This window comes from Solenopsis invicta, chromosome 10 (assembly GCF_016802725.1).
Source record: "Solenopsis invicta isolate M01_SB chromosome 10, UNIL_Sinv_3.0, whole genome shotgun sequence".
In the NCBI taxonomy this organism is placed as follows: domain Eukaryota; kingdom Metazoa; phylum Arthropoda; class Insecta; order Hymenoptera; family Formicidae; genus Solenopsis; species Solenopsis invicta.
The window spans coordinates 2938246-3082424 of NC_052673.1; the positions used below are offsets into that span (position 1 = coordinate 2938246).

The 144179-nt window shown below is 38.2% G+C and overlaps 13 protein-coding genes and 1 long non-coding RNA gene across 15 annotated transcripts; 9 read left to right on the forward strand and 5 right to left on the reverse strand.

Moving 5' to 3' along the window:
• Positions 1 to 41442: 41442 nt before the first annotated feature.
• On the reverse strand, positions 41443 to 46186 carry LOC120356753 (52 kDa repressor of the inhibitor of the protein kinase-like). The gene is made up of 5 exons (XM_039454386.1): positions 45658 to 46186; positions 45354 to 45554; positions 44975 to 45133; positions 44305 to 44509; positions 41443 to 42091 (listed from the first exon to the last, which is right to left on the reverse strand). Exons 1-5 carry the CDS (start codon positions 45753 to 45755, stop codon positions 42086 to 42088), a joined length of 669 nt encoding a protein of 222 aa, XP_039310320.1. The 5' UTR covers positions 45756 to 46186; the 3' UTR covers positions 41443 to 42085.
• An 8330-nt stretch (positions 46187 to 54516) lies between these two features.
• Positions 54517 to 55551, forward strand: LOC105203513 (zinc finger MYM-type protein 1-like). Its single transcript, XM_011172314.3, has one exon. The coding sequence runs from the start codon at positions 54517 to 54519 to the stop codon at positions 55549 to 55551; it is 1035 nt and encodes a 344-aa protein (XP_011170616.3).
• Positions 55552 to 59880: 4329 nt separating this feature from the next.
• On the reverse strand, positions 59881 to 61011 carry LOC120358740. The gene has a single exon (XM_039453984.1). It carries the CDS (start codon positions 61009 to 61011, stop codon positions 59881 to 59883), a length of 1131 nt encoding a protein of 376 aa, XP_039309918.1.
• Positions 61012 to 62077: 1066 nt separating this feature from the next.
• LOC120358741 lies at positions 62078 to 63246 on the reverse strand. The gene is made up of 2 exons (XM_039453985.1): positions 62558 to 63246; positions 62078 to 62516 (listed from the first exon to the last, which is right to left on the reverse strand). The coding sequence occupies exons 1-2, from the start codon at positions 63244 to 63246 to the stop codon at positions 62078 to 62080; spliced, it is 1128 nt and encodes a 375-aa protein (XP_039309919.1).
• A 10803-nt stretch (positions 63247 to 74049) lies between these two features.
• On the forward strand, positions 74050 to 76331 carry LOC113005810. Its single transcript, XM_026141695.2, has 2 exons — positions 74050 to 74854; positions 76096 to 76331. Exons 1-2 carry the CDS (start codon positions 74571 to 74573, stop codon positions 76190 to 76192), a joined length of 381 nt encoding a protein of 126 aa, XP_025997480.1. The 5' UTR covers positions 74050 to 74570; the 3' UTR covers positions 76193 to 76331.
• Positions 76332 to 82531: 6200 nt separating this feature from the next.
• LOC120358742 lies at positions 82532 to 85534 on the forward strand. The gene is made up of 2 exons (XM_039453986.1): positions 82532 to 83683; positions 85312 to 85534. Exons 1-2 carry the CDS (start codon positions 83424 to 83426, stop codon positions 85532 to 85534), a joined length of 483 nt encoding a protein of 160 aa, XP_039309920.1. The 5' UTR covers positions 82532 to 83423.
• Positions 85535 to 85563: 29 nt separating this feature from the next.
• LOC120358840 lies at positions 85564 to 86125 on the forward strand. The gene is made up of 2 exons (XR_005575715.1): positions 85564 to 85720; positions 85833 to 86125. It is a non-coding gene; the product is annotated as an uncharacterized LOC120358840 (long non-coding RNA).
• Positions 86126 to 90263: 4138 nt separating this feature from the next.
• Positions 90264 to 92895, forward strand: LOC105204906 (protein ANTAGONIST OF LIKE HETEROCHROMATIN PROTEIN 1). Of its 2 annotated transcripts, none has more exons than XM_026140479.2 (4): positions 90264 to 91219; positions 91327 to 91466; positions 91547 to 92108; positions 92296 to 92895. In XM_026140479.2, the coding sequence occupies exons 1-4, from the start codon at positions 91026 to 91028 to the stop codon at positions 92678 to 92680; spliced, it is 1281 nt and encodes a 426-aa protein (XP_025996264.2). In that variant the 5' UTR covers positions 90264 to 91025; the 3' UTR covers positions 92681 to 92895. The 2 variants fall into 2 exon arrangements, with proteins under 2 accessions (XP_025996264.2, XP_039310339.1); XM_039454405.1 differs by having other exon boundaries at positions 91547 to 91903; positions 92296 to 92555.
• LOC105198956 lies at positions 92855 to 95948 on the reverse strand. Its single transcript, XM_039454407.1, has 4 exons — positions 95209 to 95948; positions 94524 to 94708; positions 93970 to 94310; positions 92855 to 93751 (listed from the first exon to the last, which is right to left on the reverse strand). The coding sequence occupies exons 2-4, from the start codon at positions 94690 to 94692 to the stop codon at positions 93296 to 93298; spliced, it is 966 nt and encodes a 321-aa protein (XP_039310341.1). The 5' UTR covers positions 94693 to 94708; positions 95209 to 95948; the 3' UTR covers positions 92855 to 93295.
• A 5478-nt stretch (positions 95949 to 101426) lies between these two features.
• LOC120358743 lies at positions 101427 to 102674 on the reverse strand. The gene is made up of 4 exons (XM_039453987.1): positions 102536 to 102674; positions 102313 to 102435; positions 102125 to 102181; positions 101427 to 101508 (listed from the first exon to the last, which is right to left on the reverse strand). The coding sequence occupies exons 1-4, from the start codon at positions 102664 to 102666 to the stop codon at positions 101427 to 101429; spliced, it is 393 nt and encodes a 130-aa protein (XP_039309921.1). The 5' UTR covers positions 102667 to 102674.
• A 2951-nt stretch (positions 102675 to 105625) lies between these two features.
• On the forward strand, positions 105626 to 107078 carry LOC120358744. The gene is made up of 2 exons (XM_039453988.1): positions 105626 to 106157; positions 106300 to 107078. Exons 1-2 carry the CDS (start codon positions 105626 to 105628, stop codon positions 107076 to 107078), a joined length of 1311 nt encoding a protein of 436 aa, XP_039309922.1.
• A 9-nt stretch (positions 107079 to 107087) lies between these two features.
• On the forward strand, positions 107088 to 107939 carry LOC113005227. The gene has a single exon (XM_026140477.2). It carries the CDS (start codon positions 107088 to 107090, stop codon positions 107937 to 107939), a length of 852 nt encoding a protein of 283 aa, XP_025996262.2.
• Positions 107940 to 108082: 143 nt separating this feature from the next.
• On the forward strand, positions 108083 to 109663 carry LOC113005226. The gene has a single exon (XM_026140476.2). The coding sequence runs from the start codon at positions 108083 to 108085 to the stop codon at positions 109661 to 109663; it is 1581 nt and encodes a 526-aa protein (XP_025996261.2).
• Positions 109664 to 109738: 75 nt separating this feature from the next.
• Positions 109739 to 110842, forward strand: LOC113005225. Its single transcript, XM_026140475.2, has one exon. It carries the CDS (start codon positions 109739 to 109741, stop codon positions 110840 to 110842), a length of 1104 nt encoding a protein of 367 aa, XP_025996260.2.
• Positions 110843 to 144179: the final 33337 nt, after the last annotated feature.

The window sequence follows — 144179 nt, forward strand, 5'->3', positions numbered from 1 at the left end:
AAAGATTCTGTTAGTATATGAATATATTTTGTTCGTGAACGAAGGAATTTTTGAAAAAATAATTTTTGACAAAATGGCGGCCGTTTTAACGAAAAACGTAATTTTTCGGGCTCTTAATTTTTTGTTTTTCTTCAATAAAAAAAAAGTTTTCATTAAAAAAAAACCCTTCGTTCACGAATAAGCCCTAGATACACAGAATAAGTACGAAAAAGGTTTAGGTCGATTGCTTTAACGGTTCTCAAGATATTGTGGACACCGCACGGGACTTTTTAGAAAAATGTAATTTCGAGAAAAACGCGTTTAAAGTTTGCGGTCTAGTTATCAGTAGAGTATAAATTTAATTTTTTTAACTTACACAGAATCATCGATTCCAGGCCCATAAAGTAAGCCTTCTGCTGCCGAAGCCACCTCCAAAGCATCAATTTTCTTCTGTCTAAGATGCTTTCTGGCCTCTTGTGTATTTTCTTGCGCGCGGCGCTCGGCAATAGCGACGCGTCCCTCGTCTTCGTCTGCCACGAATGCATGGGCATTTGGGCCAGTAGAAACTCCCATCGCTTGCATTATTTGTAAGAAAGCTTTTGAGCCTTCATTAAAAACACAAGCTGACACATATGCAGCTATTTCGATTGATATTAAGCCGCCTGGAAAAATTTTTGGACTGATTTTTCAAATCAGTTGATTATAACTTTCGTTGTTATTTTGCGTAAATCCACCAACACATCGATCTAATAACTCTTGTTTACTCAAGTCCTTGTAAATTGGCTCGATAGCCGTTAAAACATCAGTCGGCAAAGCGTCGTAGGTGTGTATAAAACTTTTTATTTTTTGCTTCTGATTGCTTGGTAACTCTGCGTACGCGCGTTGCCATTCGCACCACGATTCCGCTCCCGCCGGGCAAAAGTCATGTTTCGGATTTTCGTTTGTTGAACTGTAGTGATTTTGTGTAGCCCAAATAGCTGTTTTCATATTCTCTGCTGAGTCATAATTTCTACGTATAGCTAGACCATAGTAAACCGTTAACTTATCGATAATTTTACCGGTTAATTTGCCTTTGCCACCGAGCCCTTTATTTTTCTTTTTACACTCACGTAATCGTGTGCCCATTCTTTTTTGGACGTGACCGATGCATTCTTTTTTATTTACAATAATGTCTTCATAAGGCGCGCAGCTGCTGCGCGCTGCTTGCTGCCGCGCGCTACCTGCTCTCTGAGCGGTCCCTACGTTCAAACTCGCATAACTTTGTCAATTTTCGTTTGATTAATATGAAACTTTCAGAAAACATTTTTGAGATGGCATACTTTTAGAATATGCAAAAACATAAAAATTGATTTTTTCGACTTTTCTAACTAGAGATAACCCCTTAAATATTTACAACGTATTCAAATTCTTTGTATAAACTTTGTTTCCTTTATGTTAAAAAAATGCTGTTAACAGCTAGCACTTTATAACTTACATTTTTGAAGACATGATAACTTTCATACTTGACGATGTCGGTGTCTCTTCAAGATTCATTAAAACTTTATTCGATGACAGAATCATTATTTCGTCAAGTGCTTCTACATCCTAGTGAAAGTGTTGGAAAGATTCGGATACAGATTTTGGACAAAAATGGATTCAGGCGGATAGAAAAAAGGAAAAAAAAAATGAAAGATAGAAAGAAATATTTGTTAGAAAGTTTTTTCAAATTGTTACCGGATTGTTCATTCTAATTAAAACTCGAGAACGGCATGGATTAAAGATTGATAACCTTGTCCGGACGATCCCCGGATTCGTTTGGATTGGATTCACGGATTGAAAAAATTATCAGAATAATTTTTAAGTTCATTCGGATTGGATTAAAAAGGATTGAATGGCTGTTTTGGATTCATTCGGATAGAAGAACTTGGAGATTCACGGATAGAAAGGATTAAACATTTGATTCGGTTTAGAATGGGCAGATTCCGAAAGAGTTCGGAAAGTGGACTTGTAAAAGTTCGGAAAAGTTTGTATTAAAATCCTATCCGAAACTTTTACCAGGGCAGTTAAAAGAATTTTCCTTCGATGCTGGTGGAGATACTACAGGGAGATGCAATGTTGGGATAACATCGGATGAACGTAACTTTCTAACTCTTGAAGGAGAATAATTGTTGTAAGGGCCTCGTAAAGCATGCATCAGAAAAATGCTTCGAACATATCTTAGCTAAACAAACAAAATTTTTATTCATAAGAGTGTGCATGATGATAAACCAACACGTTCAGAAAAAATGATACATATTACTATACAAAAGTATACATAGCATACCATATTCTGAAAAAAAAAATTGTTTTCCGTATATTGACGCCACTTATTGAAAAGCGCTAGATTTTTTGGGAAGGAAAAATATTTCACTAAATTTTCTTCAATCTTTTTGAATTTTGCCCAATAGTTTCCACAATCTTTCACGTTACAAGTCATTGTATTTCCATGCGAAAAATAATTCAATGATCAATAATCTTTTTAAAATTATATTCAATAAGATTATATTATACAAAACAAGAAATTGGATTTGAATAAGTCGCGACCAAACACGCCAACGATCATATCATATCCGATTCGTTCCGACTTCATACAGTGAGCGTTTAAAACATCACAGGGGGTTTCTAATTTAAGGGTTAATGATATTTATAGCGAATTTGGTTGAATGCACTAATGCGCACTGGTGCACATTATAACCGCCGTACGCTAATTGACGAAAGATATGTATTTAATATAAGTGTATAAACAAATTAAATTATGAAATTCTTAATTGATATTTCATTATGTTATTTGGTAATATATATTTAAATATATAGGGTGTTCAAAAAGTCCCGGACCGGCGAAATATCTCGAAAACTAAGCATTTTAGGTCAGATCAAAATCACATTAACTTTTTTAAATGGAACTGCCTACTTTTTATTGCATATTCTTGTAGCTTATCTCAAGACCTTTCCAAAACACTATAAATAAATGTATTTTCGTTAAGTATTTTTCGAGTTGTGAAGCTTGAAAGTTACAGTACATTACATTTTTCAAGTCTCACAACTCGGAAAATACTCAACGAAGATAAACTTTCTTGTAGTGTTTTGGAAAGGTCTCGAAATCGATTACAAGAAAATGCAATAAAAAATATGCAGAATGTTCAAAAAGTCCGGGACATTCAACCGGTCCGGGACTTTTTGAACACCCTGCATATTTTTTATTGCCTTTTCTTTTAATCGATTTCGAGACCTTTCCAAAACACTACAAGAAAGTTTATTTTCATTGAGTATTTTCCGAGTTGTGAGACTTGAAAAATGTAATGTACTGTAACTTTCAAGCTTCACAACTCGAAAAATACTTAACGAAAATACATTTGTTTATAGTGTTTTGGAAAGGTCTTGAGATAAGCTACAAGAATATGAAATATAAAGTAGGCAGTTCTATTTAAAAAGTTAATGTGATTTTGATCTGACCTTGGCGACACCATCCAAGGTCAAACTGATAAAATCAGTAAATAGATCTTTTAAAACCCTACAACTTTTATCTGAAACATTTTTTTCTAAAATGCTTAATTTTCGAGATATTTTGCCGGTCCGGGACTTTTTGAACACCCTGTATATTTTATCATTTGGGACGTGACGCTCCGTAGCGCCGTCCCGGAGAGCGTTAAGGCCGTGGAGGATGCCTTGGATTGCGCTTCTCTTTCCCCGGGAGGGAGAAGGAAAAGCGAATATCCAGTTTTAATTACCGCACCTTACCGCTCGTTATCTTTATCTTTTAGTGTTTTCTTTTCTGTGTTGAATATAATTATTAAGAGCTCTAGGGTGTGAAAGCGTTGGAGTAAACTCGAGCAAACGGTGCTATTGATTCTGTTTTCGGCGGCTGTCCGGAGTAAGAAGTCGAACAAGGACGCCGAGGGAGCGGCAGGAACCGCACCGACACCGCGCTGGAAAGTTAAGTCGTGGTTTTGCTTATTTCTCGCGCTTATATTTTCGAACGCTTCATGTATTAATGTCGTCCTCACTTGCAACAACTTTTACCGGAGGAGCCTCCAAAATCGAACCAGCGGACTGCAGGCCGCTGAGCCGTTATCCCAGATAAAAATCGTCAAAGGCCTGACCAGCCCGACAACTGCTGGAGGGAATGGCACCTTAAATTGGAACGCCGACACCGGGAAGATTCCAGAGTACCCCGTCTTGCCCGCCGGCTTGCTGTAAGACGGGCCAAGCGCATAGCACCAACGTGGCAATGGCGCGGAGAAGCAAAGGAAAGCGAGAGAGCGATATTGCGAGTACCGGAGTCGTAGAAAAGCACACACTACCGACTGCCCAATAGGAACATACTATTGCTTGGAGCAAGGACGCCCAATGGAGCGGTGAGCCTATCATCGGCAAAAGTCGGCGAAAGAAGGCATCGTGACGTCACGTGGAAATTTGGCGAAGCCCGGCAAGCCGGAAAGTGTGAATCGATTTAGCACTGTCGTGCGTGTCGTCGCCAAGGGAGGTTCAACCTGGGAGTCGAGGACTACCCCCTGTCGATTTCTTGTAAGCCGCCGCTCCAGTACCCGTAATTGTAAGAAGCCGGGGAGGATCGATCTCCGTGCCTTCGTTGATTAGTACCGTGTACCGTAATTAGAAATGAAGTATTTTGCTACTAAAAAGTAGAGTCGAAATAGCGATACTTCTAGAAAGATCGACCGCAGCCTGGATCTCGTCGTACGTCCCTCTCGGGGACACGCACACCGACAGTCACCTGTACCATCTTAGTATTAAGCGAAATTTACGTGTTGTATCGTATCTTGTGAGAATTGCTTTCTGTGCGTTATCGTATCGTTTTGAATTATTTTTCGTAAGAATTGTCGTCTCGCGTCAAGTGTATTTGTGAGATCGGTCGTACCGTATCGAGATAACTTTGGGAACATTATTATAATTGCACCAAATCTGCCGTGTGCAATACTGTGTCGATTACGTGAGATAATAAAAATAGCTCGGTGCGTGGAATTTGCGCGGTTTGCTCTCCGCGAGATTCGTCACTTTGCGAAATTACCGCGAGGAACACCGGTTACCGGAATATCGCGAAGTCATTATCGAACGTGTTAAGTGTGAATTAAGCCCTGCCATTAAGGGCGTTACGTCCGTGCGAGTTTCGGATGATGTTAGAAATTATCCGTATTACGAGGTTCGTGCCGCGTGCGTTTATATTACAATAGTTAGTGTGCCGCGATTCCGCATTTAATTCCGCCGTAAAGCATTATCTGTCTCCGTAATCTTCCTCACATTTTGGCACCTCCGGTCATACAAATTATAACCCCGTCGATTTAATGCACTGCTGTATTATTTTTATCTTTTCTGTCAAATCGCTATTGTTTTAACAGCCTATTATTTGATTAAATTACTACTGACTGTTCATCTCGACTACAAATTACTGTTAAACAGAATTATCTTTGTCACCGTCTTGAATACATTGTCCTTAATTGTCAAGATTAATTCTAGCATTGTAATTGCGTTTTCCTCCCTCTTCCTCTCCGTTAATAGTAAGAATCGCTCCCCTCTGCTATATATTGAGCGAGCCATAGGCAGAGGTATTAAATCTCGTCGTGATTACGTATTCTTCTAATTTTGAATGACGCGAGAAATCGCGCCTGACGCCCAATTAAAGATTACGATTTTAGAAATTACCGCTTCCCATCCCGTGATTAATTGAGCGTACTCTCCTGAGCTTGGCGAGCACAGAAAAAGTACGTTGCACAAGGTACTTATATTTTATTTTTAAATGAGATTAGATCAGTGTACAGCGGCTTTAACATGCACCAGTGCGCACTAGTATAGTCCAACCAAATTTTCTATTAGGAAAATAATTGTTCCCAATGCTACTGTTATGAATATCTCCAATTTTGTTTTTGTCCTCTTAAATATTTTTTTTCAAAATTTTAACGTAGCTAAATTTGGATAGGGTAAAGTCGGTATATACGCCGTAGCTATCGAAAATTTAATTTATCAAATATTATTTACTGTGTTTAAGGAAAATTAATTATACCAACGAAAACATACTTTTGTAATATAAAATATACTTCATACTTTTTACTATCATAAAAAAAATTTGAAATATGAAAAATTTCTTTTCTTATACTTGAAAAAGAAACTGGAAAAAACCTTTGCATTTTTGTCATATAAAAAAAGTGGCGGAATTTACGACTACTCATGTGTAAGATATACGGCGCATCGATAATTTACAAATAACATTTACAAATATGATATAAAATAACATAATGACTTACAAAATGTGTTTACAAAGTTTATTAGGGAATAAGAACAGTAAATATGTATACAAAGTAATAATAATGCAATATTGAAGAAATTAATATGCACAGGCATTAACAGAGTGCAGATATGTGCGCATTGTGTTCTCAACATAGTGCTTAACATAGGGTAAATGCTGCTTTCCAATCACTCAGTGTCTGTATTACGGCATAAATCCCACTCGCTGAAAAGACCGTATATCGTAAATAGGTGGAATATACAAGATATCAAACTAAGTAAAGAACACAGAAGCTATGCACTTGTATCTTGCTTGTATTCCATCCTTTACTATTGCTTTACATTTACATATCATGAAATAATCATTATGCCTTTACATTTCCTGCAGTAATCATTTTACGTAGATGGTAATACACGATTGCGCTATTTCTACATGAAAAAATTAATTCAATTAACGATATTTTCGTTAATATTAATAATAAAGAACTGTAATTACAATACAAAACTAATATAGCATAAAGGCAAAGTGGTTGTGTGCAAACTATCTTTATTTTTTCTATTTTTTCTGACTGCTGCAACGTATATCCCCCTGCGGCGTAAATACCGACTTTACCCTACAAATTCATGTTCAATAGGCAGAATAGTCAAAAATGGATATTTATTGTTATATTGGAAATGGTATTTGGATAGTGATATTACTTGTTATTTCTTACATTAAACTCAAATTTTTTATGCATGCAATTTTGTAAAAACTAGTGATAAAATTTAATTTTTGACATATTCGTTTTAAACACCACAATATTTATAAGAATTTTCTGTTTTGGTACAGAATATATTTTAGTTTTTGATCATGAAGTATTATTTTTCGGGACATGATTCTTTATCACACGCCGCTTGCTGTATGAATATAATATATAACAGTCTATGAAATTTTTGTATTTCGGTAATATTTTAAGGTATAACACATTCTTTAAATAGTTAAAAAAAAATTCAAATAAATTTAACAAACACAGGTTTCAATCCAACGTCTTTGCCGTCCATTGTATTACTTACAGATTGTACGGCATTGCTTATCAAAGCGTCTTTCTTTATATTACATTATAATCTGCATTAACATTTTTTAAAAATTTATTAGACATTAAAAATCTATTTATAAAAATGCATTAAATACAAAACCAACTTATTTTGTAACGACCTGATTTTTCCGCGCACGGGGCGGTGTGAGTTCGGCGGACGAGGACGCGGATGAGGTCGCCAAGAGAACTAGACGTCGTAGATGGTAGATAAAATACTCTTTATTTCGCGTAGATGGTGCGGTACAAGATAGCGGCGTTCTGGACGCGGCGCGCGGACGGACGAATGACGATGACGCTCGGACGGACGTAACAAAGGCTTATATTTACGCGCGGACGAACAAACGGAAAGTCAGAACGCGCGGACGAACAAAGATGGAAAGTCGAACGCGGTGATCGGAACGGTCGGATTTAAACGCGATATTTACAGGCGGTGTTTATTTACAAGTGAGGGACTCCGAGCCGAGCTTCTCAGAATTCGGAATCCCGGTTGACGTGCTGGTATCGTGGCTAGTGTTCTCAGGTGGGACGGGATTTTCGCGCATGCGCGAGAATGTTTACGCGAAAACATCACTTAATTTCACTATTAAAAAATTCTAAAATTGTGCAATATATTAAATTGATTAGACCACTTAACAAGGGTACTCATACTACTCATTAATACCTTTACTTAAAGAAAGTAAAGTACTTTACTGATGCTGAATCCACTGCGCATGCGCTAAAATCCCGTCCCATCTGAGAACACTGGTCGTGGCCTTGCCAAAGACCGCGACCACGGCCGGAGACGTCGCGCGCGCGGTACGGCCGTACTTTACCTCGAACCCAATCGCGACGCGTGGCGGTTAGTATCGTGAGGCTAAACGGCGAAGGCAATCGACTCACGCCAAGATCGCTTGGTGGAGGCGCGGAGCTCCACACTCCGAGTCGTGAGTCGATACCGTGGCAGGACAGCGGATCGGGAAAGTGCCGGCTACCAGGATCTCCTGGTGGAGCCCAAGGTGGACTTGAGCCCGTGAACCGGCGGTCTGGGAAGCGGATGGCTAGTTGTCAAGATTACTTGACGGAAGCTAAGTTCTCTTAACTCCGACTAGCACTCAGGATGTACTTCTTTCTCGGACAGAAGGCGGACGGGAAAAGAAGCCTTGGCTATCGGAACGGCGGCGCTTATATAGCTGAATCTCGAGGGCAGGGACGATGCGGGGGTACGGAACAGTGCGGTTACGGAAGGGAAATCCTTGCCGCTCGAGATCGGCAGCGACCGCCACTTCGGTCGCTTTACGGAGCGCGCGCGCGCGGAGATCTCTCGACGCGCGGATGCGTATACGCGCGCTACGCCGGTTTTGAAGTTTTTGTTGGCGCTGTGCGCCGTTTCTCGTAGAGTCCCTAGAAGTAGAGAGTCTGGACATCTGCCCCTAAAATGTCGGTGATGAATATGTCGGTGTATGTACGTGAGCTTTATGTGTGTGTATGTTTATCATTGTGTGCACTTGAACGTGTTGTATGCTGTTATCGCATTGGCTAAAGAGGATTAAACAGGGATCCGTATTGGTGCTGCCATTTTAGGTGCACAATCACGTGGAACCCCGAGATGTCCAGACTCTCTACTTCTAGGGACTCTAGTTTCTCGCTGTCCGGCGGTTGCTTGGCCGGACAGCCTGGAACGGTGTACGATCCGAGGGGAGCGCAAAAAGGCGGTTTGTTACAATTTTAATAAAAATTTACTACCTAGAAGGAGAATAAAATTTGTGATGTAACTACGTACTCTTCTTGTTAGTTAGGTCAAAATGAAACTTAATGAATTTTTTGTGGAAAAATAGAAAAATATAAGTTGTGTTTATTCTATTATAAAGATCATCGTAAAGATCAAACTCTCTTTGATATTTAACGTTTTTAAAAAAATGTATAAAATATATAAAATTGATATTGTAAATTTTTCTAAATCATGTTTTTGGAAACAACATTTACAGTAATTATTGCTACACTTACGGGACTCATCAGATAGCAAGATGGTATTAAATTATTCACAAAATAAGATTAGTATTTTACAGCCTTGAATGAAAATGAAACTCTTAATGGTGTTATTGAACTACCAACAGTCTGCGACTGTGTCATCGATAACAATGGAGATTACTGAATAGTACTTTAAAGTGATTAGTACTTCATGATATTATCTTTTGTTACACTGAAAATAAAAAGTCCTACCTTATTTCGAAAATGGCCTAATACAACATTTATAAAGTTAAAATACATATCTAATGTTCAATGTATTTGTTTTATAAAATATTATATCGATTGTTGCAGATTTTCAGAAAGGTATAAACCTTTCATCTTTTACGTAGAACACTTCTGAAAGGATTCTGTAAAATGTCATTTAAAATTTTATAACAAAAATGTTTTTAAAATCTTTTCATATGAAGTGCTTCAATAGAAATTGTAGTATATTTGTGTACTTTAATAATAAATATAACGATAGAATTTCTCATAAGGATTCGTGCGTCCGAGTAGTAGCTACGCTGAGAGCTCGTGTCCTGCCTCGCGCGCGTCTGCGCGTTCACTTGTCTTTTGACAGTAACGTAACTATACTACAAAAATGTTTCTAAAATCTATCACATAATTTTTCAAATTAGGTTCGTTTTCTGCTTAGATATGTCAGGTGTATGCAAAAGTTTTAGCTCTTTTTCTCAGTTCTCTAATGTTAATTATTATTTTAATTTGAAATACTTTCCTATTATTTTGTGTTTTTGTAAGGTTAAGTTTGAACTATTTAAAACGACATTCATTATAATTCGATAATGCACATAATGTTAAAAATAACAGTTGATACAATGAGCGACAACTTTATATTTGACATTGCATTTGATATGAATTCTAGCAAGAAAAAATGGCGTTAAAGCATATAAATCCATTTGTTCTGTTTCCGAAGAAAATATTGTGTTCATCAATACGTGTAAATATTAATTTCGTCATTTTAAAGACAGTGATTTTGACTTGAATGATTGTTTGCCCTCTAGAACGGCATGAGAGTTGAGGACAACAACATAGCTTAATCAAATTAAAGTTTAAAAATGAAATAATTGCTGAAAAGCTAAATTTTTGTGTACAAGTTTGTAATAGCGTATCTTTAAACATAAACTGAAAGTCCCCCATGTGTGAAGATATAGAGAGTTGCGCCATTTTTTAAAAAATCTGGAACAAAAACGGTTTTTTGCTTATATTTCAGAAACTGTTCATTTTATGGAAATTAACGTTTAGATCACATATAAAACTGTTAAAATTCCTCACATTTTTTGACGAGCCTTCTATGATCAATAGTTTCCGAGATAGATTTTTTTAAAAATCTTTTATTTTTGAATATAAAGTTTTTTTTGTGGATATCTCAAATTTGGCTCCTACGTGCGTACAAAACATAGAATGGAAACGAAATTAAGTTAAATTATCTGCAAAACGGTTTTTTTAATTAAATTTCGTATGACCAATAGATTCGAAGATCTTATTTTTTAAAAGCATTTAGATTTGTATTGAATGAGATACTTCGTCACAAATTGTATATCAAAAATATCTTACACATATATCACCATTCATATTTATCACATGTGGCGACTAGTCTAAATCTAAATCTGCGAACGCTTGATTCTGTAAATGTAATGTTTTCGCTACACTCTTTACATTTTATCATGTGAGCAAGAGTCGAAAATAATGTTAAAAAATTTATAATGCGGCATCAATGATCTACATTTAATGGTACTTCTACTGAACTTATTCATTTTTAATTTTTCTGCGGGGACACTGGTACTTTCTACTTTACACTCAAACTCGTGACGATTCAATGGCTTTGCTATATATGGAGGAAGAAACCTATCTGTTGTTTATAGTTCGAAAGAAGTGAGAACTGAAAAAAAGAATTGTAAAAAGCTTTGCTGCTTGACCCTTTGAATCGACTACCTGCGTAGGCTACGCACATCTTTCAAGTGCTTTAACTCAAAAAATATTTGAATATTGATTTGAGACTTTTTATACATTAATTCTAAAACTTCAAACTACATTTCAATAAATGTAAATAATTTTTATTTCTGAAGTAGGGGAGACCGGGGATAAAAGTTCCGATTTTAAGAAAATATCAAAAATGACTAGTAAAATAATTTGCTATTTCTTTGACTATTGACTGATTTATCATCAAATTTATTATATTTTAAGATTATAAGGTTAATTGTAGTATATTATCATTGATTTTTGTACAAAGTTATTTATAAGTGTCAGAGTCAGAGAGGAATGTTTTACCCTTTCATGGAGTTAGTTGTTACAGCACTGGGGTAATTTGTTACCAAAAGATATAAAGTCATTTAAAGAAAAAAAATCATTTTTTAATAAATCAAAACACATGAACTATATTTATAATTAGTATTTAATGAGGTAACGAGACAATCAGGTACTTTAAAGCTAAACAACTGATATTTATATTTAATTATAATTATGTTAACAATTATAGAGTTTATAATAATTATAAACCACATTTAAAAGTATATTTTATCTCATTTTTTTGTGACAAACATTTGTATTTATGAGATCAGTACTTTGTAATGATCTTTACGATCTTTCTAAATAATAAATTTAAAAATCTAATCTAAATAATAATAAAATAAAAAAATGATCAACCTTTTAGGAAAACAATATTAAGATAATCTTTGTGATCTTTTTATGTACCTAATTTAAATAATAATAAAATAAAAAAGTAATCAGCCTTTTAGAAAAACAATAACATTAAATATTAAAAACTTAAAAAAGAAAGCAAAAATAAGAATATTTAATTAAAATAAAAAATTTTTTAACTATGAAAACATGGCGCTACTGGATAAGAAAAGCAAGGAAAAGAATTGACAGAATGAATGCAATAAATGTAACATTTGTAAAATATGCGTTATAAAAACAATTAGAAGTTACAGATTGTTTCTTTAACATTTAAATAACATTGTAAGTTATTTTAATTTTTTAAGTTACTATTATACTTTACAACATTTAATTATATTTAAATATCTAACAGCGTCAAGTTTTTGTAGTTTAAAAATTTTTTATTTTAATAAAATTTTCTCATTTCTGCTTCCACTTTAATTCTTTGAGATTAAATGTTGTATATTCCATTAAAACGTTTTCTGTCTTTTGTTATATGTCTGCATTCTATAACAAAATGAGAATCGATATAGACAACCGCACATATGCGACAGGGCAAATTTTTCCAGGGTAACAACGTACCCCAAATCACGGTAACAACTAGCCCCATTCGACACATGTAACATCTTGATACAATTTTTTGCCTACATATTAAAATGGACGAATAAACACTAGTGTATTATATTTCTGAATGTATATCCATCTACATAAACACAATAAATAATAGGAACTATCTTAAATAAGCGAAATAGACCAAAAAATTACGATGGACAAATATTTACTTACTTACTGATTTACGAGCATGTCTTTACACAGACCGCGGCGTAAATTAAATTAAACGCTACTTGCGATATTAAGATAGTTGCCGCACTTGCGTGATCGGTTGTTGTTTCGTGACGTACTTAGAACATATCGCTATTTTTTTTTATTTTGAAATTATAACCACCGTAACAACGTACCCCAGGAACATTTTACCCCGGCCTCCCCTACTTTAAATTTAAAATACTTCAGAAATAATGTTTAAATTTATTAAAAATGTATTTAAAAGATTATCATCAGCAATATTTCAAAGAGATTTCAGATTTTTTTAGTAAGTTTTCAGCAATATTTTTGCAAGGTATCAAATGAAAGAATTGTGAACATTTTACTATCTCAGAAACCTTAGAAATATTGCAGACATATTTTGTAACTTTATGAAATGTATCATTTCATTAGTTGAAATATTTCTAAGACGTCTTTCAACAATTTCGGTATGGATTTGAACAAAATGACGACTGTCGTCAATGTCAATATAGAGATTTTTATCACTCATTTTACTCATTTTATAATTGTAATAAAAAAACTGAACATATAGTAAGAAATATCCTATATCAAGAATTAATGTTTAATATTTAAAAAAAAATGTACAATTGTAAGAAGATCAAGTTATCCTCAAGGTATAGTAATCACGCGTTTTTGAAAACATGAATTAGGATAATTCAAATAGTGATGCCATTTTTTATTATTTTTTTAAATAAAATTTAAATAGGAAACAGAATAATTCTTACAACAGAATATATACTACTTTTCTGTTTCTTTCCTATTTTTTACAAAAAATTCACAAAGTTGAACATTTATTTTAATTGGTTTATATGTATGCATACAGGGTGATTCAAAATAACATATTGGTCCCGTTTCTGGTATATTCGTAATCAAATTCTGAGACGATTTTTTCTTTGGTAAAAATTTGTCCGGAGCTTAGTTTTTAAAATATAAGCAGAATTAGCGTATGACGGGTCGAATACAAGTGGTAAACAGGGCGGGGCGGCTTACTGTTAAACGCGGGCGTTTCCGTGAGGCGCCTACTGCGCTCAAATGACTGACAACCAGTGTTGCGCTTAGATAATTTAAAATTATCTAGATAAAGATAAGATAAATTACATTTAAAGTTATCTTAGATAAGATAAAGATGATTTGAATTTAATTTATCTAGATAAAAGATAAATTTATACATTGTTTTATCTAGATAATTTAATTGTTAAGGAAGGACATAGGATACAAAAAAATTTTTATAAAACTTCTATTTATTGGTTGAACAATGAACATTTATTGGTTAAAATAATAAATGAAAAAGACATTATAAATCATTATTTCTTAAAAATAATAGTTTCTTATATAAATTGTCCGATAATCGATTTTTACGAGGTACAAATATCTGTTATCTGCAACTAAAGAGGCACTCTACTGCTGCCGATGATGGCAATGATGTATTATATTAAAAAAAAAATTTGTTTGACATGTGGGTACAATAAAAGAGATTCTAATTCTTTGGATTTAGATTCTAAATATGAAAGTACTTCAATGCTGCTACTAATCACTGGATTTGCCGAGTTACAAATGGCAATTTTTTTGTTCATTTCACGTAAAAAATCATCGTCTCTACTACTAGTAGACAATGATTTATCTTGAGAGAGAGTTACAGTTTTAGAACTGTAACAACCCGTGTTTCTTGGTTAGATATTGTGCATGGACGTAGCTCATCGGGAATTCCAGGGCACGATCCGGGTTAAGAGAAAATTAGACTTGCGATTTGACGTGTAAGATATACCATATACAGTTTATTATGGAAAGCACACGGACGAAATACAATGTCTTATTATTACTATTTACAGAGTCGCTAAAGCGTCACCGTTGATACGTCGTCGGCCGTATTGAACAGCGCGATTACAGGTGTGTACCGGATTTGATGCGCGTATCGTCGTCGGCGTGGTTGCCGTTGTTCGCGCGACAGGTGCGTGTTTACGTCGATGGCGTTCTTCCGACGCGACGGGCGGCCCGGTGTTTATCGGCCTTGCGAGGTCGCTTGCGCGGCTTTCGCGGTCGTCGGAGCGGTAGCGGAGCGCGGGGCGGCGCTCGGCCGAGCGTCTCTTTAAATCCACTGGTTGTACACCGCGTTATTCCTTGCAGGTAGAATGCGACGGCTATGTCGAGTACACTCGACGGAGGCAAAGACGCTTTAACCCGTTTTTCTTTAGCCGCCGCGGTAGGATTGGATCGGTATTAGGAAGCCGGTCGGGCAAGTACGCTTGCCAGAGCCCAAGACGCTTGAGCCCCGCTTCGGCGAGGAGAAACGGGCGTGAGAACGGTAGCCGTCGAGAACACTCGACAGAGGCCAAGAAACTTGACCCCAGGACTACCTCGGGAGACTTCTTCGGAGATTAGTCGGCGGAGTAGCTGTCCGAACAGTCGGCGGAGAAGAAACCCAGCATCTCGCTGCTCCGGCGCTTTTATACCCGAATTTCGAGACGTCGGGAACGCTCGGTGGCGGTTCGGTTTGCGCATAGACATAGGATCTATAGACCGAGCATTCGAGGAGTGGGGGTAAAGTTCTCGCGTGAAAAACTAGAAAGAGATAGCCTGCTTTGGACCACTATTTTGTCTTTGTCTAATGACGCGCGTGGTGGTACAGTAAAGGTAACGAAACTCTCGGTAAGGTTAGGGAAAAAGAAAAGGGAAATGTAAGTGAATGTGAAAAAAGAATGAAGGGGAATTGAAAAGCATTGGAAAAAGTGCCAAAATTATATATAATGTAAAATTGTGTATTAAAATTTAAACAATAAAGTATTGAATAAACATTTAAAGCACCTGGCATAATAGTAATAAAAAAATTAACTGCTGATCTTTATATATATCTATATATATAATATATGTTATTGATTTTTAAATAAAATGAGTTTTGTGAATTTAGATTTTATTTGTCTAATTTTGTTATTCTTAGAAGCAGCATAATGATGTATACAAAGAGTGAAAAACTTTTCTAAGAAAATACAAATCAATTGATTTCAATGATCCATCAATGGAGCTTGATTAAAAGCATGTTTCTTTTCAGTAAATAAATCATTTATTCTTAGTTTTATTAATGTTAAATTTATCAGTTTCTTTATTATGTTTGTAGACGTCAAAATATAAAAAAAAAAAAACAATTGAAGATTCCCCACGCGCGTCATTAGACAAAGACAGAATAGTGGTCCAAAGCTTGCTATCTCTTTCTAGTTTTTCACGTCCCCACTCCTCGAATGCTCGGTCTATAGATCCTATGTCTATGGGTTTGCGTCGGCGCTAGCGCCCCCGCCGCTCGAGATCGGTTGCGTGGAGAGTGAACGGAGGCGAGCGAGCACGTCGTTAGTGCGTGCCGGTTTGGGCCGGTGCGCATGCGCGGCGAGATATCTCGACGCGCGGATGCCTCGCTGCTCGTGTTGGTGTGTTTGAAATTGTTTGTCGGCGCGTAGCGCCTCGTTCCACGCTCGGCGGATGTTCGGCCGGCGTTTGATGGACGGTGACTAGTCCGTTGGGGGGTCGCGCGGAGGCAGTTTGTTACAGAACAATAATTTCACTACACGTCATCTTAGATAATTTGATAAAAATAACGCTTTTAAATCTAAGATAAGATAAAGATAATTTATATTCTGATTATTTAGATAAGATAAAGCATTTCTTTAGCTAGATAATTATCTAGATAATTTTATATAGATAACAGCAAACACTGCTGACAACAGTACACGGACAAGATATTCCTATTTAAACTTTCTCTCTCTCTCTCTCTCTCTTTTCCTTCTTGTGCGTTTTAAATGTGCTACTTTTAACTGGAAAATGATATATAAGTAATCCCATTTGCATTAAATTTTATTATTCGCGGGCTCACATTCATTATAATAATGTAAGCTTGAAGATTTCACGGTAATCCCGATATTTGGCGGCTAGATAACAGAGATCAATATTTGAAAAGTTAAATATAGCATAATTAAAGTGACAGAAAAAGAGAGAGAGAAAGTTTAAATAGGGATGTGTTGTCCGTGTACTGTTGTCAGTCATTTGAGCGCAGTAGGCGCCTCACGGAAACACCCGCGTGTAACAATGAGTCGCGCCGCCCTTGTCTACCACTTGTATCCGACACGTCATACGCTAAGTAATTCTTCTTATAATTCGGAAACTAAGCTCCGGACAAATTTTTGTCAAAGAAAAAATCGTTTCAGAATTTAATTACGAATATGCCAGTAACGAGACAAATGTTATTTTAAATCATCCTGTATACCCCGTTAAAAAATTATTAAAGAAGAGAATAAACAATATTTCAAAATGTTTCCTTATCAAATTTCTATTGAATTAAGTAATATATAATTTGTTTGTGTTTATCTTTTATTTTTACAGCAACTAAATCGATGGAAGGATGTGCGTTAGCATACGAATATTACAAATGCCTCTATGATGTTAATCCAACGGTAAGATATATATTAATATCATAAATTAGATAAGTTCGAAGAAAATAAATTTAATAATGCTAAGTGCCAATTAAGATCCAAAACACTAGGTCTTCGTTTGTAAATTCGTGTATTCTTCGTCAAATGTTATAAGCAAACGTTTCGGTCTCAACAGTTTGGACCATCCTTAGTGACAAAAAATTCGGTAAAATAATTAGTTGAAATCTTTAGTTCTCTTGCATACTGGTCCTCCCCTTACGGGATGTTCGTCCATCTGAGACAATTTCGACATTTGCAATACTGATGTTTGCTGAGGAGCGCACGAAGTGAAGTACAGGTACAGAGAACGAAACAATACATAGAAGAATATAAGAATTTATACACGTACACCTAGTGTGTGACTCTTAATGGACACTTACAAGGAGAATACCCCAACTGCCAACCGAGTTTTTTAATGAGCTTTGGTGTGGTGGTAGATTAGGAAAATATAAGATTACGCCTCCAATATTAGCCGTAGATACGCAGCCGTTTTCGAGAATGTGAGGGTTGAAATTAGGCGAGCACGTTACCTACCTTGAATTTAATGGTTCAATTGTAGCATTTCGTTAGCCGCGCAACGAACGCACTAGACTCACAGTCCAAAGATCATGCGTTCGAGCCTCGGCACTGTCCTTTTTTTTTTATTTAAATTACTTTTTATTCTAAATGTCAATTATTTTACTTATTAATAATTAATTATTAACATTGTTTATAACCTAAAATAAAAGAAATAATTAAATTTGTTTAAAAATATATTAAAAATTTAGGTAACTATTTGGAGAAATAATTCATGTTTACAAATAAAATTTCAAACATTTTATATTGTGACCTGGATTATAATATTGTAAAATCATATATTATATTAAATTGTTTTACAATTAGTAAATTACTACAAACATTATGCTCGCAATAACACAATTTATTACATTTCTTATTTTTTATTACAAGTAGTTGGATGGTATTCATCATAAAAACAATTAAAGCATAAGAATGTGCGGCAATGAGAGCATTGAATAAATGCTGATTCAAAATCTCTTCAAAATCAAAACATGAATTATTTCTCTAAATAGATTCCTAAATTTTTAATATATTTTTAAACGAATTTAATTATTTCTATTATTTTAGGTAATAAACAATATTAATAATTAATTATTAATAAGTAAAATAATTGACGTTTAAAATAAAAAGTAATTTAAATAAAAACAAAAAAGGACAGTGCCGAGGCTCGAACGCATGATCTTTGGATTGTGAGTCCAGTACGTTCGTTGCGCGGCTAATGAAATGCTACAATTAAACCTTTAAATTTAAGGTAGATAACGTGCTTGCCTAATTTCAACCCTCACATTCTCGAAAACGGCTGCGTATCTACGGCTAATATTGGAGGCGTAATCTTATATTTTCCTAATCTACCACCACACCAAAGCTCATTAAAAAACTCGGTTGGCAGTTGGGGTATTTTCCTTGTTAGATGGCTTCTTCTGATCAGACGAATCAGGAAAAAAAGAACCATGAGATGCGTGCTCTCGTGGCTTATATACCCGAGCTCGATAGTAGGGGGATGCTCGGGAACGATCGGAAGGGAAGCCAGCATCCTTGCCACTTGAGATCGGGCAAAGCGGCGTGCTCTCGAACATTCGAGATCGGGGACGACTGCGTGTGTACGTTGAGACTGCCGTCGTGTGGATGCTTTGTTTGAACGTGCGCGGATTTATAAAATATTGCTGTGCGCCTTGTTGCTACTGTCCGGCGGATGTTCGGTCGGTCAGCATAGGACGATGGACGGGGGTGGCGGTGACAGGGCGATTCGTTACAGTTTAAACGAAAACTTTTAACGAATTATTTGTTAATAACTTTAACGAATAAAACCTCTTGGAGATCATTCAGTGTTATGACCTTGACAGCTTATGTCACAAAGTCAAGGTTATAAGAGCGAGGTTCTCTATTCGGTATAGTTAGTCACACTGAAAAAAAAGATTGGCTGCTGCAACCTAGAATTGATTGATGCAGCTAATTTAAATGATAAAATATGGCAAAGCATTTTAATTAGTTGCAACAGCCAATTTTCAAAGCTGTTACAAAGTTGACTAGTGTAAATGCGTAACTTTGCTACTCCAACCAACTATTTTGTGGCGGCTTACTTATTGGTTACTAGAGCTTAATAACTTCCGCGCGATAATCTATTACTTGGCTGCTCTAGCTGATTGATTTCTGCGTGGCGGCCATTGTGTGCACATTGATGCAAAAAAAAGAATATGAAAAATACTCTGTACTAGTAAATTATCGCACTACACTAATCATTTATTTCGTCAGAACTTTGCTGCATATGTTGATATCAAACTCTTTCTTCACTTGCATTCAAGCAATGCACCAACAGACATGATACACAGCGAGTGAAAAACGTATGCACATTAGATTATTCGAGAAAACAGTGAGCGTCGCGAAACAAATTCCAATCACGGTTTGCTGATCGCTTCTCGCACGACAAATCTGAGTTGGCTAGCTCATCCAATTGTCTTATCAATTTAGTCGATAAGGTTATTGCGACTAAGAAGTTTCCTAGTGCAATCAATTATTTAATACGTTTGAAAGTTGGTTGCGTTAGCTTAGTCAAAATCATATACTGGCATTGCGATTTGCTATCTTAATGATGTAAATGATTGTAGCAGCAAATTTTTATGCAGCCAATAAAAATTAGCCATTGCGGCAAATCTTTTTTTTTTAGTGCAGAGCTTTTTAAGTTTTAATATTTATTATTACATTTAACATTGATTATCAAATAATATAATTTTAAAATTAAATGAATTATTTTAACATTGCAAGAAAATAATGAAAAAGTAGCTTGCAAGTAATGGTAAAATTATTTAAAAAAAAAATAATAATAACAGTTAAACGTAATTTTTTTTAAGATAACCTTTTAAACTATTATATAATTATATCTTTATTATAATTTTTTCAGAATGATCTCAAAACATGGCATAACAAGCCATTAACATTTATATTTAATTCAATATCGTTTCATTTTGTAGCTTTACTATTTCAAAATATTTATGCCACATTTCTATGCATCCAGTTTTTTAATTAAATAATAACGTTTTATAATATTAAAAACTATTAAACAATTGAATTTTAGTTTTCATATTTTTTTTATTTTAAGAATAATTGTAATAATGAATTCTTTTATATAAATGTTATATATTAATACTCATAATATATTTGGCATATTTGAATTTATAAAATGTGTACAAGTATTTTCTAGAACTTGAACTAATATCTTTAACAAAATATTATATTGCAGCAACTTTAAAAAATTTTACTTTTTCAGATTGCCATGTATGCATGAAAATAATTTTCTCCATTGGTTCTCCATTTGGATAAATACGAAAACGATTTTGGCACATCCGATACCAGTCACATAAGAACTATTTCAGTACGACTATTTAAGTATTGAATTATGAAAGTGAGAAATTACATGAAACATGTAAAAAATATATATTAGTTATACACAACTAATTTCTTAATATATTCCTGTTTCACATATTCCTTTTAACTTTTCAGATAAATATAGATAATAGCAAATCCAATTTCAATTAATTTGATATATGATGACTTTCTTATCCCCTAGGAATGTATAGGATGTATAGGAAAAACAGCGTTTTCATATACATTCACCATTAACATTTTTTTACAATTGCTCGCTTATAACTATCTTATAAATAACGAAAAGTAGAGGACAAGCTTGCTTATTTATAAATGTAATTAGAGACGATATAATAACTTATATGAGCGAATACAAAATTTCAAATGTTATGTGGTTATTCGTAAATTTAAAACGTACGTTTCGACTATGTTAGAGTTTTTATCAGCGTCTTTGCAATAATTAGTATTACAAAAATGTCGACAATAATTAGTATTATAAAAGTAGGACAGATAAGTAGGTTCTAAGCCTGGGGCTCCGAGAGGGGTGACGTCATGCGGGGATAAGGAGGAGGAATATTTCATGGCGCGTATCTTTGCCATGCTAACCGTAATTCACGGCTTCTGAGGGGAATGGCGTCATTTAGAGGTTGTCACCTAGCCATAGCGTAAAGGCAGATGATATCACCTGAGGAAGTGCACGTTTTCACGGTCCTAATCTTAGAACATATATTACTGGAAGGAGCATAGGCTTGAAAAGTAGACACAGAGAAGATTGACAAAGATGGATATATAATGCGCCTAGTCGACAGAGCGCATGCTTAAAACAAAACAAATTGATGTGCGCGGAGTTTGTGGGGATATGAAAAGGAAACCACATATATGTTGTATGTTGCGACAAATTTTATTGTTTGTATAATATATATTATATTTATTGATTATTGAATAATATTATTTTAGTAAATTTGTATCTTATATAATTATTTTTTTCACTTATTTGTTTGTTGATATGATGTATGCGAACTTGTAAATATTTTTTTATAATTAAACTAATTAACTGTGTTCTGATTTAAAAAAAATATCTTGTTCTAAAATGTGATTAAAAATTTCTTTTTTGTTAAATACTATTGTGTTCATCAATTGGAAAATGTTATTTTGAAATTTTGTAATATCGGCATTTTTTAAATTATATTTAAAATTTTTTAATTTATTGGTTGATAATGCATCTTGCATGTTCGACAAATTAATTAAACATTTTTGATGAAATTGTTAACTTTCCTCTATTTTTGATACGACTAAGTGCGCATGTATCTTCACAGCCAAATAGCAATTGCACACAAAATTCACAATAAATTAATTTTTTTACTGCTTTGCTGACAAACCCACTTATATATTTTAAAGTGTCTTCGACGTACGGTTTGCAATATCTGCTGTGTCAACAAAGTGCTGTCAGAAATAGGACAGAAACTGTTGGCATTTAATTTCAGCAGAAATTGAACAAATAGTGTTGACAGGACTGTTGTCAGATTGGCGGCAGAAATCAAGCATAACTTGCGCAACACAATCTAATGGCAGACTGGCAGCAGATATCAAGCACCTCGTGCTGACAAGACCTGACGTCAGATTGGCGGCAAAAAACGAGCCAGATCTACGCGACAATCTAACAGCAGACTGACAGCACCACGCGAACACGCCGTGCTGCCAGCAGCTAATGTCATATGCGGCAGAATTACAGCAAGACCTGCAAAACACAATCTGACGGCAGATTGTTAGCAACAATCGAGCACCCCGTGCTAAGAGAACGTGACGTCAGATTGACAGCACAATTTTAGCATAACCTGCGTAACATAATCTTACGGCAAACTGACATCACAAATCGAGCACCCCGTGCTGACAAGATCTGACGTCACGTTGGCAGCACCAGAAAGGAACTTGAGAGGGGACAGGCTTCGAGTTTAGATGAAACCTTATTTTGAAGTGTCACTATGTTTCGTCAGAGAGGAACCTGAGAGGGGACAGGCTTCGAGTTTAGATGGAACCTTATTTTGAAGCGCCTCTATGTTTCGTGAAAAATGGACATTGAACTACGTAGCCAATGTCCATTTTCCACGTTGGTAATGTCCACGGTGGTTAGGTGGTTCTCAGCGGTGCTATGTCCATTTTTACGGTTCTCTTCTGTGCTATGCGCAGGAGTGAGAGATGCATCAGTTGGATAAAGACGGATACTGGATCTCTGTCTGTCTTCTGTTTAGACCATTGGTTAGAGAGAGAAAGTATCGCGGTAGCAAACACGGAGCGAGCGGCGATGTTATCTCTACGGATACCCTCCTCTCCACTCCCCTCTCGCCTATCTCGTTTTCCGCGCTACGTTTTGGCCGTAAAATTCAGAAAGTCCTCTTCGGACGATTTCTGGGCAGGGACGTAGAAAGGCCAGAAAGCGCCTACTCTTTAAAAATGTTTTATATTTTGTTCTAATTGTTATAATCATACATATGCGCGCGTATGTATGATTTAGAAATGACATATTGTACAAAAGTAATAATGTAATAAAGATTAATTGAATAAATTTTTTGTTGTCCAAGTGACGTATTTTATCAGTCCTACCGTACGATGACAGGTGAAAAGTCAACTAAAGGATATTATAGACGATATCAGCTGTGCCTGAATTCGAGGCTTTACTTATACGAGGCTCTATTTTCTCTCTCTCTCTCTCTCGTTCTATCGAGGTGACGGAGAAGCGCTTTGGCACGCTAGCCGGCTTTTCGACAGGCTTGTGTGTGTGAGGACGTGTATGTATGTGGGTGTGTATGTGTGTGTGTGTGTGTGTGTGCATTGTTTTTTATGATAGGAGAGCGATAATTTAATTTTTAAACTGTTATATTTTTTACATACATTTATTCTTTTATATTATGTTTTAATTTTCTCATTTAATTATAATAATAATTATGATTGTGCACTTGTATGCTCCTCCCCCCTCCTCTTATTATCGTCCCGCGACCACCTCTACCTCTTCCTCGTCCTCGTCCTCTTCCTCTTCCTCGTCCTCTTCCTCTTCCTCGTCCTCTCCCTCATCCTCTGCCTCTCCCTCTTCCTCGAGCGAATGCCGCACTAATTATTTTCTCTAGATCTAAAGTCTGAAACAAAAAATTTAAAGAATGTGTAAAAGCATTTATTGAATACCGAAGAAAGATAAAACGATGCTTATACAGGGTGAGTCAGAAAGACCACTTATCCTTTCTCAGGCATATTCGTAATCGAATTCTGAGACGATTTTTCCTTTGGCAAAAATTTATCTGGAGCTTAGTTTTTGAATTATAGAAAGAAATAGTTAGCGTGTGACGGGTCGGATACAAGAGGTAGGCAGGGGCGGCGCAACTCAGCGTTCCGCGCGGCGCTCCTGCCTAGCTCTTGTATCCGACCCGTCACACGCTATTTTTCTTTACAACTCAAAAACTAAACTCCAGATAAATTTTTGCCAAAGGAAAAATCGTTTCCGTGAGGCTTGCCATTGCACTTAGATAACACAATAGTACACGGACAACACATTCACATTAAAATTTTCTCTCTCTCTCTCTCTCGCTTTAATTATGCTATCTTTAACTTGAAAATAATCTTCTAATAATTGTAATAAAAGAAATGACAGAACTTTTTATAGAAATAAAGAACAGAGTAATTACATGAAGCCTACAAGAATATTTGCATGTAGGATTTTAAAAAACAATCAAAATACTTTTTTTTATAAGAAACGCGACTGTACTCGACATTTAGATAATTAAGAACACATGAAGTAAAACAAAGTTAATCACGATTTAAGAGTACAAATTACTATTGCGTTGTAGAGCTACAATTTCAATCTCTAGCTTCTTGAGAGAAAAACGGATAAATAATTTTAAGTTGTATCTATCATTATTCAAAACAGGAGTGTATTATAATAAATGTATGCTCGCGAATATAAAATTTAATACAAATGGAATTACTTAAATATTATTTTCCAATTAAAAATAGCATATTTAAAATGCATGAGAAGAGAAGGAAGGAGAGGGGGAGAGAGAGAGAGAGAGAGAGAGAGAGAGAGCGGGGGGGGCGCGTTCGAACAAGTTTAAGCATGTTTACTCACGAATCCATCCTGTACGGCGATCAGCTTATTGTTTCCACGATGCGACAGTTCCACTTGAATCGAAATTTGTCCTTGAAGAGAAATTTATCTCTCAGAGTTATTTCACATTTTATCACTTTTACTCTATTTGCTCACTTGATCGATTAACGACGAACAACGAACAACGAACCGATCGATCGATTTTATTTATCACTACGAATCACTACGAATTAACCGCTACTAATCATTCGACGCGTTAAAACACGTTACTCGAAGAAACACGTGTTTACGTTACGAGCACACAACACGTGTTTACTCTGTAAGATTCGCCAAGTTTATTATTTCAAAAAAAGAATTTATTTCTTTTTTTTTTCTTACAATAAGGTCGTAATTGTAGTTTACAATTAAAGATACAGAGTTTTCACTTTGACGAATAACGAGGAACTGCCGCTGCGGTTCCTGATGCCTATATTTATATGGTGAAGCTAATACGCATTTCCCTCTTTCGTTGCATTCTTTCGAATGATATCATCTTTTATCAAAAACAAAACTTTGAAACTGAAAGGTTCGATTATCTAAATGGAAGTTTCCTTAGTAATGGAAAATCCGATCATTAGTCATATAACGAAGAATGCTCTTAGTATCTATCTAATCGAAAAAGGAAAATGGTATCTAATCATTAGTAATGTACATTCCAAAAAGGGATACGTGGCCGCTGCCCACACCTCCGCCCTTATGGAAAAATTTGGCGTATAGTCAAATTTTATTGGTAAGCAGTCGTCTTAATACTTCTGAATTTATTCCTTCATTTTGGGCGTAAGCGGTGAAATGGGCGTGTTGTGTAGGTGCACGATTCCCGAAGCTGCATTGATTATAGCAATTTCCAAGCAGTTGTTTGAATAGATTGATAATACTGGAAAATAGTCCAATTTTATAGAGAAATACAAAGAGGACAGAGCCAAGGGCTATATATCCTGTTAAATGCAAATAGTACATAAATGTTTCTTTCCAAGTAACAGTTCTTTTATGTTCCGATATTCGTTCTGCTATATTGTCCAGTTCGTCTAAGGTTTTACCTAGAGTTTGCAAATGTTCTGGGTTAACGTGAATCTCTTTTATTAGATCCATTGGTATGTCAGTCAAGTTGTATTTCATTAAGGTTTCATTAATTGATTTTAGATTAATTACATGAATTGTTTTATGAACCTCAATTTTGTCTTTTATTAAGTTTTCTGGTTTTAAAGTTGCTGTGTCGGAAATTGCTGTACAGTCTGGTTCTAGATGAATTATAAAATTTTGATATACTCGCACGTTACGAGGGATTTTATCGGAGCAAAGTATATGCAAATTTTCTTCTCTAGGTGCAATTCCTATCCAATCCTGATTTGTATGAAGTTGGATCCATAACGTGTTTTGAATTTGCATGTACTTTGTTGTACATTTTTCTGTTTCACGCTTAGTGATTATTTCTGTTAGACAATTATCCTTTATTCCTAATTTGTAATCCGGATACGTTCGTTTTAGTAACTGATACTTTCCGAGTTTCTTTGCTAAACTTAATTCTAATTCGTTAATTGGCATAAAGGTAGTTCTAAATGGATCTAATAGAATAAGTCTCTGGGTTGTATCTATTATTGATTGTCTTAACCAACCGTGTCTAGGAAGAGATATTACTTTAGTTAAATCTAAGATCTTGTCTTCTATTAGCGGGATTACCAGTTGAATAATTAGTCGTTTCTCTGTTAGTGCTATCGATATTTCGCTTATATCAATAAGGGTTGTATAATGTATTTCTTCCAAAGGCACTGGAAAATTATCTACATGTTTATGTTGCCTCAAAATGTTAAATAATTCCTTGGGTGATAAAATGTACGGTTTAATCGTTCCATGTCTTCCGTCCACAATTAATTCTTCGGCTTTTCTTAGTTCGTTAGCAAATTTTCTTAACTCTTCGTCTACGTCTAATAGCGACTCATCTATCCAAATATTCATTTCATTAATTAAAGTCAAATTCCTAAGATGATTAAATCGTTCATTTATTCGACCTATTGACTGTGATGTAACGTCAATAATTTTTTCATTGCTATCTAGGGACTTAAGTATTATGCTAGTTTGATTTCTTACATATTGTATAATGTTTTTCTGATCCTTATATAAACTATCTAATTCTTTATTATAATAACTTGCGTCAGCATCGGATAAAGTTCCGAATAATGTTTTGCTTATTTCTCCTACAAAATCAAATAATCCGCGTTTAGTTCTCGACATCGTTCGAAGTCCTGCGAGATAAAAGACGTTTTCTAGATCATTCGCAATTTCTTTTAAATAGTCTAATCTTTTATTAATACGGCTTTTGGAGGAGCAAGTCCAACTCTGTTTATAAAGACATTTGTTGGATAATTCTATATATGTATTTTTGAGCATTTGGTAGTTTTGCTCTAGTTCAAATAAGTTGTATCCTATTACAATTTTCCATTGTTCGTGATATAATTTAACTTTGCCTAGCGTTTCGAGATATATGACTTCGTCGTTGTTTAATTGTTTGATCGAGTATTTTTCTGTGCTGCTAACATGATGACCCTGGAGAGTCAGGAGGAGAAAGATCGGAATGATCCGTATCAGATCCATTTCGATCGCCTGAAATAAAGGGTTTGATATCACTTCTATGATATTGTTTAATTTCTCCCTTTTCTCTAATGTGATAAGTTATGAATTTGTCGTGTCGAACAACAGGAAATGGACCTTTCCATTGTGGTTCGAACGACTTAGCATTGAAGTTTTTCACTAGCACCAAATCATTGTTTTCAATTGGTGCGTAAGTTTTTGCAGGAAGATTATCGTCTTGATATTCGCGTATGCTCCTACGCGCTTCCTCTAATTTATTTTCGTGTTGAGTACGTAAATTTTCAATTTGTTGTTGGAGAGTCAATCTTTCATCTTCTTCACTGAAGATGTGATTAGGCTCTCTACCAAACTGTAATTCGTAGGGTGTGTAACCTGTATTTTTATTAATCGTGTAATTATACGTGAGCATCGCTTGGGGTAGTATCATATCCCATTGCTCATCTTCGTTAATGTAATGTCTTATATATTCCGTTAGTATTAAGTGCGATCTCTCGTTTTTCCCGTTCGATTGCGGGTGATAAACCGACGTAAGTACGTGTTTAATGTGCAATTTATCGCATAAAGTGTTAAATTCATTTGAGATAAATTCTTGAGCGTTGTCGGAGAGAAGTTCTTTTGGCTTACCGAAATATCGGAGCCATGAATACCATAATGCCCTGATAATCGCGGCTGTCGATTTATCTATCAAGGGTTCTACTAGAATATATCGAGTTAGATAATCTTGGGTGACAAGGATGTATCGGTTTCCTCTGCTCGTTATTTCAAATGGACCCATAATGTCAATGGATATCTTCTCGTTAGGAGCTTGAGGGATATCTGGTGTGGAATAAATGTAAGGTTTTTGGGTACCTGGCTTATTAAATTGACATGTCTCGCATTTGCTGATAAATTCTTTAACGTCTACAGTTATATTAGGCCAATTATATTTTTGTCTAATTTTTTGTAATGTTTTTTCTACTGAATAATGACCACCTAATATACCCGAATGAGCATCTGATATTATTTCATTCTTATTTGTAATTTCCGACAAATATTTAGAAATGTATATATATAGTTTATCTCCAAGATAGTATTCATCAATAACGGAAATTAATTTATTGATTTCTTTTTGGTCATGTATTATATTGATGTGATGATCGTTTTCATTTAGAAAATCATGTAGTTTAATACTTAATTGTCTATGTGTAGCGTGAGGTGAGACGTAAATTTCGTTCTCTCTAGTGATCTCAGGAGGATTTTCAATGAAAAGTATTGTTTTGTTACTTTGTCTCCCAACTTGATTCTTTGTTATTATTTGTTTATTAATGTTTGGTTTAGAGGATGATGGTTTAGGAATATCTTTTTCAGATTTTTCAGATGGTTGTCCCTCTATTATAACTTTCGTTTTAGATTGCAGATTATAGGTCTCGATTAAGGTGTCGATTATATTTTGAATTTTTGTATCGATCGGTCCGACAAAATGTAAAGTCCAGTTATCAGGGTCGGCATGTGAATCTTGTAAGATTGGTTGGATTATGTCTAAAAGGTTTTCTATGGAGATGGTTTTCGGATCAATGTTTGACCATCCTGGGACTGTGTTTTTGTTAAAAGCAATTTTAATTTCACGTTTCTTTATTATCTCTGAAAATACTTGTTCGATTTCTTTATCTGTCATGAAAGAGTCAATTGCGTTTACGGGAATTCGGGATAAAGCATCGGCGTTAGTGTTCGTTTTTCCTGATTTATAGATTATTTCATAGTCAAATTCTTCTAGTTTTAACCTCCATCTCATTAATCTCGAATTTGGATCTTTTACATTCATTAACCAGACTAAAGGTTTATGATCTGTTATAATTGTGAATTTTTTTCCATACAAATATTGTCTAAAATGTTTGGTCGCCCATACAATCGCAAGCAGTTCCTTTTCTGTTGTACTATATCGTGTTTCGGCTTTATTTAAAGTACGAGAGGCAAAAGCCAATGGCTTATCTTTGCCTATTATTCCCTGTGAAAGAATGGCTCCTATCGCTTCGTTTGACGCGTCTGTGGTCAAGATAAAAGGTTTATTCCAATCGGGATAAGTAAGTACCGGTTGCGACAATAATTTAGATTTGAGAGTTTCAAAAGAGTGCTGCTGTTCGTTTGTCCATTGAAAATTAGTGGATTTTTGGAGTAAATATGTTAAAGACTTGGCTATTCTTGAGAAGTCTTTAATGAATTTGCGATAATAACCGACTAGTCCGAGAAACTGCTTAATTTCTTTCGGATTTCTTGGCACTGGATAATTCTTAACCTTTTCTATTCTGTTAGGATTAGGCTGTATTCCGCGTTCCGATATAACATGTCCTAAATATTCTAATTCCGGTCTGAGATATTCGCATTTGTCCGGTTGCAATTTCAATCCGACTTGTCTTAGTCTCTCGAATAATATTCTTAAATTCTTATTGTGCTCTTCGATAGTTTTACCATATACTATAATGTCGTCAATATAAACAAAGCAGTTATTTCCGATCAGCCCCTTTAAACCTTTGTTCATCATCCGTTGGAATGTCGGAGGTGCGTTCTTTAAACCGAAGGGCATGCGAGTATACTCATAGTGCCCGTCCGGAGTGGAAAATGCAGTTTTTTGAATATCTTTCTGACTCATGCCGATCTGATGGAAACCCGATGCTAAATCGAAAGCGGAAAAGTAACGGGCATTGCCCAGCTGGTCGAAGATTTCGTTAGTATTTGGAAGAGGATAGGCATCTTGGATGGTCTTTTCGTTTAATTTTCTATAGTCGATCACTAATCTCCATTTAAGTTTGCCTGAAGCATCCTGCTTTTTAGGCACTATCCAGAGAGGGGAATTATAAGGTGAATCTGATTCTTGTATAATTCCTTTTGCGAGCATGTCTCTAATTTGATTTTTAATTTCTTCCTGATGTATTGGAGGATAGCGATATTGTTTTACATTTATGGGATTTTCGTCCGTTGTTTTAATTTCGTGTTGGATTAAATTGGTGAGAGGGAGAGGATCTCCTGGTAGGGTAAAAATGTCATGAAATTCTAATATTATATCCCAGATATCGTTAGAGTGTTCTGAGATATGTGAAAGGCGGGTATTTTCTTTCAATAAATTTAAACGCGCGTTATCTAGTGTCAATTTTGAAGTCGAGTAGATCGATGTTTCGTGAAAATCTTCAATGCTTTTTATTTCGGAATATAAATGCTTCGGTAATATCGGTTTATTAGAATCGTTCATTTTTGTGACTGCTCCAGTATCATCTTTAAATATAACTAATACATCTTTCTTTATATTGACGTCGTTAGGGTGAGGTTTATCGCATCGCTTAAATTCTTTTCCGTTTAAAACTAGATGCTCGTTCGAGAAAACGAAATTATTTTTCGTAAGAAAATCGATCCCTAATATTCCCTGATGTTGTACCGGTGAATGATCATCTAACACATGAAATGTTTGTTTTTTTCCGAACATTTCTACTATAACCCCGTATTTAGTCTTTATTGAATGCGTTGTTACGCCAGATATAATTATCGGATCTATTCTCGGTAACTTAAGATTTTCGATAAACATTTCATGAATTAGTGATATATCTGAGCCCGTATCTATTAAAAATATAGTGTCTTTAAAACCTGGTATCTTCAGTTTAATTCTGGGAGCTCTGACGTACGTTCCTCCGGGTCCTCGGTGTATCTCTCGTTGTCGTACTGGTCCGGCTCCTGATCGGTTGCACGTAAATGATGCGATGCTCGGTCCGGCGGTTTGACGATGGGCTGACGTTCTCGAAAATTTTGTTGTCCTCGTTGTTGATGGAAGGCTTTCGTTCTGCACTCCTTTTCTTCGTGTCCGCGTTTTTTGCAGTAGTTGCACTCCTTTGGTTGAAACCGCGAATTTTGTTGAAACGGTCTCTTAGATTCATAGCGTTGCATTCTCAATTTTCTTAACTGGAGCTCTGCTTCAAAGGCTCTTGCCTTGGAGAATGCCTCGTTGAGTAGATTAAATTCGAACGAATAAAGATGATCGCCAATTTCAGGTTTTACATTTCGGCGAAATACTTCCACTGCCTTCTGTTGATATAGCTGTTCTTGTACACAAATAGTTGCAATGCCAGTACCTTGCGAATTTACTGCATGGATGATCTCATCGTGGATGCGAAGAAAGCGGTTTATAAACTCATCGATGGACTCGTTCTGCCGTTGAATGCAGGTGTCTCTCTGGACTTCTAGAGCCGAAATATTCTGAGCTTTTCCGTAAAGGTATCTTAATTTCTCGTAAAATTGCGGGAAATTTGGAGTGGTATCCGTTCTTATTGAATTTTTTGCTCTTCCTGTAAGTTTCTGTGCCACTATTCCGCAAAGAAGTAACTCGTGTTGATCCACGGCTAATCGTTTCGCTGCCGTTTGGATATGATTTATAAACGTTTCAACGTTAGAGCCATCGAATTCCGGGATTAGCTGCATTACTTTATTATAGTTTTTTATAGGCGTTCCGAGGCCTTCGTTTTCAGAAATTTCTTCATTTATTGGTTGAAAATGGACTTGATTTGCTTGTCCGTTGATTTTTAATTCCATCATTTGGTTCCTCATATCTTTTATTGCGTCGGACAATTGAATAATTTTATCTGCTAATAAATTTAGAGTGAGCGCCTGCTCGCGACTGGGACTTTGTGCACGCGACATCGGAGCAGTGACAAAAATTCTCGACTCTAAAATGTTACTATCCGTACTTTCGGTAGATGTTTCGGAGGTGATAATGTCTCTTACCCCTCTATAATTTGTCCACGCCAGTCTGCTTCTGTTGAGTTCGGTAGAGCAGGATAATCTTCGAGCCCTTCTGGAAGGTAACTAGCACAACTAGTATATCGTCCTCGAAGTAAAAGTGCTTTTATACTTCACTATTTCGCACTAATTATCCCGCACCGCTGCCACCATTTGTAAGATTCGCCAAGTTTATTATTTCAAAAAAAGAATTTATTTCTTTTTTTTTTTCTTACAATAAGGTCGTAATTGTAGTTTACAATTAAAGATACAGAGTTTTCACTTTGACGAATAACGAGGAACTGCCGCTGCGGTTCCTGATGCCTATATTTATATGGTGAAGCTAATACGCATTTCCCTCTTTCGTTGCATTCTTTCGAATGATATCATCTTTTATCAAAAACAAAACTTTGAAACTGAAAGGTTCGATTATCTAAATGGAAGTTTCCTTAGTAATGGAAAATCCGATCATTAGTCATATAACGAAGAATGCTCTTAGTATCTATCTAATCGAAAAAGGAAAATGGTATCTAATCATTAGTAATGTACATTCCAAAAAGGGATACGTGGCCGCTGCCCACAACTCGACGATAGCAAGCAGTCGACTGGATGTTATGATGCGGTAACAGTGGTGCCATAAGTAAAAACGCGGCAAAATTAAAATATTGAATATTACTATACGACTTACATTTTATAAATAATAAAAAATAAAAAATAAAAAATTTAGAAAAAATTGATTTCGATAAAATCAATTCTTCAATATTTTGAATAAATAATAATTATCTTGATAAAGTCATTAATCATACAATTTTCAATAAATAATAATAAACATGCATTTGCAATATTTTTCTATTAAATTGCAAATGCATGTTTATCATTATTTATTGAAAATTATATGATTAATGACTTTATCAAGATAATTATTATTTATTCAAAATATTGAAGAATTGATTTTATCGAAATCAATTTTTTCTAAATTTTTTATTTTTTATTTTTTATTATTTATAAAATGTAAGTCGTATAGTAATATTCAATATTTTAATTTTGCCGCGTTTTTACTTATGGCACCACTGTTACCGCATCATAACATCCAGTCGACTGCTTGCTATCGTCGAGTAAACACGTGTTTCTTCGAGTAACGTGTTTTAACGCGTCGAATGATTAGTAGCGGTTAATTCGTAGTGATTCGTAGTGATAAATAAAATCGATCGATCGGTTCGTTGTTCGTTGTTCGTCGTTAATCGATCAAGTGAGCAAATAGAGTAAAAGTGATAAAATGTGAAATAACTCTGAGAGATAAATTTCTCTTCAAGGACAAATTTCGATTCAAGTGGAACTGTCGCATCGTGGAAACAATAAGCTGATCGCCGTACAGGATGGATTCGTGAGTAAACATGCTTAAACTTGTTCGAACGCGCCCCCCCGCTCTCTCTCTCTCTCTCTCTCTCTCTCTCTCTCTCTCTCTCCCCCTCTCCTTCCTTCTCTTCTCATGCATTTTAAATATGCTATTTTTAATTGGAAAATAATATTTAAGTAATTCCATTTGTATTAAATTTTATATTCGCGAGCATACATTTATTATAATACACTCCTGTTTTGAATAATGATAGATACAACTTAAAATTATTTATCCGTTTTTCTCTCAAGAAGCTAGAGATTGAAATTGTAGCTCTACAACGCAATAGTAATTTGTACTCTTAAATCGTGATTAACTTTGTTTTACTTCATGTGTTCTTAATTATCTAAATGTCGAGTACAGTCGCGTTTCTTATAAAAAAAAGTATTTTGATTGTTTTTTAAAATCCTACATGCAAATATTCTTGTAGGCTTCATGTAATTACTCTGTTCTTTATTTCTATAAAAAGTTCTGTCATTTCTTTTATTACAATTATTAGAAGATTATTTTCAAGTTAAAGATAGCATAATTAAAGCGAGAGAGAGAGAGAGAGAGAAAATTTTAATGTGAATGTGTTGTCCGTGTACTATTGTGTTATCTAAGTGCAATGGCAAGCCTCACGGAAACGATTTTTCCTTTGGCAAAAATTTATCTGGAGTTTAGTTTTTGAGTTGTAAAGAAAAATAGCGTGTGACGGGTCGGAGACAAGAGCTAGGCAGGGGCGCCGCCGCGCCGCGCGGAACGCTGAGTTGCGCCGCCCCTGCCTACCTCTTGTATCCGACTCGTCACACGCTAACTATTTCTTTCTATAATTCAAAAACTAAGCTCCAGATAAATTTTTGCCAAAGGAAAAATCGTCTCAGAATTCGATTACGAATATGCCTGAGAAAGGACAAGTGGTCTTTCTGACTCACCCTGTATGTCAACTTTGTCATTAAAAAAAACTGCATTTGCCTGTGTAGGTGAACCGTGGCAAACCAAGATCATGTTTCGACAATACGCTCGTTTTTTAATAGCGAAACTATAGCCGCATCTAGAAATTCGTTTATATTTAATTAATACTTACACTTAATGTTACGAATCCTGTCGTCGCCGTTTCGGCTGACGCCGTCGGGGTCGTCGTCGCCGCCGCTGTCCACGTCGTCGTCGACGTTGTCGTCGTCGCCGCCGCCGCTATCGACGTCGTCGTCGTCGCCGCCGCCGCTGTCGACGTCGTCGTCGTCGCCGCCGCTGTCGACGTCGCGTCGTCGTCGCCGCCGCTGTCGACGTCGTCGCCGCCGCTGTCGACATCGTCGTCGTTGTCGCCGCCGCTGTCGACGTCGTCGTCGCCAATATTTGTTCCACTGAAAAAATAGAATTTTTAAAATTAATAACAATATTTTACTAATATAATTGTAATAAGTAAAATATATATTGTCACGCACTTTTCGGACGCCGGAGAGCAACGGCGAAGGGCGCGATCAAACAAGGTAGCGGAGACGCTACACGAAGCGCGCGCGAGAGCGACGAGAATGCCGACAGCTAGATTCCCACCAAATCGCGAAATTGGGCGCCAGACGCGATTATACCGGTCGCGTCGCCGGGTACACTCTTTAACGCTAGACGCGGAGGCACACCACGCGCTAGCTTCTCCGAACGAAACACGAAATCGTCGCTCGCACGCGGCCAGCTAGCTCCTCTAACCGGTAGAGGGGCGGGGTAGCGGAGACAGGGACGAAGCGGCTCTCTTACTGGAGGAGACGGGTAGTCGAGGAATTAAGCGAAGTCAGGCCGATATAACAGAGAGAGAACACATGTATGGCGGTGCATAATCGATACGGCGTACAATAAAATAAGAACAGAAAAGAACAGCGGTTAGCGTAAGACAGAAAAACAAAGAGATAGGGTATTGACGAAAGAAATGAATAAGTCGTACGCGGGACTTAAGTAGACTCCGACCGCAATTACGCTACACGCGCCGATCACGACGGCTGGTCCCGCGCGGAGCGCGGCAGCCAATCACGCGCGATCTGACCAGCGCGGCAAGGACGCGAACGCAGAGCCTCCGCTAAGGCGAGCAACGCAATTCTGAGACGGAAGTACGTACAGTAGCAGCTTCGCGCCGACGACAACGCAGTCGCCGGACTCGAATTACAAAATTAATAGACCACGCGCGACACACCAAGTCACCGATATCTCGGACGGCCGTATGATCACGGCCGTAACACGACCCACGCACGTGCGCGAGGGCTTTGCGGCTTCCCGGGAAGCCGGTCGTCCGCGAGCTTCTACGGCGGGACAGCCAACGTACACGCGGCAGCCGACAGCTGGGTGCCTCGACGAGGTCTCACGCTTGAGGTGGAGAGCCGACCAAACGCGAAAAAGCAAGGTGCGTTCAATCGCCACGCGGCGGACGCACTCGCACACGAAACTAATGGCTCCACCTCAGAACGCGAGCCGGTCGACACCGACAGCTCGTGGCTTTACACGAAGGTTAGGGGGTCACCTCGACTTCCACACGGTCCTCCTTCGGGTCCTCGGGTGTCCTCGATTCGCTCGCCAAGGCCGGGCACTCCTTCCGATAGCGGACAGGCCGATAGCTGCCCGATATCTCTCACTCGCTCGCTCGTTTCCACACACGCACGCAGTCGGACGGGTCGCACGCAAAAAGCCGAGAGGATCGCGCTCGATGCGCGATCGATGAGCGCTACCCCTCCTACAGGGTGCGCGATATCCTTGCGCCTAGCGGCGCGGCCTATCAGCGGCCGCCCTTATCTAGCCGTGACGTCACGGCAGCGCAGTGTCGGGTCTCCGCAGGTGTCGTGCGGTCCCCGTCGGCATCCGACCTCCTCGTCGTTCTCGTCGTCCCTGCGGACGACAGCCGCAGAATTTTCCCAGCGTCGACTCTTCGCCGCTACACTCCTTGATGGACAGCCGGCATTCGACGGCCCTTGTCCTGGCCGTTCGTCCGCCTTGGCCTGTCCCTCGGCTGCGCCAATTGCGAGCCTCTTTTGCGTGGCGCATATCTGGCACCACGTCGAGTCTCGTCCTTCTCTCCGCCGTCGGTTTTCCGTGCGCCGGCCCTGGACGATCGCCTTCTCCTTGTCCTGCTGCCGCCCATCCTCCTCGCCGCTGCGGGTCCTTAGGCGACGTTTGTCGAGGTGCCCGCGGATACATGAAATGAGCCGCGAATAAATAAATGAAACCAATACGCGCCGCAGTCCCGCCGGAGATCTCGCTCTCTCGCTGAGTGCCCGACCCGGTCCTACGCGCCTCCTTGCGCTATGCTCTGACGGAGGGCGAAGTGGCGAGGCAGATAAAACTGCCACGTCACAATATACATAAAGTACATAGATATATAGACATGTACTTACAGGTTCCTGCTTCACAATGCTCGTACTGCTCGTCCTTACGGTTTACGGTACTCTGCGGTGCTCGCAACAGCATGTATGATCTTTTTTAGATGTGAAGTGTACATTAACTTACAAGAAAAAATATTTAATGTTCTCTTACATTTATCTTTTAACAAAAATTTCTATGTTACACAACACAGACACACACACACACACACACACACACAGCACGCGCGCGTGCGCTCGGCACGTGTATGATGCACAGATTGAAATCAAGATGGCTACGATTTAATTGTAATAATACTCATAACTTGTATAATTTTTAATAAAACATTTATATACATGCGCGCGAATTAACTTATATTTGCATCATACACGTAAATGAGAATCTTAGCAGCTTAAAAAGCTGAGCCCCTTCACCACGTCAAGGTGATTCTCACGAAGGGGAAAAATGGGAAGCAACAATCAGCTGAAAGTTAAATTTGTATTTTTTTTAATTATAGAGAAAGAATATGCAAAATGTTAAAAAGAGCGCATCTCTTAGTTTGTAAAATATATAATCTATATTTGATATTTTCAACGCATGTTTATAAAAATCGAAATTCTTTAAAACTATAAAATTACAATTATTGTTGATGTTTTTGTTATTAAGCATGTCACAAAGATCGCAATCACAATTGAAATAATTGCATAAATCTGAGACTAGCAGATGTTATCACAGAGAAGTTTACGTAGTAAACTTCTTTGAAATAACTGATATAATATCAGTTATTTTTTTTTCTGAAATACTTTGTATATTTTAATACACATACGTGTATTAAAATATTTTTGTATCTTATTATAAAATACTGTGATTTTTAAAAATCACGGTACGTAATATATGTATATACATATGTACATATATATTATATATATAAACATATATATATATATATATATATATATATATATATATATATATATGCATGTATGCATAATTTATTGCCAACATATTTAATGTATTTCCTTTCATTCTTTTTTGCTTTGTGTCTTGCATTACATCTTTAGTAACAAGTAAATGTATGATTTTACAATGTCGTAGCATGACCACATTAATCTTTTATTTGTCCTGTGATAACATCTGCTAATCTAAGATTTATGCAATTATTTCAATTGTGATTGCGATCTTCTACGATATTAAAAAATGCATATTAATTTTACCCATTACTCGAAAATAATACTTGCTGCACAGTAATATGATTTGTAAATATATTTCACTCTGTTGAGCTATTATATAAATACAATATCATAATATACATGCAGCAATTATTTTTTCTACAATGATGAAACAACTATGAAGAAACAAAGAATAAAAATAAATGGAAGGAAATACTTTGAGATATATAAAAATTATTTGTTTTTTATTTTCATGCGTTTTACGTCATTTTATTTGTTCAATAATTTCTGCATCTTTTTACGAGATTCCTTGTCCGTTTTTTCAGCACGATTATTGTATCGTGTACGTGAATATAATTTTACACGGATTAAAAGTTGCAGTGCTTCCAATCGATGTTTATAACATGAATTATCTTCATGAAACCATTCTGAATACGTATTATTCGTTACGTTTATGCATTCCTTTTTAATATTTTGTAAAACTGCTGTAGATGCCCAATAGTGTTCCCAGTTACAATCAATTGCATGTAATTGAATTTCGATCACTTTGGCAAAAAGAGTTGTCGGTCGTATCAACTTTGTAACTGAAGGAGCATCTTCATCAGAATTTGAAAACTCTCGCAGCTCTATATATTTTTCGTTTCCTGTGGCGTCATCCATTGGCGTTTTCGTCATAATGTTACGACAATTATCGCATTTAGTTTGTGCAATGCTTTTCCGTGCTACGTATCCAGCAAAATATGCAATAGCATTGTTATCGTAACTACTCACTGAACTTTTATTTCCAGTAACATTGGTATTATCATACTCTTCGACAATATTTACATCGTCATTAAATAATTCGTCCTCGGGATCAATTTCGTGTTGTACAGAAATATTATTTGCAGTCATAGAAGTCTCAATTGATTTAATTAAATTTGTGGGTGTTTAATGAGGCACTCAGCTTCTGGACACTGCACATTTCCTTTGTCACTTGTATGGATATATCCTATGCATATAATGTGTCTTATATTACATCGAATTATTCTTGCAGTTGGATTATTATTAAATCCACCACGTTGTCTGAATTTTGAAAATAAGTGTTCAACAGAATCTTGGTTACACAATCCTGTTGCAAGTTCAAACGTTTTATTTTCTATTTTTATATCATTATATGTTCCCAAGAGAGCTTTTATGGTCACAATAAATCCTTTTAAGCATGGAATTTTCAAAATTTTATCAGGTGACGTCGACCATCCTGAACACCATGTGATAAATTCTCTTAACAAATTTTCAATATCCGGATTTTTATCAGAAAGTAATCGTTTTCCTCCAAATTTCATATTATAACTGTATGAATTGCAAGCATCAATTACATTGTTCATGCATTCTGTGAAATTTGCCGTCGCTTCCCATGTATCGCTTTGCAATTCTTTTCCATAGCCCGCTGTTCTCATTGACGCTGTAAATCTATTACTTAATACTTGGAATGGTTTTTTGACGTTCATTGATTGAAAATTATTGGGGTACAGATGCGCTTCTGTAATATGTGACAATAAATTTGATCCTTTTTGTGCAGCATTATCAATGCGCCATGTCTCTTCATAATCGTTAAAAGATGCTACAACTTCTGTACCGCAATATAAAAATTTGTGTGTTCTTAGTAAACTCATTAATCGTTTTACTAAATGTGGAAAATCAAATGACGCGTAATATTTTTTTCCTTTATGAATATGTAACGGTACGCGGTTTCGGTCGGTTCGGTGCGGTGCGGGAACTTCGGGATCGGACCGGATAAGGCTCGTCGGTTGGTCAGGTGTCCGCAATGACTATACCCAGTGTTTTACGTAGCAAAAGACAGTGGATGCTTTATTGATAATAACAGTTGCAAAAAGAGTTGACAGAATGAACAGGAACGGAAATAAAAGAACTAAAAAAAATAGCGAGATATGAAAATAAAAGATAATGATCGCGCTAATAACAGAGAGATCGCAAAGCGATACCGATAGAGGTAACAATATGGCTGGTACTCGGCTTACCAGTTACGCGGCGCGGTTTATATCTAATGCTAGAACTATCTATGTACAAGTTTTTCGACGTTAAGAAGTCGCTACGTTAAGAAGTTATGCGGGCGGCTTGCCCGTACGGTTGGGGAGTCGCGGGGCGCGGCGGGATTGGCTAACGCGGTCGTGTACGCGTGTGCGCAAATGCGGGTCTTTGCCGGCGCGGTTGCCGCCGCGATTCGCCCAAGCGCGCCCCGTGCAAGTGGGGCGCTCGATCGACAGGTTGCTTGTGCCCTGCCGATATGGGTTACGAAGTTTGACGGTAACGGTATTCGAGGACGACGTTGATTGGTCGAGAATGCTCGGCCGGTGATGATGACGAGAAGGCTCGTCGAGGATCTCGGACGTGATTGGTCGAGAATGCTCGGCCGGTGATGCTGACGAGAATGCTCGTCGAGGATCTCGGACGTGATTGGTCGAGAATGCTCGGCCGATGATGATGACGAGAATGCTCGTCGAGGATATCGGACGTGATTGGTCGAGAATGCTCGGCCGGTGATGATGACGAGAATGCTCGTCGAGGATATCTGAGACGACTTGTCGAGGATACTCGGCCGAGGATAGCGACGGGAATGCCCGTCGAGGATATCGGAGTGCGACGAGAATGCTCGTCTTTAAGGAGCGATCGAGAATGCTCGGTCTGTGGACGGGTCGGATAGTCGGACGGATCTCACTTGTGCGTTCCCACTGCCGGCTTATATATCCGAACGCGCGGCTGAGCAAGCCAATCCGCGCGTTCGGTCGGTTGAGCCGGAGTGGGAGCGTTACGGAACGCCACGGTCGGCGCGCGTGTCGCCGCGTCACAGTATACAGTAGCGCAACTCTCTGTCGGCACTTTTGATGTTGGTGAAGCCAAAATCACAGCGCGCAGACGCAAGCTCGGTCACTTTATACAGTATCGCCATCTGCACTTCTCTCTCACTTACTCTTTTACTTTGTATTTATGCTCTCTTTCTAATTCATAGCAACGTTAGAGAAATTGGTTTATCAGATTATAAATAAGTATAAAATTATATTATAATATATATTTGATGTATGTAAAGAGCAAATTCTTAAATAAGTGATATAGATTGAGCTTTAGAAAATAAATATGCAGATGAAAGATATTTAATAATTTTAGTTATGACAAATTAAGATAAACTTTAAGAGCAGCTAAATTTTGTATTGAAAATAAAAAGTATACCCTTTTGTAAATAAAAAAATATATTTTTTTTTTATAAGTACATAGTTATATTTTATAAAATACATTCATATCTTTAGTATTTTGTATTTAAAGATACATTTGTTGCATATATATATATATATCTGTGTGTGTGTGTGTGTGTGTGTGACTGAATAATTATTATTTAAAATTAATAATTTAAATAATAATTATTATTTTAATAATAATTTTTTATTAATTATTAATTTTTATTTCGTTAACTATGGCAAATATTAAAAAATGGTAAAGGACTTTTGTGCTCATTTTTACTTGATCTATCAATCCACGAAACCACGGGCGATCGTTACCTGACACCCTATGTGTATGACTAAAAGTTTCTTTCATTAGATCGTACTTCAGCTACTCGGTCCACCTCTGTACGATCCAGAAAAAAAGAAAATAAAGTTAAAAAAGTTGTTGAGCACAAAATGTAAAATTATTATATAATAATACATACAAAATCGATAAAATGCAATGAAACATACTTATACATTGGAAATTTACATATCGTTTAAAAAAATACTTGAGTTTTTTAAATGAAATGTGTATTTGAAGATACGCATTTTGTTTCAAAAAATTCTATTATTACAATTATAAGTATAAATTGAACGTATAAAACCCAAATTAATAATATCGACGCATAATATAACTAATTCGCTAATATCTAACTTACAGTCATACTTACTTTCTTCTTACCTTTTCTCTGTCTTTCCAGAGCGTACTTCAGTTATTTACGCTGAGTACAATCCAGAAAGAAAGAAAAGAAGAAAGAAGACAATATAGAACTGGAATACGACCGTTCAGCTTTTTACATTTTATTTGGTTTCCCCATAGTCCCATCAATGCTACGAAAAAAAAATTGTTTAATACATCTTATCAAAATATTCTTATTCTTATCTTACCGTTATATTTTACATTAAGCATTTCTTATTTCTAACTTACCTTTACATGTGATATTAAAAATATTATTATATTTCTTATCTCTACACGTGTACAAATTACAAAATATCTTATAAAAGCAATATGCATGCAAGAAACACAGAAATTAAAGATGTAAGATATTCCACATTTTTCTATTGTTTTGACCAACCCCTTTACATGCTTTATTATGTTGTATTAGTGCGTGATAAATGCGCATGCGAAAAAATAATTTATTGAGAAAGTCTGTGGGAAAGACAGGACATGGTGTTTGAAACGTGATATCTTTTACTAAAGAAAGTAAATAAGAACCAATATTTTTTTTATAACAATTACTTTCGAAATTTTTAACAAATATTTCATCTAATTTATGTATGTATAAACAAAATTCATTACTTGGAATATTCAAAGCTCCAAAAAGTTTTCCATTTTCAGATTCGTAATCGCGAAATGAACAATATAAAGTAGTGTTATCCAAAATATGAGTAGTTTCATTTATATAATCTGTACACGTTTCACACGAATGTATTGCTAAACATCTTTTGATTAAATAGCCGCAAACGTATTTTAATGCATTTTGTTCTGGCAGGTCCATAGAACGATACTCGTGTGTAGGAACATCTAAAATTTTATAGGTAGGTGATGATGTATTAAAGTCGGAATCTGTAGATTGAAAGTTTGATGTTTCCATAAGATTTAATAATTCATCGGAATCTGGAGCACAATTTTTTGTATCACAATGCTGTAATAATTTAATACTATATAATTTTTTAAAAGCGCGTGAAAACTGTATAGGAGTCGGATTAACAGAATTACCGCCTTGTTGTCGAATAGATCCAAAAAAATTTTCGAGGCAATCTTGATTGATTCTACGAGTTTGTAGATGTGGAAAATTAAAAGTCTTTAATTTTTCCCATAATTGGATAATACTATTAATAGTGACCTGCCAGCATTCAAAACATTTAATTTTTACAATTTTGCCCTTATTATTAGTAGCTGTAATATCTTTTAAAAAATTTAACGTTTCTTGCAAAAATTCCAATTGTTTTGTACTTCCGGTAAAAATTTTTCCATATTCTTTTGGACTGTCCATAAAAGATGAATTTAAAATATCAAATAATTTATCGAAACGATCAATAAATTCTACTGTCCCAATTGCTTCAGATGGTAGGTAACCTACAGATATTAACGTGCACATACCTGCAGCTACATGATTACTTAATACTTGTACGGCATATTTAACTTTCATTTTCGAAAAATTATTAGGTTCAATATGAATCGGAGATAATTTAGGAGCTGCTTTAAGCCATTGTTTTGTATCTTTTAAATAAAATTGTACAATATAAGACCATGACGCAAATTTACCGTTACTTGATTTCAAAATATATTTTAACAAATTGTTACGCGTAGCTTTGATTAAATGGGGAGTGTCAAAAATATATAATATATTTTGGTCATCAACAACAAATACTGAATTTTGATTTGATATTTCCAATTGACGAGACAATTGCAAAAAATTGGAACCCATGTCCGTAATTAACGCATGCACAGTAGTACCACATTCTTTTAATTTTCGTATTGCATCAAAAATAATAGTTTTTAATGTATCGCTTGTACAATTAGTCGCTGCAAAACAATAACAAAGTGGAACTTTCCAATTGCCTGCAATACTGCGTGCCATAAGAACAAACGCACTTTTTGCAGCTATTGGTGATTTCTTATCACCAACATCCTGAAATCCTATTACTTCATCTCGTGAAACATTGTAAAACAAATGAGATTTTAAACTCATTTCATCCGCGGTCAAAATGCAATGTCTCTCTATAAGCGGTAATGAATTTAATTTAATTTTTAAAGCTTCAAAGATTTTTATATTAATACCAGGCTCAACATTCCAATTATAAGTGAAAGATTGTAAAGTGCGTACAGAAGGTAATGAAAATGATTTTTTTAATTCTCTATAATTTCGCGGACTTAAAAAGTACATTGATAAAGCAAATTTTTTAAATTCATAATTATATCGGATGCCACGTTTGCCTTTTGTTTGCGCGTCTATTTGTACTGACAATAACATATTAAATTTTTCCGATAATAACTTATTTCCTAATGTTCTTAAAGTTTTAAATTCTTTCCTCTGTACCTCATCTTTTTCGTTTCTTCGTGATCCTTTAGTGATGATTTTTTGTTTCTTCTCAAGACGTCGCAGTTTTTGTTGGAGAACCTTATTCTTTAATTTTAATTTCTCTATCCTTGTACGTAATTGTTCCTTTGTAGGGCTATTCTTTCTTTTCGATGTCATCGTTGCTTTCGACATCATTATTTTGCAAAATGTATTAGACGTGCTTCTAAATAAATACACAATTCAGCGTATTAAAAAATAAGAAGAGAAAAAATTACAATAAAAAACAAAAGTATTTATTTCAGTCATAAAGTCACGAATAATAGGTATATGAAAGCATAATAAATAATAATAATAAAAAAGAAATTAAGAAATAATCATATAAGAAAATAAAAAGTATATATAAGTTTTTTGGTGGCCTACCATACTGGTACATCTGTATACATATACTGTATATACTATATTACTCTTTTAACAACAAACATATGTTATATTATATTACAATACAAAAGTAATTCTAAGTAATATGCACTTGTTATCTATTTTTCTGTTAACAATTTCATAATAATTTCATGATAATTTGACATTTACTATACTAATTGTACAATCTGATTTTTATTATTCCTTTCATATTTACGTACAATATTTATAAACAGAAAAAATATATATAGTAATAGGTATACAAACTTACGGTTTCACAATTTCAAAGTCCATTTCCTTTTCTATATTGTTGTCAGTTTTATTTCCTTCTTCTTCTTCTTCTGTTGTAAAGCTTGTTTGCTCTTGTATGCTTTCTCCTTCATTCATGCATACTGCGTCCTTTTCTGCTTCTGCATCTGTTTCTACATCACTGCAAGAAGATTTCAAATTGCGTGATTTAGTATATTAGTACAACAATACATCGTATTAAAAAAATATTTTTAAATAACATTTTTAAAGATGCCTTACATTCTGATTTCGGACATATATGCTAACTGAGTATGTACATGTTTGCATAATATATTATAACATTAAAGCAATGAAAAGCTGTATTAGTAATTGAGTAATCTAAAGTATAATTATATAATTACATTATTTTAGTTGATGACTCCTGCAAATCTTTTCCAAATCTTGTGGGTATGGCATCTGGCTGAAGAAGAATTCTCTTTTTATTAACTTTAAAACATTTCTTCTCAAAATGTAGACGACATAGTCGACAATTTCTAAAAGAATATTCTGGACCTTTTTCTTCTAAATCCAGTCTTCCACTTAAATGCACCCATTGCAACCATCTGTTACAACATGCAATTTATTAAATATAACAATTTATGTAAAAAATATAACGTAATTAGAAAATATTTCTATAAAATAATAAAATAATAAAATTATGAAAACCTGTCATATTCTTTTGGAAATTTAAATACATGTCTTCCTTTCTTCAGATTTCCAGGACAACCTCTTATAGAACACTTTTTTACACTTTTTTCACTCATTTTCTCTCTAATTTCTGTGTTTTCTTCTTGTATCTGAAACAGAGCTAAGATCAAAGTGCAAGAGTTTTCTGAAAGAGAATTGAAAATCTGTACAATATTATATGTTGTACAGATTCACAATTCTCTTTAAGGTTAAATGTTATTTCCTTTCTTCCTTTTATTTCACTGCACTTTATTTTACTTCACTTCACTTTACTTCACTTTACTTCACTTTTGCTTATTCTATTTCTCTTTAAATATCTAAAATATTATTTCGCAAAACATCAACGATAGGCAAGCAGCTAATACCCGCCAATTTCTAAACGAGAAAGACGGAAAACAGAAGAGTAAGTGAGAGAGAAGTTCAGATGGCGATACCGTGTAAAGTGACCGAGCTTGCGTCTGCGCACTGTGATTTTGGCTTCACATATCAAAGAGAGTTGCGCTACTGTATACTGTGGCCGCGTGGTCGCACGGCGAAGTTCGGTTGTGCGCGCACGTGGCCCTCGACTGCACTCGGCGTTCGGTGTTCGGTGGACGGAACGGAGGCGCACGGACGGTGGAGGGGCGTATCGTTACAAATAAAAAATGGATTATCTGTGCTTACATCAAGTTGATTATAAGCACTTTGATTAGATGATCCTTGATCCCATGTCAAAATTCGTACATCAGCATCTGTATTGCTTAGTCTGTCTAAACATTCTTTCAATAAATATATTATTTCTTCCGCTTTCATGCATTTTCCAGGAAGAAAATATGCCAATGGTTGATGCCACGGGTTACGCGCGTTAATACTATCTAAGCAAAAGACAAAAACACATTTAGCATTTTCGTTTCTTCTTCCTGAAGGCCCAAGATCTACAAGTCCTTCTACTTGATCTAAATGAGGTGAATATTCTTGATATGATTTTATTGACATCTCGACCCATTTCAAGGCACATACTCTTTCTTCCGCAGGCAAGTCTGCGAGTTTCTCTTGTAGTTTAAAGAAAACAAAATCGCAACATCCTGGCACAATATTGTATTCTTCGTGCCATCTTCTAATAGTTCGTTCACAAGGGAACGTGCAACCTGCCTGTCGTAAGTGGCGCAATGCAGAAGCAGAATAATAAAATAATTGTTGCGCAAGACTTTTCTCTTCTTGCGTATACGGCGCATTTGGTGTGTGCAGTTGCAAAGTTATCATTGCTTGAGCAACAGGATATAAATTTTGATTTTCAATAAGATTTTGTATAATTTTTTTTTGCTCTTTTTACTTGTCGTTTTTCTATTTGAAACTTGTCGAGTACGCAAACGAAATTTTAATAATTTTACGCAAACGAAGATTTTCTCGCTTTAAAAGTTAGACTTGTGCTACTTATGATTTTGATTTCTCGCTTGCATGCTTTCCCCTTTTTTCTTCAATTATAGGTATATCCACATTACACACATCTTTTATCTCCGATGGTTCCTCATTAATCCATTCACTTACATTTTCTTCTTCATCCGAAGAATAAAAATACATCTCTTTTGCACGTTGGTACGTTTTAATGTATCGGTTATTTGGAACATTAATTTTGACGTTATCATTATTAATTGTTTGGGACACTATTTCTGTGTCATTATTGAAATTTATTTCGACGTTGTCAGTAATAATTTCTTGTGACACTATTTCTGTGTCATTATTTATATCTATTTCTGCCGGTAACGTTAAATTTTGGTTCGTACCTGTATTTTTGTTTCCAATTCTTGTTGTGAGTAGCCGTTGAATTTCACTGGAACAGCATCTCTTTTTAACATCTTAAAATTTTTCTTCTTTGTTGGTCCTTCCTTGAAGGAACTTGGATCGAAATGATCTTCACACAGACCGGCACGACGTAGTGAGTTGGCAGTCCATTTTGCCAAAGTAGTATTTCCTGAAATAAAATTATGAAACGAGATATTAGTATTGTAAAATGTTATACAATCGGTGTGCCGCGAAAATGTTACCGAATTTAAAAGTAAGCAAAAAGAGTTAAATTAATAAAAATACATGTACCGCACAAAGTAAAAAACATATTATTTTTAAAAAAATTAGAAAAAATTTGAGATAAATAATATTGGAAAGATGTTGTAACAAAAAAGTATAAAGTTAGTCATTTAATAAATTCACTTTGACAAATTAACAATTGACAATTTTTAACTTCTTAATTATCTCTTCTCAGTTTTTTGCTCATTCTTTTACTTCGTTGCTCGCTCTTTCGCTTTCTCGCTCGTTCTTTCGTTCTCTCGCTCGCTCTTTCGTTCTCTCACTCGCTCTTACTCTCAGCACCATACCGCTCATGTGTCTATTGCTGCTTGCAAACAAATCTTCCCGCGTCTTGCACGTAGCCGAGTAGTCTGATCTTGCCACACGCTTAAGGTCTCGACATAGGCTTTTGCATAGCTTCATAAACGTATCTATAAGGAAATTGATTGGTCCGTTAGCACATGCATAAGGAAAGTGACCAATCAATTTCTTTATGCATACGGTTATGCAGCTATGCAAAAGCCTGTGTCGCCTTTACATTTGGCTGAGCTAAATCGGCAATTATCAGTAATTATTATCTCGTTAATTATAGAAAAATGGTAAACGACTTGTTTGGGCAGTTTGACTTGCTCTATCAGCTCGAAAGGTGATCTGGTCATTACCAGACACTCTGTACTTTAAACAAATGTCTAGTAATTTATATAATAAATATGATAAGGAACTTACCGCTGTTACGTATCCATAATTGACATCTAGCATCAGTAATTACAGGAAATCTAAATAAATGTGTTCCCGTTGAATGTCTTCCATTACGACAATTTTTATATATACACTTGTCGTATACGGTTTCCACACGCTTTTCACTCATTGTTACACTTTTTCGTTTAAAGAATTATTTGCACAAAAAAATACTTTAATTGAAGAAATATGAGAAAAAAAAAGAAAAGAATACGAATTAGAGACAGAGCGTTAACTGAAAAGAATAAGGGTAACAAACTTGAATAAATTAAGAAGTGTTACTAAATAAATAAAATAAAAAGTATAAAAGAACTTACAGTTGCAAAAACGTGATTTGGTACACAAGCAAAGAACTTTAAAAACACGCTATCGAAGTACACTCTCTCACTATGAAACGCGGACTGCGCCGAACAATAGCGAGCTTCGTCGTCACATAACGTCGTCGCGCTGTTTTGTTTTTCTTTTTTTCTAACGCTTAATTTTAAACGTTTACGAGAAAGACGAATCGAACCGATAAGATTCTTTGTAAGGTAAACGTCCCAGTGGCCGGACACGTCCCAATGGCCGGACAAATTGGAGAAAAATATTACTATTTATTTAAACAATTAAAAATGAAAATAATAATTATTGTAAAAAAACTTTAATATTTAACAATTAATTGGGAAAAAGAAGTAAACCTAATTAAACATTTTTGTATTTAAAAAAATTGATTAAATGAGCATGTGTCTGTTGTTTGTGAAAATGATGGCCAATCGTTAACAGATTCATTAAGCGCAAGCATATAGCTAATAGTATAAAAATTGGATATTTAATTATATTTGTAAATAAATAATCAATTATCTAATTTTAAAAATTAGTTAGAAACTCGTTTTGACGAAATTCATCCTAAAAATCACAATTAAAACGATAATTTTGAGTGTCCGGATATTGGTACATTAAAAATATCAGTATTCCCAATCGCCGGACGCATGTGCGAGCGCAATTTGAAAGGTTAGTGTCATGCAGTGCCGCTCGTTGGAATCGATAGATTTTTGCGGTAAGTGTAATAATTACATGTTTTTAAAGGCATTTAATTGCATGTGAGACTTTTTAAAACTACTCACCGACAATTTATCTTCATTTACAAATGTTAAAATAAGTTATTAATTCATAATAGCTATTGTTATAATAATCAAAGTCAAAATTTATTTTTTATAACCTCATTGAGCATGTGGAAAGTCTTTTTAAAATTATGAATAAATATATTAGAGATTAAAAATACTCAATTAATTAATAGAAAACTAAATTTTTACTTTTATAGGTAAAATGAAGACAAAAAAGCAAGTAAGAGACAATGATGCTCGGTCATCATTGATGAATGCACTGCATGATGTTCGTCGAAGGATTCCGCTTAGACAAGCCAGCAAAATGTACGGAATATCAAAAAGTACGCTACACGATAAATTAAAAAACAAATCAAAAATTGACTCTACAATGGGACCATCAACCGTTCTGTTTCCAGAAGAAGAAAAGGAGTTACTTAACTGGATTTTTTATAACAGCGAAAAAGGCTTTCCGGTGACGAAGGATCAATTTTTAGATAGCGTGCAATTATTAATAGGTCAGTTGTAAAGAATAAATCCTTTCACGAATAACAGACCTGGACGTCACTGGTATGAGGCATTTATTCGTCGACACCCTGAGTTGTCACGTCGAATTGCGCAAAATTTAACAACTATAAGAGCATCAGTTACTGAAGATTGTTTAAGAAAGTGATTTAATGAAGTTCGTCAGCACTTGCTAAAAAAAGAACTGCTTTTTATTGATGCTTCACGGTACTTTAATTGCGACGAAAGCTCCTTTTTATTATGTCCAAAAGCAGAGCAAGTTATTGTCAAAAAAGGTGCTAAATCAGTATATAAAATTGTAAATGCTGACGAAAAAGAGGCACTGACAACATTAGTAATGATTAGCGCTTCCGGAGTTATGGCACCTCCTATGATAATGTACGCTTATAAAAGAATACCAGTAATTATAACACAGAACATCCCGAAAGGCTGGAGCATTGGAACTTCAGACAAAGGATGGATGACTGCTGAGTCGTTTTATGAATATGTTACTAACGTATTCTACCCCTGGCTGAAAACCACTAACATTGTATTCCCTGTAGTATTATTTGTGGATGGTCATTCCTCGCATTTGACATTGCCTTTGAGCAATTTTTGTCGACAGCATGAGATTGAGTTAATAGCTCTGTACCCGAACGCCACGCATATTTTGCAGCCATTAGATGTAGCGGTGTTCCATCCTTTAAAATCAGCGTGGAAGAAAACTGTCAATAATTGGAGGCTAGAAAATAATGGAGGACGTCTGAAAAAAGAGATGTTTGCCCCACTGTTACAAAAAGCTATTGATTCAATAGATCTTGCCTCCATGGCTAAAAATGGATTTCAAACGTGTGGACTCTATCCTTTTACACCGGATGCCGTTAATTTTAATGTTTTGAACAAGCAGAAGAAATCTGAAGCTAAGAAAACTGAAGAAGCTGAGAAAACTGAAGAAGCTAGTAAAATGGATATGATAAAATACATTAATTTTTTTGAACAACAATTGCCGGAAGGAATGATCGACAAATTTAAAGCGGCAGAGACAGCAGGAGTCTGGAATTATGAAATTGAAAATGAAGGTCTTTTTCGGTACTGGTTGGAGATTAACAGGAAAACCGGTAACTCAGCTGACAAAATCCAATTTTGAATAGCACAAATTTATTTTAAAAAAATGATAAACACTATATTTACAATCAATCAAATGTATTAATTGTAAATATTGTAATTTAGAGTACTTACAAAATAATTATGCAGAGTTTATTTTTCTACGTTGAAACTCATTTTAAAAACTTACTATTTTTTGCGTCTTTATTCCAATTTAATAGGAAATATTGGTTGTGATAAGTCTAATACTCCTACAAGAGATAGTTTCAATAGCGTTGAAGAACAAAGAACCGATCAGATATCTACAGAACAGGGTCGAAATGCGACAAACGATGATCAAGAAACATTGCATATAGATGAGGATACTCCGGTTATTTTATGTTTGGATGATATCCAAGAAGCTACAGCCACTGATAGTATTTCAGCAGATAAAATAGTAATCATTCAGCCTGAAGACCAGATGCAACCAGATATCGTCAATCTTTTCGAATGTCAGGAAGAAAATACAACCTTTGAGAATACTACGGTTCAGTTGATGGAATTTCAATCTGGTATCGACAATTTGGAAAATCAGGAAAATAACGAAAACATTCAAAATACTGGTAAGTACCTAATTGTGTGTATATACAATACATATATAGAATTACAATGGCTGATTTGTAGAGCAATTAGTATAATGGCTTTAATTTTTTTTACAGGTACGAGGCAAGATATTCCGAATGTTCCTTCTCCTTTTAAAAATACTCTTTTTTGGCCTGGAAATTCAACTCAAAATAAAAAGAAAAGATTGAGGGATAAAATTCCGGCAGTTGCGACTTCAGATGAGTGGCAACAATATCACATGACGAAAGAAGAAGAAAAAGTTCAAAAACAAAAAATAAAAGAAGATAATAAGAAAAAAAGAGAAGAAAAAAGGCTGCAAAAAATTAAAGAAATTGAAGAAAAGAAAGAACAGAGAAAGCTGAAAAAAATGAAAGAAATAGAAGAAAAAAATATTTTACGTGAACAAAAAAGTCGTAAAAAGATGTAAAAAAAAAAAATAAACTGTATTTAACGATTTTGATTTTACTTAATTATTTTGTTTAATTATTCAGCTTTTAATTTTCATGTTCACAAGAATTTATTTTACTTGTAAGTGCTCTATTATGCAATAAATTATTTGTATAAGTTTTAACATAAGAATAAAATATTATTAAGTATACGAACACCAATTTAGAGCTGTTTTTTTTTATTAAATATTAATAAATCTCTATTTGTGTAACAATATTTTTCATCAGCATACTAATTTTTTAATTGGTCGGACACTGGGACAAGTTATGTCCGGATAACTAGGCCATAACCTATTTCAGCTGTCCGGCCACTGGGACAAGTTATGTCCGGATAACTAGGCCATAACCGATTTCAGCTGTCCGGCCACTGGTACATTGACACGCTCCATTATTTATGTAAATATTAAATTATTAATTGATATATGTGAGTTAAAATAATTTTTCCCTGCTTAAGGGAATCTTAAGTTTTCGAATGAATACAAATATTTATATTAAACATCTTTCTAAATATTACAAATTGTATTATTTATGACAAATCATGCTTAACCGTCCGGCCACTGGGACGTTTACCTTAATAAACATATGGATCAACAAGTTCAAAAGGAGTCTGATTTAGGAGACAGAAGTAATTCGAATAACTTTATTGCAGAAGCCGCAGAACAGGAGATTAAAAATTTACCAATATGCGAAAAAAATGATTGTGAAGTTAATGCCATAAATAATACCGAAAATAAAATTGATATTGGTAAAATAAACTCGATTCAAATGTCCGGGGTCCAAATAGAAGATGCAGTTCTTCACGGTCCTGAATTAAATCCTCAACAATTTCCTAGAGATATTAATGGTGATCACTTTCCAACAAAAATTTTCGAGGCTTCTTTAGCGAATGGTGAAAAAGTAAAGAGGGATTGGCTTGTTTAGCGCAAAACCAAGAATGCTTTATTTTGTTTTCCGTGTCTGGTTTTTAGTTGTAATGACCGTACTTCACGCACGGACGGTTGGCGGTGCGAGAACGGGCGCGAAAGGTCGCCTGGAGGAATTAGACGTGTGTTATAAGTTGGTAGATACAAATACGTTTATTTCACGCGGTTAGTCTTACATCAATTCGGTACATTTACGGTTGCGGTTACTAGTACGCAGTACTATTAGCGGTACGAAGCTCTAGAAATCCGGAGATGCGATCAGGCGGTGATCGAGACGCGGATCTTAATTAGCCATCTAGACGCGCGGACGGACGTGACACGGAAATTCGGAACTTATAGATATATACAGGCTTGGCATACGCGGTATGGGAATCTATTTACAAATGTTTGGGCATACGCGGTATGAGAATCTATTTACACAGGCTTCGGCGAGCGCACCTGTCGCGCGAGATGCGGTTCGCGGAATTGTGTTGGGTGTTTTTCTCCGACTCGCGGCAGCCTTGCTATTGTGGCCGTGACGCTCGTGTGAGACGCGGTGCGTGGTGCAGTGAGCGCGGCGCGTACACGGATCCGTATGTTGTTGTCGGTTCGTCGCGCGGCCCGTCGCGAGGCGGTTAATACCGCGAGTGATCGCCGGAGGACACCCCCTCACGCCAAGTGCGCTTGGTGGAGGCACGGAGCACCGTGCCCACGTACGTGAGGTGGCGTCGGACTCGGGAGGCTTATCGGATGGAAGTCGCCTTCACGTCAAGTGACTTGACAGGGCCCAAGTTCTTCTTGAGCCCAGGTCGACGAGTCGGGAAACGGAGCTAGGATCGGAGGCGGAAGCGGTTGCTAGCTAAGTGGCTTAACGGAGAGCGAGGCGCTCGATCTCGATGGCAACCTAGGACTTCTAGTCGGCGGACCGGCCAGAAGCGGATAAGGTCCTTGCCTCCGGCGAACGTTGCCTTATATACCCGAGGATCGAGGCGAGGGGATGTGCGGCGTGTTACGGCGGAGCGGTCCGGTGGCAGCATCCCCGCCACCCGATCTCGGGTCTCTCGCTTCGGACCACGCGCGCAGAGTGTGGCTGCGGACAGCGCGGGAACGAGAGCGCGGAAGCGATCGCTCGTTCCCTCTGATATTATAACATTTATTAGGCGCTATGCGCCGCTAATTGCCGTCCGGCGGATGTTCGGCCGGACGGTTAGGACGGTTAGGCAGTCCGGGGGGGGGGGTCGGAAGGCGGTTCGTTACACAGTAAACTTCCCGATAATCAGCGATCTGTGCTACATGTTCCGGTTATCCAAATAAAAAACTGTGGAAAAAGTTGTACGAAAAAATCACGAGAATTCTCACAGTCATAAGGCGTGTTATGTTGATTGGCGGCAATTTGAATTAAGAATTCATAAGCATATGTCGGTTGATTTACAACTTATAGAGAGTATTAAAAATGAAGCCAAAACATGGATAGCAATCCTGCAAAGAATTCTGGACGTGGTATTATATCTTGGATTGAGAGGATTGGCTTTTAGGGGCAGCAATGAATTAATCGGCGATCCAAAAAATGGCAACTTCTTAGGTTCTCTACAGTTGATTAGCCATTACGATACAATAATGCATGATCACTTGGAAAAAGAATCTCAGAAAATTCATAAACGTCTACAAGTTCATTATTTGTCTCCAGAATCACAAAATGAATTTATTGATTGTTGTGCAAGCCACGTTCGTCAGGTAATCTTAGAAGAAAGAGCGAAATATTATTCGATCATCGTCGACGCAACACCAGATTCGGCACACATGGAACACACGGTTTTCATTTTACGATATGTTTTATTGAATGAGGACTTGCATCGATATGAAATTCATGAACGTTTTTTAGAGTTTGCCGACTCTAACAAAAAAACTGAAAAAGCAATTGCAGAGCTCATTCAAGACACACTAAGAAAACATCAAATTCCTTTTGCAGAATGTCGTGGACAAGGATATGACAATGGGAGTAACATGAATGGACAATACAAAGGAGCGCAACGAGAAATTCTGAACAACATCCCATTTGCTATTTTTTCACCTTGCGGTTGTCACACTTTAAATTTATGTGGCGTTCAAGCGGCTGAGTGTTGCTCACAAGTTCTAACATTTTATGGAGTTGTACAAAAGTTATTTAATACATTTAGTTCTAGCCCTCAAAGATGGGAAATTTTACAAAAGAAGATAGGCTGTTCATTACACAGTCTATCTCAAACTCGTTGGTCTGCTCGGGTAGAGTGTGTAAAACCTTTTGCAGCTCACATTCCTGGAATTACTGAAGCTATTATTGAAATTGAGACGGTAAATCTTACTCCTGAAACTAGGTTCGATATTAAAGGCACAAAAACATACATGGAGTCCTTTGAATGCACGCTTTTAGCCTCGATTTGGCTGAAAGTTTTAACTACAATAAACTATTGAAGTACTATCTTACAGGCTAAAGATTCTACATTAGATGTAGAAGTAAATAATATAAAAAGTCTACTTAAAGATCTACAAACATTGAGAAATCAATGGACATCGATTTTGGCAGAATGTAAGTTAGTTGCTGCTAACACGGAATTTCAGTCACATTCGAGGAAAAAAGACGTAAAATAAGGAAGCGACAGTTTGATGAATCTATCAACCAAGAATCAGATTCAGATCCAGAAACTCATTTTAAACAGACTGTTTTTTATGTAATAATAGATTGCTTGATCAGAAATTTAACTAGACGATTTGATGCTATAAACGAATTGAACAACAGATTTAGTATATTTTGGAAATATCGGTCACTAGATAAGGACAAACTAAAAATTCAAGCAGAATCATTTTGTCAACATTATAATGTCGATGTATCTAATGAATTAATCGAGGAAATTGCAACCTTAAAACTATTCACGATACTAATATTGACGCCTATTCTCTTTCACCATTTCAGCTATTGAATAAACTTCAAGAGTTGAATATTGAAGTGCTTTTTCCAAACATATGCATCGCGTTGAGAATTTACTGCACTATTCCAGTTACCGTTGCCGAAGCTGAACGTTCCTTCAGCCTTCTTGCACAAATAAAAAATTTTCTCCGATCTACAATGGGTCAAAATCGACTAACAAATTTAGACATTAGCGCTAGAACCGTTGTTATCGCGTAAACTCAATTTTGATTCCATCATTTCTACATTTGCAGAACGAAAAGCACCCAAAGCTTTGTTAAACAAATTTAATTAATTTAGACTTAAGTAAATTTTATTTAGTTTTGTTAAGTTTAACATTGTTTAATTCATGCGTTCAAATTTAAAATAAATATTTGTGAAAACGTCTAAAAATTTTTATTAACAGAATACAAATGTAATAAAACGGTTATTCGTAAGCTAGTTTTATAATATTTTGATATTGCTACATATTTTTTAAAATACTCAGGGGGCCCGTTGTGACTTCTCGACGGCCCTGACCCTGGTCAGTTTCGACGGGCTGGAAATAAATATAAATAAATGTAAATTTAATCATTTCATGTGTGTGTGTGTGTGTGTGTGTGTGTGTGTGTGTGTGTGTGTGTGTGTGTGTGCGTGCGTGCGTGTGTGCGTGTGCGTGTGTGTGTGTGTGTGTGTGTGCGCGCGCATATATACATTTAAATATAAATATTTTATTACTATTATTTTGCTGATACTTTTGAGCATGTGGTTGCTCCTGCTGTTGCAATTGCTACTGGGATTGCCTCTGCAGCGGTTGTTCCTGCAGCGGTTGCTCTTGCAGCGGTTGCTCTTGCAGCGGTTGCTCCTGCAGTGGTTGCTCCTGCAGCGGTTGCTCCTGCTACGGTTGTTCCTGCTGTTGCGGCATTTCTCGTTGTTGTAACAGCAGATTGACTGCTTGTTCCAGGCGGTCAATCTGCTGCTGCGGTTGCTGCCGCTGTTGCTGCAACTCCTGCAGCATCATGTGAACGGCTGTATCACATTTTCCATGTGCTCCAGCCTTTGCTGGAGCACAGCAGACCCTTGACGCACTATTTGTTTTTCTAAAAAATACAAATATAGTATTAATAAATAACAAACATATATAAATATATTATGTAGTAATTCTAAAATCAAGGTTTGTGCGTAAAATATATTAGGAGTACAAATTGAAAACCGCCGTTTTTTGTCAAAATTTGAGGATTGATTGTTGAAAAATGGTTACATACTTATTCTTGAAAGTATTGTCCATCGCTGGCCACTACTTTCTCCCACCTTTCGGGCAGCATACGAATCCCGCGTCGAAAAAACTGCTCGTCTTTTGCGGCGATCCACGAATCGACCCAGTTTTTGGCCTCTTCGTAATAATGGAAGTGCTGCTCAGACAGGCCATGCGCCATTGATCGGAACAAGTGGTAATCTGAAGGGGCGATGTCAGGAGAATACGGCGGATGAGGTAAGACGTCCCATTTCAATGTTTCCAGATAGGTTTTAACGACCTGAGCAACATGTGGCCGAGCGTTGTCGTGCAGCAACATCACTTTTTCGTGTCTTTGCTCGTATTGTGGCCGTTTTTCCTGGAATGCTCGACTCAAACGCATTAGTTGTGTTCGGTAGCAAACTCCTGTGATGGTTTCACCCGGTTGCAACAGCTCATAATAAATCACGCCGAGCTGGTCCCACCAAATACACAGCATGAGCTTCGAGCTATGGATGTTTGGCTTGGCCGTCGATGTTGATGCATGGCCGCGGTAGCCCCACGATTTTTGTCGCTTTGAATTATCATAATGGATCCACTTTTCATCGCCGGTTACAATACGATGCAGAAAACCCTTCCGTTTTTGCCGTTGGAGCAGCTGTTCGCACGCGAAAAAACGCCGTTCGACGTCTCTCGGCTTTAATTCGTATGGCACCCAGTGTCCATGCTTTTGGATCATTCCCATGGTTTTCAAACGATGTGAAATAGCTTGTTGAGTCACTCCCAATGAATCTGCAAGCTCCTGTTGCGTTTGAGATGAATCTTCATTCAGTAATGTTTCCAATTGTGCGTCTTCAAACTTTTTCACCTGTCCGGGACGCTCCTTGTCTTCTACGCCGAAATCACCACTTTTGAAGCGTTGGAACCATTCTCGACACGTTCTTTCACTAATGGAAGCCTCACCATAAGTTTTTACAATCATTCGACGCGCCTCAGCCGCAGATTTTTTCGAATTGAAGGCAAAAAGCAAAACTTCCCACAAATGACGCTTATTGGGCACAAATTTCGACATTTTCGATCACAAAAAAATATATAACGCCAATAAAAATTCACAACTGCAATGATAAGGAATTGTTGCCAGATGCCCAACCTTACATTTAAAATTTTTGATCTAACGTTTGGCGCCAGCATTTACCGCTGGCGCCATCTACTGGAAAACGGCGGTTTTCAATTTTTACTCCTAATAAAAACTTATGTTTGAAATATAAATAATTTACTTAATTTACATAATACTGCAAGTAGATAATGCAAGTTATGTAAATTATTATAAATTGAATAACACACAATACACAGAAAGTTATAACGCAATAAAATTATTATATACCCCAAAGAGAAATCTTCATCAAATCGATGTCATAAATTCTGAGTTCATTTTCAGATGCACACAGAATATTTTTTTTAGAAAGCCAGAAACTGAATTTTTGCATCTGAAAATGAACTCAGAATTGACATAAACCTGTATTTAAAAAAATTTTTTTGGAATTCTTCAAGATGTTATGTATTTGTATTTTATCACTATTAAAATCACATTTCAGCGAAAAATGATTATGAAGTCAACGTCAAAACATTGATTTTTATATCAAATCGATATCCATTAGACATCGATTTGAAGAGTAATTTCTCTCTGGAACATATTAATTTTATTTTGTCCTAACTTTCTGTATTGTTATTCAATTTATAATAATTTACGTAGCTTATCTACTGGTACAAGATTTGTTATAAATGTTGACAAGACGTTTACATATCCCTTTTTATCATGAATTATTTCTTTTATTTTCTGAATTATAATACATTCCTAAATTACTGTACGCACAACCCTGTCTACTAGAATTACTTAATCAGAGAATCAACATTGAATCTATCATTAACTGAGTAGTAATAAAATGTTTATAACTAACCTGCCATATCGTTATCCATCGCTGTCGGCTGTCGCAGGAACGTAAACAATGACAGTGGAGACGCGGATCATCGATAAATACCTGTCCACGTGCATTTTTACCAACAATAGTAAGGCGGGCGGAATGTGGTATCACTGTTCTGAAATATGCTTTAATTGTTTTTCTATGCGCTATGTTCATTGTTATCTGTGTAACATTACGCCTCTCCACCGTGCCGCCAACTCCAGACCGACCGACCGTCAGACGCACCGCGGCCGAGCACGTGCGTACGCTCGGCTCACGATAGCTCGAAAACGTGACACCCAGCGCGACCGGCACGCCACGCGCCGCGTTCAGCAAGCGTTCCCACTTCGGCCGGCTTGACCGCGCGAGCTGATTGGTGCGTCCAGCCGCGCGGAGCGTTAAACCGGCAGTGGGCAGCCGAACAGAGATCTTCCTGAACATCCGATCTCACCGGATCCTGACCAGCGCCGGGCATACTCGGCGCCTCCTAGCTCAGGCATTCTCGAGCACATCCTCGGGAACGGGCATTCTCGTTCCAGCCATCCCACGATGGGTATATTATAATAATAATAATAAAGACTGAGGGGGCGGTCCTCGGATCGAAGATCCGCCTACGGCACGCAGACTGTTGTCCATTGTGTTACCCTCCAGTCGTTTGCCGCCTATGGGAGCCCCGATTCCCTCCAGAAGAGACTCAGGTCCCTCATAGGTAGCCTGCTAATCTGCCCTGGCTCGGGAAATGCCGAGCCTAGCAGTTTTAGTCTCAGCCCTGCGTAGGCCGGACAGTCGCAAAGAATGTGGAGACTTGTCTCCTCTTTCTCCCCACAGGCCCTACACTCGGCCGTATCGGAACGGCCCAGTCTGTGCATGTGGTAATTGAGGGCTCCATGGCCAGTCAGTATTTGCACCAATAGCCTGGCGTCCCTCCTACTCAAGGACCTTATGTCCTGGACTATGCCCTCATTGGATGTTTCCCCCAGTAGAGCCCCGGCCTGTCGACATTTGGTCCTCAGCTCATTTTTCCAAAACTCGAGCTGCTCGTTCCGTAGCCAGGCCCGAAGCCTCTTCCTGCCAAGACAGAAAGGGACCCCCAGCACCGGTCCCGGCCCGAACACCTCCATTCTTGATGCGGCCCTGGCGAGCCGATCGGCCTCCACATTGCCCTCAATCCCCGAGTGACCGGGGACCCAGGTCACGATAACTTCTTTGTCCTTCGCCAGCTTCTCCAGTGCATTCCTGCAGTCCCAGACCAGCCGCGAGGTGTAAATCGGAGCTTCGAGTGCTTTGATGGCAGCTTGACTGTCCGAACATATTCTCACGCGCCCACCTGTCTCCTTCACTTCCAGAGCCAGTTGGGCACATCTCAGGATCGCCAAGATCTCCGTCTGGAAAACCGGGGCGTACCCATCCAGGGGCAGGCTTTCTGCCACCCTCCTCTGTCGGCAAACAATGCCCGCGCCGGAGCTCGTACCCGTCTTGGAGCCATCTGTGAACCAGACGTCCCCGTCCCAGGCCTGAGTCGGTGCTCCGGGTTCAATCTCGTCCGCGAGCCCTGTGACCTGCACTTTAAAGCGCCTGTCCAGGGTCCGAACTGCTGGCATCCTGTCCTGCCTCATTCTGAAGATGGAGTCGGTCAGCACGCCGCTGGGGAACTTAGTATGCGCAGTCCCCTCCTTCCACTTCAGTTCACAGGCTAGTCGGTGTGCAGCGATCGCCGCCGCCTCCACCACCACCTGGTGAAGTGGTTCAATCCCAAGCAAAATGCCCATGGCTGCCACCGGCGTGGTTCGCATTGCACCCAGGGCCCCTCTTAAAATCAGAGCCCTGATGTGCTCGAGCACCACCACCGCCGCTTTCTTCCGCGCCCTAGACCACCACATAACTGCTGCGTAGGTGAGCCTGGGTCGAAGTATGCAGTGTAGATCCAACAAACCATCCTGGGCTTCAGCCCCCACGTCTGGCCCACGATTCTCCTGCACATCCAGAAGTAGGAGCACAGACTCTTACAGCGGCTTTCAAGCTGCTTCCTCCAGGACAGCTTCTTATCTAGGATCACTCCCAGATATTTCACTGACTCAGCTGGGGCTAGCCTTGTACCTTCAAAGATGGGCCCCTTTATAGTGCCCACTTTATATTTGCGAGTGAAAACGAGCCCCGTGTTTAGCGGATTCACTGACAAACCGGTCCCCCTGCACCATCGCTCTACTGTTCCCAGTGCATTCTGCATGAGCTCCAAGAGAGGCCCAAGGAAGGGTCCTCGCACTAGCAGAGCCACGTCATCAGCGTAGCCCTGCACGAAGAAGCCCCTCTCACTCAGTCCCTCAAGCAGCCCATCCACCACCAGGCACCATAGCAGTGGAGAGACCACGCCCTGGGGGCACCCCCTCTCCACCCATCCGCTGACCCTCGTTGTTTCCAACGAGGCTACAACTCGTCGCCCTAGCATGCCCCGGATCCATTCTACGAGTTTCTCCGGCACACCCCTGTGCAACGCTTCTTCACACATCACCTTGTGCGGGGTGTTGTTAAAAGCACCCTCTATGTCTAGGAAGGTGCCCACCGCATAGCCGCCCCTCTCCAGTTGCCCCTCGATAAACGACATAGTCGCATGAAGAGCCGTCTCCGTGGAGTAGCCCATGCGGTACGCGTGCTGCGCGCAGTGCAAGGAACGCCGCAGGAGGACAACGTCCCTTACATACGCGTCGACCAATTTCTCCAGAGTTTTCAGGAGAAACGAAGTCAGACTTATCGGTCTGAAGTCTTTAGCAGAGGAGTAGCTCACTCTTCCCGCTTTTGGGATGAATACCACTCTCGCTAGTTTCCATGCGCTAGGCGTATGGCCCAGAGCCAAACATGCCCTCAAAGTCCTTGAGGTCCCACGACCAGCTCCAGCCCCTCCTGTAGAAGAGCCGGAAATACTTGATCTGGTCCCGCCGACTTAAAGGGTTTGAAGGTGTTTATCGCCCATCTCACTTTTCCGGGCTTGACAATGCTGGCCGCTAATCCCCAGTCCGCCTTGCGAGCCCTGCGCGAGCCCGCCGCATCATGGGCGAACAGTTCACCGTGCTCTCTGCGAAAGCCCGGAAAACTGGCCTTCAGCAGGTGCGCCAGACATCGCTCCCCGGTCACCATTGTCCCATCAGGGAGACTAATGGAGTCCAAGACGGCGTCTGGGTTTCTGGCTAGAATCCTGTATAGTCTTGCGGTCTCGGGCAGGCCCTCTACCGACTCGCAGAACTCTTTCCAGCTCTTTTTCTTTGCCCTTACCACGGAGTCTCTGTAGTCTTTCTGGGCCCTTCTGTGAAGTTCCCAGTCCGACTGGCGGACTGGGAACTTCACAGTTCTCTCTTCACTCCTGTGTTCCTAGCCCTATTCCAGGCCCTCCGAGCCGCACTTCTGAGCTCCTGCAGCTTGGGACTCCACCAGGAGTTGCCCCTGGAATTCTTAACTGCCCTTTCTGGGCAGTTCCTTTCATAGCTCTCCACCAGAGCCCTCTGCAGATGATCCACGCAGAGCTCCAGTTCCTCCTCGGTCCCGTGCCTCCTTGGGAAGCCCTCGAGATGGCATTTCAAGTCCACCCGATAGGAGTCCCAATCGGTCCTTCTGGGGTCCCTGAACGTCGTCACTTCACCTCTGGCCCAGGCCAGCTTGAAGGTGATTTGTCTATGGTCTGACAGTGAAGGTTCGCGCGAGACCCTCCATCCGACTACGTCCCTCGACCTAGAACAGACAGTAAGATCGAGAACCTTTCTCCTCACCGCCGTGCAAAAGGTGGGCTCGTTACCTCTGTTGAGAATCTCCAGGTCCGTCGACGCTAGAAATTCTAACAGCCTCCTACCTCTGTCGTTGGTATCCATGCTACCCCAGACCGTGTGGTGCGAGTTAGCATCGCAACCCACTATTAGGGGAAGCCGCTCACTCTGGCAGTACTCTACCAGTCTGGTCACCGGTTCCGGCGGCGGTGGGGCCCCCTCATCTTGGGGAGCACACCACCACCCTCCTCCTGCTTCCCAAGGAATCGGCGACATCGAGCTCGACCGCTACCACATCTCTGGAACATAAATGCGGGATTAGTCAAGCGTCAACGCCCTTCACCGTTACGCAGGCTCTGGGCTTTTCGGCTGTTGGAGGCTTAAATAACCTCCCGTATGCTGCCACGCCACTGATACGGCCCCGGACGAGCCAAGGCTCTTGTATCAGTGAAATGGCTGTGTGTACCGCAGCTTGTTTCCTCGACAGAATCGCCGAGGCCCCTTTGCTGTGGTGGAAGTTAATTTGAGTAAAGGTCACCCCGGGACGATCGAACTTTACGATTCGTCCATAGGGGGCCCCTTCTCGCCCTCCCTATTCCCACCTTGGGCCCCGCTCACTTTGAAGGTGACTTGGTCGAGCCCGAGGTAGGGCTTGAAGTCCAGCGCCTTCAGCTTGAGGACGCTGGACTCTGGAATCCTGAGTACCAGGTTCCTACCATCCCTGGTAGCCCCTACGTTCTCAGCCATAATCTTCCAGCTCCCGGTGCAGGATTCTGCCTCTCCAGCGGTTCCAGGACCGCGGCCGGTTCATCGGGAGCCCCCGGGACCCAGACCACGGCCCTGTGCTCCCTTTGAAGCACCTCCGGGCCCACCACCTTGAGCTTGGCGTTTTCTCCGGGAGAGATGCTCCCTATCTGCTCAGCGAGCCAGATTAGGGACGCCTCATCCTTGCCTAAGACTACCGCGGCCCCTCCCCTAAGGAAGGTACGACGGAAGCATGGAATGGGTCCTTCCCGGATCCCACTGATTGCCCTGCTGACGGCCAGCTTCAAGAGAGCCAGCCGCTCAGCGGTGATTTCCTCCTCGGGATAACCCTCGGGGATGATAACCCTTGTTAAAGGGTCCACCGCCTCGGCATAGGTCCCAATGCGTTGAGCCCTATGCTTAGCAGGTCCTTCCGCCGAAGGGGGAGTGTCCATGGAGCCCTTCTAGCGTTTGCCGCCGGCGCGTCCCTCCATCTCCCTCGGTGTTGCTACCGGGGGGGTCACGGTGCCCGAGGAGGTCCCGCACTGAGTCCTTTCTCGTTCCCGTTTGGCCCTCCTTTTCTCCGCACCAGAGCGGTTCCTCTTGCCAAGAGAGCCCGCCGCTGGCGCGGAGCTTTTTTCTAAGACGGCGGCGATGGCGCCTCCGGAGCCCGGAAGAGCCCCATCCGCACCCACCGCTTCCGTCTGTGTGCCGGAGCCGACGGCGGTGGCGCCTCCAGAGCCCAGATGAGCCCCGTCCGCAACCCCTTCCGCCGCCTCCGCACTGGAAGTCCCGCACTGCGAGCCCTCAATCTCCGTCACTACGTCTTTAAGTTTATTAAGGTCCATGCAGTTCCCACGAGCAGCTAAGGAACAAAAGGTCCGCCCACACAGAGCCCCGCATGCGTGAGTAAGGCTATTACTCTGGGGTGTCGCCTGGTGCCTCAGAGGCATCGTTCAAGACACTACTCCCTCAGTGCCACGCAGCCATCGCCACGATAGCTTATAGCTTGGCTTAGAGAGCTGGTCCGCGGTAGCGGCCTTCCTGACCCCACGCAAGGTTTTACACCTGGGAGACCAGTTATAACCGCCACTAACCGGAGGTACCCTAATCCCACGCAGGATTTTATCCCTGGGGGACTCGGGTCCCTCCGGCCGTTCTCCTATCCGCCACCCGGAGACGCGCCCGGTAGGTAGCTCAACCCCCGGGGCCCCACGATGGGTATACTCATCGTTCCCGAGGCCGGATATGCTCGGCCATTCCGATCCGCTCAGCCGCGCGACGGGCATTCTCGTCGCGCGGCCAATCCAATCCGCTTAGCCGTGTGACGGGCATTCTCGTCACGCGGCCAATCCGGACCCTTCAGCCGAACGATGGGCATTCTCGTGCGTCTGGCTGATCCGCATCCGTTACGCCGTGCGGCGGGCATTCTCACCGCACGGCCTATCCGTTCCGTTCGGCCGGACGACGGGCATTCTCGTCGTCCGGCTAATCCGACCAGACCGTTCCGTGTGTCCCCGGGCATTCTCGGGGACCGACTGCGCCGACACCGCTCCCGTGTCCGGCATACTGGGGTATTCACCCCGCGAGATGAGGCTGCTCCGGTCGACACCGTCGTCGACCCTCGCGTAGCGCGGAACCGTCCGCCGAGCCACAACCGCTACCGATCGACCGCACGGGTCAATCACGGCCCGTTTCACGGCACTCAGAGTTCGCCACCGCGCGGCAACTCGGAGCATTGACACCGCACGCCCAACGCGTAAACCGAATCCGTCCGTTCGTAAACCGTAGTTATCCGAATCCGGTTTTCTGTCGGAATATAATATAAGCTACGCCGCGAATTACATTCTATCCGATTATTATTTAACCGAGCAATTCCAACTCGAAATCGTTTCTTTGTGTTTAAATATTAAGTACGCCGCAAATAGATTATGTCCGTTCTTTTATTTTTGCGCGGGTTCGACTATTGCGTAATAAAGCACTCCGGTGCCGTAATACTACTCGTGTATTTCAATATTATCCGATAAAGACATCGGGACATTATTATTTTGTACGAAACCAACGTTTCAAAATACATTTAAGCTGTTTTGTTTTCATCACCAAACAACGGCGTTATCATTTACACGAACCCGGACATCCGGCGAGCACATCCGAGCAACCGATCCTGAACACAATCCCGTAATCGCACCGAGAAAGTACCAGCGTTACATCTGTTTGGTCGCAACGTCTTGCTGTTGATCAGAGCTCTGTCTTCTGTTGGCAAATATTTACGACCAAAAAGGTAAAACGAATTTTTACATAACACACACGCACACACACACACGCACACGCACACGCACACACCCACACGCGCGCGCGCGCGCGCGCGCACGCACGCACGCACGCATACACACACACACACACACACACACACACACACACACACGCATGCACGCACATATATGTATATATATATATATATATATATATATGAATAATTATATGTATGTTGAATTTACGTACAATTATTTATATATATAAGTTAGTAGGAAAATCTCAAATTTCCTACAACATTTATTAAATTATATGACGATAAAATCTTGCATAAAAATTGTAATCGACAATTATGTAGGTGTATTTAGAAAAATGGATGTGGAAGTATTGACCTCTTGTAAGACATTGATAACTGCTGATGTAATTTCCAAATATTTCAAAGTATTCGGCAAAACTATGACGATATATATCGATTTTTTTATCTTAATGGTATATTTACAAAATTAGAAAGAAATTGAAAAAAAAATATAGCTGTACTATGCATGGAACATTTATAAATATAAATAATCCATATACATGTTTACGAAAATCTTAATTATTTCTAAATTACAATGTAGAACTATTGCAATATGAAATATATTACACATATTCAGCATGGTAACATGTTAAATAAAGAACTAAAATAATTATAAAATTATGAATAATTGCACTAAGATGATAATAAATTATTCCAATAGAAGCAGTTTTGTCAAAATAACATCTCAGGAATATTTGTCACAAATGAAATAAGTCTGAAATCGTGATATGAATGTTTCACAATTATTTGAAAAATCGTTTGATTCTTTAATTAATACCATGCTAAATGTGTAATATTTCATACAGCAATATTTCTACATCATAATTTAGAAATAATTGTGCATTTTGATAAACATTTATTTGGATTAATTCTTTTACAAATGTCTTACGTTTAGCACAGCTATAAGTATCTTTCCTAATTATTTCTTTCCAAATTTAATTTTGCAAATATATCAATAAAATGATTCAAATATCATTATAGTTTCACCGAAATACTATTTCGAAATTAATTGAACAATTATCAATATTTTATAAAAGGTCAATAGTTCTACATCTATTTTTCTAAAAGTATATAAATTTTGCAATAATAAAAAGTTTTGTTTTCCTCTACCTTTAAGTTTCGAAGTGTCAACATGTAAACTAGTATCATCACAGATTTTATTTTCAGTAACATTTAAAGACGTTTCTAAGCTGCTCTGTGTAGTATTATTAGATTGAGGCGCAGATAATTGTATAAAAGTATTGTTTTCTTCATCAGAACTATCTAAATCCGCATTGTAGTTAGGATTCTTATCTACATCATTACTACTATCATCACTGCCATAAACAGAATTATATACGGAGGAATGTGGTTTGTGCAATTCCTCTGATTTTTTAAGAATATATTTAAGGACTTTTAAGATTTAAACAAACAATTAATAAACAGGCTAGTGAGAGTCAGCGCGGGTTTTGGAGCGCAATAAACAATTAATGTTTAAATAATTATTTATTCAACATGAATCAATCCATACAACGAACGTTTCGGCTCTCTTTAGCGTAGATTAGTAGTAAAAAAACTGTGATTCTAGTCAACATCAGTTAGTCTGCGGGAAGTAATCGAGTCACCAACGGTTTACCAAATCCGCTGTGGAAGCATTGTCCGTTACAGTGTCGATGAAATTGTCACTTTTCTAAATAACCCTTGCCTTTTTAGATAGCTGACTATTATTGTAATTGATTTATTTACGTAATTCACCCATTAGAACTGATGAAAACTAGTGCCTTGGATAAATTTGTCCATTGGAAGAGAAATCCGTCTGTCACAGTATACATTCAAAACTTTCTATAATACCGCGTGCTCACTGTCTCACGCAGAAATGTATACTGACTAAAACTTCGCTTGAACATCCTACCTAACCGAAGAGACAAATAGTCGAGAGTGTACAATAATAAATACATACAAACATAAATACGAACGGAGAAAAATAAATCATTACAAACAAAACAAAAATAATTCAAATTAAAAATAAATTAGCGGACAACAATTAAAATGTCAAAAGTTAACAAAAATAAAATTAAATATACAGTTGTAAACATAAATTGGCGGCGAGAAAAAAATTAATTACAATAAACCTAGCTGAATTAGCGGCGAGTCCACTATTACAAGTAAATAAACTAAATCTATTACAATCTTTTTAATAGTGCGAAGTACGCGTGATGTAAAAATTCGGTATTTTTTTCTAAATTAAGGTTATTGGTTTGTAATTGAATTAAGTTGGCCAGTTAAGTGGCCAAACCATATAAAGAGCTGTTAATTGACGAGACTATTATTCTATATGGAATTCCAGGTTTGTGAACATTCGGTAGTCCATAAGTCCTCGGAAGATTACCGTCGTTACAATACACCTTCTTATAAGTAGACTCCGTGATATATTTATCTTTCTTCCACCTCATTAACAATTCGCGAGCGCCTCTAGTCAAGGTACTAGTCGGATTCTTTTCGATATTTTGGTATGTGTCCTGATCTTGCAACATTAACAGCATTTTTTGTTTGTAACTTTCCCTGTCAAGAACTACTAATGTTCCCTTATCCGCTTTTGTAAACACTATATCTGGGTTATCATGTATAAATTTTTTAGTAACTTTTGTTAAAAAATTGAAGGTGTTAATAATTACATTATTTTGCTGGGGTGAGAAAAGAATATTGCTAATGAGTGGAATCGCTAAATTTCTAATGTTTAGGCGCTGATCAGGACTCATCTTAAGTAAATTATTTTTAGTATTTTTTATGTGTTCAAAAATTGCATTTTTTCTGTCGTACACCGGCATCATTCTATGTTATTATTATCATCCAATTCTATGTCATAATAGTTATTTTCATCTACATTACCAGCTTTATTATCATTAACAGTAACATCTTTAGTATCATCATCACTATTCATGCAATTCTTGTCCGATATCTCTAACAAATTATCACTGAACACGACATTTTCTTCAATATTTTGACAATATAAATCAGTATTTAAAAATACGTCAATATCATTCAATTCCGGAAATGGTAATATTGTAACAGGTAAATCGTTTTCTATATCAACATTTAAGTCAGAAAGTCCACTTATATTCATAGGTAGAAAATTTTCATGCAGTAATACGTCAGATGTAGATTCATTTTTTAAATTGATATTTTGATCTACAATAGTATTTCAACCATTGCTTCATCAGAAATTACAAAAATACGTTTAAGTTCTTTATCGATTGTAAAAAATTACAAGATGTATTAATAACACGTGTCTTCTAATTATTGCACATATAAATAAAAACTTCGATTTTTACCTACGTGTTTATTTATTTGCAAGATTAGTATCTTTGTACTTAAGTTTATCGCAATAATGTTAAGCATTTCATGATCATCTGTGGATTAAAACATTTTTGGTAATTATATTCAAAACAAGTTGTAAAATACTTAAAAAAATAATTACATTGAATAGATATTTTAAAGGTAGATAAGAGTTTAATTTTAAAAGAAAGGATATTTAATATTGTAATTCAATAATCGGATCCATTAATCACAAATTTATAATAAGAGTCTTTTCTCACAATGGGCCAGTCTTACTATGAATATTAACTGCAATCAAATTTTTTTAATATATTTATAATTAAATTTATGACTTTGCTAACTATAAAACGTAAAACTGATTGTTTTCATCCTAATTTTTTAATTTTATTGAACACTTTACTTAATACTATGTATCATTAATTAAAACCCAGACATCGCAGGGCATCCATTGGACGTCCAGTTTTGGTTTTAGTTTGGTCCAAACGTTTATGGATTTAATACGAACATTTTGAAAAACGTACATTATACAACGTACAAAGTAGGGGAGACCGGGGCTAGTTGATACACATTTTTTAAATGATTTTTTTACACGTAACTAATAAATCGAATACAAACCGGACAAGAATTTTTCAATAGTCGCATGCTTATGCAACATAAAAATTATTTTTTCGGCTATATAATATAATTAACTTAGTTGCATTAATGATAATTATAAGGCGACTACGTTTGTAACAACCTGCCCCATATGCGGGGTGAGTTGTTACAGTTACTGGGGTAAGTTGTGACATATCCAGTTTTCAAAGTATATATATTTAATGAAGAAAAATAAAAGCAAATTTACAGAATACAATTTGTTTATTAATAACGTTTAATAATTATAAATAATTATAACGTTTAAAATAATTATAAACATAAATATAAATGTGTATTCATGTTTCAGTCTTGTTTTACTCTCCACAAATCATATTAAAATTAAAGATATATTGCATATCAAGTAAAGACTGAAGAAACAAAAAAAATACATTAAATACAATATCTCGTTATTGCACTCAGCAAAGACTAAAAAAAACTAAAAAATTACATATTTTAAATTTAAGAACATTAAATAAACTTATATCTTGCTTATAATTTTAACTTTATTTTTGCTGTCTTACGACTTTTATTTGCTTTTGCAATACGAACTTGCTCTTCCTCTAATAAAGCTAATTTAACAGGAGTGTCTGTCAGAATCGCCGGTTGTCTTTTTTTTCTCCCGCGCTTTTGAACTTGTCGCGGTCCACATTTTGGAAGAGGTCTGATATCAGCAGGACTGATAATGGTTTTTTCAATTTCTGTTTGCTTACTTGTGCTTGGTTGAAATGTTAAATCTTTAGCTTGTTCATTTATATCTAAGCCATATTCATCTTGCGAACAATTTAATGAATCCTCCTGTTCAATGTATTGCGTACTCGAAGTCTCTATATTGCATGAAGGTTGGGAGGATGATGATGGTTCTGGTCTGTCAGTAACATACGATGGTAAATAGTCTTCATCTGTGAATATATCCCTATTTAAGGGCCAAATGCCAGCAACTTTAAATCCAGAAATAATATTCGAAGGTGTTACCGCCTTAGGAAATGTTTCTCTTACTATACCAGGAATATCATAAATTGTTAAACATTTCCCAGGATGCATACGAAGCCAACTACCCATTGCATTATTAATAAACTTCTTAAAAGGGCCATAAACTGTTCTGTCAAGGGGTTGAAGTTTATGCGAACAATGAGGAGGAAATGATAACATAATTATGCCGTTGTTCTTACAGAAATCTATAACGTTTAAAGATATATGAGAATTATGGTTGTCTAGTAGCAACAGTACGGGATTTTCAATTGTAGATCGAGTATGTTGATGAAAATGCTTGATATAAATAAAAAAGTCAGGTCCGGTCATCCAACCTGATGGATATGCACTACCAATACAGCCAGGAGGCCCATCTCTTATAAAATGATCTTTGAAATTTTTTCTTGGAAAAATAAACATTGGGGGAATAGCATTTCCAATGGCATTAACTGCAACACAAACCGTCACTAAAGTTCCTCGCTCTGAAGAAGTTATGGCCCCAACTTGTTTTAATCCTTTTTTAGCAATCACTTTAGGTGGCTTTTGGACTGTAGTGACTCCTGTTTCATCAACATTATAGATATCTTTAGCTGTAAAATTGTATCGGTCAAAAAGCTCCATTAATTGGTCAAAAAATAAGTTAACAATAGGTCTATTAAATCCTGTAGCTCGTCCGATACTTGTCACTTCAGGTGACCTAATAGAAAGACTTTTATTTCGTTTCAAAAAAGACGTTATCCAATCTGTTCCAGCTTCTTTGTTAATCTCCCATGATTTAGGCATCTTTATGCAGTTAATATTTGCATAACTGTATGCTAATGTTCTTAAATCTTTGGTAGTAAGGCCGAAATAAATATTAGCTGACATCTTTAAATAACTAACTAACGCCTCTTCTTCATCATCAATAAAAATTTTTCGAGTAAGGTATCCGGTTTTCGGTTTGCATCCTGATCGTTGTCCTGATTGCTCATTGAAAAGCTTCAATTTCTTGACGTATCTTTGAAGTGTCATCAATTTCACAGAATGTTTTTCGGTAGCTTGACGAAGTGAAAAATTATTTTTGATTACATCTTCAGCTGCTTTGGCGTACAAATCGTGAGGAATAATTCCTCGTTCGGTCTTTCTTTTGTATGACCTCATTCTAAAAAAAAGTATTATTACTTAAAATTATATAAATCACTCATGTAATCACTTAAAAATTGATATGTATTTAAGGTTAGAAATTATCCGCCTACTTTATTACATTAGTATATATCGATACATGTATAAATATACACTTTAGACATCTACAGATATAAATATATCATGTGCGAATACGTGATAACAGACATTACAATGAAATCTTACCTAAAATCGAAATAAATATTTGTTGCTGTAGTGCCGAGCAAGCGCGCCGAGCAAGCGCGCCGAAAACATAAGGTTATGTATAATACCGAGTTGACAGAAAGCTGTAACAACATACCCCGTCACAACCAGCCCCGGTCTGCCATATTTAGAAATTTTAATTATTTTTGTAGCAAAAAAAATGTTTCAAGGCATTAACATAACTATAAGTTATTACTTTTAAAGTAAAGATTCTAAAGAAATAGTGCGAATTACGATATAATCACCAGATTTATAAATATAACATTTTATATATCACCGATTTATTTTACTTTTGGCTATCAAAAACTAAAAATATTTTCTGTTTGTGAAAATGCGCTATTTAGCTTAAAATAACCAATTGAAACATTGTCGCTATACTTTTGCGGAAATACTGAATTTTTTATACATTATTATCTTTTATCACTTTTGCAATAACTGCCGTGTACCTACTTGCCCCGTGTACCAACTAGCCCCGGTCTCCCCTATGTTTACATTTGAATATTGTAACGACCTCGCTTCGCGCACGGACGGGGATCGGACGAGAACGAGGGCGCGAAGAGTCGCCGAATGAATTAGACTCGGTTTTAGGCTTAATAATTAATGATGTTTATGAAATAAATATAAGCGTAATAAATGAGAACAGAAAAGATATCAATCGGATAGTAAGCAAAACGGATAGAAATAATACCATGATAAAAAGTAATCTAAGCGCGCGGACGGACAGAAGTGACAATGTCCCAGATAGCAATGCATTCTTAGCACAAAAAGAGAAATACTTACTGATCACAAGTTTCTCTTTAGTTGCAATCACTTTGTTATATCGCAGACGCTAATTTCTTTGTATAAGACTATTTGAAGGCAACTGTTTCTCAGGCAACTGAAGGACAATAGTTTACGGAACTTATTAGTAGTATAATTGATTAAAATTATATTTTTAATCCATTCTCTTTTGATAATGTGATTTCCACATGTTGATAACGGGCAAGTAAACCCAAAACGTACATATAAAAACTCTTCGTTACAATTACATTTCTACATCAACATTTATAAATTATCGCTCTTTTTTGATCTCTTAACAAATTGACCTTAAATATTTAAGTTATTTTATATTAAATGAATAAAAAATAAATCATTTTTAAATTAGCTTTTAAATAAATAAAAAAATATGTTGAATGAATGTTACTTATTTTTTTTTTTAATAAATTTTAAAATAAATAATATTGAAAAATAAATAGTTTAAATAAACACTAAATAAATACAATTTTACAGATAAATAATAAGTACAAAAATTAACATTAATTAAATTTAAAAAACGTTTACTGAGAAAATTTTCTCACATGTAAAATCTTTCACGAAAAATAAATACTTAAAAAATATTAAATAAATCTTAAAAAGATATTAAGTATACGTTAAATAAACATTTACCGAAATTATGTTTGAATAATTAATAGCGAATAAATATTTACACCGTGTTAAATAAACGTTAAAAAAATGTTTTCTATAGTTATTTTCTCAAATTAATAATTAATGACAATTAAATATTTATAAAATGGTAAATTAATGATTAAAAAATGTTTACTTAAACCATTTGATTAATTAAATAATTTATGAAAAATAAATACTTAAATAATATTAAATTAACATTTAATAAACATTTCAAAAAAATCATTATTTTAAATAAACGTTTAATGAAAAAATAAATAAATAAATGTTAAATAAATATATTTTCCCAGGTTGAGGAAATAAATGAAAAATAAACATTTAAAAAACATTTTAGTTTCATATCGCGTCACGCTTCGCGCTACTTTTGCAAACTCCACGCATGCGCGTGTGAGACCAGTGAGACAAATCAGACAAATTTGCATGGCAACACTCAAGTTGTCTTTTGTTCTCTCGTTATATGGTCGCATACGCCGGTCGCGGAATACGCAGTTCAGTTCGTGATACAGTGTGGGGTCGTTTTGTGTTTGAACGTTTTTTGAAAAAAAGGATCCACTTGGTAAGTACAGTTAAATATCTACTTTCTAAATTTGTCTTCCTTGAACTTTCTACAAAATATTCTCTCTTTTGTAAAAAGTCACTTGACATAGTCTATAGTGCCCATATACCCAGCAATCTTCTATAATTTGTACACATTCTTCTGTTCTATTTCTAGATTTTCATCATTGGACATATCACGTAGACCTATTCTCTAACTCGCTAGCGACAATCCGGTATTGTTAGTGTCGTTGCGCATTTTTTTACCATGACATGTATAATATCTACGCAACGACGCTGTAACGATATTGAATTGTCGCTAAAGAGTTACAGAATAGGCCTACAAGAGCTACTGCCGGGATTCTTATGGACTGCAAAGGCCAGTAATAAAATAATTATTGCAAATACACACACTAATAAAGTATTCGGATATCACGAGCAGTTGTGTGTGTGTGTGTGCGTGTACGAAAAGGAGACGGGGGATCGACCCTTGAAACTAACAGAGAGGAAGGGCATGCCGGAGCATTACGTCGCATGCGAGAAGGAGAGAAGGTATATATGTATATATAACTCATTATGTATATTTGTTATTAGTCGTATTGGGGATTTTCTTTCTTTATTGTATTAATAAAATGGGATCTATTTCATTAATAAAACGTTTTTTAAAGGTTTTTTAAACGTTTATTGCAATGAAAGATGTTCAGAACCAAATGTATTCAATCGTAGAATTTATTCTATATATATTGTATTTTAGCATGTATCGCATAAATTTTCAAAAGTGATAACTGTTTGATTGAAAATTATATTTCTGTTCCTCGCACTAATTATTAAGGTAATATTGACACTGATACTTGTAAATATCTTTGAAGTTGTCTTTCATCTCTATTTGTCTCCCGTCACGGTCAAATCCGAGGATTCTGTTATTCTTTTCACAAGCATCTCTGCCCGTTAATTTGCTCATTTCCGAAGCAAACAAGTTTCGCGCCAAGGTGCGCGCGAAGGAGAGTCAACGAACATCGATATTTTCCAAACACCGATTTGAACGGTACGCGCTCGTTCGTTCAAATCGGTACCTCTCATCAGGAGGGCCGCTTGGCCAATAATCTTCATTTCAGGAACAATTCGCTCCTCCCGACTCTCCTTCGCGGAGCACCGTTTTTCCGGGGTTCGTGCTATCGTTCGAGAGCCCGACGCCTCAGAAGCGAGAGAAACGCGATCGATTCATACTTTTTTCTGCAAAAGTGACCGCGCGAACGGAATCAGACTTCTCTATATCGATACCGAACATTTATAGTGCACTCGATCCGATCTATCAGTAACAATAGAAAAGTTGTGACAAGTTGTAATAAACACGTTGTGAGAACCGACAAAACTGTACATTCAGTGCATCCTTGATCACCTGTCATCCGTTCCTGCAATCGAGCGCTGAGTCGCTCAGTTATCTCTTGTTCGCGTGTGTCGTCGTCGCTCCCTCGCGCTCTCTCTCTCCTTGTCGTTCGCGGTATTGCTGTCTTTCGCGCTCTCAACGCTCGCTAGCAGTATCGCACGAATTCAAAATTCACAGCTCCCGCGTTCTCTCTCTGAGAAAAACCGGCTTCCAGTGCTCGTTCGTCAAATCCTAAATCAACGAAACCGAGTCCACTGAACAAAAGAAAAACGTTTAAAAAATTTTTATAAAACGTTAGCCTGTTGATTTCGGATCATGTACTATTTTGTGATAGCTATATAGCTATGGTACGCGTCTACCCAGCAATTTTTTACAATTTCTATACATTCTTCTCTTCTACTTCCAGATTTTCGTCATTGGATATATCATTGCATGTTGCTTCGTATCGCATCACGCTAGTGTGCAGAAGCCATTGGATTCTTACAGACTGCAAGGGCTTGTGATAAAGTAATCACACACACTATTAAAGTATTCGGATTTCACGAGCGACTGTGTGTATGCGTGTACGAAAAGGAGTCGAGGGATCGACTCTCGAAATAACCAATTTTTCTAAGGAAAAATTATTTGTTGCACCAAGTCATCGCATTAGTAAGTATATCGTATACGTTCTGTTCGTACCTTATATTATGATTAAATTTTGGAACGCAATTATAGATTATAATACGTTAGATATTATTTGAAATTAGGTGGTCCATTCCGAATTATTGCGAATTGCGCATCCAATGTTTCAAAGTTATGTTTTTCTGAATCTAACAAATGCAATGACACACCAATCGCTTCATACGCACAATTTGTGACTCATTCATTTATTATATTTTTCTGCCAACTTATTTTATTCTTTATCGAAAATATTATGTAATGTTGAATTTTTCAATACAAACAATTATTAATGAAATGTGTCATTAATCAATAAGTCAATTTATTTATACGATGTCGTATAATTTTCTACTTTTGAAGATATATAGGAAAATTTAAAACAAAATCAGAGTTTTGAGACAATATGCTCTAAAAATTATTTCAAAAATTATAAGTGATAAATTCGCAGATTCAAATAATTCATAAATTTGTAGTCATTTTCATATAAATTCCGAGATTGTCATAAGATTTTTCTAAACTTCTTAGTATTTTCCTGCATGTTTCAGAATTTTTCACTTTTGAAATATTTCAGAGAAATCATTTAAACAGAAATTTCAGAATAAAAATTTTTTTGCGGGTTCAATATTTTTACATTAAAAATTATGTCAATAATTAGGATTAAACTTTTGTAATTATTATTAAAAATATTTTATATATTTTTTTTTGTTGGAACTATATTCGTGTGGTACTTCCGAAACAGCAATGTTAAAAATTTCACAGTGACACAGCAAATTTTTAATTGCTATGTTAGAAACGCTGTACAAGTGTATTTCCAAGGTAAAACGCTAATTCAATGTTCCCTGGAAAATTAAATGATTTGATTTGTCCAGAGACTTTCATACTTCATAATGAAAATTCTGAAAATCTATGAATGTCTTAGAAATTTTTTTAAATACATATAAACATGAAAGAATCTGTCGAAATAATCATAGATAAGAGCAATACGAATTAATTAAATGAGACACATCCATAAATAATAATAGTAAATAGTTTTATGAATGTTCGGATAATAATATTTGGTGTCTAATTTAATTAATTTAATTAATTCAGAATATTATTGAATTGTTTAAAGAAATTAAATGAATACCTTAATTAATATAAAATTTATTTTATTATTAATTGAATATTACAACACATGGCTTGAATTTCAATATAATTTTTTATCAATTACATATTTTTTTACATAATAAAGTTTATTTTACATAATAAAGTTTATTTTATGTATTATATATTACAATGTTTATGAAATTAATATTATACAAAAAATAGCTTAGTGTATACAATATACATGTATTTTATGATAGTGCACGTATTATATAATGAAAAGTGACAACTGCAAACTTAGATAGAAAATATAAGTTTTGACGTTATATACTAGAAAAGAAAGAGGTAAAAGAAATAACGATAATAAAAAAAATTGATTTGCGGATAATTTTTATTAATTTATTAATTTTTTACTTATCTATCAATCGCAATGTGTTCAATGCATTTGAATTAGATTTTTTATAACTTTTATTATTCATTCTTTAAAATAGTTCTTTTATCATCCGCATTATTATTATTAATATCATTTATTTTGGTAATTCACTACACGGAAACCAGTTTCAATCACTTTGACCCTGAGATACGTTGTCAGCCATTTTTGACCTTGAAAAGGTTTTATCTGTTGCTCGTTATTTATTAAAAAGTTTTTAACAAAAAAGTTTATGGCATAAACAGTTAATGTATAGTTTTATTCAGCCAATCCCAACTTATGACTGATGTTGATTAACATTAATCTTCAGGGAGTTCAAGGTCATTAAATTTTATTTACTGTTCTATATGGAATATGATTTTCTACACAAAGCGACACCATCCCACACTTCCTTCTGTCTACAGGGCAAAATAAGATCTTTAACAACGTACCGCATAAATTTTAAACTTTCCATGCGAGATATAAGGTCATCTTACTGATCAGGAAAAGTTTAGTCATTATCATCACATCTCGCGTGTAAAATCGAAAACTCATGTAAAACAGAACATTATAAACGTCGTTGCATCCTATAAGGAGCCTACAGGCAGAGAAAGGTTTGCAATGGACCTTGCTTCGCATGGAAAGTTGAAATTTTTGGAAATATTACCAATGTTTTATTGTTATTTTAATAATAATGTTATAAGAAATAGTGATAATTAATAAAATTATAGACATACATTTATAATATTAACTTTATTTGTTAATTTTTTAACAAACAACGAGTTTCACTTAAAACTTGACTTGCAGGTCACTCAAAGTTATGATCTTAACAATATATGTCAAGGTCAAAGTGATCGAGCTTATTTGTTATAGTGCATAATTACTCATAGTGAATAATTATCTTTATTTCTATTATTCAATTTGCAGTTCATCTATAAATGTATTAGGAGTATAAATAAGTTTCCGCCGTTTTTTATCAAAAATTGGGCATTTATTGTGAAAGAACGGTACCTAATGTTTTATTCGAAGTATTGTCCATCGCTAGCCACTACTTTTTCCCATCTTTCTGGCAGCATACGGATACCGCGTCGGAAGAACGCTTCATCCTTTGAAGCTATCCACAAATCGACCCAATTTTTTGTATCTTTATATGATGTGAAGTGTTGCTCAGACAGGCCATGCGCCATCGATCGAAACAGGTAGTAATCAGAAGGAACAATGTCTGGTGAATACGGCGGGTGGGGTAAAACTTCCCAATTGAGTGTTTCCAGGTAGGTTTTGACCGGCGCCGCAACATATGGACGAGCATTATCATGCAGAAGAATGACTTTGTCATGTCTGGAGTAGTAGTGGGCACCTTTTTCCTTGAGTACTCGGCTCAATCTCATCAATTGTGTTCGGTAGAGAGCCCCAGTAATGGTTTCATTCGGTTTGAGCAACTCATAATACACGACACCAAGCTGATCCCACCAAATACACAACATGAGCTTTTTCCATGAATGTTCGGCTTGGCTGTCGATGTTGAAGCATGGTGGTCCCCATGATTTCTTCTTCTTTGGGTTATCGTAGTGGATTCATTTTTCATCACCAGTGACTATACGATGCAAAAAAACTCTTTCGTTTATGCCTGGCAAGCAGTATTTCACATGTGAAAAATCGGCGTTCAACGTTTCTCGGCTTCAGTTCATATGGAACCCAGTTTCCTTGTTTTTGAATCATTCCCAATGATTTTAAGCGATGTGAAATTGCTGGTTGAGTCACTCCTAATGTAAGTGCAAGTGCTTCTTGCGTTTGGCACGAATCTTCATCTAATAATGTTTCCAATTCCGCGTCTTCGTACACTTTCGGCCTTCCGCTACGTTCTTTGTCTTCGACGTCAAATTCACCGTTCTTAAACTTGTGAAACCACTCACGGCAACTTCTCTCACTTAAGGCAGCCTCACCATATGCTTCTACAAGCAATCGATGCGCCTCGGCTGCAAATTTCTTCAAATTAAAGAAGTAAATCAAAAGCTCCCGCAAATGACGCTTATTCGGCTCAAAACTCGACATTTTCGTACGAAAAAAGATATATGATGCTGATACAAAATCGCTAATATTTTAAGGTTATGTTATTGCCAGATGTCCTACCTTACGATATAACGTTTTACAACAGACAATTTCAACCATAACATACTAGTGGCGTTATTTTTTGTGAAACGGCGGAAACTTATTTATACTCCTAATAATTGTTCAACAATGATGCGATTTCAAATGTACACTGAAAAATCGTGCTTCTACAAGCTTTTTCATGCGGTATCGAAAAGGCAACAGAGATCGAGAATAGCACGTCAACAGAAACAAGCATTAAAGAAAGCAGTTACTGTTACACAATCACTTTCGATAGATGTTAATTTGGTTACACATGTGAACGCTTTACAAGAAAGCGAATCAACAAATTATCGTTCCTGACAATTTTATTATTTCAAATGTAAATTACTTCAAAAAAGAGAGACTAAAACCAGTTGTACAGGTTTTATCTAATAGTCAAACTCCTAATTTATTTGATAGTGGATTAAAATTTTGTAATAAATGTGATGAAGTCACTTTTCAAAGAAACTTAGCATCAATTCTGGTTGATGCATATCACGTTCTTGGTAATCGCATTTTAAATGTTTTAAGAACTCATCATTGTCTGACATTTTTGCCTAAAAATATTCGAACGATTCTATAAAATAGAACCGGGTGAATATTTGCACATTGGGGTACAAACATGTTTAGTCCGAAGCCTTGAAAAAGTAATTTTTTTTACAATTCTTGAAGTTCTCGAAATTGATTTTAGCACGGATGGCGCTCAATTACATCGAAGTGGTCGACACGATATTTGGCCAATTCAGTGTATAATTGCTAATATTGATACATCTACTCCAGAAATTGTAGGATTGTATAAAGGTCCAAAAAAACCGCATACGGAAAAGTTTTTCAAGTAGGTTGTTTTCGATTTTCATGAAATTTTTAACAAGAGCGGTATCATCTATAAAAATAAAAAATTTCCAGTACGCTTCCGATGCTTTATAGCAGATGCGCCAGCAAGAGCTTTCATTATAGGGCATAAAAGTCACCGTTCTTTTTTTCCATGTTATAAATGTAAAGTAACTGGATCAACAATTGGAAAGTACATGGTTCTTAAAGGTATTAATCATATTCCTTGAAAAAATGAAGATTATATACGACAAACTGACGATGAACATCATGATTGTTCCAGTCCTTTATCTCAATTACCGTTTAATTTGGTTACTAATGTTATTTTCGATTCTATGCATATGTGTTACCTGGAAATAAGGAAAAAATTACTTTTGACATAGTTATGTGGTTCTTATACAAAAAATACAAAACTATCAGGTGTTGAAATGAATGTAATTTCAACTAGATTAAAGGTTTTGTCAAAGTACTGTCCATGCGAATTTGCACGACGCATCGAATCGCTTGATGGCTGTGATCAATTCAAAGCTACTCAATGGTGTCAAATATTGTTATATGTCGGAATAGTTTGTTTCAAAGACGTTGTAAAAGATTATATTTATTATCATTTTTTACTTTTTTATGTTTCTGTGCGTATTTTAGTATCTAGTGTTTATAACTCGAATAATAATCTTATTTTTTGCGAAATGGGTATAAAACAATTTGTCTTACTTTCTGAAGACATTTATGGATCAACGTTTTTATCGTATAATATACATGGCATTCTTCATTTAATTGAAGATGTATACCGATTTGGCCCTTGCGATAGTTCCTCATTATTTCTATACGAAAACAACATGATGGCTTTTAGAAAAATGTGTATTGAAAATCACACCTTTCCTTGCAACAAGTTGCTGTAAGGCGTGCAGAAGAAGAATATTGCAGACAACAAAATAAATTACCCAATGATATCATATCAAAGTATGGAAAAAACATGAACAAGGGCCATTATTAAATGCTGACAATGCTTTTGAAACTGTTACTCAATATAAGTTTCTACAAATTTTACGTATGACCATTGGTTGTTGTTTGCGTGACGACTGCTGTATTTCGTCTGATTCAACTATATGTTGTGTACAGAATATTTTACGTACAGGAAATAATTATTATATTATTGTAAAAAAATTTCTTCATGCAGAAGATTTTTATTCTACTGGAATTGGTTCATCATTAGTTGGTATTTACAAGTTCTGAGTTATCTAATGATTATGACATTGTTCCTTTGAAAAGTATAAAATCTAAATGTTATAAAATGCCTTATTGGACTTGTCTCTCTAACGATGAAGTAATGCAATATGATTTAATCAAAGATAAGTTTGTCGTTGCGGTTATGGAATAATTTATTTTTAAAAATAAGGTGTAACTGAATTGCTGTCCAAAGTGTTTGTATTGATGATTATATCAATTTTTATCACCAAAACTTATACGGGTAACATATTTTTACATCAAACAATAAACGGTTAGTAACTGTGAGAAACATAATTTTACACTGCATGCAAAAGAAATATGTGTGTATTTCCCAAATGTGGAACGCATATTAGAATCGAAAGTAATGGAAATATGTTTTTTACTCCAAAATATTATTTTAAATTTTCAATTTAAATTTTAAGCATGATTTATTGCTCTTTTATTATTTTTGTGTAACAAGTATCTCGTTTTTTATTCACTCTGCATGTTGTTTACTCTTACATTTCGAAAATATGGCAATGCTGTGCTTAAATAAAATCGAGACATACAATATTGCATCACTGAACTTTTGTGAGAATTGAGATTGAGTGAAGATCTCTTTGTAACTTTACAATAAAAATAGAATATATGGAGCATTGAACAGAAAAAGCTTTTTTCGAATCTTTCTCTGTTTTCTTTGCAACCTCATAAAATGATTTTTTGATGGAGTAATGGGTTTTCATATTTGGGAAATATTTGTACTACAACATGAGTGATTTAATTACTTTTTAACTGTGGATTAAATATAAATATATTTATTCATCTTTTTGACTTTTTAAGTGTTTTCGCTTATTTTCAGATCCACTAACAGGCCAAAAAGATTAGCGAATAAGCCACGTAGATATAAAACTACTTCAAGTGAAGACAAAATAAAAAAGAAAAAACATAAACCTTTTGATGAATTGAAGATTAAAAAGAAAGTGTTTCAAAGTATACAAAATATTTCTGATAATTTGAAGTTACACAATACGACATGTGCGTCAATTTGTGTTAATGGAAATGCTACCATTACAAAACCACGTATAATTGAGGATCGTATTTACAGTTCTGGAGATGCTCTACATTACATACAATCAGGAAAAGAATAAATCATCATATACTCCAATACCACTTAATGGACCAAAACTTTACAATCAAGATATATATATAATGTACAAAATAAGCAAAATTATGAAAAAATGCAACCCAAAAATGTTACGATCGAAAATTCATGCCATATACAAAAGGAAAATACGCAACAATTATTGTAACCTTACGAAAATAATTTGGAACGTATATTCATCCGTGAAGCTTGTAAAACTGCATCCGAAACTTATATTACACACACAAATAGAGAAAATTTAGAACTACATAATGAAATGTATACATTTACAAATGATCAATTTCTTCAACGTAATGACTCAAATGATATTCAAGAATTAGTTATTCTATCATCATTTCCACCATCAGTTATTCCACGGCCGATTGATCCGCCTCAAATACAATCTTCAAATACTGCAGCGCCATCAATTAATCCACGACCGATTGAACCAGTTCAAATACTTCCAAATATAGCACCAGCAATAGAACAAAATGTCCAGTTATATGATTTACTCAACGAAGTAAAACATGAAATACAGTAAGTAATCAAAATATTAAATAACAAATAAAAACATGTATATTGCATATTCAAATTCATTCTCTTTAATACAATGAATGATTTCATAACATAAAAGACATATACGAGGTGTGATCAAAAAGTAAGGTGACTTTTCATTTTTATAAAAAAATATTCATTTTTTCATCCAAAATTATGTTATCCCCTTCAAAATAATCCCCCTCTGATACAATGCATTTGTGCCAGTGCTTTTTGCAGTCGTCAAAACATTTCTGAAATGCACTTTTCTGTATTGCCTTGAGCTCCTCCAGCGATGCAGCCTTAATCTCCTCAATCGTTGCAAATTTTCGTCCTTTCATAGGCCTTTTCAATTTTGGGAAGAGGAAAAAGTCGCAGGGGGCCAAGTCTAGTGAATACGGTAGCTGAGGCATGATGATAGTATTAGCCAAAAAAGTACTCACTAGTAACGACGTGTGCGCAGGTGCATTATCATGGTGCAGAATCCATGAATTTTCTTTCCACACTTCCGGACGTTTTTTTCTTATTGATTCACGCAAACGCCGCATAACCTCAAGGTAATACTCCTTGTTTACCGTACGACCTTGTGGTAGGAATTCTTGATGCACAACGCTGTGGTAATCAAAGAAAACTGTGAGCAAAACCTTCACAGTCGAACGAACTTGGCGTGCCTTTTTCGGTCTTGGCTCTCCTGGGCTGTTCCACTGGGATGATTGGGCTTTGGTTTCGACGTCATAACCATATACCCATGTTTCGTCACCAGTTATAACCCTTTTGAGCATATCAGGATCATCATTGACGTCGTTCAACATGTCTTGGGCGATGTTCATGCAACGCTGCTTCTGATCAAAATTAAGCAGTTTTGGAACGAATTTCGCTGACACACGTGTCATACCCAAAACATTCGTTAAAATTGATTGGCATGAGCCAAACGATATGTTAAGATCATCAGCTATTTCTCTAATCGTGATTCGACGATTTTTCAACAATTTCTTTCACTTCCTGAACATTTTCGTCGGTTTTTGACGTGCTGGGGCGTCCAGAGCGAGGTTCATCGTTAACATTTTCTCGGCCCTCTTGGAATAACTTATACCATTTATAAACATTTTTTTTGCTCAAAGTTGACTCACCGTACGCCACTGTCAACATTTCAAGAGTTTTTGAACACTTAATACCATTTTTTACACAAAAATTAATACAAACTCTCTGCTCCATTATTTTCAACAGCAAAAAATCGCCGAGCACGCAAACACGAGTCTAACCTTTATGCCTCTTACATAAGTAAGAGGCATAAAGGTTAGACTCGTGTTTGCGTGCTCGGCGATTTTTTGCTGTTGAAAATAATGGAGCAGAGAGGTTGTATTAATTTTTGTGTAAAAAATGGTATTAAGTGTTACATAAACCTCTTACATAAACATGCTATATAGTCAAAACTGTGAACATATGATCGTGACGAGTGTACCAACACAAAAAAAAAATTTTGAAATTAGAGTGTACAGAGCGCGCAAAATTCAAAAAGTCACCTTACTTTTTGATTACACCTCGTATAATATTGGCACACACACGCATACACACACATGAAGATTTGAAATATATATTAATGATTATAATGTTGAATTAATTAATTTCAGATCAATAAATGAACGATTGAATACTATTGAACATAAAATAGAGTTAAACGTTTTAAATGCAATGCCAATGAAACCGCTACTTCTTCCTTTTTCTACAAAAGAAGCAATACAAATGTTTCAGAAAGATATCGCCGTCTATCAGGATGTTGTAAATATTTTATCAAATTATTTTAGTACAAACAATGAAGGATTAAAATATATTTTTACACATTATATATTATAGTACGATTTTTATCTTCTTGGTAGGTTCATTATTTTAAGTTTTTAAATTGTATTACACTGAAAGACAGCGTCCATCAGTGTATAAAAGATACGTTAACAACTGAATTGGCGGACAAATTTACATGGTGGGGAAAAAAGGATAAAAAATTTCCCTTTTACAATATAGTTTTATCCCAAGCAATTTATCGTAAGTATACATTTCTTATTCCATTTTCAATATTACGCAATATTAATTGTTTAACTAATTGCAAATTTGTTACCGTTTTGTGTATTAATTTTTTTTTGTTTTGTTTTTAAAGAAGCTGTAGCGACAAATCGATATTATCCAAAGCCAACAAGAGAAGGATTTCAAAGAGAGGTTGTCGGGTCGTTAAAAATAGCCAAACAACGAATTATAAATTCCAGGAGTAGACATCCAGGATTACCAGGAAACCGATGAAGGTTAGAAGAAGCTGCAAATGCATTGTATAATGAAGATGCTAATCATGATTTGCAAGCCAATAGGTTACTACAAAACAATAATAAACGCGAAATGGAGGACTCAAGCGATGACAGCGATAATTCTTCATCGTCAAATCTTGATAAAAAATAATAATTCTCTTCTCTCATCACTGTACCTTTCTCCACTTCTCTTGTATCCTCTAAAAGTTATATTTTTCATATATTTATAAAGATAGATTTTATATCATTGTTTTAGTTTATACGTTTTCGTACGTACTTCTACGTGTTTATGTTAGTTCAACTGACAATAAACATTTAATACTCTAATAAGTTAAATTAATAAGTTTGCGCTCAGTGACAAAAGTTTACACAGTATTCCGGTAAAACTGAATTTTTATTGAATGTTCTGTACATTAAATAGATTATGCAATAAATTATATTTCAGATATGTAGATTGATGAAATATATATATATATATATATATATGTATATAATGTATATGCGTGTATATTTTCATGATAGAACTGATCATTAGCGTTGGAATAAATAAAATAAACATTTATTCTATTCGTCATTTAATTTTCTTAATAGTCTGAGTACTCTTATAAAATAAATTTACAAAGTAGAACAAATATATATATTGTCACGCACTTGTCAATAACATTTTTTCCTTTGTTTTTTGATATCATTAGGATCATATATCTATTATAGAAATGAGTTATCCATCTTAGTTTTTATATTATAATTTAATAAATAATTTAATAAATAATTTAATAAAAGAAAAGTTAAAAAATTTAAATTAACAATTAAGCTTGTGCTTATACACACACACACACACACACACACACACACACACACGCACGCACGCACGCACGCACACACGTACGCACGCACGCACACACACACACACACACACACACACACACACACAATATATGTATTTTGTTCCGCTTTATAATTTTATTCATATAATAATAATTTGTTAAGTATTAATTATCTAAGCAAGCACCAAGTTACATGTAATACAAATATTAGTTATAATTTTCTACTCAACAATGTAACTATTATATAACGCACTCGTTATACATAACAGTTACATTGTTGAGTGGAAAATTACAACAAACATTTGTACTATATGAATTTGTAGTGTTTGCTAAGGTTAGAGGTTAACTCTTTTTAATGATAGTTTCTTTTATATTGCTATCAGATTGCTAGCAAATTTGGTTTTATGTGGAAAGTGTTTCTATCATATTGCCGTATGATTGTCTTAAGTTATAAAACAAGAGGGAAATTGTTTCCCTCCGGTTGTGCACAGTCGTTTCTGGCATACATTGCCGGCAAAATCATAAGCAAAAGCGGAAACCGCTTTCCTCAATAAAGATGGAAACTTAGGCAATAACATTTTTAGCAAATTGATCGCAACATGAAGGAAACTTGCTATCTGGGGTGTTTTTCGCGGATCGACTGTGTACAGTTTATTTACGACGCACCTGTGTCGCGAGACGCGTTTTCCGGAACGGCGTCGAGCTCGTTTCTCGGAATTTTGATGTCACGGCTCTCCAAAACGGTGGCCTTGTTGTCGCAGCCGTGAAATCATTTCGTGGCGCGGCGCGTAGTGCGGTAGAGCGGAGCGCGGCGCGTACACGGATCTGTGCGTTTCGAAGTTCGATTGCGCGCAGCCCGTCGCAAGGCGGTTGATACCGCTGATGGAATCGTTGAGTGGCACTACCCCATGCCAAGTGCGCTTGATGAAGGTACGGAGGACCGTACCACAGTATATCCAGTAGCGCAACTCCCTGTTGGCACCTTTGATCTTAGCGAAATTGAACTGCACATGCGCGAGCTAAGTAGGTAACCAATCATAGATCTGCTCTTTGGTGTTGCACCAAAATGTTGTATCTCGCTTTCACCAAACTTGAAATATATATCTATTTCATTTTAAGTACAACGGCTGTTCCATTGTTATCCTTTTACCATTTCTCTCTCTTTTTCAAACGTATTATTTGCAAGTTGGTTGTTATATTTAATATATAAATTAAATAAAAACGATATAAATAAGTAGTTAATCACGCAATATACTATATAAACAATAAAAAATATGTAAATAAAGAAAAGATACATAACAAAGGCAAAATATATATACAATTCAACAAATAACGATAAAAAAGAAAGTGTGTGTGTATGTGTGTATGTGTGCGTGCGTGGGTGCGTGCGTGCGTGCGTGCGTGCGTGCGTGCGTGTGTGTGTGTGTGTGTGTGTGTGTATGTGTGTGTGTGTATATACGAGGTGTGTTCAAAAAGTATCGCGAATTTTGAATTTTCGCGGGTTACGTATATTCGAATTTCGATTTTTTTGTGGCGTTATGTTGGTACTCATGTCTCTCACTTATGCCGACAAGCTTGGCCATTTTGAATGTTCACTTAATTGTTGACAGCTGCTTTGCTTGCACGTGTTTTGGATCGTCTTCGATTTTTACCTATTCAAAAAAATGGATCAAAGAACCTGTATCAAATTTTGTGTGAAAAACGAAATTAAGTGCGCGGATGCATTCCGAATGTTGACTGTGGCATACGGAGAAGCTACCTTGGACCGAAGCAACGTTTATCGGTGGTACAAAATGTTCTCAGAAGGCCGAGAAGATGTGAACGACGAAGAGCGTGCCGGACGCCCGAGCACTTCAACAACAGACGAAAAAATTAATGAAGTGGAGAAAATGGTATTGGCCAATCGTCGAATCACCGTTAGAGAAGTTGCTGAGGACCTAAACATATCGATTGGCTCGTGCCATTCGATTTTTATCAATGATTTGGGCATGAGACGGGTCGCCGCGAAATTCGTACCAAAATTGCTCAATTGCGACCAAAAACAGCATCGCATGAACATTGCTAATGAGATGTTGGACTCTGTCCGCGACGACCCAAATTTGCTCCAGAGGGTCATAACTGGTGACGAATCGTGGGTTTATGGTTATGACGTGGAAACCAAAGCTCAATCATCTCAATGGAAGCTGCCGCACGAACCAAGACCGAAAAAAGCGCGCCAAGTTCGGTCGAATGTGAAAGTTTTGCTGACAGTTTTCTTCGATTGCAGGGGCGTGGTGCATCATGAGTTCTTGCCACAGGGTAGAACGGTCAATAAGGAATATTACCTGCAAGTTATGCGCAATTTGCGCGAAGCAATCCGCCAGAAACGCCCGGATTTGTGGAAGAACAAAAATTGGTTTTTGCACCACGATAACGCCCCTGCTCACACATTGTTGCTTGTGCGCGACTTTTTGGCCAAAAACAACACACTAATGATGCCGCAGCCACCGTATTCCCCAGATCTGGCCCCCTGTGACTTTTTCTTGTTCCCTAAACTGAAGAGGCCCATGAAAGAACGACGTTACGCTACGCTTGACGAGATAAAGACGGCATCGAAGGAGGAGCTGAACAAGATAAAAAAAAATGATTTTTTGAAGTGCTTCGAAGATTGGAAAAACCGTTGACACAAGTGTATAATATCTCATGGGGATTACTTTGAAGGGGACAAAATAGATATTCATGAATAAATAAATAATTTTTGAAAAAACACAAAATTCGCGATACTTTTTGAACACACCTCGTATATATATTGTGACGTGGCAGTTTTATCTGCCTCGCCACTTCGTCCTCCGCCTAAGCGTAGAGCGAGGAGGCGCGTACGACCGGGCCGGGCACTCAACGAGAGAGCGAAATCTCCGGCGGGACTGCGTTGCGTGTTATTTTATTTATTCATTCGCGGCTTCTTGCATCGCGGACACCTCGACAAACGCCGCCGAAGGATCAGCAGCGACAGGAAAGGGAGACGGACCGCGACAGGAAAGGGAGAGGGCGATCGTCCAGGGCCGGCGCACAGGAAAACGCCGACGGAGAGGAGGACGAGACCAGACGTGGCGACAGATAAGCGCCACGCAAAGGAGGCTCGCGAGTGGCACAGCTGATGGACAGGCTGGGGCGGACGAACGGCCAGGACCAGGGCCGTCGAATGCCGGCTGTCCATCGAGGAGGGTAGCGGCGAAGAGTCGCCGCTGGAGAAATTCTGCTGCTGTCGTCCGCGAGGACGGCAAGAACGACGAGGATGTCGAATGCCAACGGGGACCGCACGACACCTGCGGAGACCCGACACTGCGCTGCCGTGACGTCACGGTTAGATAAGGGCGGCCGCTGATAGGCCGCGCCGCTAGGCGCAAGGATATCGCGCACCCTGTGGGAGGGGTAGCGCTCATCGATCGCGCATCGAACGCGATCCTCTCAGCTTTTGCGTGCGACCCGGCGTTCGGCGTACACGCTGCGTTAGAGAGCGAGCGAGTGCGAGATATCGGTCCCCGTTATCGGTGGCTATCGAAAAGATCGGCGAGAGTGTCCGGCCTGGCGAGCGCGTCCAGTGGAGGATCCCCAAAGGACCCGCGGGACCAAGAGGAGGACCAGAGTCGTCGTCGAGGTGACCCTCTAACAATCGTGTAAAGCCACGGGCTGTCGGTGTCGACCGGCTCGCGCTCTGAGGTGGAGCCATTAGGTTCGTGTGCGAGTGCGTCCGCCGCGTGACGATTGAACGCACCTTGCTTCTTAGTGTTTGGCTGGCTCTCCGCCTCAAGCACGAGACCTCGTCGGGGCACCCAGCTGTCGGCTGCCGCGTGGGGTTGAGCCGTCCCGCCGCAGAAGCTCGCGGACGACCGGCTTCCCGGGAAGCAGCAAAGCCCTCGCGCACGTGCGTGAGTCGTGTTAAGCCGGTATCAGACTACGCATTGGAGATTGAGATTAAAGATTGAAGATTGGAGATTGTTCAATCACATTACGATATTACAATTAATAATATGACTACGTTCAGAAAATAATTCAGTTCAGTGAGATCTCAGTGATTCTTAACATGATTGGTTCTTTTCTGGATCTAAGTTTAAAAACCAATCATAATAAAGAATAATGGAGCTGTTTTGCTGAACACATCAAAGTATCAAGAAACAACCATAACCTGCCATACTTAAACCATTTATATATTCTGATGTATCCAGCAAGTGTCTCAAGAGGAAAAAAATGTTACATTTTGCTAGAATAAAGAAGAGAAAGCTAATTGCTGCTCTTTTATCATTAATAATAACGGAAGAAGAAGAAACACGAAATGATCGTCGTATATGGACACATCCATATCTTTTAAGAAGGAAAAATAGGGGCATGCATCATAATCTTTTTATGGAATTAGCTTTTGAAGATCCAGAAAGATTTAGACGGTATACAATACAATTAATAAGTTATTCCTTTAATTTGTATTGCGATAAGTTTTTGATATGCTAAGTAGTTCATATTATTTTAAATGAATGCAGAATTCATATTACAGATGCCTTCGAATGAATGTTATTTTATTTGAAAACTTGTTACGAAAAGTAACTCCGTTAATAAAAAAACAGGATACAGTTTTAAGACAAAGCATTCCTCCCTGTGAAAGGCTATCTCTCACTCTACGACATCTTGCAACGGGTAATTTGAAACTTTTTAGACTTTAAATGCATACGTTAATAATAAAAGTTTAAGTATTTAAAATGCGTTTTTATTTTTAGGAGAAAGTCAAGAATCCCTTCGTCTTTCATTTCGAATTGGTCAGAGTACCATTTCAGGTATTATTAAAGAAGTTTGTGCTGCCATTATTCATGTACTTCAAGAAGAATATCTTAGAATGCCATCATGTGAAGATGAGTGGAAGGTTGTAGCTATGGACTTTGGTCATCGTTGGAACTTTTATAATTGTATTGGAGCCATGGATGCCAAACATTTTAAGATTGATCCACCATTACAATCAGGCTCATTATATTATAATTACAAAGACACTTTTTCTGTCGTTTTATTAGCTGTTGTGGATGCACAGCTTAGATTTATATACGTCGATGTTGGCACAAATGGCAGAATAAGTGACACAGGTATATGGAATAAATGCAGTTTAAAGGCCCACCTGGATGATAATAGTCTAAATGTTCCTGAACCAATATCTTTGCCTAACACAAATAAAAAATTTCCATTTGTATTGGTTGGAGATGAAGGCTTTCCATTAAGCACTAAAGTTTTAATACCTTATCCACGAGATATATGCAGTGGAAGAAAAAATAAAAGAATATTTAACTATAGGTAATTTTTATATAAATCTTCAGGTAACAAGTTGTTACCTGAAGATCAGGTTACATCAAAATAACATAATAATATTTTGACATCAAAATGATAAGTAACGTTAGCTTGCTACCTGGATAAAAACTAATTAAATAATTATTTTTAATAAATTATTATATTTATTTCCAAAAATTATTTTTGGTTATAGATTATCCAGAGCGCGACGTTGTTCTGAAAATGCTTTTGGAGTCTTGGGAGCAAGATTTCAAATTTTTAGATCAGCAATGCGTTATGATCCTGATGACGCTTCAAAAATTATATTAACTTGCTGCTGTTTACATAATATGTTGAGAAGTGAAGTAATGGGAAGACAAATGTATACGCCTCCTGCCTTTCTTGATGAAGAAGACGAATTTATGTACAGATTTCAACCAGGAGAATGGCGGCAAGAGCCTGCTCTTGGAATGATAAATTTGAGAAATCAAGGAGGCAATCGTCATGCTAATACTGCTTTACAATTAAGAGATAAATGGTGTGATTATTTTAATGCAGAAGGAGCTATTCCATGGCAAGACCATATGATTGATAATTAGTAATCGTTAAAAAATATTTATTTTGCTATAAAGTAATTTGTGACAAGTTTCTGGTTTTACATATCAACAGCACGTTTTAATACATACGTAATTATATAAGTATATCTACTATATAAGTATATCTATTAATAAAAAATTTGTAACATCTATTATGACTTCTTGTACAAGAAACAAAACAAAGTAAATAATAAAGTATAAGTATTTTATATACAAAATACTTATCAAACATATTTTTCTACTATAACCTTTTATGTCATATATATAATACTCATCTAAAAACTAAAACTTATTTTTGCATTGCAACTTTGGTGTTATACATAATACACATTTAAAAACTAAAACTTATTTTTGCATCACCCCGTTAGTATCATATATAATACTTATCTAAAAACTATAACTCATTTTTGCACCACAACTTTGGTATCATATATAATACTTTTCTCTAAACCAAAATTTATTTTTGTATTACAATTTTTTGCATTACATGTCATAAACAAATAAAAATTATAATTTATTATTTTAAAAATATTAATAAAATATTTGAATATTAAGCTATCTTAAAACCAAAATATAAGACAGTAATAAAATAGATGAAAATATATGCAATAAAAACAATTAATAATTTGCAAGACATTTCATAATCTCATGTTCACATTGTTTACGAGATTGAGAGTTCATTTCCCGTAATCTTGCTGCTATAAAGACTCCAAAATATTCTGCTGAATCATTTTCGGACGTAGGTTGATTCATCGCTTTAATGACTTCAAGTGCCTCTTCTGCTACTGATTCCTTTCTTCTTTTAGCTGTTCCTCTTTTTATATACATATTTTCTTTGTTACATGTAGATTTTAAATTTGCTGATTTTAAACTTGCAGAAGAATGTACAGTTGCTGGTTGCTTTACTGCAGGCAATAAGCCAGATGAACTACTTAACTGAGACTCATCGTAAGAAGGCAATAAACTTGACAAATTATTTGTACTAGAGCAAGATGAAACTGATGTAGATGCACTAAAGCTATCTGAATTGATGTAGATTTCATGTTTTGGAACATCAGTAGGGATATACAATTTCTAAAATCAAATATTATCTGATAGTAAATTATATTAATAATTAAAAAAGAAATTATACTCACTGTACTAATAATTTTTAAAATCATGTGCGTGTGTGTGTGTGTGTATAATCTTTTATTTTAAATATACGTTAAATACATTTTTATTATAAGAAAAAAATTTATAATTTATAAAGAATAGTCTATAAAATTTTATTCAGATTTGTAATAAATCCTCACCTGTGTATCATGTAAATAAAGTTGTGCCGTATCTACAACATCATCTTCTAGATATTCAATATTTTCGTAAAATTCTGTTGTTTCCTTAGTGGCAATATTATCTGTTAAAAGTTCTGTTTTGTCAGAATGTGAAATATTTAAAGGCATTTGTAAATTGGATGAACTTTCTGCCTGAATACATGATTTTGTTAAAAATTTTAATTTGTCATACATAACCCATTTAGGTTTATATATTTCTTCAGGACTTTTTCCACTACATCTTCTTTTCGATTCACGTTCTTTTCGAAGATTTGTCATAAAAGTATGCTTCATACTAGTAAAACGATGTTGTACCATGTCAGCTGTAAAATATAAAAGATGCAAAATAGATTGAATGGCATACTTTATTACACTATAAAGAATTATCTTCATAAATAATTACATAAAAACAATTTCTGCTTGGTACATATTTTCAGTAAAATATATATTTAAAAAATATATATGAAAAGCATATTATATATATATTTCAAAAAATTAATATATATAATAAAATATTAATATAAAAATATTATTACCGTTAAAAAATGGACCTAATATTTGAGCTATTTGATGCCACTGATTATATTTTAAATCAGCTCTTTTGTATGCTTCGCAGCTCACATCCCATAGCATTGGTCGTCTCTCAACTTCAAATATTAACCTATTTTCCCTTTCACTAGTCCAAATTTCCGTTTTTGGAGGCATTTTGTCAATTGCTCTTCTATACACAAATATCTTATTTATCAATTGTATCAATTCAGTAAATTTCTGCATTACAATTAATTGTAATTTTATTCAAATAGCATACATAATATCCCAAGCAGAAAAGGGAGTCACCACGACGTCAAAATGATGTCAAAGTGACTGCATAATGATCATTAAAAGTCACTTTTCAATCAATTACGATTCATTTTGATGTCGTTTTGACACAATTGTAAATCACTTTGATGTCATTTTGACTTGTTCTGCTTGGGATGTACCATATTATATACAAAAAAATTTTCCCCGGAGAATTAGTTTGGAATGTTACAGTTTTAAAAAATAATAGATTAGTAAATAAACTTGAAAAATAAACTAGCAAAATGTAATAACATAAAAATATAATCTATTCTGTTAAATAATAAAATAAAAAACTTTTTATTCTTTAAAGAAAAGTAAACTAGCATAAAAATATATTATACAAAAGATAATTTATTAAATTTTATTTATAATAAAACCTACCAGTATCATGTAATTGTAAATAAATTTGTTTATGCACACTTAACCTTTCTTCTGTATGTTGTCACATTATATCACATGACTAAAGAATCGCCAAGTTATTGGCTAACATTGCGATTAAAGATTGAGAAAATAGACTGAGCTCTATTTCCAATCTGTAATCTCAATCTTTACTTTCTGTATTCTGATTGGTCAAAATCCAATCTCCAATACGCAATCTTAATGCAATCCCAATCTCCAATGCGTAGTCTGATACGGGCTTTACGGCCGTGCTCATACGGCCGCCCGAGATATCGGTGACTTGGTGTATCGCGCGTGTTCTATTAACTTTGTAGTGCAGTTCCGGCGACTGCGTTGTCGTCGACGCGAATCTTTTACTGTACGCACTTGTGTCTCAGAACTACGTGGCGCGCCTTAGCGGAGGCTCTACGTTCGCGTTTTTGCCGCGCCGGTCAGAGCGCGCGTGATTGGCTGCCGCGCTTCGCGCGGGACCAGTCGTCGTGATCGGCGCGTGTAGCGTAATTATGGTCTGAGTGGAAATAATTCCTGCGTCCGACTTATTAATTTCTTTTTGTCAATGCCTTATCTCTTTGTCTTTCTTTCTTACGCTAACCGCTATTCTTTTTTGTTCTTATCTTATTGTAAGCCGTCTCGATTATGCATTGCAATACAGGTGTTCTCTATCTGTTATATCGGCCTGACTTTACTTAATTTCTCGCCTACCCGTCGTCTCCCGTAAGAGAGCCGCTTCGTCCCTGTCTCCACTACCCCGCCCCTCTACCGGTTAGAGGAGCTAGCTGGCCGCGTGCGAGCGACAATTTCGCGTTTCGGCATGACGCATTCTCGCGTGTTGTGAATCCGTGTTTAGAGTGGAAAAGTGAATCCGGAGACGCGACCGGTATCATCGCGTATGGCACCCAATCTCGCGATTTGATGCGAGCATTTGGTGTTTCTCAATTAGTTCCTCGCTCCCGCGCGTGTTTCGCGAGTCATTCCGTTGATTGATCGCGTATTTCGCCGTTGCTCTCCGGCGTCAGGAAAAGTACATGACAATATATAAATATATATATATATATATATATATATATATATATATATATATATATATATATATTAGGAGTACAAATTGAAAACCGCCGTTTTTTGTCAAAATTTGAGGATTAATTGTTGAAAAATGGTTACATACTTATTCTCGAAAGTATTGTCCATCGCTGGCCACTAGTTTCTCCCACCTTTCGGGCAGCATACGAATCCCGCGTCGAAAAAACTGCTCGTCTTTTGCGGCGATCCACGAATCGACCCAGTTTTTGGCCTCTTCGTAATAATGGAAGTGCTGCTCAGCCAGGCTATGCGCCATTGATCGGAACAAGTGGTAATCTGAAGGGGCGATGTCAGGAGAATACGGCGGATGAGGTAAGACGTCCCATTTCAATGTTTCCAGATAGGTTTTAACGACCTGAGCAACATGTGGCCGAGCGTTGTCGTGCAGCAACATCACTTTTTCGTGTCTTTGCTCGTATTGCGGCCGTTTTTCCTGCAATGCTCGGCTCAAACGCATTAGTTGTGTTCGGTAGCAAACTCCTGTGATGGTTTCATCCGGTTGCAACAGCTCATAATAAATCACGCCGAGCTGGTCCCACCAAATACACAGCATGAGCTTCGAGCCATGGATGTTTGGCTTGGCCGTCGATGATGATGCATGGCCGCGGTAGCCCCACGATTTTTTTTGCTTTGGATTATCATAATGGATCCACTTTTCATCGCCGGTTACAATACGATGCAGAAAACCCTTCCGTTTTTGCCGTTGGAGCAGCTGTTCGCACGCGAAAAAACGCCGTTCGACGTCTCTCGGCTTTAATTCGTATGGCACCCAGTGTCCATGCTTTTGGATCATTCCCATGGTTTTCAAACGATGTGAAATAGCTTGTTGAGTCACGCCCAATGAATCTGCAAGCTCCTGTTGCGTTTGAAATGAATCTTCATTCAGTAATGTTTCCAATTGTGCGTCTTCAAACTTTTTCACCTGTTCGGGACGCTCCTTGTCTTCTACGCCGAAATCACCACTTTTGAAGCGTTGGAACCATTCTCGACACGTTCTTTCACTAATCGAAGCCTCACCATAAGTTTTTACAATCATTCAACGCGCCTCAGCCGCAGATTTTTTCGAATTGAAGGCAAAAAGCAAAACTTCCCGCAAATGACGCTTATTGGGCACAAATTTCGACATTTTCAATCACAAAAAAATATATAACGCCGATAAAAATTCACAACTGCAATGATAAGGAATTGTTGCCAGATGCCCAACCTTACATTTAAAATTTTTGATCTAACGTTTGGCGCCAGCATTTACCGCTGGCGCCATCTACTGGAAAACGGCGGTTTTCAATTTGTACTCCTAATATATATATATATATATATATATATATATATATATATATATATATATATACATATATATATATAATTTCTGTAAAAAAATGCGTAAAATTTAAGAAAAACGTTGAGTGTAAATAGAGAGAAAACACTACCTTGAAAACTCAACTTGTGTAATTAAAAATATTACACGCACTAGAACAACTTATAATTTTTTATTTTATCATTATAAATTAAGTCTAAACGTTTAATCGGAATATTCATTATATTAAAGATAAAGCAATAACTTATGATTTAAATTCAGTTTTGCGAAAGCGAAATACCTCTAAGACTCAATTTGTGTAATTAAAAATATTACAAATATTAGAACAACTTATATTTATTTGTTTTATCATTATCAACTAGGTCTAAACATTTAATTACTGGAAATATTTATTATAATAAAGATAAAGCAATAACAGTTGTGATTTAGATTCAGTTTTATGAAAGCGAAACATCTAGATGATTCAAAACTTTGAATCTAAATCATAACTGTTTTTGCTTTATCTTTATTATAATGAATTTTTCTGATGATTAAACATTCAGATCTAGTTTATAACGATAAAATAAAGAAATTTAAGTTGTTCTAATACTTGTAATATTTTTAAATACACAAGTTGAATCTTAGAGGTAATTCGCTTTCGCAAAACTGAGTCTAAATCATAACTGTTATTGTTTTATCTTTATTACAATGAATTTTTTTTAACGATTAAACATTTAGACCTAGTTTATAATGATAAAATAGAGAAATTTAAGTTGTTCTAATGCTTCTAATATTTTTAATTACATAAGTTGAGTCTTAGAGCTTTAAATCAGAGAGCACATTCTCACAGTAAAAGATGAAATTTACATGGGACAAAAATAGAAAGGTAAAAATAAATTTGTTTATGCATTTGGCCTAAATAACTTTACTTTGTAATCATATACATAATTTATAGATTTTTAATTGATTATAAAAATTTGATACGCAGTGTATTTAAAAGTGATACGTAAAATCTCTCTATAAATGTTTAGATCATACGAGGAGTAATAGAAACAATTAAAATAAAACTAATAATATTTATAAAACAAACATTATATTAAAATTTTTATTAACCTAATATTAACATTATGTAATTATAAATGAATTAATTTCTAATAAAAATTTATATTTTAAAAGTTACACAATTTCAAACTTTTTATATATAATAATAGTATTTATACAATTCTTCTTCTTATAGTTTTCTATTTATTAATGCAGCTATTATAATTCTTAGCACGAGAAACACGAATACCTATTTATGTAAAAGAAAAGAAAAAGAATTAATATCTTATCTTACATTCTAATGCACCTTATTTTACACACACAGTTGCATCAGTAATAGAAAAAAATAGTGACAGTTAAAGAAAAGAATGCAGACCACATCACACCCGAGAAATACATAATCAGTTTTAAAACATCTTAATTCCAAAAAATAAAGCAATAAATATTAAATCATAAACATTAACAAACATGAACGTGGATATAATACATGTGGATTATATCTTCTCTCCCAAATCTTAATTATTTGTCCATACTTCAGCTACTCGATCCACCTTGGTATGGCCAAATTATATAGATTATATCTTCTCTCTTAAATCTTAATTATTTATCTATACCTCAGCTACTCGGTCCACCAAGATATGGCTAAAGAGAAAGAGAGAGAGAGAGAGAGAGAAAGAGATAGTGAGAGGGGGGGGGGTTCCTTATAATAATACAATAATTTAATAAATAATATAAACCGCAAGCAGTAACAATAAAAATAGCAAACAGTAAATTGTTAGTTAGTGTAAGTAGAATCATCATTATAATTAATAAAATTAGCCGAGAAAAATTTGTATAATATATATTATTTAAAAAATCCACTTATATACAATTAGAGATTAACAAATTTAGTAAAAACAAGACTGCATGCATAAAAGAAAGAAAAGTTATAAATGTAAAATATTGCACAATTTTCTATTTTTTTTACTAATATTTTTTCCACATTCCTCCTTATTATGTTGCAACAAAATAAAATAAATACGCATGCGTATAAATAATTTTATTAAATAAACTTGTGGAAAATTTGGACATGGTGTTTCAAAAGATACAGCCTGAACAAGTTGAAATAAATGATTGCCAATATCTTTTTGGAAACAATTACTTTCAAAATTAGCGATAAATACCTTTTCTAGTTTATGAATATAAGAACAAAAATTAAAACTTGCAACATATAAATTTCCAAATGGATTTTCCTCTGTAGCAGTAAAAGCTCGAAAAGAACAATATAAACTAGTATTATCTATGACAGTCTTGCTTTCATTAAGATAAGTGGTACAAGTTTCACATGTGTGTATTTCTAAACATTTTTTAATTAAGTACCCGCATACATATCTAAATGCATTTTCTTCCGGCAAATCCATATTGTAATAATCATGATTTGGAATATCTAAAATTGGGCGCGCAGATGTGGTTGAAGATGGAATGAACGTAGAAGGTGAAGGACTCAAACATGATGCTCCGATTAAATTTAACATTTTATCTGTGTCAGCAGCACAATTTTGCGTATCTGTGTGCTGTAAAACTTTTATACTAAAACTTTTTTTGAAAGCGCGAGTAAACTGTATTGATGTCGGATTCAGACAATTACCGTTTTGTTGCCTAATAGAACCAAAAAAATTTTCAAGACAATCTTGATTTATTTTACGTGTGCATAAATGTGGAAATCCATAACATTTTAATTTTTCCCAAAGTAACATTATACTTTTAATTGTAATCTGCCAACATTCAAAACAGTTTACTTTAACACGTACATGATTTTTATTGATAACATTTATAGTTTTTAAAAAATTTATCATTTGTTTTAAAAATTGATTTTGTTTTTCGCTTCTGGTAAATACTTTTCCATATTCTTTAGGACTATTTATTGAAGAGGAATTTAAAACATCAAATAACTTATCAAAATGATCAATATAATCTATTGTTTCTACTGCTTCGCTTGAAAGAAAACCGGAGGACATTTGTGTACACATATCCGCAGCTACGCGATTACTTAAAATTTGAACGGCATATTTAACTTTCATTTTTTGAAAACTTGTAGGTTCTACATGATTTTTAGATAGCTTTGGAGCAGTTTTAATCCATTGTTTGCTATCTCTATTATAAAATTCTATAATGTGAACCCATAATGCAACTTTGTTCATTCCAAATTCTATACGATGTTTAAATAAATTATCGCGTGTTCTTTTCATCAAATGAGGTGTATCAAATATATATAATATTTCAAAATTATCAACTAAAAAAGTACAATTTTCTGTCGAAATACTCAATTCACGAGATAGCTGCATAAAATTAGAACCCATATCCGAAATTAAAGCATGCACATTAACACCACAACCTTGCAATTTCCGAATAATATCAAATATAATAGGTTTTATTACATTTGATTTACATGACGCTTCCACAAAACAAAAGCAAACTAGAAGTTTCCAATCCCCTGCAATGCTGCGTGCCATTATAACTAAAGCATTTTTTGCAAGTTTTGCTGATTTTTTGTTACCCGTATCTTCAAACCCGATTATTTCATCTGGTGAAATGTTGTAAAATAAATGAGCTTTCAAACTCATTTCATTTATGCATAATATACAATGTCGTTCTAAAAGCGACAATGAATTTATTTTGACAGACAGAACATTAAAAATGTTATTATTTATCCCGGGATTAATTTTCCATGTTTGTGTAAATGATTGAAGACCACGTATGGAAGGTAATGCGAATTGTTTCTTAAGTTCTCGATAATTTCGCGGGCTTACAAAATATAACCGCAACGCAAATTGTTTAAAGTCTGAAGTGTATCTTCTTCCATGTTTGCTTTTAATTTGGGCATCAACCTGTGCAGATAATAATTGTGCCATATTTAGAGGTAGTAACTTACAACCTAACTGACGAAGACTTTCATGTTCCTTGACATCTTCCTTATTTTTTCTTATATTTTCCAATTTTTCGATCTTTTTTTGAAGCCGTCTAATTCTTTCTCGCAGCATTTTATTTTCTGCCTTTAATTTCAAATTTCGGTCTTTTAATTTCCTCTTCCTCGGACTTTTTGTCACAGTTGACAAATTAGTGTTACTAGATGTTCCTACACAAACAGAAACAGAATAATTTTGTAAAAACGTTGAAAATTAAGATATAAAACTAGGAAGATATAAAAAAATGAATTTAAAGAGATTAAGTATAACTAGATATACATATATAAGTAAACTAGTAAATAACTAAAATAAATTCTGAAATTTGTTATATAATCATTACTTTTAAGTGTATTTTTATTTTATTTAAAAATAGTAAGAGAAAAATATAGTGAAATTATAATATAACACATAAAATTGTGAAAAATATAATTCGAAAAAATTATATATATTTTAAAATAATAATTAAATACCCTAAATGTTATATTTTTACAAATGCTATAATTAAAATGTATTTATGTAATTATATATAAGAACTCACGGTTTAGCAATGTCGGCATAGGTATCCATGGGCAATATTTCTGTTGACTGGATATTGCTGAAACATATAATACATACTTTTAATATTACCGCCTATTTATATAACTTTATCTAAATAAATAAATTTTTATTGATTTATCTAAAATATATATTTATAAAGTATTATATTGAAGTATTATATTGAATAACAGATAGCAAAAACTCTTTAAAAAAATATTGTGAAATATGTAGAAGTTCAAAAACCTGCTTGTTTCTTCTTCTTGACAAGCCTCAACTATATTTCCAACATTTTCTGATGTCACAGATGTATTGCTGTAAATGTTATAAAATATTATTTTATACATTATTAATTGTTGTTCATTAAAAAAACTTATATTATTTAGAAACTATGTTTTAAAAATGCATTATTTACTTTGTTCCAAAAAATATAGTTGGTATTGCATCAGGATGAAGATTGGCTCTACTTTTGCCTATTTTGTACCACTTTTCTTCAAAATGCAAGTGGCACAGTCGATAGTTGCGATGAGCGTATTCGGGACCCATTACCTCTAAATCAAACCTTCCACATTGCAACCATCTATGAATTTTACAGAAAATTATTAATATGAAAATATAAAATATATATATATATATATATATATATATATATATATATATATATTGTCATGTATTTTATTTTACGCCGGAGAGCAACGGCGAAACACGCGATCAAACGATATCGCGGAGACTATACACGAAGCGCGCGCGAGAGCGACGAAAGTACCGATGACTGCGTGCACACCAAACCACTAAATTGGGCGCCAGACGCGATTATACCGGTTGCGTCTCCGAGTACATTTGCTAACGCCAAACGCGGATTTACTCCACGCGATAATTCGTCATGCCAAAGCGCGAAATCGTCGCTCGCGCGCGGCCAGCTAGCTCTTCTAACCGGTAGAGGGGCGGGGTAGCGGAGACAGAGACGAAGCGGCTCTCTTACTGGAGGAGACAGGGAGGCGAGAAATTAAGTGAAGCTAGGCCGATGTAACCGGTAGAGATCACATATATTGCAGTGCATCATAGGGACGGCATACAATAAAATAAGAAAAAAAAATATCAGTTAATGTAAGACAGAAAAACAAAGAGATAAAGAGTTGACAAAAGAAGAATAATAATAAGTCGGACGCGAGAATTGTCTTCACTCATACCGTAATTACGCTACACGCGCCGATCACGACGACTGGTTTTGCGCGAAGCGCGGCCGCCAATCATGCGCGCTCTGAACGGCGCGGCAAGACCGCGAACGCCGAGCCTTTGCTAGGGCAAACCACGTAATCCTGAGACAAAGTACGTACAGTAAAAGATTCGCGCCGGCGACAACACAGTCGCCGAAACCGCACTTCAAAATTAATACAACGCACGCGCTACAACAACAAATGGTTCGGGCGGCCTTGCGATCACGGCCGTAATACGACTCGCGCACGTGCGCGAGGGCTTTGCGGCTTCCCGGGAAGCCGGTCGTCCGCGAACTTCTACGGCGGGACAGCTAAAGCACACGTGGCAGTCGACAGCTGGGTACCTCGACGAGGTCTCGTGCTTGAGGTGGAGAGCCAGCCAAACACCAAGAAGCAAGGTGCGTTCAATCGCCACGCGGCGGACACACTCGTACACTAACCTAATGGCTCCACGTCAGAGCGCGACCCGGTCGACACCGGCAGCTCGTGGCTTTACCCAGCGGTTAGACGGGTCACCTCGACTCCAGCACGGTCCTCCTCCGGTTGCCTAGGGTCCTCGTGGATCCTCCACGCGATCCAACAAAGCTCGCTAAGGCCGGGCACTTCCTCCGATAGCGGACACGCCGATAGCCAACCGATAGCCGCTGCTCGCTTTCCGGCACACGCACGCAGTCGAACGGATCGCAAAAGCCGAGAGGATCGCGCTCGATGCGCGATCGATGAGCGCTACCCCTCCCACAGGGTGCGCGATATCCTTGCGCCAAGCGGCGCGGCCTATCAGCGGCCGCCCTTATCTAGCCGTGACGTCACGGCAGCGCAGTGTCGGGTCTCCGCAGATGTCGTGCGGTCCCTGTCGGCATCCGACATCCCCGCCGTTCTCGTCGTCTTCGCGGACGACAGCAGAATTTTCCTGCGACGATTCTTCGCCGCTACCCTCCTCGATGGACAACCGGCATTCGACGGCCCTCGTCCTGGCCGTTCGTCCGCCCCAGCCTGTTCATCAGCCGTGCCACTTGCGAACCTCTTTTGCGTGGCGCTTATCTGTCGCCACGTCTTGTCTCGTCCTCTTCTCCGTCGGCGGCTTCCTGTGCGTCGGCCCTGGACGATTGCCTTCTCCTTTTCTCGCTGCCGTCCATCTCCCTCGCCGCTGCTGGCCCTTAGGCGACGTTTGTCGAGGTGCCCGCGGTTACATGAAATAAGCCGCGAATGAGTAAATAAAAATAATACTCTATGCAGTCCCGCCGGAGATTTCGCTCTCTCGCCGAGTGCCCGACCCGGTCATACGCGCCTCCTTGCGCTATGCCCGGGTGGAAGACGAAGTAGCGAGGCAGATAAAACTGCCACGTCACAAATATATATATATATATATAGATACATAGATGTTTAGCAATAAGTCACATTTTAAGATTCTGTTATATTTGCGTTAATCGTTTTAAGTTCTATTACCGTCGTTAATGTGAGCAAGCGCAGGTGTATGCTTTGATTCAAATTTGCGCGCTAAATAAATGTCACTGCCTTCACGCGTGGCAACAGTGCGAGCGGCGCCACTAGGCGATGGGAAAAACGGCGAGTCCCCTCTCGACCTCTGGGGACTCGATCTCCTTCTTCTAAAAAGGAACATGGCGGCGAAAGGAAGCGTTTTGTAAGCGTTCTTCTCTGTAAAGGTCCCAAATTTCCATATAGAGACAATAAAGCATTTGTTGTCAACACAACACGGATAGGTATTTCTCAGCCCATCCACTGGGAAAAGATTAAATACCGAGCACAAGGTATTAACAAATGGTCCTTCGATCCGGATCATTTGTTAATATCTTGTGCTCGGTATTTAATCTTTTCCCAGTGGATGGGCTGAGAAATACCGAGCACAAGGTATTAACAAATGGTCCTTCGAGCCGGATTACATATACACGGCATGCAGCTAGAAAAGGTACGGCACGTGTTTTTCGTTACAAAGGGCAGAACGTATCGGGATAGATTACACGGAATAATTTAAAGATATAAGCGGCCAAAGCTTACAGACAAGTGTGTCCATACGTTCCTTGCGGTAAGAAACATCTGCTTAAGGTAACAGTGCATAATCTCGTAAAGCACAAAAATACATCTTTCGTTTTTTGTCTCTCTCTCTCTCTCTCTCTCTCTCTCTTTCTCGATCTCCCTCTTTCCTTTGCACTGCGTCACGCCCATATCCCACGCGCTCAACTTGGTAGTTGCTAGGTCGTATTTCTTATTAACCTATAAATTCAACGATCGTCTCAAGTCGCTAGTACACATATTCTCATTTTTGCAAAATGGAAGAGCAAATTTTAATTAAGAAGAGAAGCCACATAAAGGCCAAATTAACCAGGTTCATTAACTTTCTAAACAAATGTAGCAACAATGAAGAAAAAAAGCAAGAAACAGCAGCGCGATTAGGAAATATTGAAACATTATGGAGGGAATTTGACGCTGTGCAAACAGAATTAGAGGATAATAAAGAGACGGAGCTTCAGAGTGGAGAACGTGACTCTTTTGAAAACAAATTTTATCAAGCCGTTACTAGAGCAAAAAATATAATCTCCGCGTCACGGATAGATATTGCGCAACCGGAACAAAGAATTGCAAATCAGCCTATTAACATAATACAACCAACTAAAATGCGCTTGCCTACCATCGACATCCCCAAATTCGATGGCGGATGGGAAAAATGGCTGCCATTTCGCGATACGTTTATCTCTATGGTGCATGAGAATGCAATGCTTTCTGCAATTGATAAATTGCATTATCTGAGATGGTCATTAATTGGGGATGCATATAAACTCGTAGAGTCATTAGAAGTATCAGGTAATAACTAGCAAATAGCATGGGATATTATCAACAAAAGATACAAGGGCAATAAAACAATCATTCAACATCACGTACATCACATACATAATTAATTTTCCATCTCTCACAAAGGAGTCACATTCTTCGCTTAGGCAATTAGTTGATGCCATACAACAGCATATACGCACTTTAAAACGTTTGGAACAACCAACAGAAACCTGGGACACTCTCCTTATACAGCTCCTTATTCCGAAAGTAGATAACAATACAAGAAGGGAGTGGGAATCAGAGAAAGCGGACAAGGAAGCGCTCCCCACCATGAAGGAATTTATTACATTTTTGGAAACCAGATGTTCTTTCTTGGAGGCATTAACGCGTACTAATTCGTTAAGTATATCAAAAAATGTACAAGGACATTCGAAACAGCAGGCAGCTAAGCACATTAGTCCGGTACAAGCTCATGCTGGTACAGAAACAACAACGTGTCCAGTATGTCAAAACAGCCACAAAATATTTGAATGCTTGATATTTCGCAATATGTCAGCACAAGCTCGCCTTGAAAGGGTCAAGAGCAACAAACTATGTTACAATTGTTTAAAACAATTTCACGGAAGAAATTGTACTCACGGTTCTTGCAGAAAGTGTGGCAAACGCTACAACACGTTGCTACACATAGAGCAAGCTGCTGATTCGAATGTCACCTCATCAAAAAATGAAAAGGATAGTATAAGCAAGCATAGCGTTCCAAATTCAACGGAATCGAATAGTAACTGCGATGTAGCTGACAAGAATGTAGTTCAAAGCGCGAGCAACTCTTTATCTGCGTATCATATGAGAGGCTCACTTTTACGCGTCTTGTTGTCGACAGCCGTAGTTCACATGCGCGATCAATCTGGAAAATTACATGAATGTAGAGCCTTATTAGACTCAGGATCATAACCTAACTTTATGTCACGGGAGTTGTGCGGGCGTCTGGGCTTGCCTTTACAGAGTACAGACATCAAAATTGAAGGAGTTAACGATGCTGCATCCGCTTCTCAGCATAAAACTACCGCTACGATATATTCCAGGTTCAACAAATATCAAGAGACATTATCATTCTTAATTCTGGACAAGGTCACTAACGCCATGCCAGCAACGCAGATAGATGTCAACTATTTTCAAATTCCATCAAATATCAAATTGGCAGATCCTGCTTTTCACCTACATGTAAAAATCGATTTACTCCTGGGCTCAGAGGTATTCTGGAGTTTGCTATGCGTGGGCCAGATACGATTGGATAGGTCGAGGCCCATATTTCAAAAAACGAAGCTCGGGTGGATAATATCGGGTACGGCCAGCGTCGTTTCTCAGCCGCAGTCCCAGCTACAATGTCATTTGGCACAACAAGAGGTACAAGAGCAACTGGAAAAATTTTGGCGTCTTGAAGAGCTACACACGAAGAAACACTTAACCTCCGAAGAACAGAAATGCGAGGAGCAATTCAGCAGAACACACTCTCGCTTGAGCGACGGAAGATTCATAGTTCAACTCTCCTTGAAGGATAATTACACGCAACTAGGCAGTTCCTATGACAATGCCAAACGTCGAATAGGTACTATGGAAAGAAAGCTAGCAAGGCAACCTGAATTAAAATTACAGTACGACGCATTCATGAAAGAATATTTAGAACTTGATCACATGAGACCTATCTCGAGCTCAACGGACAACGTTTTGGAGACTAAAGGCAGCGGTGTAGCATACTACCTATCGCATCATGCAGTCATCAAGGTCACAGTGAAACTACACGTCTACGAATAGTCTTCGACGCATCGGCGAAGACGAGCTCAGGGCTTTCCCTTAACGATGTACAAATGACAGGTCCTACAATACAACGAGATCTGTTTAGCATACTAATGCGATTTCGTCAATACGTATACGCACTCGTCGCTGACGTGTCTAAAATGTATCGCCAGGTCAGAGTACAGCAAAACCAGTGCAGATTGCAACGCATCTTATGGCGATTCAAGCCAGAAGAGGAAATACAAACATATGAGCTCCAAACGGTCACTTATGGAGAGGCTTGTTCTGCTTTTTTGGCCATTCGCGCTCTTCATCAGACGGCCCTAGACATGCAGCATAAATTTCCAAGGGCCTCAGAAATCATCCTGCGTGATTTTTATGTGGATGACCTATTAACAGGAGACAACGACGTTAACAACTTATTGCAATTGAAAGAACAAATAATTACCGTACTGCAAACCGCCAAATTTGAGCTCCATAAATGGAAGTCGAACCATGTTGCACTAATGGGCGTAAAGCAAAATAAAACAGCAGTACAATTGGGCGAACGCACGAAAATTCTCGGTCAGTTGTGGGATATCCAACATGATGTATTCCGCTACACCGTAGGAACATCCAGAGAATCGCATAGGCCACCGAAAAGACAAATATTATCCTGCATCTCTCAAATATTTGATCCTCTTGGCCTCTTGGGCCCTGTCATCATCAAGGCCAAGGTGATAATGCAGCAGCTATGGCAATTGCAATTGAATTGGGACGAGTCGCTGCCAGCTCAACTTTACACACAATGGAGCCGATGGTATTCCAAAATCTCACAGCTTAATTACTTACAGATACCTAGGCGCATCCTATGCAACGAGCCCATGGAAATAGAACTGCACGGATTTTGTGACGCTTCCGAGCGAGCATACGGTGCCTGCATCTACGTCAGGAGTACCGATCCAATGCAACGTCATCACGTCCAGTTACTCTGCGCTAAGTCACGCGTAGCACCACTAAAAACCATAACGATACCAAGACTGGAGCTTTGCGGAGCCTTGCTGCTGTCTCAGCTGTATCAGCGGGCAAGCGAGTCGCTGAGTCTATCCTTTAACCGCATTCATTTTTGGTGCGATTCCACGATAGCACTGTCCTGGATCGCGGGAAATTCGAGCAGATGGTCCACGTTCGTCGCAAATCGCACGGCAGAAATCCAAAGGTTGTCAGCGAGAGGAGAATGGCACCACGTACCCTCGGAATTAGACCCGGCAGACATACTCTCGCGAGAAATTGAGCCAGACGAAATTCGAGATAACAACTTATGGTGGAACGGACCAACCTTTCTTTACGAAGACTACAGCAAGATGTTGGATAACCCCCCCGAGATATCACAAATTGAAGAACTTCCCGAGGTGAGAAAACGCATTGTCGCTTTAAGTGCTACAGCGGAAGAAAAATTAAATATTATAGACAGATCCTCATCTTTAAGAAGGCTCAGGCACACGGTTGCTTACTGTCTACGCTTCATATACAACGCTAGACAAAATGCAAAGGGTCCCAAGGGTAAACGCGAAGGATCCTTGCAGGTGGAAGAGCTTAAACATAGCATGCGAGTCCTTATAGCTATAGCACAGAAGGAAGAGTGCGCTGACGAAATTCGTCAACTTTCGCAAAATTTAAGGGTATCCTCCAGCAATAAAATGTTGTCTCTTCATCCATTTTTGGATTCTAGCGGGCTATTGCGGGTTGGAGGACGAATATAGGAATCTCAAGTAGACTATGATCAGAAGCACCCTATAATTTTACCAAAGAAACATCATCTCACTCATTTAATTATCATGGAGGAGCACTTGAAGAACCTGCACGCGGGAGTGCAATCCCTACTGGCCATTGTACGCACTCGCTACTGGCCCATATCTGGAAAGAACACCTTGAAAAAAATTCTGCACAAATGCATTGTCTGTTGTCGGGCTCGCGCAGCTCCCGTCAGACAGTTAATGGGAAATCTACCCGCTTCGCGTGTTTCACCTTCACCCCCCTTTTACAAAACTGGAATAGATTACGCGGGGCCATTTAATATAAAAATCAGTCGCAACAAGACGGGTAAGGCCTATTTATGCGTCTTTGTGTGTTTCGCCACTAAGGCTCTTCATTTAGAAATCGTCACAGATTTAAGTACAGCTGCATTTTTAAACGCGTTGAAACGATTCATAGCGAGGCGCGGCAAATGTTACAGCTTGTATTCCGATAACGGAACGAACTTTGTAGGAGCCAATAACGCTTTAAAGGACATGTATCAAGTAATAAATGCAAGTGATGTAAAATTTCGCGACTACTTAGCAGAACAATCCATAAAATGGAACTTTATCCCCCCGCAATCGCTTCACATGGGAGGTTTGTGGGAATCGGCGGTCAAGGCCTGTAAAAATTATTTAACTAAAGTCGTTGGTTCTACTTCACTAACCTTTGAGGAACTAACTACCGTTACAGTACAAGTTGAGGCAATATTAAATTCCAGACCTTTAACGCCTCTATCAGAGGATCCTAGCGATCTTAATGCCTTAACCGCAGGCCACTTTCTGATAGGTCGTCCACTTGTTTCTATTAGTGAGATTGATCTCACAGATGTCAATGTAAATCGTCTAAATCGGTATCAACTCTTAGAGCAAATTAAGCAGAATTTTTGGAAGAGATGGTCGCTTGAATATTTAACTCAGCTGCAACAGAGGAACAAGTGGAAGAAGGTTCACGACACGATAAAGGAGGGTACCATAGTAGTTTTGCGAGAGCTAAACACTCCTCCCATGAATTGGCGATTGGGAAGGGTAGTAAGGGTACATCAGGGCAAGGACGGTCTCATTAGGGTCGTCGATGTGAAAACAAGTACGGGCATATACCAAAGACCTTTGACTAAGATTTGCATGTTACCAATAGAAGTTTAAGTCGTTTTGAAAGCAGGGGCTTTCAAGGGCGGCGGTATTGTTTAGCAATAAGTCACATTTCAAGATTCTGTTATATTTGCGTTAATCGTTTTAAGTTCTATTACCGTCGTTAATGTGAGCAAGCGCAGGTGTATGCTTTGATTCAAATTTGCGCGCTAAATAAATGTCACTGCCTTCACGCGTGGCAACAGTGCGAGCATCGAGCGGCGCCACTAGGCGATGGGAAAAACGGCGAGTCCCCTCTCGACCTCTGGGGACTCGATCTCCTTCTTCTAAAAAGGAACATGGCGGCGAAAGGAAGCGTTTTGTAAGCGTTCTTCTCTGTAAAGGTCCCAAATTTCCATATAGGGACAATAAAGCATTTGTTCAATACAACACGGATAGGTATTTCTCAGCCCATCCACTGGGAAAAGAATAAATACCGAGCACAAGGTATTAACAATAGATGATAGATATAATATAAAATAAATATAATACTGAATTGCATGTGTTTAAAAAAAAATTATTAAACAAAACAGTACCTATCATATTCCTTTGGAAATAAAAAGAAGTGTCTTTTCTCCGTAGTATTGTTACACTCCTTTACGACACACCATAAACTTAATTTAGGAGCTGACATCCTCTTTCCTTATATTTTATTATTTGTATCTTCCAAGAAGCTGCACTTGCAACAAAGCTAAAATCAAAGATGCTTCTGGAAGAGAACAGAAAATCTGGATAAATCTTAAAATTTAGACAGATCAACTATTCTTTGAACAAAGATTCTCTTCGACAGTTAATATTAATTTCCACTCACTCACTGAACACCACTGAGCACTGAACACTTGTCACTATCTATTTTCTTTGACACGGCTTTTCACTTCAATTCTATACAGCTGATGTACACCTAAACGTCTGCTCCCGCCAATTCTAACCGAACACTACATGGCATTTAAATGTCACAGAAAGAGCTATAGAAAAACAGTAAGAGAAAGTGCGACAGAAAATCTGTTATGTGATTGGTTACCTACTTAGCTCGCGCATGTGCAGTTCAATTTCGTACACGCTGAAATCGGGAGAGTTGCGCTACTGTATATAGGCCTAGTTTACAGCGGGCACTTGATACGCGTACTAACTCGTAACTTTTATTAAATTGTCTTACTTTCGACAATGCGTGTATACATAATACATATGTTTAATTATCTCGATTCATATTGTACCAGCTTAATATAGTATTCTTTAAATTTATTGCCAAAATTACGATAATTTAATAAAAAATTACTAGTTAGTTCGTGTATCAAGTACTCGGTGTAACTAGGCCATACTGTGACCGTACCCCCTTACGCGTGGTAGCACCGGATTCAGGATGCGGCAGGGAACGCCTTGCATCAAGTGGCTTGACAGGGCCCAAGTTATCTTGAACCTGCGGTGGCGTGTGAGGATGTCGGTTCGGATCGGTGGCGGGAGAGATCAAGAGTCAAGTGGCTTGACTGAGACCGAGGTACTCGATCTTGTTCTCGACCCAAGTATCTTTTGCTCCATAGACCGGTCAGAAGTGGAAAAGGTATCTTTGGCCGGCAATCGCAGCCTTTACGTACTCGAGGTTCGAGATGCGGGGATGTGCGGAGCGGTACGGAGACAGCATCCCCGTCACTCGATCCCGAGGATCTCGGTTCGGATCGCGCGCATGCACGTGGCTGTGGATGGCGACGAAGCGAGAGTGCATGCGCGCGGAGATGCGAGACGCGCAAATGCGTTTGCTCGCTCGCTTGAGCCTGGTAGATTTTATTAGGCGCTTACGCGCTGATTTTTGCCGTTCGGCGGGTGTTCGGCTGGACGGCTCGGCCGATGAGCGGTCCGGGGGGCGTCAGAAGACGGTTTGTTACACTACCCCCCGCCATTTAGTAAGACCTGAATCTAGAGGCCTTTATGACCTCCCCCGTCGGTGGTGGTGCCGTTCTCCAGTCGCTGTGGCGGCAACTCGCGGCTGGAGCGCAGTCGACCCGCGCGGTCGAAATGTAGGCTCCATCGGCGTTGTCCTGCCCTGGCCATGTATTTTCAGCCGAACCGGACGGCTAAATATGGCACGTCTATCACGATGCCCGGGGCGGCTTCGACCGGTATTGGCGGTGGTGATGCTGGGCCCATGACGCAACTCGGATTCAGCGTCGGCTGTTGCGGCTTGTTGGATGGCAAGGTGATGGCACGGGGCGCCGGGAGTGGTGTTTCGATGAGCCAAGGCAGCCGCCGTGCGCGGTGATCGGCCGGCGGTTCTTCATCTAAGCCCGGTCACGTGGGATCGTAGGCCTTCACGACTTTGTTCCGTGCCTCGGCGTGTGCGGCCAGGGTCTTGTACGGCTCCATGGCTTGCATTGGAATGAGCCGTTTGGCCGTAGCGGCGTTTGGTGACTGCCGAGTCACCTCTCTGGCCCAGTATTTATGTTTTTTGGATGTTTTGTCGCCGAGATCCTCGTGCTTTGTTCCTGTCGTTCGGCGGTCCGTTACTCAGTGTTGGAGTTGGATTCGCTGTCTTCCTCGGCCTCCGAAGGGGGGGATGATTTCAGCTCCTAGATGTGTACATGCCTGTACCACTTTCCCTTTGCACTCCGGAGGTTTACGATTACTGATGATACTATTTTTCTTACCTGTAGCGGCCAGATGAATTTCGGCGCGAGTTTTGCGTTGAACGCATTCGCGCGGCGGGACAGCGGATAGTCGCGCCTCCATACCCAGTCCCCTACTTGCGGCCACCATTCGCGGCGTCGCAAATTGTAGTAATGTTCCTGGCACTTAAAAGCGCGCGCGAGTTTTATGCGGACGATTTCGAACGCGTCCTGTAAGCGGTGCTGAAGCAGGTGCGGTGCGCGTGGTTTGTCGTGTCGCTCTCGTTCCTCGGGTTGCCGTAGCTCGCGGCCGTGATTCAGAAACGCCGGCGTATGCCCCGTCGCGTCGTGAGTTGCCGTGTTGTAGGCGAACTGCAACTTGGCGAGGCAGCTGTCCCATTTTTGGTGGTCGCGGTAAACATATTGACTAATCATAGTTCTTACGGTTGAGGCATTCAACCGGGTTACAGTGTGGGGCATACGTCGGCGTCAATCGGTGTTTGATGCGGAGCGCCTGCAGTAGCTGCGTAAGGGACGCCGAGCGGAGTTGCATGCCATTTACGCCACGGCTGTCCGACTACACCTCTTTCGGACAGCCGTGGCGTAAAATGACGGCCTCGGTCAGTGCGGATGTTACGTTAGCCGCGGTCGCGCGGCGTAGCGCGCGCATTTCTAGCTACTTCGTAAATCTGTCCTGCATCGTGAGGAGTCATGATGTTGCCTTTGTTAGAGCGGGGTAGCGGACTTACTAAGTCTATCGTGACGTGTTACCACGGTTGCATCACTGCAGTCGTCTGGAGCAGACCGGCCGGTCTCCATTAATCTTGCTTGTGTGCCGGGCACGTCCGGCATCGCCGGGCGTAATGTGCGATCTCGCGGAACATGCTGGGCCAGTAATAGTGGCGTGCGATACGCGCGATTGTATTCACGATGCCGAGATGTCTCGCGATCGGCGCGCCATGGTATCTTGCGAAGATTTCGGCGCGATTTTCCCACGGGACGCACTCTTTCCACTGGTTCTCGCTGGGCGTCTCGGAGAAGTCTAGATCGTGCAGCACGTGACGATATAAACGGTCGTTCTCTACGCGGAAGTCGGGGGCGTCGGTCAGCGTGTCGCGCGCAATTTCTAGCCAGCATTGGTACCAAGTGCAGGCTGTTTGTGACACGGTATTACAACGGAATAGCGCGTCCGCAACTTTATTAAGAGCCCCTTTTCGGTACTGAATTTTGAAGTTGTATTATCTGAGCTCAAATACCCAGCGGCTTATGCGTCCGGTCGGTGAATCTAGCGTCTGTAGCTACTTCAAGGACTAGTGGTTCGTCACTATCTTTAAGTGGTATCTTTCCACGTACTCTCTTATGCGCCGGATTTCCCACAGTACGGCAAGACATTCGGTCGCGCTGTAATTACGCTCGGCGGGGTTGAGCGTACGACTCGCGTAGGCGATGACACGCTCGCCCTCGGGGAAATACTGCGTCAGCACTGCTCCCAAGCCGGTTGTACTAGCATCCGTTTGCAGTACAAAAGGCCGACCGAAGCCCGGGTAGGTGAGTACCGGCGCGGTGATGAGTGTGCGTTTCAATTAGTCGAACGCGTTTTGCTCGGATTCTTCCCATTTCCAGCGCGCATTTTTTCGCATCAGCGTGGCGAGAGGCGCGGCGACAGTCACGAAATCCCGGATGAAACGGCGATACCAAGATGCTAGACAGAGGAACTGGCGGATCCGTTGCATGGTTTGTAAACGGACCAATCGACAATCGCAGCGGTTTTATCAGAGTCGGTGCGGATGCCTTCCCGATCTATGACATGGCTGAGGTATTTAAGTTGGTTAGTACAAAATCGGCACTTCTCGGGGTTTATTCGTAAGCGCGCATCTCGTAGGCGGCGAAAGACTTCTTGTAAGGTGGATAAGTGCTCCTCGAATGAGCGGGGCTCAAATTATCTTGAACCCGCGGTGTCGTGTGAGGATATCGGTTCGGATCAGTGGCGAGAGAAATCGAGAGTCAGGTGGCGTGTTTGAGACCGACACGCTCGATCTCATTCTCGACTTAAGTATCTTCTGCTCGGTCAGAAGAGAAAAAAATATCTTCGGCCGGCGATCGCAGCCTTTATATACTCGAGGATTGTGATGCGGGGATGTGCGGAGCGATACGGCGGAACGGTACCGAGGTAGCATTCCTGCCACTCGATCCCGAATATCTCGGTTCGGATCGCGCGCGCGAGCGCGTGGCTGTGGACGGCAACGGAACGAGAGCGCGTGCGCGCGGAGATGAGAGATGCGCGAATGCGTTCCCTCGCTCGCTCGAGCCTGGATCTTATATCTTATTAGGCGCTTACGCGCCGATTATTGCCGTCCGACGGATGTTCGGCTAAACGGCTCGGACGGTGGGCAGTCCGGGGAAGGGGGATATCAGAAGGCGGTTTGTTACATTTTAAAAATGATCATTTAGTTAAAAAATTTTTCTAAGTTTGTTCGCAATGTTTGGCTTTCCCTTTTTTAACACTTTTTTAAAAATTGCACCAGGGATTGTACTTATACAGGGTGATTCAGAATAACCCGTTGTCTTTTAAGGGACGTATTCCTGGTCGAATTCTAAAACGATTTTTCCTTTGCCAAAAATTTGTCAGACGCTTAGATTTTAAAATATCAGCCAATTAAGTTAGCGTATCAAGGGTCGAATACAGATGGTACGCAGTGGCGGCGCACTCACCGTTACGTGCGGGTGTATCGTGAGGTGCCTGCTGCGCTCAGCTGATACAACACACAAGTATTTCTCCCTTCTCACACTCTCTCTCTCTCTCCCCCCCCCTCTCACTCTCTCTCTGTCACATCACAATGCTAGCTTTGACTTACAAATGTAATTAATTTTCATTTTAATTTTAATGATTTTAAGAAGAGAAGTGCCAGGAAATTTTTTGTATAGTCGAAGAATCGAACAAAGAATTGCACGAAATCTACAAAAGTATTTACATCTCGAGTTTTTAGAAACAGTAGTACTTTTTTTGTTACAGAGAGAGAGAGAGAGAGGGGGGGGGAGGAGAGAGAGAAAGAGAGCAAACGCGCGCGCGCACGTACGCGCGTGCTTGCATGAACAAGTTTAGACATGCATTTACTTACGTATTATTCTGTACAGCGATCAATTAGTTGTCTCCACGATGAGACAGATCAAAGTTTCATTGATCCTCTCGTAAATTATCACTTTAATATCATAATACACAATTCATTCACTTGACCAATAAAACTTGAGTAACTAATTAACGATCACTTCGAGTAACGATCACTGTAAATAATTATTAGTCATTCGGCGTGCGAAAATATGTAGCTCGATAAAACTCGTGTTTACGCGACGAACAGACAACACGTGTTTACTCGACAACAGGAAAGAGCCGACTGATTTTATGGGATACGTTATGATCGAACATTAATGCGTGATTGGTCAAACAGAAGTTAGAACGCGGCAATTTAAAAGTAAAGTAGTGATTAATGTTGTTTTTAATAATAAAATTTATTGAAAAATATTTTTCTATTTATTTTATTAAAATTATTTTTTTATATCAAGAGATTCTACACTGAGAAAAAAGTTATTAAATTTTTAATAAATATTTGTTTGAATACTTGCAATGACATTATTTATTAAATGTAATTAAGGCGATGCTGGACCGGTCTCTACACGTGCGTATTTTTGTGCACAGATAACTTTTAATTGGCTTAACAGATCGCAAAATCCTTTTACACAATTAAAGTAGTGACAAAAACACAGTTCGCTAGCTATAATTTAATACAAAAAACGAAAGTTGATTAAAAAATTATAATATAATTGTCGGTTTCTGCAGCCGACTCGTGACAACATGTGCTCATATAAAAATTGTAGACATTGTATGTATAAAATAAGTAGCTAGCGAATTGTGAATTAAATCAAAGAATAATACGGCGCTTGCAGAATGATCCTAGAAGCTCTAGTATAAAAGATATAAGTGTATGAAAATTGTTTATGTAATTTTATCGTGATGTTGGTGCGAAGAGCACTAGTTTAGTTGCTCGATATTCCGACGGAGGCGCTGTAATCGAATTTGCAGCGAAGCATATCGCTGGATCATTACAACGACCTAATTTATCGACCTTACTCAGGCTCGTAAAACTTTTTTAGTGCCCTGAGAAAAATTTTTGCATCTAGCGTAACAATGCCGTTGATCGTAAAATCATAATAAAAATATATAACGGCTATAAAGTCTGTATCAGATTACGCATTAGATATAGAGAATTGCGAGTTGAAAATTAGAATCCAACCAGTCAAAACAAAACGCAAAATTCAAATTATCTGACTGGTCAAATTCTAATTTTCAACTTGCAATTCTCAATAATTTGATGCAACCTTTAAATTCTTTTTAAGAGAAATATTCAAATTGATATTCACTTAGATTATAAAATGTATCATAATAAAAGCAATCACATTTTATAATCTATGTGAATGCTTTGAAATTTGTTTACACACACGCACGCACGCACGCACGCACGCACGCACGCACGCACACACACACACACACACACACACACACATGTATGTATATATAAATGCTTGAAATCATGTTTTGTTGCCAGAAAAAAACGTTGAAAATATAATACTAAAAGAAAATAATACTATAAGAAAATATAATACTATAAGAAAATAAATCGTTCTTTTGTAGATAGACTTTCGAAAAAATGTTATTTTGGTATACTTTTATGAATTATACGTTATTATACAAATTAGGAATACAATATTAGGAAATTTAAAAATGCTCTTCTACTATCAATTCAATTAAAATTTCTCAAGAACACAAAAAATAGATTTGCCATAAAAATTTACAATGAGTGTTTTAAAAACATTAACAAAAGTTTAATAATTTTTACATATGTTTTTACATATATTTTGTGTCCAATTTTAAGTTAATTTTATTGTAGAAGAGCATTTTTGAATTTCTGGTTTTCTTTTAATACATTTTACCAAAAAAAAATTTTTGACCCGAGGAATCGAACCTGGTACCTTCAGCATAGTAGTCAAGAATCATGACCGTCCAACCACAAAGGTCAATTTACGATTCTTCTTCCGTAATGGTACTACAGCTGCTAAAAGTATTTGATCTTTTTCTCAAAAATGCTTGAACAACGGGTTCTATCGCAGTAAATGTATGAATGAATATTACAATCATATCAAATTTTATAAAATCAATGACTGGAAACCGAGTTCTTCTCGTTAACGCAATACTGAAAAATTTTCGTCGCATGGTCGGCAAATCGAGATCGGAAATTACGTATCTACAGCTGTAACGAGAGAAAAGCAGACAGCTCGAAACGTTAGAGGATAGTTGGAGAGAGAAAGGGAATGCTTGAGAGAGAAGGAAACAGAAGAGTCTTCTCCGACTCAACGGCGCGCCGTTGCTTGTACGATCACGTCATATGCTTTCTCTCTTAATCCAGCGTCAAGCGAGAAAGATGCGTGGGGAGCTCTTCTGTCTCCTTCTTTCTCAAGCGGTTTCTCTCTTTCTCGACTATCCTCTTCTGTCTCGAGTGTTCTCGCTTTCTCTGCAGTGTTGCCGGCTTGTCCTGTAATGAGGACAAGCCGGCAACACTGCATAGCTTAGTGAAACGATTTCAGATTTTCGTCTTGCGGAACCGAGTTGCGACGCGCGCGCGCGCGCGACGTATTACTATTCTGTTTCTCACTTATATACATATATATATATATATATATATATTTATATATATATATATATATACACACACATGAATAATTGTACGTATATTGAACATACGTTCAATTTATATGTATATATATATATTTATTTTTTTTTTTTTTTTTCCAATCTCGATTTTCCGATCATGCGACGAAAATTTTTCAGTACTGCGTTAACGAAAGAAACTCGGTCTTTAGTCACCGATTTTATGAAATTTGATATAATTGTAATATTTATTCATACATTTACTGTGATAGAACTCATTCAAGCATTTTTGAGAAAAAGATCAACACTTTTAGCAGCTATAGTACTATTATGGAAGAAAAATTCTAAATTGACCTTTGTAGTTGGACGGTCATGATTCTTGATTACTATGCTGAAGGTTCCAGGTTCAATTCCTCGAGACAAAATTTTTTTTTGCAAAATGTAGTATTGAAAAAAATCAGAAATTCAAAAATGTTCTTCTACAATTAAATTAACTTAAAATTGGACACACAGTTAAAAAATTTAACACTTTTTCTGACGTTCTTAAAACACTCATTGAAAATTTTCATGGCAAATATATCATTTGTTTTATGTTAATATCATTTGTGTTCTTGAGAAATTTTAATTTAATTGATAATACAAAAGCATTTCTAAACTTCCTAATATTTTGGTATAATAACGTACTCAGCATAAAATATTTAAAAATGATTTACAAATTATATATGTTACTGTAAAAGCCCGAATTACGGTAAATCCTAAGATTTTCCAGTAAAACCTAAGATTTACCAACACTTAATGGTAAAAGTCCGAACAGTTCTGTAATCATCGTTCATTTCGAACTTTTACCACCATTCACTTGGTAAATCTTAGGATTTATCTCAAAGGCACGGTAAATGTTGAAAAAGACATGTCATAACGTGTTCGACGCAAATTTTATTTGTGTTATTTTTTACTATTCAAGAAGTATTTTAAAGGTGTTTTCAAATGACTAGTTACTAAAAATTAATAAATAAAAATACCAAATGAAAATAATTTAAAATAGGTAGGGATTTTACTACTTAGTAATATAAATGATTAATAATTACTCTCATATGATACATACAAATGTGTAAAGTTTTGACTGATAGTTAAATGAAATAAATGCTAGACAAATATATATTTGTATAGCATAATTTATTATACATTTAATTTCTAATTAAAATCTTTAAAATATTTTATAAATAATCATCTAAATAATTTATATTTTATTTATTTTAATCTCTATATCTGTGTCGCGCTTTCCTGCTTCCTTTCCTTTTAAAAAATATCCTTTTTCAAAAATGTAAATTCGTGTAGCATCGTAAAATAAAATAGTAATTTGTTTAACGAAGTAGAGCTTTCTAGCTATGAAATGCTTTTTTCAGAATTTCATTATCATCATTTTTTACAAAGTTTTACACTTGAAATATTTGTCTATTTTTCGGAATCAGAATAATGTTTGATCAATTTTGTTGTTATGAAATATATAATGATAATTATCTTATTTGCTATTTAATTTTTAATAATAATAATTTGTTTATTTAGGTAGTGGTATATTACTTTTTTAATATTATATGCTATTTGAAATATATATATATATATATATATATATATATATATATATATATATATTTGTTATAGGATGATATTGGATATTGGATAATTGTTAGTCGGTCTTATTAATTTTGGTTATTGTCATACATATATAAGGTATATGATTCGTTATTCATTGAATTAATTATCAATTTGTAGTTTTATTGTACTTTTCTGTCAGTTCTGAGTCTTGGTTGTACGTTAATTCAATTTATATCTTGTCGCTACTACTGTCAATTCTACCATGACTACCACAAGTCTTTTTGAAGCTATTTTTCGTAATTTACTTTCCAATTGCCTGTATCTCGTTTTTCTTTCTAGTACTAGAGCTAATAAAGCTTGCGTCAAAATCTATATGACTTGGGAACACGTATCACTGAGAAAACTTGCTGTCTATTTTAGACTTTTTGACATTCATTGGTCAAAAAATTAGAATTGAACATTAACTTAATTTTCTAGAATTATATAGTTCTTGGTAACTCGACTATTGTTTTCTCTTCTCGAATTAGTAGCAATGGTACTGGAATTAAAGTTTGTATGTCTTGGGAACACAACTGGCTGAGAAATCTGACTGTCTGTTTTTAAAAGGTGCCAAAATTTATATGTGGTGTAAAGCTGATTTAAATGATTCTGTAGCTTGAGGTCACACCACTAGTGTTTTTATTCTAGATTCAGTGGTAATAAAGCTTACTAAAAATTCTGTATGTGTTGGGAACACGGGTTGTTGAGAAAATTGATTGTCTATTTTAGACATGTGACACTCGTCGATCACTAAATTGAAATTTTAATGTTATGGCATATTTCTCAGCTATTAGCACTCCCAACGTGTACAGACTTTTATTCTGGCATAATTACCACTAAGACTAGAAAAGAAAACGATAGTCAAGCTGATACAAAGCGTATTATTATTAAAAAATTAATAAAACATTGAAATTTCAATTTAGTGATCGATGAGTATCACATGGCTAAAATAGACATTCAATTTTGTCAATAACCCGTGTTTCCAACACATACAGAATTTTAAACAAGCTTTATTACCACTAAATGTAGAATAAAAACCCTAGTGAAGTGACCACAAGCTATAGAATCATTTAAATCAGCTTTACACTACATACAAATTTTGTCACCGGATGTCAAAGGTGTCAAAAACAAATAGATTTCTCAGTCAGTTGTGTTCCCAAAACATACAAACTTTAATTTCAGTACCATTGCTACTAATTCGAGAAGAGAAAACGATAGTCAAGTTACCAAGAGCTATATAATTCTAGAAAATTAAGTTAATGTTCAATTCTAATTTTTTGACCGACGAATGTCAAAAAGTCTAAAATAGATAGCAAGTTTTCTCAGTGATACGTGTTCCCAAGTCATACAGATTTTGACGCAAGCTTTATTAGTACTAGAAAGAAAAACGAGATACAGGCAATTGGAAAGTAAATTACGAAAAATAGCTTCAAAAAGACTTGTGGTAGTCATGGTAGAATTGACAGTAGTAGCGACAAGATATAAATTGAATTAATATACAACCAAGGCTCAGAACTGACAGAAAAGTACAATAAAACTACAAATTGATAATTAATTCAATGAATAACGAATCATATACCTTATATACGTATGACAATAACCAAAATTAATAAGACCGACTAACAATTATACAATATCGAATATTATCCTATAACAAATATATATATAATCCAAATAGCATATAATATTAAAAAAATAATATACCAATACCTAAATAAACAAATTATTATTATTAAAAATTAAATAGCAAATAAGATAATTATCATTATACACTTCATAACAACAAAATTGATCAAACATTATTCTGATTCCGAAAAATAGACAAATATTTCAAGTGTAAAACTTTGTAAAAAATTATGATAATGAAATTCTGAAAAAAGCATTTTATAGCTAGAAAGCTCTACTTCGTTAAACAAATTACTATTTTATTTTATGATGCTACACGGATTTTTTGATTAATATTCATGCAGTAATTGGTTTTTTTATAATCTGAACATGATTAGATGTGTTTTCCCATATATAATGAGTTTTCACTTCCCACAAAGCTTATCGTAACAGACTTTAGAGCTGAATAACTCATGAAACAAAGCTCCAATGGCGAATAGATAAATTAAAAGTTATTTGTAGTTGCGGGTTCTTGCTGATAAACTTGTTGTTTCTTTCCTGACCTTTCTGGTTTAAAATTTCACTTCTTTGACTGGGAACGATTACTTTCATATATGGATAATTCTGAACATTGTCGTGATTCTAACGCTCTGTGTGCTTACCTGTGAGGAAATTTTTGTACATTACTAAGTTTCTAATCATAAAATGTTGAATTGGCTACCTTTCTTTTATTACTAAAGCTCTTAATTAAAATTTTAACCCATATAATGTCCCAAAAATAAAAAATTCTGTAAAATGTAAAGTATAAATGAGAGTGAAGACTCCGTGAATTGTAATGTTTAATGAATGGAGGCAATTTTAGCGTACATAATATTTATGTTTAAAAAAATATTTATCTTTAAAAAAATATTTATCTTTAAAAAATATGTTTAAAAAATTTAAACGTAAATACATTAAAATGTAAATTTTATTTTAGTTTTCAGAGGGTTCAGAACATAATAATGTAAAGTACACACAAGTATATATGTATATTGATACACATATATAGTGATTATAATAAAACGTAATAATATTTATTATTATTTTCACATTTTACATATGAAAGGACGAAAGATGGTCTACAGGACAAGAGTTATTAATGAACAATACTAATAAATATTATTACATTGCGTTATGAATACTATAAATATTAAATTATTATTATAGTTTAAAATTTTTTTTATTTTAGTATTAAAAATGTAATGAAATTATAAATTATATTAAAAATATAAATGTTTTATGGCACACCATTTTCTTTTTCTATAGCATAAAACAATAATATATTCCGAGGCTATTATAATATTAAAAAACTAAAATTATTAACTATTGAAAATTATTAACTATTAAAATTATGTTTTCGACATAAAAGTAATTCCATATTTTTATTATGATTTGTCATATAATTTTAATTAATTAATAAAATTCATGATTTTTATTAAATTATTAAAAAAATTTTTTTATAATATAGAAATTGTTTATATGCTATTGAAAGATTAAATGATTTGCTATAATGTTTAATTTATAATATAACATGTAAATTTGTATATTTTTCTGCAAACTTATATATACACATATATAACATGTATCCGACATCGAAAAGAATTCTGGAGCGCTCGGTCCATCGACATTATCGCGCGCGAGCGAGCGGAGGGAGTGAGAGGGAAAAACTAGCTCTAGTGCATGATCTTCGAAACGAGCCGAGGCGTGACACGGCGCGCGCGACGATTCGGTCAGCGCGACATGTTTCGTGGCCAGGCGAGCGCGCGGTCGCGGGAGAAACGCGCGCACGCACATGTCTCGGTATCACTGCGGAGATCGGAGAGAGGGGAAGGAAAGTGATGGGCCGCAAAATTACGGTAAAGTTATAGTTGACATAAACATTTTAGTGTGTGTTTAAATGTCGTCAACCTAACCTAACCTGTCCCTGTCCAAAAGAGGATATAATGCAGAGGTGTAGGATACCTATAATGACAATATAATGTCGAAAGGTTTCTGTCATCACAGACTGTTTACAGTGGTAAGCTGTACTTTTATTAATCGTTTACTGTCAGAGGCGTTTATCGTGAGCTGACTATCAACTCTTTCCAGGTACACATGTGTACCAGGTACACATATATACCATCTTGAAAGGTTAATTAATTATCAGAGGCGTTTATCGTGTGCTGACTATTATTAATTAAATATCAGAGGCGTTTACCGTGGGCTGATTATTTTTAATTAATTATCAGAGGCGTTTATCGTGTGCTGACTATTATTAATTAAATATCAGAGGCGTTTACCGTGGGCTGATTATTTTTAATTAATTATCAGAGGCGTTTATCGTGTGCTGACTATTATTAATTAAATATCAGAGGCGTTTACCGTGGGCTGATTATTTTTAATTAATTATCAGAGGCGTTTACCGTGGGCTGACTATTATTAATGAAATATCAGAGGCGTTTGCCGTGTGCTGACTATTATTAATTAGATATCAGAGGCGTTTATCGTGGGCTTTAAGTTTGTATTTGCCTATCTTATAGGCAAACATAAGCAAACGAGAATAGAGAAACTATGAAAAATTTTTGCGTTTCATAAAAATGGGCGATGGGAATGAAGGATTCATTCCATATTGCCTACAAAATATTGCCATATTCATATTTGACATGAAAATATAATTTTAGTATTATGTATTATATACATCATTTTCTAATGAAATGGCAATAAATGTGCTAAACATTTAGTCTGACTAACGTCAATCTCTTTTTGTTACATGCAGCGAAAAGAGATAGCGTAGTGTCAAAGTGCAATGTATATTGCCAACACATTACGTCCTTATTCAACAGCAGAAACCCAACAGGTCGGACAAAAAATTGTTTCGCATAAACTCATCCGCCTACAAAACGGCCCGAGCGTGCCTGTCGAAATATACGGTACTGAGTTGGGCAGTTTCGTTTGTTGAAAAGACAAGGATGAGTGCAGAACTCAAATGATAATGGATCTAAAAATGTCGATATTATCGACATTTTTAGTTCCACTTAGTAGATGGCGCAGGACCGTCGGAGTTCGGCCGTCACTCCAGCATCGCCTTAAATATCTAGATTTCGTGCAATTCTTTGTTCGATTCTTCGACTGTATAAAGAATTTCCTGGCACTTCTCTTATTAAAATCATTAAAATTAAGAAGAAAATTAATTACTTTTTTAAGTTACAGCTAGCATTGTGATGTGACAGAGAGAGAGAGAGAGAGAGAGAGAGAGAGAGAGTGAGAGGGGAGAAAGAATTGTGTGTTGTATCAGCTTAGCGCAGCAAGCACCTCACGATACATCCGCGCGTAACGGTGAGTGCACCGCCCCTGCGTACCATCTGTATTCGACCCGTGATATGCTAACATAATCGGCTGATATTTCAAAATCTAAGCGTCTGATAAATTTTTGGCAAAGGAAAAGTCGTCTTAGAATTTGACCAGGAATACGTCCCTTGAAACACAACAGGTTATTCTGAATCACCCTGTATTACACAAGCGCTCATTAATGCCTTCCCCAAGAAGGTTAGGCGCGCATTAGGCGCGTTCCAGACATACACGTCGCATCTAGGTTTGTGACGATGCACCCCGTAACAAAAGTCTCGACGAACATCAGCCGCCGGGCCATAACCGGTGGTACCTCGGGTAGCCATTTTTAATACCCAACACAGAAACACTGCCAGAAGAGACGCGCCGAGCCATCGCACGCGCTGAATCGGCGCGCACGCGTACTTGGAAGACACGCGGTCTTCCCTACTCCGCCGTCAAGCGCCGAAAAGATAACGGAGGCAAATGGAGTCGCTCGGTATAAATAGGGCTAGCACGCCGAGAAACGGCGACTCCGTCACCGACCAGCTTTCCGATAACGATCCGCTGCGTCTGTGACATCCCGCTCCCGAAGTCGGAACACCGGTCGAAGAGTGCTTGGCCGCGGCTACTGCTTTTCCTTCCTCACCGCACAGCGCCGCGCCTACAGCCGCGGCTGCCTACGTCTCGGCGACCGGCGGGCGGTCCTTGCGCGCGGTGATACGCGCTTATTCGCAGACTTTATTAATTTTTATTTCGTTAACTATGGCAAATATTAAAAAGTGGTAAAGGACTTTTCTGCTCAGTTTTACTTGATTTATCAATCCACGAAACCACGGGCGATCGTTACCTGACACCCTGTATATGTATATATATATTTACATTTATATCTCTATTATTAATTTAAAAATTGTTTCTAAAAGTTACAATATATATAAAATATTATTTCAGACACTTGATATCAACGGAGAGATTGTTAGATTCAAAAAATCCAGCAAATATTGGGATTGGAACTTGAAATTATGCAATGAGGAATAATTCGGATGATCGGCTTTATTTAACAGTTTATATATAAAAACGATGAGACAACGCTGCTTTCGAATAAAGTTTGCTGTCAGAATATATAATATTTTTGGTTATACACTAAAAGTAATATGTACATATATATACATATACATGTAAATATGTACAATTAAACATGTCTTAAGTAAATATAATATAATGCAAATACATTGAATTTATTTATATCAAGCAGGAGTAGGAAAGCAATTAATTTATTATTAAAGCGTAATTATGTATGAAGAAGTCGGCTACGAATTGTTAAAAAATTATTAAAAAATGTATAACGCAAAACTCATTAAGTAATTCGCGAGAATGAAAAAATTATCCAATGGTTGGACGCAAATTCTTAATTATGTTGGTGCTGCAACAATTCTTTAATAATAATATTTCAATTTTTGAAAGGATTGTGACATCTTGATTGAATGCTGCCGATAAATTTATTCACATACTCCTAGCTCATGGAAATAAAATAATCGAATTTGCACAGTAGCATTTAAACTCCACAAGAAGAATAAAACAAATGTAACTATGGATAAAAAAGTGTTTTCTTCGTCAGAAGACAGATGACCTAAGGTATGAAGACTAAATGTAGGACATTGAAATCCAAAATACATTATACACAAGACACAGTAAAAGAATTATGTTAGAATTTTGAGAGAATATAACATCTCTATTGGATTAATGAACATCATATGGTATCATTTCACATGGATACTGAGAAATATATGGAGATTTTAGAAAATGAATTAAAACCTAATGCAAGACGTAATATCTCGGAGAGTAATATTTGACTTTCAAGATTGTAAAAGTTCGGTACGTCCTCAAGAATGATTCTGAAATGCTTTCATACCAATCTAGATTTTCAATTAGTACCTTGACCAGAAAGATTTTAATATAACTGATGTCTGGACTATAATAAAAATATCGCGGATGACTGGTAAACTATGAATTAAAAAACCACCGAAAAATCATGTTTATTAGAAATAGAATAAACTACATACCGGATTATACACAACATTGAATTAATTTAAGGCGGATGCAAGTACTAAAAAGTGACAAAATTAAATATATGTTTCTTTGGCTTGAATCTTGTATTTTTGGGTTTGTAGATAAAGACTTCCCTATCTGCTTGAGCTGTCGTGCCAATTTCTTGAAAACATTTTACATTTCTGAAATATAAATTTGATATATAATTTTTTTCTTTTTAAAATTTTTTTTTCTTTTGATTTTTGTTACTCACTAATATGGAATCCAGTAACCATGATTTTGTATCACTAGTTGCATCCGTCTTGGCATTGAATTAACCAAATGTTGTGTATAATCTGGTCTCAGTGATAAGTTATTCCACACTTGATGTACATGATTTCTAAGTGCTTCTTTGGTTCGTAATTCACCAGATTTCCATGATTTTCGCATCATAGACCAAATATTTTCTGTCGCATTTAAATCAGGAGATTTTGGTGGCCAAGGTATTAATTGAAAATCTGAATTGTTATCTGTAAAAATTATTCCTGGACCATTCTTGAGAAATGCACCGAACTGTTGTCCTGTACAATCTTAAGAGTCGAATATTGTTTTTCGGGAAATATACGTCTTGCACTTGGTTTTAATACTTCCCCCAAAATCTCCACATATTCTTCAGCATCCATATGCGGTGTTATTTCTATGATATCCATTAATCCCATAGATGTCATACTCCCCCAAAATCCTAAAGTAATTCTTCCACTGTGTTTTGAGGGAATCACGTATTTCGGATTTAAACGCTCTGCGATATTATCTGGTTCCACTCTTCTTGGAGAGTATTTAAATATTGGCGAGCATATTCGACTTTTTGATTTTGATGAGCTTCTGTGAGTGCAACTTTTTTTGCTGGAATATGTGAACAAATTTTAGCTGCATTTAATCGACGTCTTACAGGTCTTTCAGAAATTGGAATGTCATTATTTTGTAAAACTGTTGCAGCACTAACAAAAGGATTTTTGTCTATAAACTGAATAATTTCTTCATCCTGCTGTGGCAAAGTTTTCTTCGGTTTTGCGTTAAACTTTTTATGATCTTACAAATTTTTGTACCCTCCTTCTTCATATTTGCGAACCCATAGAGAAACCGTTTTCTTGCTGCAGCCTACTGTATCAGCAATACTCTGTCTTCCTTCTCTTGCTTGATATTGTAATTTACCGACTTTCCGCGCGCGGATCAGCTCGTCGGGTTCCCGGCGCGAGGCCGCGGAAAGGGTTCGACGCGGGAGAAAGGAAGGTTGGCAGAACGGCTTCGAATAATAGTTGACGCGAGTTCGAGTTTGAATCGTGGATTACACAAGTTTATTTCTTAACTACTAGGTTTGCGCTATTTACAGATATATATACATTTCCTACGGCGAGGTAGGCGCGATTCCGGGGCGGGGATGCGGTCCCCGCGATCGGTGCGTCGGGCTCCGGCGACGCAGTAGGCGTGGCTGACGGTGTCGCTCGCGGTTCGGACCGGTGAGGCGCGATTGTTCTAGGCGGGGCGGATTCCCGCACGGTATCGCGGTTTTTCGCGACGGGGATCGTCGCAGGTAGGCTGGGCGCGCGACACCCTGTCAAGTACCTTGACCCGGGACCCCGAACTCGGCGGTCGCGGTTTTGGTGGGTGTCGCGGGGAGAGGAGGATAGCCTCCGGTTTACCGGCGGCCGGCTCGCGGACCGAGACTCGTGGTCTTCGGTTCGTGGAGGCTGGTAGTTATGCAAAGGAGTTGCGTCGGAGGCGGAGTACTCTCTCGCCGCGGCCAAGCACGCTTCGACCGGGTTTCCGACTTCGGGAGTAGGATACTGCCGACGCAGCGGACCGTGATCGGGAGGCTGGTCGGTGGCAGAGTGTCGTTTCTTGTTGCGGTGGCCCTATTTATACCGAGCGACTCCGCTCGCCTCCGTTATCTTCCTCGGCGCTTGACGGCGGAGTCGTCGGGGAAGGGAGAACCGCGTGTTGTCTGAGAGCGCGTGCGCGCCGACTCAGCGCGTGCGATGGCTCGGCGCGTGTCTTCTGGCGATGTCTATCGCCAGGCGGTATCGCAATCTTTGGATGGTTTAAAAGTGGGTGCCCGCGGCACCCCCGGTTATGGCCCGGCGGCCTTTACGGCTGGTGTTTGCCGTGGCGATGCTTTCTCTAGGGGGTGCATCGTCACATCACCCCCTCCCTTAGGAAGTGCCTGAATTTGAGGCACGAGGCATTGGCGTCCCCCCGTTACTTCGGCGGAATTTCCCGGATGCGGCGTACGCTTCCGTCGTGATTGAAGCGTACGTGCCACCGCTTTCCTCCTGAGCGGGTCTTCCACTCTCGTGCGCGGTGGGCAGCGAAGTGTGGCACGCTGATCCGGTGCCCCGGCTCGACCTCCACTTCAATCGGTGGAGGTGGTAACGGCCCCATAACTCGCACTGGTTCGAGTGTTGGATGCGGCGGCGGTGTTGCCGTAGGTGGTCGACGGGATTTCGGCCGTGCGGTCGATGGATTGGTCAACCACTTCATTTTGGCCTGGTTCCGTCGATCGGAGGGCTGGATGAGACGTCCTCCCTTCTGACCGGCTATCGCGATGCTGCGCGGGATCTCTGCCGCCGCTGTTTGTGGTGGCGGGGTCGGCTGACGAAGCCGGAGCTGGCTCCAGGCCGGATCGATCCCCGGATTTGCCGGATCATACTCCTCGTACTCTGCCAGGAGTTGGTTGATTTCGCCGATGATCTCTTGCTCGGTGCGATCCATCTCGTTGAGCGGTCGTTTCGCAAGTAACGGTTTGTCGAGGGGTTTCGACTTTCGGCGGTCGTTACGGTGAGCCTCTGTTTATGCCTCTCTGCCCGAGTCATCTCCGTTATTATTGTTTGGTTGCTCGTCCTCGGTTTCCTCTCCGGGGTCGGTCGCTTCGTTGTCGGTGTCTCCCTTCCCGTCGGTCTCGCGAGGTGCCGGTTTTAAATCCTGTACGTGCACGTGCCGAGTCCATCGTCCGCGCCTGTCGCGCAGATCGAAGATCACGGGCGAGATTTTGTTGCATACCTCGAGGGGCCCTCGGAACTTCGGTGCCAATTTGGCATTGAACGCGGCGGCTTTGTTGGACAGGGGGTGCTCCCTCTTCCATACCCACTCGCCTATCTTTGGCTGCCATGGGCGACGGCGGAGGTTGTAGTATTTTTGTTGTTTTTGGAAAGCGCGCGCGAGGTGAATGCGTACTAGGTCATGGGCCTCCTCGAGGTAGCGTCGTGTATCGTCCGGCGGTGGGGTGGGAGGCGGCGTCGCTTCGCCGACGCGCGCGGGGGTGAATATTTCCCGCCCGAGGTTTAGGAACGCCGGTGTGTAGCCGGTTGCCTCGTGTCGCGCCGTATTGTATGCCAGTTGTAGTTCGGGGATTCTTTCGTCCCAGTTGCGGTGATCGCGGTCTACGTATTGTGCGATCATTGTCTTGACCACGCGGTTCGTTCTCTCTACTGGGTTACAATGCGGCGCGTGAGTCGGCGTGCACACATGTCGGATGCGGTAGGCGTGTAGGAGTTCTCTTAGTTGTTTTGATTTCAGCTGTGTTCCGTTATCAGAGATGATGCTCTCCGGGCATCCGTGGCGCAGTAAGACTTGTTCCGCGATGCCGCGCGTTACGGCGGGAGCTGTTGCTTGCCGGAGGGGTCGTAGTTCGGCCCATTTTGAAAATCGGTCCTGCATGACCAGCAGCCACGTGTGGCCTTTCCTGGAGCGGGGGAGGGGTCCTACAAGGTCTACGGTGACCTGCTGCCAAAGCCGCGTGACATTTGTTGCGTGCATGTTCCCCGCCGGTCTGCGCTGTTCCACTTTGTGTCGCAGGCAGTTCTCGCATTTTCGGACGTATGCGGCGATTTCTCGGAACATGCCCGGCCAATAGTACGTCTGGGCGATGCGCGCGATTGTCTTAGCTACGCCGAGGTGGCCTGCGGTGGCGTCGTCGTGATTCCGACGGAGGATTTCCGGTCGTTCGTCGCGCGGCACGCAACGCTTCCATTGCTCCTCGGCCGGTGACTCGTTAAAGTCTAGGCTGTGCAGCACGTGGCGGTACAGCCTCCCCTCGCGGATCGCGAAGTCGGGTTGCGCGGCGGGATTTTCTTGTGCGGCGAGTAACGCGCGCCTGTACCAGCGGTCCGGTGGGACGAGATTTGCCGCGGCGCTGGCGGGTTGCCGTGATAAGGCGTCCGCGACGCGGTTCAGCGCGCCTTTCCGATATTTAATCTCGACGTCGTATTGTTGTAGCTCGAACGCCCACCGTCCCAGCCGTCCGGTGGGCGTGTCGAGCTTCTGTAGCCACCGTAGCGACTGGTGGTCTGTGACGACGGTGAAAGGGTACCCCTCAAGGTACTCGCGCATCCGGCGGATCCCCCAGATCACGGCCAGACACTCGAGCTCGGTGGCGCTGTAATTTCGTTCGGCTTGGTTTAGAGTTCGGCTTGCGTAGGCTATCACGCATTCGCCTTCGGGAAAGAATTGCGTTAGCACGACTCCGAGGCCGGTGTTGCTCGCGTCGGTTTGCAGTACGAAACGCCTGGAAAAGTCGGGGCAGGTCAGCACGGGGGCCGCGGTGAGCGTGCGCTTTAGCGCTTGAAACGCGGCCTGTTCCTCGGCCCCCCACTTCCACCTTGCGTGTTTTCTCGTTAGCGCGGTTAGCGGCGCCGCCACGGTGGCGAAGTCTTGGATGAACCGACGGTACCACGAGGCGACGCCGAGAAACTGTCGGACCTGCTTGACGGTAGCGGGTGGCGGCCAGTCGGTCACGGCTTTGACTTTTTCGGGGTCGGTGCGGATACCGTCCCTGTCGACGATGTGACCGAGGTATTTGAGCTGCTCCACGCAGAACCGGCATTTTTCCTGGTTGATCCGCAGCTTGGCTTCTCGGAGCCGGCGGAAAACTTCGCGTAACGTCTGCAGGTGTTCCTCGAACGTGGCGCTGACGACGATGATGTCGTCGAGGTAGACCAGTACGCGCGGCTCGAGGTCGGGTCCGAGCACGGAATCGAGCAGCCGTTGAAAGGTGGCGGGCGCGGAGTGCAGGCCGAACGGCATGACTTTGAATTGGAACAGTCCCTTGCCGGGTAATGTGAACGCGGTGATTGGTCGGCTCGCGGGGGATAATGGCACTTGCCAGTATCCGCTTTTTAAGTCTAGCGTGGATAGAAAACGAGCGCCGCGTAGCTTGTCGAGCGTGGCGGGGATCTGGGGGAGCGGGTACGCGTCTGGTTCGGTCGCATCGTTGACGCGACGGAAGTCGATACAAAATCGGAACTTGCCGTCTTTCTTGCGCACTATTACGACGGGGGAGCTCCACGGGCTTCGCGATCGCTCTATGACGCCGTCGTCGAGCATTGCCGTGACTTCGGCGTCGATCACGGCCTGCATGGCGGGGTTTCGTGGTCGGTACCGCTGTTTAATTGGCTCGCGGTCTGGTTTCAGCCGGATGACGTGCTGCGTTACTGTCGTCGGGCCGGCCACGCCCGCGAACCGCGCGAGTTCGGTCGCGAGGAAGCGGCTCAGCTCGGCTGATTCGGTAGGCGTGAGCAACGTGGACACGTGGGTCACAGCGGGATTCTCTTCGCGGCCCCGCAGCCCGGCGGGGGGGATAGGTATGGGCGCGCCTACTTTGGCCCACGCGTCTATGCCGAGGAGCATGGCGGTTTTCATGCTTGGCATTACGCGGAATCTGTGCTGGATGTGCCGGTGGCCGATTGTCACGGTCAGATGCACGTGGCCGGGCAGTTCCACCGACTGACCGTCGGCCAGCTGTACGGTGTTACGCGCGTTCTGTATCTTAAAGCCGCTCGCTTCGGCGTGGCGGGCGGTGGCGAGGTTAATGAACGACACCTCTGACCCGGTGTCGAGAAGTGCCGTGAAGTCCTGGTCGTGCATGCGCACGGTTAAGTGCGGCGGGGCGTAAATTTTATTCGGAGGACCGGGGGTCGGCCGGAGTGCCGCCGGTCCTGGCGCCGTTTCCCGTCGGCGGATGGCAGTCGCGGGTCAGCACGCCGTCTTTGCCGCATTGCGAGCAAAATCTGCGCGGCAATCGGCGGCACTCGAAGCGTGTGTGCCCTCGCTGTTTACACCGCCAGCAACACTCGCTTCGATCGTATGTTGCGGCGACGGCGGGGTTCTCGCGTGCTTGCGCGTGACTGGAGGGGAGCGCTCGGCAGCGCTCTTGGACGCGTTCGATCTCGACGACGCGTTGGAGTAGCTCGGCGGGGGTGCGGACGTCGGCCCGTCGCACGTGTAGTTGGAATTCGGGGCGCATGTTGTCGTACAGCTGGTCGACTTTCTCCTCGGTGGAGAAACTCTCTGCTCTCCGCATTAAGGAGAGAATTGTCGTCGCGTATTTGAGATATGGTTCGCCCGGCTTTTGAACGCGGTCGCGTATTTCGCGCAGTAGGTAGCTCCGGTAGCGCGGTGGCAGGTAGGTTGCCTTGAAATCGCTGACGAAGTCGCGCCATTCGTCCCAAGCGTCTCGCGAGTTTCGGTACCATAAGAGGGCATCCCCTCTTAATAGTTCCGGCAGCCCCAGCAAGACCTGATGATCCGAGAAATCGTAGCCGGCTCGCAATTCCTCGACCCGCTCCAAGAAACCCCAGGGGTCTTTCCCGTCAAACTGTACTCCCCACTTCCGCATTTGATTCATAATTTTAGCGGGGGTGGACCCGTCCGAGAGTCCGTTGGCGGTGGTGGGGGTTGCGTGATGCAGGGTGAGTCGCGGCGGGCGAAGAAGCGTCAGCGTTGGTGCGGGGGTTGCGGTGGAGGTCGCCGTTAGGGCCGGCGGTCGGGTTGCGGCTGGTTCAGTCGGTGGGGGGAGCGCGGACGCGCGGAACAGGTCTGGGTTTTCCTCGACATATTGGCTCATGCGTTGCCGTAACGTATCGAAGCTTCCCTCCGTATCTAGCCCGAGCGTCTCCATCTCTTCGAGAAGGACGTCTTTGTGTAGTTCGTAGATCCAGCTTTTCAGGCCGGCGGCCCTTCCTTTCTTCCGGTCTGGTCCCTGTTCGGGCGCCATGTAATTTACCGACTTTCCGCGCGCGGATCAGCTCGTCGGGTTCCCGGCGCGAGGCCGCGGAAAGGGTTCGACGCGGGAGAAAGGAAGGTTGGCAGAACGGCTTCGAATAATAGTTGACGCGAGTTCGAGTTTGAATCGTGGATTACACAAGTTTATTTCTTAACTACTAGGTTTGCGCTATTTACAGATATATATACATTTCCTACGGCGAGGTAGGCGCGATTCCGGGGCGGGGATGCGGTCCCCGCGATCGGTGCGTCGGGCTCCGGCGACGCAGTAGGCGTGGCTGACGGTGTCGCTCGCGGTTCGGACCGGTGAGGCGCGATTGTTCTAGGTGGGGCGGATTCCCGCACGGTATCGCGGTTTTTCGCGACGGGGATCGTCGCAGGTAGGCTGGGCGCGCGACACCCTGTCAAGTACCTTGACCCGGGACCCCGAACTCGGCGGTCGCGGTTTTGGTGGGTGTCGCGGGGAGAGGAGGATAGCCTCCGGTTTACCGGCGGCCGGCTCGCGGACCGAGACTCGTGGTCTTCGGTTCGTGGAGGCTGGTAGTTATGCAAAGGAGTTGCGTCGGAGGCGGAGTACTCTCTCGCCGCGGCCAAGCACGCTTCGACCGGGTTTCCGACTTCGGGAGTAGGATACTGCCGACGCAGCGGACCGTGATCGGGAGGCTGGTCGGTGGCAGAGTGTCGTTTCTTGTTGCGGTGGCCCTATTTATACCGAGCGACTCCGCTCGCCTCCGTTATCTTCCTCGGCGCTTGACGGCGGAGTCGTCGGTGAAGGGAGAACCGCGTGTTGTCTGAGAGCGCGTGCGCGCCGACTCAGCGCGTGCGATGGCTCGGCGCGTGTCTTCTGGCGATGTCTATCGCCAGGCGGTATCGCAATCTTTGGATGGTTTAAAAGTGGGTGCCCGCGGCACCCCCGGTTATGGCCCGGCGGCCTTTACGGCTGGTGTTTGCCGTGGCGATGCTTTCTCTAGGGGGTGCATCGTCACAATATAAACCAATTATCTGGCCTCTCTGGATTTCCGATAAATTTGCATACGGATACCTCTCGTTCCTCTCCATTATTATTTAACAATTTTTAAATTCCATATGTTGCTTTGCTTCGCATTTGTTTATGATTTTTGCGGCAATGTTTAAATCCGAAATACGTAATTTCTTCTTGCTTTTCGTCTGGTCACCATACTCTGCCGCGATAATTATAAACAAATGCAAAACAAAGTAATATATGGAACTTAAAAATTGTTAAATAATAATGGAGAGGAACGAGAGGCATCCGTATGCAAATTTATTGGCAGCATTCAATCAAGGTGTCACAATCCTTTCAGAAAATAAAATATTATTATTAGAAAATTGTTGTAGTATTAACAAAATTAAGAATTTGCGTCCAACGATTGGATAATTTTTTCATTCTCACGAATCACTTACCATATTTAGTTTTGCGTTATATATTCTTTAATGATCTTTTAACAATTCGTAGCCGCTTTCTTCATACATAATTACGCTTTAATAATGAATTAATTACTTTCTTACTCCTGCTTGATATAAACAAATTCAATGTATTTGCATTATATTGTATTTACTTAAGACATGTTTAATTGTACACCCAAGGATTTTGATTCTGTCCATGGGAAAATTTTCCAAACTGAGAAGTCACCACTTTCTACATACTCGCAGTTTATGATTAATGAAACAACTAGAGCTAGGTTGTTACGTTAGTCATGAACTGTAAGTATGTAAAAAGATAGCGACTTCTCAGTATGAAAAATTTCCCCGTGGACAGAATCAAAGTCCTTGGGTGTACATATTTACATGTATATATATGTATATGTACATATTACTTTTAGTGTATAACCAAGAATATTATATATTCTGATTGCGAACTTTATTTGAAAGCAGCGTTGTCCCATCGTTTTTATATATAGACTGTTAAATAAAGCCAATCATCCGAATTGTTCCTCATTGCATAATTTCAAGTTCCAATCACAATATTTGCTGAATTCTTTGAATCGAACAATCTCTCTGTTGTTATCGAGTGTCTGAAATAATATTGTATATATATTGTAACTTTAGAAACATTTTTTAAATTAACCCTTAAACACGTAAGTGGGTCTGAGAGACTCCATATGAAGTTTTGAACGCTTGCTATGTGAAGACGGAATGAGGTAGGAGGTTCGGACTAAGACGTAAAAAAAGTTTGAAATTTTCTCTTTCGATTGATATGGTATCTACTTTTTTGGTCAACTAGAATTTGGACGGCACGGCAGCAAAGTTTTGTTAGGGTCAATACGACCCATATAGTGTGTAAGTCAAACTTTTTTTGTGAGTATTTTACATAAAAAAGCTGGACAAAATACGTTTGAACAGGTCGTTTTGCGAATGTTACTCGCATATACTTCGTTTAAAGTTGGAATACTATAAAATGCTGTAGAAAAGGGAGTTTTTTCGAAATATATCATGAAACACATCAATTTTCAATTTTAGACACGATTTAATCAAAAATACCTCATATTTGCCTTGTTACATAAGTACATTTTTTAAAAGAAATGACAATGATATAATTTTTTTTGAAAGTACGAATCTTTAGCTTGAAAACGCCGTATTGTAAAGTTCTTCAAAGTTTTTTGTTGCAAAGATATCATTTTTTTTTAAATAGATTTTTAGATGCCCATACCTTATATTCTCCATGTTACATAATTATACTTTTTAAAAGGAATGACTTTGCCAAATTTTATTTTGAAAGTGTGACTCTTTAGCTTTAAAACGCCGTATTTGAAAGTCCTTAAATGTCTTTTGTTGCAAAGATATGATTTTTTGAAGGAAAAGTGGATTTTTGACCAATTTCTCATTTTTGCTTAATGGTTTTTCTTTTATAACTTCACAATAAATTATTTTTCGGCAATGCCAATTGTGCAGTCACACTTCTGAGATTTTGAACTTCTGTTAAAAAAAAAAAAAATCGTTGAAAAATATTGATTGTAATCAAAGATATAGCTTCTGAAAGTTGAAAAAGTCTCCCAGATCCAAAAATGTGTTTCCGTATTTTACAGGATCGGTGTGTTTAAGGGTTAATAATATAATATAAATATATACACACACACACGCGCTATATATATATATATATATACACGAGGGCAGTTTGATAAGTACTTAACTTACAAAAGAAAAACGAAAATTTTGGAAAAGTGACAATTTATTTCTCAACATTGTCTCCTTTTAGCTTGATACACTTGACCCAGCAATGCTCCAACTTCTTTAATCCATCTGAAAAATACGTTTTCTCGAGGTCTGCAAAGTAGGCCTCCGTGGCGGCGATAACCTCATTCGACTAAAATTTTTGCCCGGCGAGTGACTTTTTCAAGTTTGGAAACAAAAAAAGTCGCACGGGGCCAAGTCTGGAGAATACGGTGGATGGGACAGTAGTTCGTAGTGCAATTCGACCAATTTGACCGTGGCGATGGCGGAGGTGTGAGCCGGTGCGTTGTCATGGTAGAAGAACACTTTTTTCTTCGCCAAATGGGGCGGTTTTTTCTGCAATTCGGCATCGAATCGGCCCAATAATTCGGCATAGTAGAGCTCTATAACCGTTTTGCCCTTCTCCAGGTAGTCGATGTAGATCACACCATGTGAATCCCAGAAAACGGTGGCCATCACCTTTCCGGCTGATAGGACAGTCTTCGCCTTCTTCGGAGCACGGGTGAAGTCCACTGTTTCGACTGTTCCTTGGTCTCTGGTGTGTACCAGTGGATCCATGTTTCGTCGACGGTCACGAAATGACGCAGAAACTCCTTCGGATTGCGCTTAAACAGCGTCAAACACTACTCTGAAGTGGTCTTACGGTTGCGCTTGTTGTTCGAAGTGAACAAACGCGACACCCATCGCGCCGATAGCTTTCTCATGCCCAAAATTTCATGCAGGATATGACCCACGCGATCTTTTGAGATACCTACTGTTTCAGCTATCTCGCGCACCTTCAATCGGCGGTCTGCCAATACGAGATCGTGGATTTTTGTCACGTTATCCTCCGTGGTAGCCATTTTTGGGGCACCTGGGCGTGGTTCATCAAAAACCGACGTGCGACCACGTTGAAACTCGTTAAACCAATTTTTGACGGTCGCCATCAAAGGAGAAGAGTCACCGTACACAGCATCCAAGCGCTCTTTGATTTCGCTGCGCGATTTCCCTTTCAAAAACAAGAATTGAATCACCGATCGATATTGCTCTTTTTCCATTTTTCTAAAATCCGCGGACACGCCAGCTTCCACACGCGGTTAAAACAAAACTACGAGGCCGATTCGGCTGAAATTTTGACAGTAGCCGTCTACGAGAATGTACTACACGATAGTAAATCTCTCTTGCGATAGTGGCACCATCGGGCGGTGAGGCTAAGTACTTATCGAACCGCCCTCGTATATATATATATATATATATATATACAGGGTGTCCGTCCATAAATGTCCGAGCAAATATCTCGTAACTGGTTGAAGTTAGAAGAAAGTTTAATAAGGAAAATTTACATGGTTTTTAGTCGGCTACAAATGCACGTAAAGAAATTTTTTTTACTCGTCACCTTTTTGAGTTATGAAGGTCAATGTAGGTTTTTTAAATCGGTACCTATAATTTTATTTGCATATTTACATAGTAGAGGTAATTTTCAATCAAAATTATATTAGGAAAAAAATTGCTACGACGCATCGTTTACGAGATAATCGGCATGCAAAGTATTAAAGTAATAATTTGGATCGAGTATTGTTGAACAAATTTGGAATATCAAATAGGTTGAGAAAGTAAACATTGTTTTTTCATGAAATATTTATTAACAAATTAATTAAGAAATGGTTCGAAATTGTTACCATCATGATCGATACAGCATTCAACGCGTTTTATAATGTTTCTTATTGTTAACTGCAGCATTTCTGTTGTAATACTTTCAACAGCTCTAGTGATTTTATGTCGTAAATCTTCTTCATTTTCAGGAATAGTTACATAAACAATATCCTTAATATACCCCCAACTTCTGTTGTAATACCACATCTCGAGCATATCACACTTTTGCATATCACATTAATGCCTTCCTTGGGGAAGGCATTAATGACCGTTTGTGTACAAAACGTTTCATGTGAAATGTGCTCTCAATCGGGTTTTAAAGCTTAGTTCATACTGCAAGCAACAAACGGCAATCGTTGAGCCCAGGGTCTCGATTCTTTAACTCACTCGTAATTTTGCTTATATGCAACTTACGAGTGATTGAAATGCATATACGTTTACTATTCCATTACCGATGAGTGTTTTGTAAAGCGTGGGTTACAATGGCAGTTGCAGTAATAGATGAAGAAGTAAACATTAGACGTAGGCTGCAAGGAGTGGCTTTAGGAACGCGGCCTGAGGTGTTTGAGACTATGTGCCACGCTCCAATTAAGTCTGAAGGAAGATTATTGGGACGTCCCGGCCAAGTTTCTCGATAGAAGAAGTCTTTTTAGACTGTCGGACGCCTCTGTAGATGGGGGCGACGTAAAGGTTTACGTGGTTTACGTATTGTTAGAAGTTTCGGAATGTGATCTGGCTGTGTGCCACAGCAGCATGGCGGGAGAAGGCATTCTTTGGAGAGGATAAGTCTTATTATCTGGGATATGATGATTGAATTGTATTATTACTACTATAATCGCTGTATGCACGGGAAGCAAAAGACATTGCTGGAAACTTTTATTATAATTTTATTTTGTAAGATATCTGGTTTGCGGGAATGCATGGGGATGCGCAGAAGATCATTGCGCACCTGGACCGTTGTGTGCTCGATTTTTCAATCAGTAATTGTGAGTGAAATAAACATGTATGTAACACAGGGACACTCTCGCTCTTGTTGTACATACGGGAAATGTAAATGCGTGTCATGAAATAATTGTTGCATTGTATTGATCCGCAAGAATCAATCGCTCTTGGGAACCGCGTGGCCGCGTGATGTGCGACTGCGCATTTCTTCTTGCTGCCTTGACGTGGCATGTGCATGGTAACACGACGATGTTTACTATGGAGATAGACTTTACCGTGGAGAAACGTGGAGGATTCCGTAATTATAGGCGTCGGAGGATCTGCTCACTCATGTTCTTGGCTTTATGAAGATTTTGGTCGATCAACATGTGTCTATCGACATGAGTGCGTGTCTAGTTAGGTATGGGGCACATGCGCAATTCGACAATGTGTGCTGGAGAATTTGTTGCACGGGTGCGTATTATGCGGATGCGGAACACTTTATTTTGACGGTTGTATAATGCTGTGGAATGAGTGTCCAGATGTAGTGATACTAAACATGTAACATTGTTTTTGTGTTCCCCTACGAATTTATAGCCATATCGTAGGCCGTGGCGCCTCTTCTGGGCGGGTGTGGACGGTGCGTAAAGTACTGCACTCCCATCACACGCGAGTGGAGAATCGTTTGGGACACTGAGAGAATTTTCTTGAGCTTGTAATTTCCAGGACGGAGTGAACATCTGAGTTATCATTATACGAATAAGCTAATTGTTACCTTTGCTTGCATGAAATTTTAGCAAGCGTACTTTGACTGCCTTGGTATGATGCTTAATCGAACTCTATTCTGTGGTATGCGTTCTCTTTTGGAATATCCAAAAAGTACACTGTATATAAGTAAGCCAACTCTGGCCTAAAACTATATAGAAGATAAAAAGAAATAAATAAACAGCGAAATCGAATACATTCTGTGTATTTATAATAATTTTGTTAAGAGAAAGTGACTTAAGGTATGCTAGTGGATATTTTTACAGCACTAAATGGATAAATAAGTGAATTGGTGGTACTAATACACTAATCACGCCCCTCCTTTTTAATTGAATATAATGAAATTATCATTAGAGTCTTATTATACAAGGGAGTAGTTAATAAGCAATTGTTACTCAAACTTCGCTCTGACATGTTGGAGTGATGTAGAGGACACTGTATCAATTTGGCTGGTCGCTGCAGCCATATCCCTGGAGGATGGTGGTGGCTTCCTTGACCTCAGCTGTGCTGCGCTGATGCTCGCCAGGAGATAGCGTGGAGAGTGAGCGGAGGGAAATGTAGGCATGGAGAGCGGATGATCGGTTTTTGGTGCAGTAATGATGACTACAATTTGAGGCTAGAGGAAAGAAGGGGGAAAAAAAATAAACAGGACTAGTGATGAGAGTGAGTTGAGTGTATAGGCATGCAGTGATATAAACATGACTGAACCTCTCCACTGAATTTTTTTTTCTTTTTTGATTTACAAATTTTGAATTTTTGATTTATGTTCTTATGAAAACTAAGTTAATGTTGAAATAGCATTGTCAACCATCACTAATTATCAACTAAATAATAGCAAGATGGTGTCTCTGATCTCGCAAGAGAACAACAAATAATCAATAATTTAATAGAATACTTTAAGCTAATTTAAGGGAAGGAGAAAGGAAAAAAGAGAGAGAGAGGTGAAAGTCTTAATAGAGGCATTAAGGGATGTAACAATGTGTGCCGTTGTGTGAAATTAATCTAATTTTTGTTTTTCATTGTTCCGAACACTTAATATACTAGACAATAATAACTTCTGCGTGATGGTGTTCAGATAATTACCGCTTGAAATTTAACAGGCGGATAAGCTGTCTCTTTTACATAAATATCTTTATTACTCAACTATACAAAGGAATTAAATAATAAAATTGAATAGACTGATGAAGCAAAGTGCAAACTCTAGGCCGAACACAGGAATTACTGCTCGCGGGAAAGATATTTATCTGACTTGTGCATAAATTTAAATATATAATGAGGCAGACATGCTTGAGTCAAATTAAGTTTTGACCTAAATTATGCTGCAATATATTACATTATGTCGCGCTGAGTTAACCCTTAAATATGAGGAGGTAATAAAAACTTGGATAGATTGATGGTGACATATATACTGCCAAGGGCATAAAGTCGATTGGGCAGAGAAACTTTTGAAGTCCCTGAAATGGAAAATGCATATAAATAAAGATTTGTGAGCTAACCTATTTTTAATGCGTATATGAGAAAATGTTTGCATATGAGGAGACGGTCCACATAGGCGGATACTCATCTTAATAAGCTTAATTAATAAACTGAAGAATCCGTGTACTCGGCCAGGGCAAATATTTAAATGAAGGTATATCACAATCAATTTGACGTTGAATCCGTCGGGAAGCATCTAAACAAAGTAGTTAGGTTAATTAGTGGCAGTAATATGTAGAATATCAGTAAACTCCAAAATAGAATGTAGAACCTTTAAATACTGTAAAATGATACGGTGTTAAGGTTTCTGAGAAATTAGGTAGTAATAATCATTATATAATTATAATTATTCTTATTCCTAAATTAATATTTTAATACAGGATTTGGGTATTTGTAATCGATTGCATCATGAATCTGATTATAAGATTGTAACTATTAATTACCCAGATAGCCAAACATGACGGGAGCACAAAATAAAAATTTATGATACACATTATGCTGGCAAAAATGAAGCAGCAGCCACGCATGATTTGTTGTTTCAGTTAACGTTAGCAGAAAAGTAGCAAAATCCCAGCAGAGACTACGTCATAATATGTTTAAAAAAATGCAGCAAAAAATGTAGCAAAACTTACTGACATAAAGTAAACAGAAATCGAGAATTGTATGTTGGCATAATAAAACAACAAAAATAAGCAAAATTTATACATACTAAATAACGTCACATTCAGTAGGCAAAATGTAGTTGAAAATCTATCATAAGAACTGTCATATTATGACAGCAGAACCGCGGTAAAGATGCAGCACGATATGTCTCATTAAGTACTGAGAGCAAAAATACAGCAAAAATCGAGCACGACGTGCCGTCATGGCGTGACGGCGAAAACGCGGCAGATATGAAACACGATCTGCTTTATCAGTTGTTGATTGCAAAACTGTTGCAGAAATCGAGCACAGTGTGCTGTCACGACATGACAGCTAAAACGCGACAGATATAGAACACGATTTGATTAATCAGTAATAGACGGCAAAATCGCAACAGATATCGAACACAAGTTGCTGTCAGAAGTAATTGCAAAAATGAAGCAAAAATTGAGCAAGAAATGACGTATTAATAGCTTTTAATTAAAATTTTTTAATTAAAATTTAACCTTAATTAGGAATTGGGGAAATAAATATAAATGTTTCTTATGTGAAAGGATTTTTATATGTATATATATATATATATTTATTTATTTATATATTCTCAAAAATATATAAACATAATTTATTTATTACATTTAATTTGAATAAAATATGCATCACAATAATCTTACCGACGAGATACGTATAATTATTACTGATGAGGTACATATTACAAAAACACATTGCAATAATATAATATTGTACAATATATTACAATAACCTA

Excerpts from the sequence above, each read along its gene's own strand:
- LOC120356753 (XM_039454386.1), bottom strand. The coding sequence starts at position 45,755 with ATGAGTGAAAAAAGTGTAAAAAAGTGTTCTATAAGAGGTTGTCCTGGA. Across the intron at positions 45,555-45,657 it reads TTTCCAAAAGAATATGACAG|ATGGTTGCAATGGGTGCATT; the intron begins GTTTTCATAATT and ends ATGTTGTAACAG. Across the intron at positions 45,134-45,353 it reads GAGTCATCAACTAAAATAAT|TGATGTAGAAACAGATGCAG; the intron begins GTAATTATATAA and ends ATCTTCTTGCAG.
- LOC105203513 (XM_011172314.3), top strand. The coding sequence starts at position 54,517 with ATGTCGGTTGATTTACAACTTATAGAGAGTATTAAAAATGAAGCCAAA.
- LOC120358740 (XM_039453984.1), bottom strand. The coding sequence starts at position 61,011 with ATGCGAACCACGCCGGTGGCAGCCATGGGCATTTTGCTTGGGATTGAA.
- LOC120358741 (XM_039453985.1), bottom strand. The coding sequence starts at position 63,246 with ATGTCGCCGATTCCTTGGGAAGCAGGAGGAGGGTGGTGGTGTGCTCCC. Across the intron at positions 62,517-62,557 it reads ACAGGAGTGAAGAGAGAACT|AAGGGCCCAGAAAGACTACA; the intron begins GTGAAGTTCCCA and ends GGAACTTCACAG.
- LOC113005810 (XM_026141695.2), top strand. The coding sequence starts at position 74,571 with ATGACATGTATAATATCTACGCAACGACGCTGTAACGATATTGAATTG. Across the intron at positions 74,855-76,095 it reads GCATGCGAGAAGGAGAGAAG|ATTTTCGTCATTGGATATAT; the intron begins GTATATATGTAT and ends TTCTACTTCCAG.
- LOC120358742 (XM_039453986.1), top strand. The coding sequence starts at position 83,424 with ATGTATACATTTACAAATGATCAATTTCTTCAACGTAATGACTCAAAT. Across the intron at positions 83,684-85,311 it reads GAAGTAAAACATGAAATACA|ATCAATAAATGAACGATTGA; the intron begins GTAAGTAATCAA and ends AATTAATTTCAG.
- LOC105204906 (XM_026140479.2), top strand. The coding sequence starts at position 91,026 with ATGTTACATTTTGCTAGAATAAAGAAGAGAAAGCTAATTGCTGCTCTT. Across the intron at positions 91,467-91,546 it reads TCTACGACATCTTGCAACGG|GAGAAAGTCAAGAATCCCTT; the intron begins GTAATTTGAAAC and ends TTTTATTTTTAG. Across the intron at positions 92,109-92,295 it reads AAAAGAATATTTAACTATAG|ATTATCCAGAGCGCGACGTT; the intron begins GTAATTTTTATA and ends TTTTGGTTATAG.
- LOC105198956 (XM_039454407.1), bottom strand. The coding sequence starts at position 94,692 with ATGCCTCCAAAAACGGAAATTTGGACTAGTGAAAGGGAAAATAGGTTA. Across the intron at positions 94,311-94,523 it reads ATTAGGTCCATTTTTTAACG|CTGACATGGTACAACATCGT; the intron begins GTAATAATATTT and ends TATATTTTACAG. Across the intron at positions 93,752-93,969 it reads TTTATTTACATGATACACAG|AAATTGTATATCCCTACTGA; the intron begins GTGAGGATTTAT and ends ATTTGATTTTAG.
- LOC120358743 (XM_039453987.1), bottom strand. The coding sequence starts at position 102,666 with ATGGGTCCCGAATACGCTCATCGCAACTATCGACTGTGCCACTTGCAT. Across the intron at positions 102,436-102,535 it reads ACTATATTTTTTGGAACAAA|CAATACATCTGTGACATCAG; the intron begins GTAAATAATGCA and ends TAACATTTACAG. Across the intron at positions 101,509-102,124 it reads TATGCCGACATTGCTAAACC|GTTGATGCCCAAATTAAAAG; the intron begins GTGAGTTCTTAT and ends TTATCTGCACAG.
- LOC120358744 (XM_039453988.1), top strand. The coding sequence starts at position 105,626 with ATGGAAGAGCAAATTTTAATTAAGAAGAGAAGCCACATAAAGGCCAAA. Across the intron at positions 106,158-106,299 it reads AGAGTCATTAGAAGTATCAG|TTGATGCCATACAACAGCAT; the intron begins GTAATAACTAGC and ends TTAGGCAATTAG.
- LOC113005227 (XM_026140477.2), top strand. The coding sequence starts at position 107,088 with ATGTCACGGGAGTTGTGCGGGCGTCTGGGCTTGCCTTTACAGAGTACA.
- LOC113005226 (XM_026140476.2), top strand. The coding sequence starts at position 108,083 with ATGTATCGCCAGGTCAGAGTACAGCAAAACCAGTGCAGATTGCAACGC.
- LOC113005225 (XM_026140475.2), top strand. The coding sequence starts at position 109,739 with ATGGAGGAGCACTTGAAGAACCTGCACGCGGGAGTGCAATCCCTACTG.